This window comes from Pimephales promelas, chromosome 5 (assembly GCF_988280905.1).
Source record: "Pimephales promelas chromosome 5, fPimPro1.hap1.1, whole genome shotgun sequence".
Classification (NCBI taxonomy): domain Eukaryota; kingdom Metazoa; phylum Chordata; class Actinopteri; order Cypriniformes; family Leuciscidae; genus Pimephales; species Pimephales promelas.
In genome coordinates, this window is record NC_142773.1 from 37,788,840 (window position 1) to 37,933,018 (window position 144,179).

Below are 144,179 nucleotides of genomic sequence, written 5' to 3' on the forward strand. Positions count from 1 at the left end.
CCCGTACTTTTGGGGGGGAAAAAATTAGCAATGCATCTATTACACACTACCATTGTACTTTGGGACAAGTACGATTTAAAAAAAAAAAATGTTTTTGAAAGAAGTCTCTCATGCATATATATCAAAATGTAATATTGTAAGACAATACAATTTCAAAACATATTATTTTTCCTATTTTAAATGTTAAAATGAATTTATTCCTGTGATCAAAGTTGAATTTTCAGCATCATTACTCCAGTCTTCAGTGTCACATGATCCTTCAGGAACCATTCTAATATGCTGATTTGTTGCTCAAGAAACATTTCTTATTATTTTCAATGTTAAAAAAAATATTTTTGTGTAACCCGAGATGCATAACAGCACTTATTTGAAATCAAAAACTATTGTAACAACACTACTCTGTACATTTTATAGGTCTGTTAGGAAAGAAGACTTACTGTGATTGAGTGGAAAATGGGCTGGTGCTCCATCTATGGACAGAGATTAAGTTGGTTCAGTACTGGCATATAATGTGATGCATTACATCAGGTCACACTTTGTTGGAGAGAGTGGGGTTATCCATGCCACTTTATCCCACAACTACCCATAACTTGACACAACTACCCATAAAAATGCACAGAACTTTTGCATGTAGAAAGTGTTAACCACTTTTCTCATATGCAAAGGCAGCTATACAAGACCATTTCTAAATACATGTTGACATGACAAAAATTTAGCAGTTTTCAAACTGTGGCTCGCCAAATGACCTACAGTCACTCTGCCTTAGACCTACAGCAAAATTTGTATTTTAGTAAATCACTTACAGGCTTAGAGTTCATATCCAGACCCGAGTGAGCGTGTTTTTATGTACATCTTTCATGTACTCTTTAAGTAAATGTAGAACTTAAAACTTAGAAATCAAGTATTTTATTTTACTACACTTTTACAAACACTTTATATTTGTCATATCAAACTTTAGATTAGGTCATGTCAATTGTTTTCCAATCTCTAATATTTTGGTGAGTCTTGATCTAGATTACAGTTGCCAAGGTAGGTCCTGGAATGGAAAGTTTTGGGAACCCCTGTTCTAGATTAATGGGGGCACATCTGATCCCACTCTTACTTATGTCTTAAAAACCTAGCATACTAACCTGGATCTTTTCGACCTGGCTTTTCGAACCTTTTGTCTCCCCTGGGCAGGACAGAAAAAAAAATTAAAAAGAGTGTAATCAGGATAATCTGAACCAAATGTGCAAAAACAAAGACACCTAATAAACTTAATTTGTCCTTTCTCACTGTTTATTTTAGATAACATATCTGGGCCATAAAACTGTTCATTTCAGCACTTAGTCTGCATACTCTGAGTTACAAACCAACATATTACATGTTGTAGATATTTCAATTGCTTACAGAGAGTTTGTGCTAAAGGTACAATTAATTTTGAGTACCTCTCCTCCCAACTCTGGGAGCGATGCATCTCTCTCCCTCCACGGCCAAAACCTCCCTCCACATCATCAAAACTTCTTTGGTAAAATCCTCCATCTCCTCTGCCCCTCCCTGTCAATCAAACAAAAAAGGGCTCATGAGCATATGCACAAATCTAACCTTTCCTCACCATAACTGTGCAAAAAAAATTCAGTGTACAGAGACAACTACTTATAAAGGAAAATGTTATGCAAGGTGACAAAAGTTTGCACTCTGCTCTGGTTTAAAAAAAAGAAAAGCATTTCCGCTGCTAAAAACGTATCAAGTCACTGCACTTCAAGACGGAAACAAAGAAAAGTCTGTGGTTGCAACGTAGCTCACCTCGTCCCCGTGAAGAACTTCGGCCTCTAGGTGCCCCCGCCACCGTCCCCCCACCCCTTCCTGTCAGACGGAGTACTGCTGCACTGTTTACAGACATGGAGAAATTTCTCTGTGGAGACAGACACGCAAGCAAAGCATTGTAAAGGCCAATCCATTCACTGATGCAAGCCTGGCAATGGGTTGCGTGACAGCGAGACTGTGAGTATGCTACCTGTTTCTACCACAGAGTGTGCCAAAATGACATCATATGCAAAAAAACCCCCCCAAAAAAACACTACTTGAATACATAGGTACAGCTTTTACACAGCACTTTCATAGAGAGCTGCTGCAGGAAGCACCTCTTTATCATTTCAAGTGCAACTCTTAGGCCGCAGTGAATAAATGTGTCGATTCTTACCTGCTCCTCCTCTGTAAATGGGACTAATGCCAATGGTGGCAGGGGCTCCTCTTGTAAAATAGGTAGAAATTCCTTATCATGAAGATCTACAGGAATCTAAAAGAGAAAATAAATGGTTTAGTATCATTTAAAAAATAAAAATAAATGAGTCTTCAGAGCATGACAAAAAAAATTTCTACTGTAAGTCACCAAACGACAGATGTCCTTACCATGTTATCCTTTACATAAAGTGCTAGCATCTCTTCTCTCCCATAGCGATAGTCTGCAAGTTTATACTTTGGCAATGCGGGTGAGAGTGGAGGGGAGGCCACACTGCTGCTGCTACCCACTCCACCTGACAGGGCGCGGAGCCTGGGACACAGCACAGACAAGCAGAGTCATTTGATATGTGTCAGTAGACACTAAAACAAATACTGTATACTCTTCACCCCAAGAACATAATATATATATATTCTGAATTCTGTAAAAATTATTTAAAAACACTTTGGTAATTGAGCAGTAGGAGGGTTTAAAAGCAGAAATGTGAAGCTTGAATTTTTGTTTAAGTATTTTAATTAAAAAATATGTATTATAAATTTGTATTTGTTTTATTTATATATATATATATATTTACATCACACATATTTTTGTTAAATCATTTACAAACTCTCAAAAGCATTGTGTTCAGATAAGTGAAATAGCTAAATAAAATACAACAAAAACACAATAGATTTATATAATATTTTGATTTGTTAAATAAGTTACATTCAAGCTATTTTAAGGCATGAAGTAATTTTTTCAAAGAAAAAAAACACCTAAATATCTAATTTTGGTGATCAAAGATGAGTTAAGGGATAATTTGATTGACTACTATTAGTTAATTCATTAGCTAACATGAACAATGAGCAATATCCGTTTTTAAGCATTTATTAATCTTTGATACTGTTAGTTAGCAAAAATATAATTCATAGTTTGTTTGTGTTGGCTTACAGTACTTTAATGTTAACAAATGCAACTTTTGATTGTAATAAAGTATAAGTAAAAGTTGAAATTAACATTAACTCAGATTAATAAATGCTGTAGTAGTATTGCTCATTTTAGTTCATTCTAATGATGTAGTTTATTATAGTGTTTCCAATAAGTCTAATATGTAAAATAATTCTGATATCATTTTCAATCTTAAATAATACTTTTTCCAGACATTACGATGGGATCTTCCACTTTTAGTGTGTGAAAACCCCTGAATTAAACTTTTGAATCAATCAAATTTTAAAAAATCAGTGGCAATACCCTGTATGCATGTTTTCTGAGAGAAAATTAATTTTCTGTGTAACTGACAGCACACCACAGATGACGTCCATCTGTGAAATGGACATAAAGCTTAAGTTTCATTTTTGTATAATCACTAAACTTGGAAGCAATCCTGACTAAGGCTGTACATGCATAAGTAGCCAGAATTTACGGTGTTACATTAAAAAACAATTCACAATGCTGCTTCAGACGTTGATGCTCCAGCAACAACACTCACCATTCTGGTCCGAAGTTAAGCGTCTGGGTTTCTGCCATTTTCCTTGAAAGTCTGAAGAAAATGAAAGTGATTTGATGAATAGCTCAGCACACAAATATGAATTGACTTAAATGAAAAATACTGAACATTCAGAAAATAAGGGGCTGTTTACACTACATCGCTTTCAACTAAAAACTAAAAGTTGAACTTTTCATGTTCAACTTAATTTACTTAATAAACTACAAAAACGCAAATTTGTGCAAACGGTGACATGCACGCTCATTACTTGTTCAGTCTGTAGGAGTGTAGAAGAACTGCGTGATTAAGCATGATTATATGACTGACAGACAAGAACGGTTTGACCTAAAAATATCAAAATTGAAAATACTGCGGAAACCAAGAACGGTTTGAGCTAAACATATCAAAATTAATTTCAAAGTGAACTATCCCTTTAAAAAATAACTGACTGTTTACATGACTACTCTTCAAGGCAGGCATTTTGACAACTGTGTGTATTTGAAGGTTCAAGTGCAATAAGCAGTGAAAGTGAACTGAATTCGGGATTTCACGCTGTCTAGGAGACGGCTTTCTGCGCGCACATTTCAGGTGTGTCAGAGAGGACAGCAATGAGTTGTTTCCTGCAGCTTATTGCGCCAAAACGTTTTAACATCAAGCAAGTCGCACGTAACATTCATGTGCCCGGTGTATCTATATGTGTGCAGTGTGCAACTTTTCAAAGTAGCCTATTAAAATCATCCAGATATCACAAGCCATTGCAATATGCATATCGTGATATGTACATGTGCAATATATCATGCAGACCTAGTAGCAATCAAAATAAAACAATCACCTTTTGAAAGTAACTTGCCACAAAAACGACTATCGATTAGTTGACGAGTTTTATTTTCAATTGAATCATTCATTCAAGACATTCGTTTAAAAACAAATCATTCAGTAATAAAACAAAAGTATTTATGAATCATTCATTCAAATTGTTTTGTTTTTTTTAAATTCGGATCCGTGTGAATAGGGATACGTTTTTGTCTGTACGTGAAAAAAGCAAAGGAAAAACGTTTTCGTTTTTTACACATCATTGTCGTGTAAGCATACCCCAAGGCATTACTAGGGTTGGGTATCGTTTGAATTTGAACGATTCTGATTCCGATTCCGATTCCTTGTTTCGATTCCGGTTCCTAACGATTCTCGATTCCGATTCTTTTAAGAGGCAGGGTCAAAAAAGTTTAGATAACCTTGCTAACCAACGGCCTTTCTGAAGGAAATAATCCTTTCTGAAGGAAATACTCCTTATGTAAAAATACTCCTTTTGTCACAAATTTTGCATTTTGCCGAGATTTTGTTATTTTTAGAAAAGCGAAGCCACACTTTGGATCGCCGACGTAAGGTACTCATGTTCGACTCGCGTGGTTATGCCAACACTTCCGGTAGACGCTTCTTCGTTGGTGTTGTTCAGCGGTTTCTTCTTCTGCTCGGCGGACTGTGAATATCGAAACTAGGAATCGAAATTTTAACTTTTGAACGATTCCGGGAAAAACGAAAAGTTAGTCTCGGTTCCAATCGATACTCGATTCTCGATACCCAACCCTAGGCATTACAGCAAAAACATCTGAAAAATACCATCATTCATGGTTTACATGTGTGCAATTTACTAAAAATCTCCACATACTTCAGACAGACATATTTGCAAAAAGCATGCAAAAATAATGTGTTGAGTGTGAGAAAATTTGTGAAGTGAAAACTACACTTACAGTACACACACACTTTGGGGGGAAAAAAAAGGCCCCTAAAGGGACCTCTGCAAAAATAAAAAAAAGACTATCGCGTGTGTTCCTCGTGCGCACGCGATACTCTTTATTTTTTATTTTTTGCAGAGGTCCCTTTGGGGCTCCGTACATCTCAAAGTGTCTGAAAATTGCATGTACATCTTATCCAATTTTTTGGGTCTTCCTCTTTGGTTGCAATTGCATATACTCGCCAATGCAACGCTTATGAATACACAAAAGTGACAACCTTTGATCTAAAATAAATTAAGCTATTGACTATTGATTTGATTTCCAAATTAACGCATTAAAGAACGTGCATGATTTTATTTAGTTTTGAAAGTCCCAGATAGACAATAATACTGTAAACAGTGGTTACTATTCTAGAGATGACTCCCCTGCATTCGGCACCTTAGTGTACCCCCTCTTTACTGTGACGAGCTATTTTAAGATCTCTCCCGATTAGGAAGGGCATTCTCAGACATCTGTGCAATCCATGGCTTCCCTTGCCCACTACGTAGTGCAACTAACTTTTTACAACTTGATTTGAAATGATCACATTGCAGTGGCATCTTGGCAGACTTGTCAAACCAGAACCATTTAACTTTAGGGGAAAAGGAGTAACCTTTAATTTAGGTTATAATGAATAACCTTTTATTTTCGGCTTAATATGATATATTCAGAACTGCTACAGCTGCATTATGTAGATGCCATAAGGTCTATGCAAAACAAACAGTAGTGACTTGCTGATAAAGGGATTTAAACCACGTGTACAACGCGATGAAGCAATCCAATCCAGATCACACATGCCATCAACAAAATCTAACCAAACAAACACACAGATATACATACAATCTATCTATCTATCTATCTATCTATCTATCTATCTATCTATCTATCTATCTATCTATCTAGCTAGCTATCTAGCTATCTAGCTGTCTGTCTGATCAAATCATGCGATTACGAGGTTGCATCAGATCCCAAATAGACATGTATTTGTTTAACAGCTGTCAGGGGGAAAAAAAGACAACAGCTAAAAACAAAACGGAAGACAATAAAGCTAGTTTAGGTTGAAAACAGATGGTCAACAGATTTTTGCCAAGTTACAATCCATTACACTTGCATCGCCTACTTTGAAATGTAAAAAGCGTATATCACAGAAGGTTTTATGTAATATGTAATATGCCTGGGTAAAGTCATATTTAGTCATTTGGAGGCTGATAAGTCTGAAAATACACTTTGGTATATTGTCAATCCCATTAGTGGCTTTCCACTTTCCAGTCATTAAGGCTTGTATCGCTCGTGTGTAACGTTAAGTGATAAGTGTATCAAGACTTACAAACCTTAATAGTAAAGCTGATAAATGTCATTTTAAAGTTTCATCGATCGCCTTCATGTCGGTTCATGCCCTCATACACCCTGTAACGTTAACCACTGCAGTCCACAAGCTAACGTTAGTTCAAGAACACACAAATGAATCCATTTAGGAACGTCTAGATATAACGTTAATGTGAAATATTGAATTGACAGCTTCAGATGTCAAAAACTTAACCGTTTAATGAGGCGTTTTATTAAGGAGAAATATCCTAGTCTGGCTATCGCTGGACATTTAACTTTCTGATTTCCAACTCCTACCAACTTTAAATCGGTCCCACGCACTGCTGAGAAGTGTACGACCTGTCATATAGTTACTGCCGTAATAAATGCCGACAGGAGCACAGAAGGAAGTCATACAGCCGACGGGAGTAAATATGTAAGTTAGTTGGCACGAGTTTTAATCCGTGCGGCCTATGCTTACAGTTTTTAGCCACATCGCATTCCACTACAGCTGCCTACGGATAGCTGATAGCATCATCAGCGGTAGGCCGGTCAAATCGAGCCCGGTGCCTCCAGGCCTAACAACCATGCGGGCTACAATTGCGTCGGTCCGCTAAGTTGGGGCGGGTCTATGTAACTGAGAATTAGCGTAGGAATAGATACGTTTTATTTTAGAGTAAAACCGTGTACGCCAGGCCCGCTGTCTTACCTCTGCTTTTACTGACAGCGCTGAGTTTGTGTGCGAGTGGCGTCTCTCGTTTCGTATCCACAAGATGGCTGAATGTAGGTCACATGACAAACACGTATGCTGTAAATTGCCCGGATGAGAGTGAGCGTGATGCTGACAGCAGCACTTCCCTGGCGGCGCGCACGCGTTAGATTTCCATGTTTTATGGGGACTTTTCTTAGACCCGAATCGCCCACTAAACCCTCATGACTAGTCCCTACCTCAGTCAACTAATACTGTTCACTTGAAGCAGTGAATGAAAACAAGTAAATGCGGACAGCCGTTGAGCGTTTGGGTACTTGTTATTGCGGTGCAATGTGGGATAGGAGTGCACTCAATAACGTCCACTATGGTTTCGGACACCACTACAATTGTTTGTCCCCTCAAATAACGCCCTATTTGAGGGTATAGGGGGCGATTTCGGAATATAATTTTATAATCTATCGGCCTGTATAAACTTATTATATGCTATCCACTATCACCTAACCCATAGCATAACAATCACAGAAAACTTTCTGCATTTTTACATTAAAAAAAAAAATCACTGGATGAATTACTAGATGTTTTTGCTTATTATGGGGACCAAAAAAAAAAAAAAGTCCCACAAGGTCAGGTAAAAAACAGGGCAAAATAAATGAGATAAAATTATGTAGGCCTACTGGATGGTCTTCACTTAACTAATTTAATAATAGTTCACTTGCTAACAATAACAATTTCAGGAAATTAGCTAGAATTGCACAGATATGTAGATACAAATCCAGAATAGCCTCCTCTTTGTTTTCTTTTACTGCAGACCTTAAGCCATGTGATGTGGGTAAACTTACAAACAGCTTTTTACAGAAAGTGTCGTTCCACTCAATATTAATGGCTTCAAACTTGAAAAATGTCTACAAGTTCGTTTGAGATTAATATGAGGCCAAAATAGGGTTCAAATGGACTCTGACCAGGTCAAAACATTTAAAGAATGGGGTTGGGCCCCCATCCACCCATTAATAAAATTGATTTCTGTATGGGCCCTTAGAATCATCCTAACTTAAGACAGAGAAAATGACACCCTTTGTATGCATTTAATATTTTATTTCTGAGCAGATTTTCGAAAGACAACACTCTGGAGCATCACCACACAACTCGTGTTTCATTGTGATTAATCACTCCACACACAACTTCCCCAAAACCTTCTGTCTTTGATGTTTTTCTGAGAAGTGGCTTTCTAAGTAGCACATTTGGTTAAATTTAGCTAAATTCCTGACCAATAATTTGTGGTTAAGACCATGTGGTAAATGTGTATAGACAATATATAGGCTATACTGTATGTTTGTTTTTTATTTTGCATACATAAATGGTTACCACACAATTTATAACTAGGTACTTCCTTGAGTTGTGTTCTTAAATGAATGCAATTTACAAAGCAAATCAACAGTATTTTCTTTGATCAGTGAAATCATTAATTTAAAACACATAAAACAAATATTGTATTTGCATGCTTATATTTAATACTTTAAACTCAATTTCTTTTTGTCTACAAATTAAGAAGCTCAATATTAAACCATGATTGATTTTTAATCCTCTCTCTTCCTCTGGAAACATGTCACCCTAACCCTTATATGCTCTTTATCTCATGTTTATCTGAAACCAGCACAAACAGACAAATGTGTTGTGTCAGTCAGGCAACAAAATTTAGAGAAACGGCACATATAATATTGTACTTTAAAGTAGGCTAATTATATACTCCATGTTATGTTCTGCCCCCAAAACAGTCAAAACACATTTCCTCTGATTGTAATTGTGATCCTCTTTGCCTTCCATACAAGCGGACTTGGGCTATTCATACTATATGACTAATTCCTCTTTTTTAATCATTTATGTCGCCTGATAATTAATTCACAAATGTTTTTCTATCTTTTTGTGCCCTTCAGTGAACATATTTCAACACATTATTTGTAAATTATTTTACGTCAGTCATCATGTTGTGTGTGATTCATTTGAGACACTAATAAAAATCATTATTTCTAATTCAGTTTTCACATTCATTTTAAATCTTGTTGTGTGATATGCATTTTAAAAGAATGGCCTTGCATGAGCTCACCAAAGCCGCATGCATACTTGTAAATTAGTAGTAAAATGCTGTTGAAGTAAGATGAAGTATAGCCTATATTACACCACAGGGCATTTTAACTTCCCAAACATCTAATTATACTGACTAAGAGAAAATGTACAGCCATACTTACAGGCTAACAGGAAGATATCAGAAAGTACCATAGCTGTTTCTGTTAGCAAGGATGTGGTCACGGGCAAAAACTCTGAAAACAGAAGTGCTCATAGCATTTGGGGGAAAGTATCATCCTGGTAAGACACTCCATATTTAATTCAGCGATTCTTATTTTGTGTGTGTGTTCAGGTCATAACCTGTTCATGAACTCAGTATTAGGCATTGTTTCAGTAAATGTATTCTTCTTTTCCAGCAAGTTTAAAGGAACTTGCAGGTTCATTGTAACAGTGTGTGTAAAAATATGATTAGCTACAGCTCTAAGATAAATTCTTAACATAACTATTATTTTTTTGTTTTGTTTACCAGTTATTCATTATAGTGTACAGGTGGTACAAACCTAGCCCTCACTTCCTGCAAGGGACTGTTAGTAAAGGTGAATTTGTGCGCCAGACACGATTTCGTGAGAGATGCTGCCCACATGCCTAAAAAGGGGAAAGACTGTGGTTTATTGACATGCATCTCAAGACTTACATACAGAAGCATTGAAATGTCAAAAAACGATTGACACGCATGAGAGGAAAGCTTAAAAATGATATGGCTGCATTTCATAGATAATGAAGGAAGAAAAAAAAAGACATCCGTCAGTTTGTCCTGCTTAGGTCACGTTCAACGGATTTTGTTCTTGTGGTTTATTGCTTTGTGAAAATATTGGTGATCTTTGTCAGCAGAGGTACGTATCATGCAACACTAATCTGTATGGATGTTGTGAGATTAATGCAGGTTTTGTGCTGGTGTTTGCCAGCATGTGTCCAAAATTGGGGGTATTTTGTAATTTCATTGTTACACATTCACCATTTCCTTTCCAATTTTTTCTAACGGTCATATTTTGTTTCTTAACAAAGTTTTTCTTCATGAACCACGGAAAACTACCCCCAGTTTCACTCTAGAAGAAATGAGACTTTGAAGTCGACAGCTAAGGTAAGAAAACACTAAAGAGCGGCAAAAATTACACGCAGAACAATTGAATGAATTGCACAAAACTGTCACTCATTATAACATTTTGTCATGTTTTCACATCTGTCTGTTGAAGAAAATGTACATCCATTTATATTATATAGGCTACATTTGTCAATCAATGTATTCAATTGTAATCAATTTGATAAAAGTAAATGAAGAGTTCAGATGCAAAAGCCTCTAAATGCCATTTGAAATTTTCTTCTAAAATGATCATTTGTATCAGGCTTGTATATTTAAGTTCAGTCATTTCACTTAAATGGCAATTAATAGGTAATCTTCATTGCCATTTAAGTGAAATTACTGAACTTAAATATACAAGCTTGATAAAAAATATCATTTTAGAAGAAAATTTCAAATGGCACTTAGAGGCTTTTGCATCTGAACTCTTCAAATATTAATATGAGTTTTAATGCAGCAGTGCATGCTGATTGCAGCAAGTTATATTTATTAATCCTGCTAATATTTGAGCAGTATACAAAACAAGTGTCTATGAGAGTCAGATCACAATTTTTATTTGCAAGAAATTTTCAAATTTGCCTCATGCAGCAGCTGTTATGATCAGAAATAATTTTTACAAATAAAATTAAGGTGTTTATCATATAGAGTAAATAAACCAAGTTCTTAAAAAAAAAGAAGAAAATAAGTGGAAACTTAGCGCCCTGTAAAATGTTTGATGTGTCCAAAATATGCAACGTCATTATGAGAAATAAGGTACTTTCTAAATAAAAAAAAATAAAAAAATTAATTACAAAAAGAACACTTTTTAATATATACATTTAACTTTTGTCTAGAAAATGTGCAGTTCTGTGTTTAAAAGTTTAAACAAGGCAGGTTTAAAAATATTTTTTTTAATAAAAAAATTATAATATTTTGCATTCACAACCTTTCACGGACAATGTGTAGGAATTTCTCCCATCTAGCGGTGAAATTGTATTGCTTTTTCAAACTGCATCTACGGTAGCCATTATGAACCAAAAAGCTATGACATGATGTCTTCTAATAGCACTTCGTCGAGTGTCCCTTCGGGTGAACAGGTTTGTTATTTCAAACAAACAGCAACTAGACACAACGAACAAACGAATGTTCATTACAGTATGAATTACTGACTGTGAAAAATATGAACTATTGTAATAAGTTGTTATGCCTCATTTATTCGTTATATTTTCTGAAGTATGTGCATTGTTAGATATCATCATCAACTTTTAACTACAAATATGAATCTGTCTATAAAATATATAATGAAAAAAAGCTTGTAATTAAGACTGTAACATTGACTTGCCTGTGAAGAAAGCGTCTCTTTTGAAGCTATCCCGACATTAGTGTTTTTTGTAATCTCCGGTCAAGTTTCCTTTTGCAATCTATTTTGGACTTTTCTGGCAACGAGGATTTGCAAATGCAGCTTTTAGACTTGCCGGGCCGTGAAGCTCTCTCACTTCTCTGCTCGCCCGTTTCTGCTGCGTTCAGGCACGTCACGCTGGCTCTGAACGAAAACGCGTTGTGGAAACGCGTTGGCCTAGTACTTTATGTCCCTCTCTGCTATTATATTTTTTCAAGATGGCGGAACTACATGAAAGCCTCCGTGGACTTACCCGTCCCATGTTTATAAAGATAATAAATTCTTCGTTTTTGAGGATAAGTCAGATAATCGGCAGAGGTATTTGTACACCATTGAGGACATATTTAAGAATAAAAATATTGATTTTAAACAATAAAATACATTAAAAAGTACATATTGTCCCTGTAGCCCTCAATCGGGCCATGGGGTCTATAAGACCCCAATCGACTTTTACTTAATAAAATAAAAACAGGTTCCCTTCATCTCAGTGGAATATTAAGATTTTCGTGACTTTTCATACATTATCTATCTATACACACACAAAAACTGGGCTTGATTCGGTTGTTCTGAAGGTATGTAAAAAATAATAATTCTTTTTTACAATTCTGGTCTTCGGGGTCAATATGACCCCACTTTGAATTGAATGGGAAATGTGAAAAAACTAAATATATTTTCTTCATGTGTCAAAAAAAAAAAATTCCGGCATAAATCTGAAAAGTTTTACACATGAATGAAGGCCTAGTACTAGAGCATAAAAGCGACGTATTAGAAAAAATAATATTTCATATGCAAGCTAATGGTGTAGTTGAGGAATTGTGTGGTATATGGATACAAAAGTACTTTATGTCTCCAAAAAGACAGCATTAATAATTAGATGAGAAGTAAAAAAAAAAAAAAAAAGATATATTATTTGTATGATTAAAAATGTAAGCATCAAAAATGTAAAAAGTGTAAGCAGGAAACGAAGACCTTTTGAAGGTTAACTATTCTAAAAATACATACATACACAAATCAATATAAACGTTTGCATCATCAAGTGAAAAAAGAAAGCATGACTAATGATTTATACATTTCAGCTGTGAAAGTTCACAAATACGTATGTGTTATTTTTCGTAGTTTCACTATGAAGAACTGCTCAACTGAAGACGTGGACACTTTGACGCAGAAGTTGGACTTGGTGATTTACGTGCCGGTCTTGGTGTTCGGCTTGGGGTTAAACATCGCGGCATTGGTGGTGTTCTGTCGGCTGCTCAGATGGACGGAGTCCTCGATCTACATGACCAACCTGGCCCTGATGGACCTGCTGTTGCTGCTGCAGCTGCCCTTCAAAATGCATGCGGCACACCACAAGTGGGAAGAAGATAAGATGTTCCTTTGCTCTTTCCTAGAAAGCCTTTACTTTGTGGCTATGTACGGCAGCATCTACACAATTGCGTGCATAGCCATAGACCGATACATCGCCATAAACCACCCGTTTCAAGCCAAGCAGGTGCGTTCGAGAAAAAACGCCTTGATCGTTTGCGTTTTGATCTGGGTATTTGTCATGGGAGCGACTTCACCCATCTACACCTTCCGGGATAAAAATAAGGGTAATTTCACTTGTTTCCACGGGTTCTCTGAAAACGGTTGGAGCACAATAATAATTGTGTGCCTGGAGGTCTTTGGTTTCCTGTTGCCTGCTTCTATCCTGGTGGTTTGCTCCATTCAAAGCATCCGTACTCTCAAAGCCTCAAAAAGCAGCAACCCCAAGAGGCAAGGTGGTGTGAGAATCATCTACAGCAGCCTGGCAGCCTTCCTAGTGCCCTTCACCCCGTGCCACATAGCCATATTCCTGCAGTATCTGGTCCGTAATAAATTTATTGTAGACTGCAAACATCAAAAGAACATCGCCCTCTTCATACAGGTGTCGATGAACATTGCAAATGTGACTTGCTGCTTGGACGCGCTGTGTTACTATTTCATCGCGAAGGAAGTCCGATCCACCAAGGACACACTTAGGCTGTCCATCAGCAGAGCGAGAACCACCAGCAGCTCAGACGTTTGAGAAGTCAAATTCAGTTTCAGAATGTGTGTTGAGGGCTTTCCAGCGGGAGTAAGAGACTGATTTAAATGGTGTTTGAGGTTTAATTCATTCATGGACGTAAACTGACAACATATTACTCATCTCATTCCAGTTAAAAAGACCAGTAAATTAGTCCTTGAAACCCCGCCCCCCCAAAGCCATGGCAACAAACCCACACACAGAATGATTGCCGAGATCATTTCTGATTGCATTTCCGCTCCCCTGACCCCTTTTTGCTGTTTTTGAGTCTAGGGCTGTGATTCTAGATTTCACGTGTGGCATTCAAAATGCTTACTGCATTTAATATAGTGCTGCAGGGATGACATATTTTCTAAGCCAAAACCCATATATGAGCACTCCTGTTTCCATAGTCCTTAAGTCAATTGTTGTTTTGTTTTTTATGGGTTTTTGGTTAAAATGCTTGAAATAACACCACGCAGAACCTCACTGTGTTTGTTCACACATTTGCAAACTACCCCAAACTTTCAGAGAAAATGAAGACAATGAAAGAGTTGCCGTTGCGGTCTTTGTGTATACGGTTAGCTTTGTACTTCTGTCAAGTGTGTTTAGGCTTCAAAATTCATAAAAGTTGTGTTTATTTGTAAAGATAATTTTTGATGAACTAAACATGTAAGAATCATAAACCTTTGTTGGTTTACAGAGCTTATTTTCTGCAATAATTCAAAAGACTATTTGTTTTAAAAACAATATTGTTGGTCTAACTTAAAAAATTAAGTAATCTGGTTGCCTTAACATTTTAAGTTGATTGAACTGGAAAAAGTGAGGTTGATTTAAACATCAGAAACTCAAAATTATACGTTATCTGAACTAAATCAATTATTTAAGTTGATTTGACAAAAAGAAAAAATGTGATAACAAATCTTTTTCGATGCTAACTTCAGGTTGGCATACACATAATTATGTAATCACTGCAGTGCTCCAATTAATTTTATTTTAATTCTAAAATTATATTGTTTCTGTCCATTTGCGATTGCGATGTGATCTGGATTTTTCACCACAGATGCTGTATTTGTCTTTATCTAAGAGCTCACTGTCAACATGAAAAACTTGAGGTAATCCTGCTCTCACGCGATGGTCGGTTGGCAAACCATCTTGAAACCTTCACAATGACTCACAATGTTTCTGATGCAAAACTCGCAATGGCATTTCACGTTTCCTAATTATCTCTTTTGTTCTGTAATCTGCCTCCTAAATCAGAAGATTAAATGTATGTGGAGACTTGTCTCACAAGAATTAACAAGAATTTCTTTAGTGTCGTGTTAGTGTAAAACAGGTTTCCAATTGGGCAAGAGTTTTGTTATTGATTTCCACTAGTTGTGGGTATTTGTGTGGGTACAGAGCAATATTCCTAGTTTCACCAAGTCAAATGGTGAGTGTCTTATATCATATCTCATAATTCAGCTGTTGAACTGTGGCAGAGCGCTGGTGAAAACATACCGTACGCATCCGTATGCCAGGTTTACTCCGTTTGCAGAGTTGTTTTTTGTTGTTGTTGTTGAGTGTTTTATTTAGGTGCCTATTTGAGTTATTGTTATTGAGTTATCGAAATTTGCATTAAAAAGGACCAAAAACTTGGATGTACAATGATATATATATATTTTAGAAAGGGAAATATGCATTTTCTGGGCTAAAATAAACTCACTATAGAGACTTGACAGCATGTGCCCTAACATGTGCTAGTGTCTCCTTCACTTCCTTGTTGCCAAGCATTTCAAGCACAGACACTGCAAATAGATTTCATATTGTCATATATCACAATTTATTTATTTTTTGGCATTATTTATAAATGACAATGTCCCATTGAAGGTTAAAATGTTTGTGATTTTAACATAAGAAAAGTATGTTTAAATGTTTTTGCCACTTGCTTGAGCATAGCATATAGGCTTAATATAGGCTGTAGATAGGTTAGCCTATAGAAGTAATTAATTTAATAATTTGTTAAGTAGTGTGTTTGAACGTGAACGTGTCAAAGAATCATTCTGCACTGTGTACAGAAAGAATCACATTAATGAACAAACGTTTGAATTCGAAATTAAAACAATGAATAAATGTTGTGTTTGTGGCATAGAGCCGCAATCAGTTGATCACTCCAAACACGTCGAATGTGAAAGCACAATGAGCTTCTGCACCGCGTACTACAATAAGCACTTCAAACGAAGTATGTTAAGCATAAGTCAGATAGAAGTGCATGATAAACGGTTATGAACACATGCACAAACATGTTACTCTTTCAGGCTAATCAGAATAAAACATTCAGCACATGCATGATATGGCTGTGTTACTCATACTATAGGCTAGTACATCGTTGACCACATGCTCTTGATGCTCTTTAACCTATTTTACTCCTCGGCTTGCCGTCTATTCTGGGACAAAAAGTAGAATAAGAAGCTTCAAAAGGGACATTTTTTGGACAGTTGTTGAAGATTTATGTGAATTATAGTGCTATATTTCAATAAAATTGTGCTAAATCTTTCAGTTATTCTCATTTTTCTTTGCCATGTGTTTGTAAGGCTGAACGTTTTGTTCCTTCTATGACCAGCAGATGGTGCCAGAATAACATTATAAGGCAGGCCATTCTGATCTGAACCCCCCCCCCCCCAAAAAACACAACAAATACAGTAATTTAGAAAGGCCAGGTAAAGTAAATGGTAAATGTAAAAAAAAATATTATGTTTTTTTTATGTTAAAATATTATTTTAAAAATATTTATAATAACCGCTCGTGTCGTGTCTTGGGCCATCAATGTGTAGGCTAGGCCTACTTACATGTTTAATTTGGTCTTCTCTGTGCATGCTCTTTGAGGTGGTGACCATCAGTGTTGGGTAAGTTACTCTAAAAAAGTAATTAATTACTAGTTACTAATTACCTCTTCAACAGTGTAATTAGATTACTGTACTAATTACTCTCTCTAAAAAGTATTTAATTACTTTTAATTACTAATTACGTTCAAAATCCCATATCAATCTCAACCAGCTGAATAATACAAGGATAGACATGAATCTGTTTTAATTCTTTCAAATAACTACTATAAAATTGCATGAATTATCCTTAAACTGACCAAGAAGGTTACATTATAAAAACATACTTTTTAGCATCAGACAATACATTTTGACGTTAAACCCACTATTGTTATATGTCTGATCTCATGACATTTCACACTTTTTTCATACATATTTTACAATAATTCATACGAATTTGTACGAGTGCGGTCGTAATATTTAAACACCTCATTAAATGCATACGAATCGATGAGATCAGATTGATCTATATAGTTTTTACCTACATCAGAAGTAACTGTAATTAAATTACAGATAAATTAAGAGTAATCCCTTACTTTACATTTTCAAGGGAAAAGTAATTAAATTACAGTAAGTAATTACTTAGTAATTAGTTACACCCAACACTGGTGACCATAGACCTGCATTATGACTGATAGACACGAACGGTTTGACGTAAAAATATCAAAATTGAAACAACTGCAGTAACAAAGACACCTACATATTGGATGCCCTTGACGTAAGCTAAAACATACCAAAAATTAATTTCAAAGTGAACTATCCCTTTATGACTAGTCTGACCAACCAGCAGTAGCCAAGGCCCCCAATGAGAAAAACAGATAAAAATATTGCACGTAATGTGACTGCAAATCGCTGTTATATTTCATTATGTTATCTCTTATTTCTTATTATAGTATCTTTAACCAGAACTATTGTTAGAATCACGACTAAAATCAAAAACAACATTCAATCCTCTTCACACTCCTGGCCCCTCAGTTAAAATGAAATAATACTTTTAAATACGAAACCGCCAACAGGTGGCGCCAGAGCACTGCCTTACAGTAGTTCACCAAAACTGAAAAATCTGTCGTCGTTTACCCTGAGTCAGTCACCCTCAAGTTGTTTCTAACCTGTACGAATATCTTTCTTCTGCTGAACACAAAAGAATATTTTGAAGAATGTCGGTAACAAAACAGTTAATGGGCCCCATTGACTTCCATAGTATTTCCCCCCCATACTGAAAGTCAATGGAAGTCGTTAGTTATCCATATTCTTCAAAATATCTTTAAATTAAAATTGTGGGGTGAACGATATACCGAGTGACTCATTCATCATATAAAAGCCAGCGTGTCTCTTCAGAAAATTTGGACTAAACTCTTAAATTTATATATGGTTTAGCGTCAAGTGTTAGGCCTATTTGTGGACTCTGTCAACGGAGGGACAGAAAGCTCTTAGATTTGATCAAAAGATCTTAATTTGAGCTCCGAAGATGAATGAAAGTCTTTCGGTTTTGGAACAACATGAGGGTAGGCCACTAGGCTTAAATGACAGAACTTTTTGGGTGAACTATATCCTACACAACAAAAAGGGGAAGGGGGGCGGATCGAAGGGGGAAGGTGGCTGATGGTGGCTGATCTGAAAGTTGTGGTTGATGGTCAGTGTGTGTGTGTGTTATGAATGTACGTTTTCCCACTTTTAATGTTTTGCAGTGTTATTATACTGTTTGCATTGAGCCTCTTTCACCCACACATCACTTTCAAAAAGCTCTCGCTTGCTTTGCTTAATTGACCTTTACATGATTGTCTATTGTGGTTAGGCAAGTCAGTTTGTTTTTCTCTACTCTGAAACGTATTGTGAGACTTTATCTTACGAATTCATCAATTATTTGTGCATACAATTTGATCATGTTCTGTACATGGCATTACAGCTAAACAACACACAAAAACACTAAATAAAATATTTCACATGGGAACCACACTGACGTTTTGTTGCTATCAGTTTACTTTATGTGTGATAACACTATTCGCTGTTATCTGCAACACAATCACTGCTGTTGACATGCAGAGATGTTTAACGTGTGCTTGAAAGGGGTAGTTTTTGAATGATCTAAAACTTGTACAGTACATGCTGAATGTTAATCTCAGTTTCTAAAAAGTTTTTTTTTTCTTTTTCAATCCAAAAGCTAAGGTAAACAAGAGCACCCTTTAAAGTTTGCATCCGACACAATCTAATTTTAACAGTTTGCATCTGACGACACGTCTGAACATCTTTAACACCCCCCACAGCCTCCCCACCCAAGTGTGTTCCTTCAATTTTTTTTGCATGTAAATGCAATTCGCATGTTGACACCTCCCACAGTTTCCTGTTGCTACCAAGTGGAACTTAAAAAAAAAAGAAAAAGGTACCACACAAGAAAAAAATCGTTACAGAGTCGTTGCACGTTTCGGCACAGCACTTCTCTTAAATCTGCTCGTCTCTTTGGAAAATGCCACCAAACATCACAGACTGTGATACATCACATTTTAGATATCCACTTTTCACTTCCACCTACAGCATTGTGCTGCTGTTTGGTTTTCCTCTGAACTCGGTGTCTCTCTGGATACTGCTATGTCGAATCGGCTTGAAGAAATCCGTTCCAGTGATCTACATGGCCAACCTGGCTTTATCGGACCTTCTTTTCACGCTCTCCCTGCCCTTTCGGATCATCTACTTCGCCACAGGCCGATGGAGGCTGGGAAACGCTCTATGCATGATTCCAGGCACCCTCTTTGCCATCAACCTCTATTCAAGCTCCTTGTTCATTACGCTGATCAGTGTGGACCGGATGCTGGCCGTGGTGTATCCCATAAGATCTCGGCTGTACCGAACGGCCCCGGTGGCCTGGGCTCTGAGTGTGACCGTATGGGTGCTCATCGCTGGATTGGCAGTGCCAACTGCCAGTAACCACCCCGAAAACTGGGACGAAGAATGTAACGTTACGCGCTGTTTCGAAAAATACACACCTGACGAATGGAAAAACGGCTTCATCATCCTCTGCTGTACCACTGTGCTCGGTATTTTAGTACCTTTCTGCATCATTCTGAGCTGTACGGTGGCAGTCGTGAGGCAGCTGAGAGGCTACAGCATGAGTTCCTCGTGCAACACCGAGCTGAGCAAAAGCAAGATTGTGAATCTCTTTCTATCCAACTTGCTCATCTATGCTATTTGCTTTATCCCCTTTCACATTGCTTTCATCCTCTTAGGCCTGAGCAGAACTGGAATCTTGCCTGAAGATAAATCTGAATTTTTTTACTTAGACATTCAAACGGTCACCATGTGCATGGCCAGCACCAACAGCTGTCTGGACCCCTTGATCTACTACTTCAGCTCCAAGAGAATACAAGGTAGGAGCAGATGCGATTCTTCGTCCAAAAGCATCGGCCTCGGACTGATCCAGAGCATGAGTTGGACAGGACAGTGAAGCAACAATTGATCACAATAACTTATGTTGTTGAAGTAAACAAGAGGAAATGATTATGCAAAAAGGCCAAGCCTAAAACCAAAAGCTGACTCACACAAGAGCGTGTTGCACATCTCCGCTCATGTGCTCATCGCCTGAAATCTTGCATATTTGATTTGCTCGCTTGGTGGGTGAAAAGGGAAGAAAATGCTTACAGGAGTCAGTACCTGCCAATGTGACATACTTTATTGTGTTTTTGGAAAACTTGCATTGTTGCACATGTAGCAAATCATCGACAAAGCTGTATAATAGCTTATCACTGCACTCTAAACAATGCTGGGTTGTTTTAACCCAAATTTGGGTCAAATATGGACAAACCCAAATGGGTTGGGTTAAAAATGTCATTTAAAATTTGAACCCAACTTCAACTTTCACTTTCAACTGTACATTTTTAACCCAACATTTGGGTTTGTTCATATTTGGGTTGAAACAACCCAGCATTTTTTAGTGTGAGAGCTATAGGTTTGCTGTGGTTATTCTTTTATTTTCTACCAGCATTATCATTTGACATTTTTCAGTTTGTCTTTTTTATAATCGTTTCTGTGTCATTGTATATTTTAACCGAGCTCTTATTTAAACAAAACCGCATTGAGTTTTGTGTAGACGCATGTACATACTTTTATTTTTGCATCATCCATTATGTTAGCAGAAATAAACCGAACATACTTCTGCAAGTTTAATCAGTGACTATAATGGTTCATTACTTGTACCTGATTTCAACTGAGAAGTTGGAGTGCGAGTGAAGCTGGCAAAGGGGAAATGAAAGTTGAATTTTTGAGTCAACAACGGGGTTAAACTCCACACCCTCTTCTGTTGTTTCACATGAGATCTTTACTTTTGCGGTTTGTTGGGCAAGTGCAAAAGGTCTCTTGCATGCAATCACTTAGAGAAGCCGTAATGATCAACAGAGTACGCGAGTACGTTTTTCAGCAGTTTATTGATGGATTTTACAAGCGATTATTATTTACAAAGCGAGAGCAGCAGAATAGAGTGCACCAAATCAAATCCCTCATTTATTCCAGACTAAAAACTTGCTACACCAGTGTGTGTGCGTGGACGAGGAACAAACACATATAAATGATACAATAAGAAAAAGTGCAAGCAATATGAAACGAGTCTAACTCGGACGATGTCTAAGGATCTACAATTTTTCGTGTGCGAATCGTACATAAAAAAAAAAAAAAAGGAAATAGATTTTTGCACATCTGTGTCTAAGAAGAGTCACCTTTAATGAAATTCAAAACAGTAAGAAACATCCCATTTTGATCAGTGTGGACACACTGCGTTAAGAGAGAACAAAACACTTCAAACCGGTGGCTAGTTTTTCACATTTTTCTACAAACTTTATTCACACGTATTAAAGAGCAATACATGATAAACCGAACATTAATACAGAAGAAACGGATGACAAGTTAGGCAAATCCAAGAAAAGAAAACCTATATTGCTTAGATCACGTTCAAAAACCCACGCTATGACTTAAATAACGGGCTTCAAGTCATACATTTCTAAAATAATGAGGTATACATCTTTTGGCATTGAAGACGATTTTCTAATGCTGGATTTCTCCTAGAACACAGGAGGAAGTGAAAGACAGGTCTGGACAGATGAAAACAAACCACAGGAACTGCCGTCAGTCTACATAAACTGAGGCTTTACAGGTTTAAAAAAAGAAAAGACGCAAATGCGCACGCCAACGTCTACGACTAACCTCAGTTATTTTGGAGGAAACCTCCACAGTGAAAAGAAAAGCATAAAAACGAAGAACCTGAGAGTGAAATAAAACTACAGACGATACGCAAATCAAAACTTCATAGTATAATTTAGACAAAGACAAAACAACACGTACCAAAGATGGCAGTTTGGAACGTTATGTACAGGTTTATCATGCTGATAAAGTGCTGTTAAGCTGGACAGATGGGGAAGGGTCGCTTTTGGGTTTTGCTCAGTAGAGTTGAGGAGAAAGGGAGGAAAAACTACAGCAGGAGTCGATCGCAAATCATCGTCTCCACCACAAACGTGTTCTCGAAGTGCCGGATGCTGTGGCAGTTCCTGGTCTCTCTCTTCTCGATGTCTGGAGGAAGAAGCAGATTCGAGCTGGATTAAAAAGACGCCATCTCACAGGGCATGCTGTGTGAGTGTTGGATCAACTTGGGTCAATCAGTTTGGAAAGTAAGTTACAATAAAGTTTGGGTCTTTATGCTCACAAAGGCTGCATTACTTGGTCGAAAACACAGAGAACATGGATCCATCATGGCTTGTTACCACCGTGCAGGCTGGTGGTGGTGGTGTAATGGTGTGGGGGATGTTTTCTTGGCACACTTTAGTGCCAATTGGGCTTCGTTTAAATGCCACGGCATACCTGAGCATTGTCTCTGACCATGTCCATCCCTTTATGGCCACCATGTAATTATAATAATATCGAGAAACATCACTACAATTTAAAATAACTGCTTTCTTTTGAAGTTGTTTTAGAGCAGAGCAAAATTTTCAGCATCATTTACTCCAAACTTCAGTAGCCTGGTTTCCATTATAGTTTTAAAGTCTTTTTGTCAAAAAATAAAAGTGTGATATTTTCTAAATGTCGAATAGCAAAATCATGACGTTTCAATTAAACGTTGTCGTGCGACTGAATTGTTATTTTCTGTGGCCTCCCAGACACCATCTACACATACTGTAGATGGGTGAGAGGAAGCTCTCGCGGAGCCAAACTACAGTTCCCACACTGCATCATCACTACCCACACACCTCAGCCTCTGCATCACACAAGAGAGATGCCTCTCTGATCCGGCAACTCCCACAACGCATCAGATCCCTGACGTGCATCACAGCCCCCTCTGTGTGGTTTCCTAACTGGAGACGTTCTGTCTGTGTACTATACAAACGTGAGTCACACTCTCACACCCACGTTCACACGAATAAATCAGGATCAATGATACCACACGCACCAGAGTAAAAAGAATCAAGATCTTGCCCAACACCCTCTGATGGCAATATTTCATTTTCATATTAGACCAATGTACTCCAACTCGCAAAAAAGAGGAAGATGTTGCTGTTGTTATCAGCAACAGTTAATGTGGTTAGGTTTCAACATAGAAAATACAAAAAAAAAAAAAAAAGGGAACAAAATGAGGAGATAGACCACAGCCACGTGTGTGTGTGTGTGTGTGTGTGTGTGTGCGCGCACACAGGTGCAAGTAACACATATTGAATGAAACATTTTAATACAAAAAACAGATATATCAGTGTTGCTGATATATAACAAAATATCAGTGGTGCTTAAACGTGCAAAAGCTTGGATGTTGTTATACATTCACAAGGATGTAGACTTTAAAGCAAGCCTTTGTTTGGCCATGCAGGCAAAAATGTTTTTACTTAAGAATATTCATTAGCACATCTTTTCTCAATAAGCTGAACAATTTATGAGATCATTCATGTGTCAGAGCACATTCCGAGTAGAACAGCAAAATTAAAAAAAAAAAAAAGTAGTAGTAGGGTTACTTGTTTGAAATTAAGTCTCTTCTGCCACATTTATTTGATCAAAAATACAGTTATATTGTCAAATGATATTACAACTTTACATTTTCTATTTGAATATATTTTATAGAGTAATTTATTTCTGTGATGCAAAGCTGAATTTGTTTTATCAATCTGCTGCTTCATATTTTTGTGGAACCCGAGTTTAGGGTATGTAAAAAAAAAAGAAAAGAAAAGGAGGATGAATAATATTATTCAGCAAGGCCAAGGACACATTAAACTAATCAAAAGTGACAACACATAAGGACTTTTCAAATACATTACAAAATCGTTATTACTACAAATATTTGAGTGATACTGTAAGTTGAACACCAAAGTTTAATACTTAGTTTTAAAGGTCTGCTCAAATCAGCAACACAAAGTATCAGCAATGATAATAAATCACAGTGATGTTCGACTTAAACACAAATAAACTCACGTTTTAGGCCACTACGGCGTCTCAGTCTGTAGGTTTCTTTCCCATAACAGAGCCGGTGGATGAAGGGTCCGAGCTGACGCATGTTCCGAACACGTCCCGTCACCACCATCTCCTCCTGAATGATGTAGGTCTGGGGCAAATACATCCCCCGCTGAAGAAACGCAAATATTTCAAACATTAGAAATCTGTGAGTCACCTCTGCAAGTTCTGTTTAAGGGATGCACACATTTTGAAAAATTAAATTCATGATTTTTTTCCTTCATTTTTGAAATAAAAAAAAAAATATATTAGAAATGTGTGTTTGTGTGTGTATATGAAAAAAAAAGTAGTACATTTACAAAATTTTATTTGTTTATTTATTATATTTTCAGAAAATATGTAAAAATGTCTATATATAAAAGGCATTTCTAGGACACTACCCTGATTTATCATTAGTTTTTTTTTTAAAATCCCTGATTTTTCCATGATCATAGGTCCTTGGCTTGTGGATACTGTACAATTAGTTTTTTAAACAATTTCTGAAGGTGCATTTTTACCCTTTCATATTTATATTTCAGAAATAAAGGCTGCACATCAAATGTGTGACTCACGAACTGAGACCTTTTGTGCAAAAGTTACATAAAACGTTATGCAATCCATTACCTTGACATTAACAAGCATCTCCCACAGGTTCCTGGGCGCCATGACGATTGTCGTGTTGAGTTCAATGACATAGCATTTATCCAACGCAATGTCGTAGTAAGCCGTGAGTCCCTGTGTTAATGAGAAACACCTCAGTTAAAAACGACTCTAGAACTCGCAAAATCATTTGGGACGTTCATGTTGATGTTTAACAGATACAAAATTTAGGGGGGGTCAGTCAGGGTTATTATTTAATACTCTTTACTCAGCAAGGACAATCTTATTGATAAAAAGTGACAGTTAGACCATCATAATATCACAAAAGATTTCCATTTCCAAAAAAAAGCTGTTCTTTTGAACTTTCTATGCATCCATATAATGATTGACAAAAACGCTAAGTTTTTTTTTCCAACATGATAACAATATTTAATGTTTCTTGAGCAGCAAATCATCATATTAGAATAATTCCTGAAGGATCATGTGACACTGAAGACTGGAGTAATGATGCTAAAAATTCAGCTTTGCATCACAGTATATAAATTGCATTTTAAAATATATTCAAATAGAAATCACCTATTTTGAATAACAATAGATTGTTTTTACTGAGTTTCTGATCAGTTAAACCCATATGGTAGAAGAACAAAATGTTCTGCTATCTACCAGACGGACATAGATCCGCCGGGGAACTTGGGAATGTGTCTTTCACAGAAACATTTGCTTGTACTCCTGTGCCTGGCACATTGCGCTGAATATTAAACAATGATTTCAGCAGACAAAAGGTTTCCTCAGAGATGGTTCACAGTCCATCTGGGGAAGCAGTGATGACTAACGTCGTCTTTAGCACAGCCAAAGAACTAGAAGACACTGTACTAGAGCAAAATGGGCAGAACTTGGAAAGATCCTCACCCTGTGAAAGTCGTGAATGATGTCAGCCGGGTCACTGCTTCCGAAGTCGGGCACAGGCACGCTGATCTGCTCGTAGTTATCATCCAGGTAGATGCCAACGTTTTCCTCGATCTCCTGCCGTCCGAGTAACGGGGCGAACAGGGGGTCCTCGTACATCACCCGACAGTGGAACAAACTATCCTCTGGGATCTGGGGAAAGAAAGTGGAGCAGTTTAATAGAGGGCACTTGAACTACTCTAGTGAATGGAAAGCGGAGTTAAAAAAAAAATCCAGCGAGCGTTGCTATGGTGATCGCTATGGCAATGAACTTCAATAGTCTGGTTTCTGAATAAAAGACGATTAACCGATTCGGTGACGTCTAAAGTCTCACCTGAGGGCTGTAGTAGTATCTGTACAGGCATACAGATGCAATGATCAAGCCTGACAGGAAGATCACAAGGCCGAGCACGACGCACCAAAGGCCACTAAAGGGAGACTTCTTGGATCTTACTGGAAGCACCAACTCATCCTTCTGGGAAACACAAAACAAATTCAATTAGCACTTGAAATGCCCTTTTCAGGCTTTTTTTGTGTCTGGACTGATTCATACTTGACAAATCAAGTCAAATATACCATACATGCTTAGATTAATTTCAATATGATAGGCACTGATAAGGCTTAGGGTACGTTTACACGACAATGACGTACTAAAAACGGACACATTTTTCCATTGCATTTTTTTTTTTTTTGCACAGACACAAAATAATTGTTTTGCATTATCAAAACAATCCCGTTCACACGGATCTGCAAAAAAAAAATATATATATAGTTGGCGATGTCAGTTTGTAAAGAAACACTTCACCTATAGACTGAACACATAATACACATGTGCACTGCATGACGTAAACGTTTTCACAAATTCACGTTTTTGTAGTTTACACAGAGACGAAAATGTTATAGTTTTCAAAAACTTTGAAATTCGTTTTCAAAAGTTTGCGTTTTCATGTCCCCAAAACACCATTGTTGTGCAAATGAACAGCCAAAACTCTCCAAAAGATCATTTTCTTACTCTGCATTTTTAACCCAGTATAACTACCTAAACATTTTTTAATCAAGATGCATTTACTTGAGATGCAAAATGACCTAAAATAATAAGGACGGTTCAACCCAAAAAAAAAAAAAAAAAAAGGCAGGATTTTTGGCAGCAACCATCATGTCGTTCCAAACCCATATTACTTTGGATAATCTATAAAACACAAATTAGGATATTTTTTAATGAAAACTATTTTAATGTTTTCCCTGTCCCTCCAAAGAAAGTCCAGGTAGCCAAAAGTTAAAACTGACAAGATATGCAATTCACAAAGTATGCATTTATATTAGGGATGGGCAATGATTAATTGTGATTAATCGCATCCCAAATAAAAGTTTGTGTTTACATAATATATGTGTGTGTAGTGTGTATAATTAATTTCTATATATAAATACCCACACATGTATGTGTATATTTAAGAAAAATGTGTTTCAAAAATTTATATTTTTATATAACATTGATTATGTATAAATATATATAAAGTATATACATGCAAATATTTCTTAAATATACACATGCATGCATGTGTATTTATATATACAAATTAATTATACACACACATATATTATGTACACATTAACTTTTATTTTGGATGCGATTAATCGTGATTAATCGTTGCCCATCCCTAGTTTATATGAGGATAAAATTAAAGCTATCATCATATAATAATTCTTGATTGTACTGATATACAACTAATATGTCACTTGCATAATAATTTGGAAGCCAATGTATATTTGTACTGAAAACAAGACAAAAGTACAAAAAAAGAAAGCCATTTCTGCAGTGCTTTACTTTCAGCATCTAACTGCGCCACAAACATTAGTCACGGCAGCGTCTCAAGACGTCAGGTGGCGTGAGCAATCCATCCGCCTCCAGTCTCTCAGAGACGCTGGCGCCGAGGACACCAGCTCGGATCAGCCCACGCAAGCTCTGGATCATCGTGAATCAAACAGACTGCTGACAGAGCTACTATCTACGCCTGGCAGAGCGATATTTTTAGGCATGTACTGTACTTCCAATCCACGCTCCTTATTTGTACAGGAGTTCCTCTCTACGTAGGGAGGACACACAGTGACAGCGAGTAGGAGACAGTGTGTGGGTACCAGGCTGCAAATAACAGCACTAGAATCAGACTAGATGAATCCACGTCATTTTCACTCTAACAGGGAAAATTAATGCAGGGACATGAGGTCAAATCGAAAATGTGACGCACTTTCAGCCTAAAGAAGGGAATGTTCTGCGTCGCTCACAAATGTCCCAGTTTTTCATGCATTTAGATTTCAGATACTCTGAGCTGATATCTTTGCTATTTTAGGTATAAGCCTTTTAGTTACAACCCCAAAGATTTGATGCATATTAACAGCCTGCAATGACACTGAATTGATGCATTCTCAGAAATGAGAAAATTGTGAAATCTGCTCTCAGCATCATATTCCTATCAGCCTAAAAAGATATTAAGCATCCATTTTGTGAAGGCAAAGATCCTATTTCACCCCAGCTGGCAGGATCAAGCGTGTGCCTATCCGGGTTAGAGCGAGTACTGAGTGTTCCAGGCACATACAAACAAAAAGCTGCGGTTATCTGCTCTGTTACAGCTCAAGTCAAGTGACGATAAAAGGATTTGCAGTTAAATAACTACTACTATCATGGGAACAAGCATCAATATAAAGAACACACACACACAGACACACAATCATAGCTTAAGACGATTTGTTCGGCACTAATCTGCAGTGGTGGCTGCACACTGAGGGATGATGATGTAAGGTCATCCTGTTGTGCATCTCAATACTGGCTTGCATCCATCAGCTGTAAACCCATGCATGTCTAAGCCTGTCAAAATGTTCAATACTGTATGCTTTTAGTTTTATTCTTCAATAAATCTATGAGCCGTTCATTTAGAAATAAGCCAAGTGATACTTATCATTAGTCTGTAATAATAAAGACAGAAACTCGTGCGCTCTCTTATTAATTAGAAAATTCTGAATTTAACATCATTTTCCTCTCTGGCAATTAGAAGTCTGAGACAAAAGAATGGATTGTTTTCCTGTGCGTCTCAATATTGGCTCACATCAGAATTATCTCCTATGCTTGCTTTAAAGTTTAAACATGCACAAGCCTGACAAAGTAAATAATAGAAGTATATAATTGCATTCATCTGATTAATAATAATGACTGTACATTATATACGCATTACAGTTGTGCATACTGAACGCCTAATTGGTTTAGACTGATAAATAAAAGGCAATGACAAAGCCCAATTATTAAAATATTTTTTTCTTCTGCATAGTTAAAAATAAATTCAAACAAAACTAAATGCTTGACGCATTTTTTATTCCGTTTTGCAGAGAGGAACATGACAAAACAAAGGACGGTTACACAGCAGACAATAAAACAAAGACAATAATGTATATAAATAGGAAGCTATAACGTTAACTCACGTGAGAGTAAGGCATGTGAATTTCCTCTTTGTCTCCATCGTTCTCCTTTTCCGGCTTCTGTACAGTTACTTGTTGAAACGATATCTTCACCATTTTGACGTTTCTTCCTACTTTTCTGCGGTTAGGACGTCCAGTAGTGACTAAACCACCAAGGACAGTTCTGAGCTGTGAATGAAACGCTCGACAGAGGGCGAACTTAAAGAGGATTCCCTCGCTTCCGGTACACACTTCAAAGTAAGAGTCCACCAATCGGCGTCTATTCTCTAAAATTAGTATCACTCACAATTTCCACACACAAAAAAAAAAAGAAGAAAAAAAAGAAAAGAAAAGCGGTCTCGTCTTTTAACCCTTTAAAATCCGAATTATGTTGCAAGGGACACAAAAATGATATGCTTTATTTTACTCTAAATGCAACCATAAAACCATCTAATGTCTAAGATTATGATACATATGAATTTGTTTTGTTATTCCAAGAAAAGTCGTTTTTTTTTCCGCACACAGTGCAACACCACCAAAAAGAGAAAAGCATTGAGTGTCCATGCACAATTATGATCCATCTATCCAGCCATCCATCTATCCAACCATTCTTTCTTTTAAGATTTTCATTCTTAATTTTTCCTCAATTACAAAAATGTAATAATAATACTAATAAATGATGTTATTGGTACAGTTTAAGGATTCAATTATTATATTCTATTGTATCATTATGCATTGATGTACTGATATTTTAATTATGTTCATACAGATATACATTTATAAATGCATTGATTCTAATTATAATTTGCATAATTAACAATTTGCCAAAATAATTACCTTGAATGATATATCAAAAGGCTTATTTTACCATAAATGTGATCATATTTTAACAGGATTTATATATAATTTTATCATTTCCAACGATTTAAAATGAAATGAAACGCAGCCCTTCATCTCCGCCTGGTCACGTCTTGGACTTTTATTGTAGAAATCTCCACAAATGGATGTCCATTCCGGTTCTATTTTCGCCGTTTACGGTGCTCTACTACGCGTTCTTATTTGCATCAGACTGCCGGAAGTCAATAAATAACTTGACACTGATTAAGGTTTTTTATGGCTATGATGCAGGTTACAATATTATAATATAGGCTACAAACAGCGCACATAAATAATAATCAAATGTTTCCAAGCTATTAAAAAGATAATCGTTTTTAATTACATGTTTTATCTTAGCACTTAGATGGAATTTTGTTGAACGTCCATTTAATTAACAAATTAAGTAAACAGCAGCATGTCGTCAAATGTAGCCTACCTATTACATGTAATATGAAATATTAAAATGAGGCAAACAATGGGATTTGCTATCTCGGGTGTATATATATATATATATATATATATATATATATATATATATAGGCTATGAAGAGTTCAGATGCAAAAGCCTCTAAATGCCATTTGAAATTTTCTTCTAGAATGGTCTTTTTTTATCAAGCTTGTATATTTAAGTTCAGTAATTTCACTTAAATGACAATTAATAGGTAATCTTCATTGCAATTTAAGTGAAATTACTGAACTTAAATATACAAGCTTGATAAAAATTATAATTTTAGAAGAAAATTTCAAATGGCACTTAGAGGCTTTTGCATCTGAACTCTTCATATATATATATATATATATATATATATATATATATATACACACACACACACACCCAATATAATCTTTTATTTATGAAGGCCTAAATATGATATTAAATTGTGTAGTTTTCAGTACATGATTGTTGCATTTTAACACAACTAGGCTATGCTTCCTTTTCATATGCTTTGCATTACATGTAGCTTCATAGATGGCTTCATAAACAAGCACTGAGGTGTCCCACATTCGCACGCTGGTGGTAAAGCACATCGTTAGGACATCGTGAATTAAGATCAGCTCCGCATTGAAGGAAATAGTGCCGTGATTGTGCACTGCATTCCAGCAGAGGGAGCATTTTTGCAGTTTAGATTATGTAAGCCTATTTGCCAGTTTAGGCTATTTATGTAGGTCTATAAAAATATGTCAACCACATGACATGTGACAAGTTTCTTTAAGAACTACCTGTACCATTTACTTTGACATTGATATACTATCTCTACAGCTGAAGTTCCCATTCTATCTCTTCTAGGCAACTTCTTACCTTTCTGAAGAGTTTAATTCCATCAGTAATTAGATAGCATCAAGTTTCAACCCTTTAAACTTTAACAACTATATTTTTAATTATTCGATTTTGGGAGTGAAAATATATAGGCCTAAATAAAATAATTCCACAGTTAAAAGCAAGAGAAAATTATGTTGGATAACTATAATATGCTATTGAAGTTTAATAGGAATAAATCTGAAAATATCTATAAATTTGACACAATTTAAACTATACATATAATTCTTATACATAATAATACTAATATTAGCTTTTTTTTTACCTTAAGAAAAATAAGATAGAAAATGTAAGACGTCAAACATAAAAAATTAACAATTAAGTTTTTTTTGACAGGCAAATACCTGTCAATGAAAATAGTCTATCTATCTATCTATCTATCTATCTATCTATCTATCTATCTATCTATCTATCTATCTATCTATCTATCTATCTATCTATCTATCTATCTATCTATCTATCTATCTATCTATCTATCTATCTATCTATCTATCTATCTAAACTGGGAAGTTTTCCCCATCCCTTCATTGAAAGTCCATGTATACAAAACTGACAAGATATGCAATGCACAAAGTATGTGTTTATGAGGATTTAAAACTATATCATACAAATCAATTATTAATTATATATCATATACATTTTTATTGTACTGAAATTCAACTAATATGTCACTTGCATAATAGTTCAGAACAAATCGTACATTTGCAATGAAAAAACAAAAGTAGGCTACATAGTAAGAAAACCATTTTTGATGGAAAAAGTATAAGCTTAAGGACTTCAACCATCAAAAGAATTAACGATAAACCATTAACAGATTTTTTTTTACAATACCCATCAATGAAGTGTAACAAAGAAACAGTTTCCCTGAAAGACATTAATTTTGTCTGTCAATAAATTATTCTAACTTATTGACCCTGATTGTTATTGATTGTTATTTTTTCTATCTATCTATCTATCTATCTATCTATCTATCTATCTATCTATCTATCTATCTATCTATCTATCTATCTATCTATCTATCTATCTATCTATCTATCTATCTATCTATCTATCTATCTATCATTTCTAATCGCCTAGCTATCTATCAAGGGTAGTTGAGTTTAATTTTATTCAGTAAATTGTCCTTATGGTCCATACAGGTTGACAGGGTGGGTTGGTTTACAGTGCACAGACAAAGGCATGGCTGTTGATTGGTTGCCAGTCGGTCCATTCACATGTAAATCAGACCTCATAAATGTCCCTCTTCAATCGCCCACTTTACACAGTATATGTAGTGCTTGTTAGCGCAGACTTTTGTCTCGAATTGAACCCGCCGACCATCTGCCCCCCATTCAGGCGTCCTCTCAGCGGTCTCAACTGCAGCAATATGGCCCCTGCGTCCCGCAGCAACAGCCACGAGGAGGACTATTACGGGATAAAAGACAGAAAGGTACGCAAACACGTCTTTTTAGTAGCCCGAGGAAAAGTTTATCGACGGTTTCCCGCAACTTAACCGCATTTCTCTCTCTCCCCCTTCAGACGAGGAAACCGCTGGTGGAGAAAAAGAGACGCGCCCGAATAAATGAAAGTTTACAGGAGCTGAGGCTACTGCTAGCCGACCCGGATGTAAGTTCATTTATCACTTCTTAAAGCATCTGTATCCGCCGCCAACATACAGTGCAACGAGTCTTACTAACATCGCACTTTGCGTCATTTTTTTTTTTTTTTGAAGGCGCAGGTGAAAATGGAGAACGCCGAGGTGTTGGAAATGACCGTGAAGCGCGTGGAAAGTATTCTACAAAACAAAGCGACGGGTAAGAGCTGTTTCAAGATCAAGTTTCACACAGGCCGCATTTAAAAAATGTGTCTAGCTAGCCTATATGCCTATTTGGGTGGTGACGTCATGCCGCTTTTCTCCTCCGCAGAGGCTGACAGCGTGAACCGCGAAGCTAACGAGCGATTCGCCGCGGGCTACATCCAGTGCATGCACGAGGTGCACACCTTCGTGTCCAGCTGCCCGGGCATCGACGCGACCATAGCCGCAGAACTGCTGAACCACCTCTTGGAGTGCATGCCTCTGAACGACGAGGACCGCTTTCAGGACATCCTGTCAGATCTCATGACGGACTCTAGCCACGGAGACAGGAGCACCTCCTCTGCCTTGTCCCCGGCCCCCTCAACCACCTCCTCCAGCAGCGATGACCTTTGCTCTGACCTGGATGATACAGACACGGAGCAAAGCCGCATCTCGGTGGATGCGAGGGATCAAGCGCCAAGCGTGTACCTCTCCAAGGCCATCTGGAGACCCTGGTAGACCGATGCGCACGGCACCCCTGTCGATTCATGAACATTTGAGTGCATTGTTTTTTTAGTTTAGAGCTATTAAAACCTGCAGTAGTCCAGGATTGAGCACCTTTGTTGTAGACATGTCTACAGTTGGAATACGTTGCTTTTGTTGTCATTTGTCATCGACCAGTGGATACCCCTCAGAAAGCTCTTCTTGGTGCAACAGTGTGCATTTCAATCCAGTTTCACACAGTTAGTTAGTTATTTTTATTTAATTGTTTTCTATTGTATAAGCTAAGTTAAAACAACACTGTAAAAGGATAAATAATATTTAGGGAGTGTCTTCCCATCTCTAATTATTGTACACTCTTAAAATTAAAGGGTATTTATTGGCATTAATGGTTCCATGAAGAACCGTTAACATCCATGAAATCTTTCCCTTGCACAAGTTGTGTTTTATTAGTTAAAATTGGTTATTTTAAGAACTGTTCGCTGAAATGTTCTAAATGTGGAAGCCAAAGTTCTTCTATGACATCACTGTGAAAACTCCCTTGTGGAACCTTTATTTTTAAGAGTGTGGGCTAGGATGTAAATATTTCAATGTCGTGGCTGTAGATAGATAGACGTAGCCTATGTAATCTTTGTAATAAAGGAATTTAAAATAAATAAGTCAGATCTAATGACATTTAATGTGTTTTATATGTGATTGTGACTTTACCCTTCATTAAAATATCATTCTGATTTTCTTACTGTAAAGAGTGTCATGTTATTTCTTTAAATATGCAGTAACGCGAATATAGGCTTTCCTTGGGCAAATGTTATAGAGTGCAGTTGCTTTGATGAAATAATAAGAGTATGTAAGCTGTTTTTATCACACCTTCTCTACATGTCTGAAAGTGTGAATGTCCGCTTTGGGTATTTTGATCCTTCAGACGTGTAAAATTTAACACCTCATTGCCGATTAGCCGATCAGAAAGAATGACTTAGCGCTATGTGTCGTGCTGCTGATCATGTCTACCATAGACAAGCCTACGTGTTGCTGGCCAAGTTTGTCATTAAAAATAAGAAAAGCAAAAATAGCATTTGGGTGGAAACTATAATGGTTGCCAAGGGACGGCAATAAAACCATCACGCGCACTCGATCGGTCGCCAACCGACCCAGGTTTCCCGTAACTCACTCGATGTTACGGCGTTTTATTTTGTACATTTTACGGCACATATAGACAATATTATTACAAAGCATGGAATCTACCAGAGTTGAGCACAGAAAACAAACTATATTCAGTATTGTCCATATTATAAGATGTTTTCTGTTATTTTATGGCGTGGAGCGAAGGCCTGCAACTTCTCTCAAGTCATATAATCTACTAACTTAATTATAAATACGCCAATAGGTTTTTTTTTTTTTCAAAACGGTTCAGTGGCAATGCAAAATTAGCCTACTTGTCTACATATTTAAGTGCTCTCTCTCAAAACCAAAAGCTTGCAAATTAGTCAGTGTTTTAACGCTCGCGAAATCAGGGTTAGCGATAGCTACTCGCGGTTTGTCAGACTTCGACAAAACAGAAGTTACACTTTGGATATTTGGGCTACATTAGGCTAGCTATATATAAATATTGCCTAGCCTACCACAAAACCACTTTGTGTTTGATTTAAAATGTGTAAAGTTAGTGTTTAGGCTGCGCGAGAGACTGTAAAACTGACAGAATAAGTAGGCTAGCACTTAGGCTAAGTCAGAGTCGACGCTGCTAAAATCACTGATGAGTCTGACTGATTAAAAAATAGCCTAATAGACTAAGTACTCCAATTAAATTCCGTCTTAGTTTATATAAACCATTAACTGCAGTTTTCCACAACCAAGATTAAAGCACGTTTGATGTAAATACGTATTAACTCTTTTAAATCCACATCATGTAGCCTAGTTCGCACTCGCAGACTGTTGACAGGTTGTATTACCACTGTGCTTTCATCGGACCAGGGCCGGATTTTCGGCGTCTGAAGGTTGTTGTTGTCCTGGTAGGAGGCCTGCAACAGCCATTCACACCTTGTCTTCAAATTGGCGCAGGTGTGAACCAGAGGAACTAGCGCGTCTTTCATGTGCGGTGGCAGAAACCCCTGTCTGGGCGCAGTGAGGAGAGTCTGGTCACATGAAGGGAAGCTGTGTGCGTCGGATGTGCGCTGTATAATAATAAAACTGGTGTAACGGTCGACTTTGAACATATGGCGTAGATGGGCCCCTCTGTACCAACGGCCCTTTTTCGCAGGACTCGGCTGTACACTGACAAGTAAAGTGGTCTTATTATCAGCTCAAGAAAATACAGCAAATAAGCATTTTATTCACAAAAGTAGGCTATGACATGTTTTAAAGCGACACGATATCCTCCCGAGACCCAGAACACGTTATTTATTTATTATTTACTATATTTCTTGACGTTTAGAGTATAATAAACAAATTGGGTAAAAACATAAAAAATATACTATTTTTTTTTTCATGTTACGCTATGTCCACTGTAGGGGACACCGTGAGTTTAAAAACAAAAAGACGCGAGATGACGTAGCCTACAGGGAAAATCAATGTTTTTATTTATTTATTCACCAACTATTTTTAGGTTTCATTCTTTTTTTTAAAGTCCCCGTGAACCGGAAGTTGCAAAAGATTTTTCTCCAGTGCTGTGACGTATTTCCAAGTGAAACGGAATATTGAACAGAGGGCAGGGTTTTACTCTAGCGCTCCTCCTCTCCATCTCTCGCTCATAGCAAACTAACGGTTTAAGGGGAGTGGTTAAGCGTTTCCCCACCCAAGTTGTGAAACCTACGTCATCAGAAAAAGAAACCGTTCCAGACCGGAAGTAACTTTTCAGATTTTGATTAAAGATTACGAAGGTAAAACATTTTTTAAATATATTTTTACTTGCACGGATTAATTGTTCACCACAAGACTAGTAATATGCGCTAACAAAGTAAATAGGTTCAATTTTGATTTCACGGGGACTTTAACCACACTTTGCATAAAGATGATACTCAACTTTGTTATGAAAGATATAAAGGAATGATTTGATACAATTTTACTTTATGCAATAGGCTAGCCTATGTGGAAAAAATGGCCATAAATGGGCTACATTATGTCTGATGAAACTATAATTCATTTGGATGAGCTATTTTCAGTGTGCGAACTTGCTAGTTTTCCGTTTATGCTTCTTGAAGCCCAATCTGGGTGTTTGGGATGTGCACACCAATTTTGTATTTTTGAATTTTTCATAAATGGTTAGTCTCATTCAATACAATGCACATCCATACACTGTATTTAATTAGCATATTAATGTATTATTGGGGAAACATGTAATGAAAACAAGTTGTTAGCAATACTTTGATTAGAAACCACATAACATTTTCCTGAGATGTCAGAGAAATTCATAAAAATATAATTTCCACTACAGTGGACAAACGTCTATTCCTGGGTCCCAGGATGATATAAGTACAAATATATTTTAGGAAAGAAAAAAAAAAGAAAAAAAATCTGACCATTCATTTAATTCCATACAAGATAAATTAAATGGAAATAAAAATCTCTAGGAAAATGCATTTGAAATACCATCCAATTCATATAAATGTATTTTAAATGAAATGAAATAAATATTGAACAATTATTTTTAATATATATATATTTTTGACATTTTAATGCTTATCTAAACGATTCAGCAAAAAGTGGTCAGATTTCTCCTATACTGAATTCATACACTGTACTTTAAATCTTGATAACCTTGAACATAAAGAAACAGCCGAAAGAAATTTATTTCTAAAAAATAAACTTTATTCCAAATTATTAAACAACAAATAGGGCATCAAAGTAATACCACAAGTTGTAAAGTGACAGAATGCACGGACATTTATTTACAACGTGGGCTAAAGTTGTGAAACAGTTTCCTCAAAACTAAAAGCTTAATGCCAAGTTGACCTCCACATGGACTTTTGAATATGACATTTAAACCCCATTCTGCCCATATGCTGTTTTTGAGCTGTAGTGATTGGGGATTTATAGTAATTGTGGTTATACAGCAGGATTAGGTGGGGACAGTCAAAACGATCAGGGTTAGACCTCAAACTCAGTAGATCAACCTATGCTTGAGCTTATAAAAGAGGAGACATTTAACACTGAGGTTTTATATAGCAACAGTCCATCAGACAGGCAAACAGTCTGAACAAAACAATAGCACCTAAACACTTAAGCCCAAATACTTCTGAGAAATTCACCTAATGCTACTAATGCAATGCACTTGAGCTCTTAATACATTCACTATCTGACCAAACAAGCTGCCAAGTACTAAAGGTATTGTGGTTTGTGCCATGTGGAGCACATTTCAACTGCCCTCGTTTAATAAAAACACATTTCAGCTCATAAACTCGGTCCTCGTGTAGAAGTGTGAATTCGAAAGGATATCAGAAACCTATCCCACAACACAACTATCAAACACCAGAGAACTGTGTCACATACGTCCATTCAGAAGAAAATAAAATATTTGACTTTTATAGAAAAATCGTGTTATAAAGAAGAAAATAAGTTAGTTTGTATATATATACAGGGAAAATCTGTCAGGGAAACACTGAAAAGGAAATATTATTCCTCATTAACGGTCACTGAACAGCACAGTTTAGACTGTATGGAAATAATCGGTTTATTTTGAAATGCCCTTGCATTCAATCGTTCACTCACTCACTCACTCACTCACTCACTCACTCACTCAGGTATTTACACATCTGTACACACTCACACAAACTAGCAACCAGAACGAGTCTTCTTGAAGGTCTGTGGCAGAAGTGTTTTCTCGATGCTAAAATGTCCGCATCATGTGATCACATGAGGTTAAAACAGGTTTGGTTTAGGTGACAGGACCCGGACAGCCATGTGCTTCTGAATGTGCCGGGTCTTCACTGCTATTGGCCAGAGGTGCTGTGACATCACTGGTTTCTGATTCCCCCATGTGCAGATCTGGTGGATCCCCCTCTGTCAGGGTTTCACTGACCTCTTCACAGCTGACACACGCCTGCAAATAAACACTTTTACTAGCCTACGAGGAGTTTGCAACCCATTTTATTTCCTTAATGTGATGTAGTCTATGGAAGCTTGTTTCCGCCACACAATGAAAAATAAAAAAGGTAATTGCGAATTTTTATCTTACAATTCTGCCTTTTTTTCTCACAATTGCAAGTTTACATCTAGCAATTTTGATTTTATTTTTCAGAAATGCGAGATATAAAGTCACAATTGCGTAATATAAAGTCAGAATTTAGATATAAAGTCGCAATTGCGAGATATAAAGTCAGAAATGCGAGATATAAAGTCGAAATTGCAGGTTATAAAGTCAGAATTGCGAGATATAAAGTTAGAATTGCGTGATATAAAGTCAGAATTGCAAGATTTAAAGTCAGAATTGCGAGATATAAAGTTAGAATTGCGTGATATAAAGTCAGAATTGCATTATATAAAGTCGTAATTGCAGGTTATAAAGTCAGAATTGCGAGATATAGTCAGAATTGCGTGATATAAAGTCGTAATTGCAGGTTATAAAGTCAGAATTGCGATATATAAAGTCAGAATTGCATGATATAAAGTCAGAATTGCAAGATATAGAGTTAGAATTGCGTGATATAAAGTCAGAATTGCGTTATATAAAGTCAGAATTGCGTTATATAAAGTCGTAATTGCAGGTTATAAAGTCAGAATTGCGAGATATAGTCAATTTGCGTGATATAAAGTCGTAATTGCAGGTTATAAAGTCAGAATTGCGATATATAAAGTCAGAATTGCATGATATAAAGTCGCAATTGCAGGTTATAAAGTCAGAATTGCGATATATAAAGTCAGAATTGTGATATATAAAGTCAGAATTGCATGATATAGTCAGAATTGCGTGATATAAAGTCAAAATTGCGAGATAAAAAGTCAGAATTGCATTGTATATAGTCGCAAATGCGTGATATAAAGTCAGAATTGCGTGATATAAAGTCAGAATTGTGTGATATAGTCGCAATTGCGTGATATAAAGTCAAAAATGCGAGATATAAAGTCAAAATTGCGAGATATAAAGTCAGAATTTAGAAATAAAGTCGCAATTGCGAGATATAAAGTCAGAAATGCGAGATATAAAGTCGAAATTGCAGGTTATAAAGTCAGAAATGCGAGATATAAAGTCATAATTGCGTTATATAAAGTCGTAATTGCAGGTTATAAAGTCAGAATTGCGTTATATAAAGTCGTAATTGCAGGTTATAAAGTCAGAATTGCGAGATATAGTCAATTGCGTGATATAAAGTCGTAATTGCAGGTTATAAAGTCAGAATTGCGATATATAAAGTCAGAATTGCGTGATAAAAAGTCAGAATTGCGTTGTATATAGTCGCAATTGCAGGTTATAAAGTCAGAATTGTGTGATATAAAGTCAGAATTGTGAGATTTAAAGTCAGAGTTGCATGATATAAAGTCAGAATTGCGTGATATAAAGTCAGAATTGTGTGATATAGTCGCAATTGCGTGATATAAAGTCAAAAATGCGTGTTGTAAAGATAAAAAAATCTCTAAAAAAAGATAAAAAGATAAAAAGCCGCAATTATTTATTTATTTATTTTTATTCAGTGGCGGAAACAAGCTTCCATATGTAGTCTCTCTCTTCTAGATTTTAAAAATATAGTGCTTGATTTTATCCACCTGGAATTAACTAGTGAAATATGGTAATAGTAGTTATTATTTTTTGATGAAAGTAATGCCTTATACTTTGCGTGTATGGTACGTACATATCGCGTACTTATTTGTTACTGATTACCCGGAAAAAATAAAAATAAATATTACCCTACCATTCAAAACTTCGGGGTCAATAAAAATACTTTTATGTTATAATAAAGCTATTTATGTTACAAAAGATGTCTGTTTCAAAATCTAACTTCATATGTATTTAAGAGAATCCTAAAAAAAATCAGTTTCCACCAAAAAATTAAGCAGGACAACGATTTCAACATTAATAATAAAAATTTAAATAATAAATTTCTTGAGTAGCAAATCAGCATGTAAGAGAGGGGTCATGTGACACTGAAGACAGAAAATTCAGCAGTCATAACAGGAATAAATAACATTATTATTATTATATATTGTAATACTATTTTACTGTATTGCTATATTTTTGATCAAATAAATGCAGCCTTGCTGACTTTCAAATTTAAAAAGAAAAAAATCTTACCCACCCCAAACGTTTGAATGGTAGTGAATATACTTCATGCATCAAAAAACTGACATCAACACATATTAGATAAAATATCAATGTATCCAGACCTTGACGTCGATGGCTTTGGGCAGTCCGGCTCTTCTGATCCAGGGATGCACTTCCGCCAGCTCTCTCTTCTGCTCTTCTGTAAAGCGCGGCTGACATTTCTGCATCTGCCGCAGCTTCTCCCTGTCCTCTCTCAGAACCTTCTGGATGTCACTGCAAAAGGGAACGATTTGTTTGTGATTTAATAGCATGCCAGCTTCCACGGTTATTTTCATGGCATAAATACAAAACAAGATTAAAACCTATCCACCTTCTTGCTAACGAGTCAACTGCATTTTAGATTGTGGAAGGCAGTTACGAATTGGGGAAGTTTCACTCAAATAGAAAATTCTTATCCATCAGTTTGATTGAATGAGCAGTAACATTTTGTTCATGTTTTATTTTCAGATTTCAGAGAGTAACGTAACGCTTAGTATTTAAATGTGACAAGACTATCTTTGGCAAGAGCTCTTTTTCTTGTCCACCTAAATATTATTTTTCTGTAACATTTCAGCTTTGAGACATTTTGTTATAAGTCAGAAATGACAAGGAGGCAGCTTCTCGCAATGCAAAGTCAATGACAGTTGGATAGTTTTCCCCCTGGTGGGTGTGGTTTTCAGATTATGACGCGTGTCCCTCCCTCTGTCTCTATACACTGAAAAGATATTTCAAACTTCTTTTTTTTTATCTCTAAGCGAAGCATGAAAAAGAACATTAAAATACCAAGCGCTCTGTGAGTATAAGCCTTAAAGGTCTAAAGATAAATTGTAGGAAGCCAGAGGGTGGAGAAGTTACTGGTAAGTGAGCATTACTGGTAGTGGTGAAACGTGTGTGTGTGTGTGTCTATTTCTCCCTTTTACACCCACTCACCGAGAAGGTAACTGGTATGACATCATAACATCTTCATCTGCGTTAGCCATGAGCAGCCACGGTGGGTCCTGCAGTACATACTTCAGTTTCTCCTTGCCATCCAGCACCCCAGAGCGCAAAATAGAGCCTTGCCCCTTGGCCTTATGGGATTTCTGGGAGGAATCCACACTGCCGAAGTAGTTACTACTGTTGTTGCTTCCTGAGAAAGAAAAAAAACAGCAGAAAGGGGTGGTGAGAGAAGACTACCTTTTGAAAAGCACTATTTTAATGGCAAGTCTGTAGTTGAAGAAACCAAATATAGTAATATTTCCGAGGAAGGGGGAAACCTTTTTGGTACGTTTTCATTATCGTTGGCTTAAAATGTGAGATTCTTCCTTTTTAAGGGTTCCTTTCGGGTTCTTGTTTATAAAGTTGTCAAAAAAACATAATATTGCATTGATTTTTTATGTTTTTCGTTAAAGTCTCTTATATGAAGAAAAAAAACAGTAAAAACAGTAATACTGTGAAATATTATTATAACTTAAATTATAATATATTTTAAAATGTATTTTTGAACAGTTTATTCATGTGACAGCAAATCTGAAATCTTCAGTGTGATCTTTCAGAATGATAAATTCTAATAATATGATTTGGTACTATTTATTTCTTATTATTATCACTGTTAACAGTTCATATTTTGCAGAAACTGTGACAGTTTGTTTAGGATTCTTCTTTCAAAAGAACAGCACTTACTTGCAATATAACTTTTTACAATTTTTGGTATACAATATTATAAATGTCTTTACAGTCACTTTTGATCAATTTAATAAATCCTTGCTGAATAAATGAACCTTACTGACCCCAAACTTTTGAACAGCAGTGAATATCAAGAAGTGTGTTCAATAGCATATTAGTTTTTGCTACAGCATTAAAAGTCATTACATTTCTTTGATATGGCATAGTGACAACCGTCACTATGGACACTAAGGACACTTCAGATCAGTGATTAACGCTACACAAGTGTCAAATCAGATCCTAAACACCCGTTCTCACCAGTTCTGCTGGCAGATCCGCCACTGGCAGACGTTCCACAGCCGTTAGACCCAGAGCGCATGGAACCTGAGGTGGCGGAGCTGGTGCCGGAGCGCGAGTCCTCTGGGAGAAGGTCCTGCAGGTCACTAGATGATGAGAACTCATCGCTATGTTGACCATCGTAAGGTGACCCTTCATCCTTGAAAAACAACAAAAACAGACTATAACATTAACAATTATTTACAGATTTATGTGAAGCATCTAAAGTTTGCTAAATGCATTAAATGCACATTTAAACAAGTAAATGCAACATAGCATCTCTTCCCAATTCACACATTCAGAATTATAACTGCATAGTTGTTTAATGGGCTCTATGCATGGCGGTATTTCCGGTGAAGGTCTAAGGATCCCCGTTTTCCTTGGTTTTCCTGTGCTTTAAATCTCCCCAACCGGAAACTGAAGAGCAGCCTTGCGTCAAATGTGGAACTTAATAGCCAATTGCCAATTTACTAATCAGTTGTATACAGAAATTATATACTTGTGGATCTAAATGTCCAAGAATGACCCCTGGGCTCAATGTGAAGACAACACTTTTCTTCTCGCAGGAATACAAGAAAGTCGAGATAGTGTATTTTAATTTATTATTAAATAATTATGAATGTATTTATTTTCAATACAGGATCACTTGGGTGTGACATCATACACTGTTCCTAAATAGGCTAATGTGAAGGATACAAACTTTAAGCTGCATGGATTATTGCATTACGGAAAGTGAAGCAGATTGCATAATTATTTTTTTTTAAATTTTATAATAATTTTTAGGGTTGTGCAAAGATTAATTGTGATTAATCGCATCCAAAATAAAAGATTGTGTTTACATAATATATTTGTGTGTGCTGTGTATAATTATTTTGTATACACACACATGCGTGTATATATTTAAAAAAATGTGTTATTCATATATAAAATATTTTTATTGATATATAATATAGATTATGTCTTTATATATACAGTTTTTACGTGCAAATAATTCTTAAATATATGCATGCATGCATAAGTATTTACGTATACAAAATTATTATACACAGCACACGCACATATATTATGTAAACACAAGCTTTTATTTTGGATGCGATTATAGCCGATAATATTAAACGTATAGCGATAATTTTACAATAATAATAATAATAATTTATGCAATAATTTAGCATGCTTAAAGCCTACTGTATTCGCAACATGATGCAAGAAGAATGCAAAGCTTAATTTTAGATGGTCTTGCTTAAAAAACTTGTAAACACTGCCCCCTGTTGGTCAATCCAAAGTTGTTTGGATGAAAGACACAGTGAGAAGTGAGAGTAAGAAAATCATTTAAACCACAAAGACCACCATGGTATTCTCATGTAACCATGTAATATAATGGTACTTGTAAGTCAAAGAAAGTGAGAAAAAGAGTCCCAACCTGTGGAACATCCTTAGTTTTGGTTTGTCCGGTTGCGCTCCCTGCCCTCTCCACACCACTGCTGTAGTTCCCCTGATGCACAACAGATGGCGCCGTGCTCTCCTGCCTCTCGGGACAGCGTTGTTGGGTCTCCTCTAACTGCAGCAGGTTGAGCTGTAACGGCGAGCTGCAGCGCGACTGGAACAGAGGCGGCGACGGCGGGCCACTTCCTCCGACAGACTGTGGAGTGGGGCTTCGCAACAGCTCCTCCCTCAGCTCAGGCTCGGATGGTTTGGTGGGTTCCTTGGGGCTGGCGAACTGGAATGGCTGCGGCTGAAACGGAGGCTGTGAGGTAAAGGGGTTCTGGGAGGTGAACTGGGTCTGTATGCTAAAGTTCGACTGCGGAGGGAATGGTGCCTGTGTGGTGAAACTAGGCTGAGGTTGAAAGGAAGGCTGCACTGGGAAACTTCCCTCCTTCGGGTAGAATGGCTGCTGTGGAGGGTTGCCCATCTGTGGGAACATGTAATTGGGCAGTACAAGCGCCACCATGGGCGTGACCAGAGAAGCCGAGTACGGCGTCTGGATGGGCTGCATCGGGATGCATGGATCCTGGCTGCACTGACTCTCCCTGAAGCCTGGCATCTGAGCCTCCACCCTGGGCTGCATGCCGCCGGCTCCCGGGTACATCTGCAGTGGGTACGCGGGCATCACAGCGGGATAGGCGATGGGGAAGGTGGATTGGGATGTCTCCGAGGGAGACCAGGAGGTCTGGTTGAGGCCCTGTAACTGAGGTCTGGGAGTCATCCGATGGCCTGAAGGAGTGCTGTCGGAGGACTCATTAGGCTTGATCCGCTTGGACTTGGTCTTCTTGTTGCGACCCCGGCGGGTTCCGGCGGTTTCCTGTGCGCCACGACTAACGTGCTTACATGAGCGAGCAGCAGGAACAGCTGGAGAGAAAGATGAGAAGCTGTTATTGACTTAAAATACATTTTGACTTGATTTGTTTTGCTTGACAGTCAAGTTGTAAGGAAGACCTACATGTAGTAAGGAACAAAACTCTCTCCAGGTATACAATATTTGGGGAAATATCTAAATGCAATTTTGTCTGATAAAATAACTGGGATTTTATTTATTTTTTTTTGGCTGTCAAACGATTAATCACATCCAAAATAAAAGTTTGTGTTTACATAATATATGTGGGTGCACTGTGTATAATTATTTTATATATATATATATATATATATATATATATAAATACACACACATGCATGTATATATTTAAGAAATATTTTCATGTATAGACTGTATTTATTTAGATTTATATATAATTTATGTTATATATAAATTTAAATATTGTATATATAAATAATATTTTTTTCTTAAATATACATTTATGTGTGTGTATTTATATATATATATATAATATAATTATACACAGTTATATAGGTATAAGTTTATGAAAATTATTTATAAAAAATATTTTACATAAAATATATATTTTATAAATCAGGTTGAACTCAAAACTGCAATAAAATCAAAGCCATAAATCTAAATAGGTTGTGTTCCAAATTTGAAGATGATATCTCAAAAAATGAGCTTTCGGTAACAGTTTGTTTGGGCGTAGTAACACATTTTCCCCATTGGGTGCCAGCAAAACCCCGCTGGTGCTCACAGTGATTGGATTTGTTTTTTGCAGTTTTTCTTTCTCAGTATTACAAACACACACATATTTTTTATAACACACATACTAACCACACTCCATACATACCCAAACAAATATTGTTGCATAATTTATCCAGTTGGCTCTATAGTATGCCGAAGCAGAAAACCGGAATAAAGCGATATTTGTTTTATAGGCCAAACTTAAAAAAAAAAAAATGGCACCATCTGATAAAAAATTGTAGAAAATAAAATTTTGAAGCCTTGCCATCAGAATGAAAGCCTCTTAACAAAGATTGCATAATTTTATAGTTAACTGAACCGGGGATTAAAAATGTCAGTTTCAATGGGTTTCAATGGGGACATTTTTGTCCAAAAGGTGCTGAGACCTAATGCAAAAAATATTTTTTTAAGAAAATGACGGTGAAATAGTAAAATTCCAATAAAAATACACACCTGTGCCAATTTTTTTTTGCCATTAGCTTTAACACAGGCAAAGTGATCAAAAAAAACAAAACTGAAAAGGACAAAAAAGTCCATAAGGATGCACAAGGGTTAAGACTTAAATCCGTCCTTACCCTCAGATGTAGCTTGTCCTTTCTGTCTCTCCAGATAGAGGGAGCAGTCGGCTTTAAAAGCATGCACACCTCGCAGCTCTCTGAAGCGGCTGAGGAACATCTGCTCTTCCTTCTGGGTGTGTGCCGCCAGAACCTGCTTGGTCAGCCCCAGTTTCCTGTAAGCCTCTCGCTCTGGATTATGGGGCGAGAGTGCGGCCGGGGGGACAGCGAGAACCTGACCTTCGGTGCCTTCAGCGCTGGGGACGTCTTCAATGACCTCTACAAAGAACAAAAAAAAAGACGTTTAACTCGACAATGAGTGCAGTGTTCTCTTACAGGTGACACGGCCAGCACTTGTTTACGAGATTTCTCAAGTGCATCTCATGCATGATGGGATGGGAACATGGGGAAAATGCAAGTAGGATGCTCCAATTTGTGGAGTCCTGCATGGCTGATTTACTCATCAATTCAATCAAAAGTCTTTCCAATGAATTTTTTTGTCCCCATGGTAAGATTTTACTAACTTTGCAAGTGAAGTTTGGAAGAGAATTCCTGCTTTGCAGAGATGTGTCTTGTTGAGGATACGACTAAAACAAAAAAGGTGTTTTACCAAGGAACAGAGAAAACATACACAGCTCTAATACAGATAAACGTATCCAAAACCTAGTGAGCTGCATAGGCAGCACATAGGGAATTTCCTACGTAAACAGCAGACTGAGGCAGCCCACTAGGTTTTGGAATAGAAACATTATTTACACAAATAGACAGGGAAGACAGACAGGCCAGACAGACAGAGACAGAGACAGACAAACAGGCCAGACAGGAATAAATCAGTTTACCTTTCTTGTCTCCCACGTGTACAATTGTGCTGCTGTAGCTGCACTGGCTGGTAATGGACACAACGCTTTCAGGTTTTCTGGGCAGCGGGAGAGGGGTCAGGGATGGAGTCACTACACCAGAGCCTGGAGGCTTCTTAGATACATCTAATGATGAAAGGCCTGATTGGTCCTTTAGATGGCCTGTCGCTGATTACAGAGAAAAGAAAAGATTAGTGGTCACTCAACAACCCTCAAACAGAACTGTTGTATATACAGGATTAACACCAAAGATGGCCTGATAATGCATTTTATATACAGTTATACAGTTTTTAAAGGAGTAGGTCACTTTAAAAAATTTTTACTCACCCCCATGTCAACCAAGATGTCCATGTCATTCATTCTTCAGTCGAAAAGAAATTAAGGTTTTTGATGAAAACATTCCAGGATTTTTCTCCATATAATGGACTTCAATGGGAACCAAACGGTTCAAGGTCCAAAAGACAGTTTCAGTGCAAACTGTTCAAAGGGCTTTTAACGATTTCAGACGATGAATAAGGGTCTTGTCAAGCGAAACGATCGCTCATTTAAAAAAAAAAAGTTTTATAAGCTCAAATGGTCGCCTTGCTCTGTTCTGTGATGCACGTTCGTGACTCTCCTATTCGAGCAAGGTGACCATTTGAGCTTATAAAACTTAAATTTAGTTGTTGTTTTTTTAAATGAGCGATCGTTTCGCTTGATAAGACCCTTATTCATCGTCTGGATTCGTTTAATGCCCTTTTAACAGTTTGCAGTTTGCAATGAAAGTGTCTTTTGGACCGTGAACCGTTTGGTTCCCATTAAAGTCCATTATATGGAGAAAAATCCTGGAATGTTTTCATCAAAAACCTTAATTTCTATTTGACTGAAGAAAGAATGACATGGATATCTTGGATGACATGGGGGTGAGCAAATTATTAGCAAACGCTTTTTTAGCATTTGGTTTTGTGTGATGGTCAAAATTGTGTTTATGAATTAATAACTGTGATGGTATAACATATAACAAATTCAGTCACGCAAACTGGACCTTTCCATTACCTTCAGACACTTGCATGGAGCTGTCGACTCCTCTCTGCTTGTCCTCGTCTGAGTTTGAGGAGGTTGTGTTTGAGGACGATAGGCACTTTCTCTTCACTGTGACAGGCACGTTACAGCTCTCCAAATATCTGAGGACATAATCGAAGGTTTAAAAATGACAAACCAGGATGAATGTAAAATAAAACCATGTCTGATCCGCTCTGTTTCGTCTTTAAAACACAGTTTTGTATCAAAATAATGTTTATCATGGTTTACGTGTACAACACCATCCTATTACTTTTGCTCCAATCTCTTGGAAATCCCTCATTGATAATAAAGGTCTTTGATAACCCTACAGGAGGCTGGCAGTAAATATTTGACTTCAATCTTTATGAGGGAATTGTTTTAACGATATAAAATACAACATAGCCAAATGCATTAAAACAGAGCGTGACGTGATTTTGTGTTACTGTCCATAATTGTTGGGCTATATGAGATTCCACATCCTGCAAAACTTAATGTTCTCTGCCATCTCATAAAAAAACATATTCTCATTATCCTTCATAGGATGCTTAATTCAGTTGCTCATTCTCCCTTTGCACCACAGGATAAATACGTCGATTGAATTTGTCGAGACCATGACTTTACGCCGTTGTACCTGATTACGCTGTCGAGGCAGCTAATCTGCTGATAGGAGTAGATGGTCTGGTCTTTGAAGGCCAGCTCCTCTTGGACAGTGGCACGCTGCTTCTCAGGAGACTCTTTCCCGGTGGCGAGACACGCGGAGTCTTTGGGTCGAACCACTGGACTTTTCTGTTGAACCTCTGCAGGAAATAATGTAGGGTTTTCAGAAAGGGCTCCACAATTAGTCTAATTCAAATCAGAATTGCTTTATGGCCTAGTGTGATTATTAACGATTGCAATTTAATTAAAAAGAAATATTATATTATAAAGAATCTCTTGTGCTCACCAATGCTGCATTTATTTGATCAAAACACAGTTTAAATAATTTTAATGGATTAAAATGAGAAAAATTAAAATGATTAAAATTAGAATTTAAAATAACTTTTTTCTATTTGAATATATTTGAAAATGTAATTTATTCCTGTTGTTGCAAAGCTGTATTTTCAGCATAATTACTTAATATTTTTGTGGACACGTGATACACGTCTTTTCAGGATTGTTTAATTAATAGAAAAGTTCAAAAGAACAGCATTTAAATAAAATAAAAATGCATGCTTGGTGAATTAAAGTATTAATTTCTTTAATATATTACAGACCTCAGAATTTTGAATGGTACAGTATTTTAAACGATGTAAGTAAATAATATAGAAAATAAATTAAAACATCATAACATATTATATTATATTCAAGTTAAAATCACTAAGACTGCTATAAATATCAATATTGTAATTTTACAGTTGTACTGTAAATAATTTTTCTTCAATGCTTTAATACCTTTTATTTAATTCTTTATTGTTTTTTTTATTTTATAGTGAAATATTGTAATTGTAATATTTCTTAATTTGTTTAATATATTTATTCAGTAATAATAATACAATTAAATAATAGTAATTTTTAATTGTAACACTTTTTTTTAGGTGTCCTGCATACTTTACAGTGTAATTATGCATTTAAGTACTTGGTAATATTAACAACTTGTACTTAATAAAGGGTTAGGGTTACAATTAGGGATTGATTAGTTGTATAATTTATTGTTATTGGTATGGTAAAGTACATTATTTCATAGTTTACTCACTGAAAATGTGATTCTTTTTAGAGGAAAAGGGGTTTTAAAATACATGACCATGTTTCAATGTGATCTGACGCATGTTTGTTCGCAATTCAAATCACAATTGCAATACTTGTTTTAATCTAACTATAATTTTTTGATACCATATCATGCAAGCCATAGTCTTCAGACACATTTCTGTTGCACACAAAAAGATACACAGACTTTGATGACAGACGGTGGTGGACATTGGCACATACTTGTAGGGCTCTTCTTCATCTGCTGCTCTTGATTTTTCTGCATGTGAACTCCTTTGCAGATCTCCTGAAAGCTCCTCTGAGAAAACACACGCATACAAACATAAATCAATCCACCAGAGCCCCTTTTGGCTTTGGCTAAATACATTTGACTCCCATTTTTAGGGACCACTTCTCTAGAATTCCTCATGTGACTCACCGGTTTGGCTCTCTTGCCATCCTCTTCCTCTTGCCGCTGGCGTGTTCCGTTACCGTTACTGTCACTAGATGACGCCACACTCATCAGGTGATCGTTACTGCCCAGACTCCCAAAGCCACTAGAGCTGTTGTTGTGAACCGGCTACAACACACAAAAAACAGATTTAACCGGTGACTTTCATTTCTCTCATTCTAAAGGCTACACAATACACAACACAAGGAGATTTTAAAACACTGGGCATCATAAACTTGTCGACTTTGTAGATAGTTACGAAGAAAAAATGGGCATCATACACTAAATGACTGAGGAACTCATGCAGAAACATGCATATCTTTGTTTCCCAGTCTGTAAAACGGTCTATTCCACTGCCTTTTATGTGGAAGAATGTCAAAACCCTCTTATTTCAACTGAATCCTTTAAACTGCATCTTTCAACTGTGAATGAGTTTCCGCACCTGCACCAGGAGTCGGTGAATTTGCTCAGTGATTTCCTGGATATCCGAGTCTATGGATTTGCCCTCAGCTGTGGTCGGAGCTGCAAACACATCTTCATTTACTGGACCCCTGGTAGTATGGAAGAAAAATCACAGTTACACTTCTGTTCAAAAGCTTGGGGGTCGGTAATATTTTTTTTATGTTTTTTGAAAAAAAGTATCTTAGGCTCAACCAAAGCTGCATTTATTCGATAAAAAATATAGTAAAAACAGTAATATTGTGAAATATTATTAACTTAACTTAAATATATTGGTAACACTTTACAATAAGGTTCATTAGTTAACATTAGTAAATGCATTAACTAACATGAACTAACGATGAGCAATGCATTAGTTACAGTGTTTATTAATCTTTGTTAATGTTAGTTAATACAAATACAGCTGTTCATTGTGCCTTCATGTTAGTTTACAGTCCATTAACTAATGTTAACTAATACAACCTTTGATTTTAATAACGTATTAGTAAATGTTGGAATTAATATTAACTAAGATTAATAAATGCTGAAGTATTGTTCACATATTGTACATGTTGTTAACTAATGTTAACTAATGAACCTTATTGTAAAGTGTTACCAATATATTTTACACTATTAGTGTGATTTTAGAGCTGTATTTTCAGCATCATTACTCAGTGTCACATGATCCTCAAGAAATCATTCTAAAATCCTGATTTGCTGCTCAAGAAGCATGTCTTATTATTATCAATGTTAAAAACAGTTGTGATGCAAACAGCTGCAAACAAACAGCATTTATTCTTTTGTAACCTTATAAGTGTCTTTACTGTTACTTTTAAATCAATTTAATGCATCCTTGCTGGATTAAAATATATTTCTTTCCCCCCAAAAAATCTAACAAACCACACTTTTGAACAGTAGTATATGTATATCTTCAATTGCAACTGGATTTGCACATTTTCTGAGGAAAGTGATACAATATTATGTTACCTTGAATGGGGCTAGGGTTAAGGTTAGGGTTACCCTAACCCTAAGCATTACATATTTGAATAAATCTTCAGCTTATCCTGGTACACATTCCCCTATTCACCCTGTGCACTCACATGCGAACTTTGTGTCTGCCGATGATGAAGGACATTTTGCGGCTCCAGGGATTGACAAAGCTAGACCAGCTGGTGTCAATGGTGATGTACTCTCCATTACGAGCACAGAAGCGGATCGCGTGATCGAACGGCTGGCCCGCATACTGCAGGACTGATGAGACAAAAAAAAAAAAGTATTTAAAAAGGTACACTCTGTGACTTTTATTATTCAAAATTTACAACATTTATATAATGAGCAAGTGCATCATGAATCCATCTTCCCAACGGTGTTTTGTCTTATCCTGAATTACTACGATACGCCTATAATAAGTGTTTATTTTCGGACTATTTTAGACCGGGTGGAATGAAAACCAAAGCAAAGTAGCCCAGTACTTGCTTGACTCGTCATACACGTCAACAGAGAGAGGTAGCTCCGCCTACAACGACGCATGCAGTTTTGTTTATTAACCGCATGTACCCCAAAAGTTACATAGTGTACCTTTAAAACCCACTTTCCCAAAAAAACAAATGGATCCATAATATAAAAGTTCCTTACAATAATATCACTTTCACTTTGGTGGTTTCATGACTTAAAACTCTGTCTCTGCCTTTTCTTGTTGTAAAAAATATATCACGTTTTTCGGTCAAAAATAGCACTCACTCTTCCTGTGGATGCCGAGCATGGCTGGTCGATCACTGGGATGCAGGTGCAGAAGGACCGGTGTGCCAATCAAATCCTGTGGAAGATATCCTAGTAATGGAACAGCCCTAAAGGAAAAAAACAACACATAATCAATTCTGATTAGATTAGCGCAACAACAGTTTTTGCCTTTTATTCATGATTAGGAGAAACGGAAAAAAGCAGGTGTGCAGGCACATCTGTCGCATGAAACACCCCGTGCTTAAAATTTCCAGCTAATCTTCATCTAGTTCGTCAACAACAGTGAAGCATTAACACCCGTACCTCTCATCCACATCCTGAAACACACAGCTGGGTGTGTGTGTTGTGGTGAAGATTCGTTTGTCTGTGGGGATCCTGGGAGCTATGGAATAAACAAAGTTTTTTAAGTAAGAAAGATACTTTAAAACTGTGACTTGCCAATTTAAAAGCTAATCAGAATTTTAAGTAGTTCAACAACAGTCGACCTTTTTGGAAAGAAGTTAAATATACACCAAGAAGTTAACAAAACTGTCTACTCTATGGTATATGATGAGATCAAGCCCAGATGGCTGAGTGTCATTAATCATAAGAAGCTGATGGTATTTTTCAACTGACGTAGAAATGCAGAACCACATTGAATCTATTTGATTATACCCTACCATTCAAAACTTTTGGGTCTAATATTTTTCTTATTTTATTTTTTTAAAGAAATGAATACTTTTATTCAACAAGAATGAACTGATCAAAAGTGGCAGTTAAGTTGCTTAGAATGTTACAAAAAATTTACATTTTAAAATAAGTGCTGTTTTTTTTACTATTATATTTTACTAGAATCAAATAGCAATCATGGTTTCCACAAAAATATATTAAGCAGCACAATTGTTTTTCATCATTGATAATAATAAGAAATGTTTCTTGAACGGCAAATCAGCATATTAGAATGATTTCTGAAGGAAATACTGAAAATTCAGAAAAATACTGAAATTAAATGGTATAAATTGCATTTTAAAACTAATATTCACAAAACAGATATTCGAAACTGCTACAATATTTACCGTGTCAAATAAAAAAAATTGTCAGACTTTTCCCTCTCTCATGTCTGCTGCTAATGCAAAAAACATTCTTATTGGACATTAATATTGGCACTAAATTATCATATTTACTGAGTGTCTTTTTAACTATTATTATTATTTATTCTTTTATTTTATACTTTTATTACATTTATAATGTCATGTGTGTTATGTCTTTTATGGCTGCTGTCCTCTGTGAGTTACCAAACAAATTTCATTGTATAACTACGATGAAAAATAAAGTTTTTCTCTTCTCTCTTCTAAACAACGCCTTGGTGAGCATAAAAAACCTCTTTCAAAAAACTGTCCCTAAACTTAATTTTTACAATAAATACAAATTAATAAATTTGCTTAATTTTTAGATTGTAAGCCTGCACGTACAGTATAATGTATGAATAAAAATGCATCACTATTCGTACCTTCGTAGCCGGAGTGCACTCTCTCGGCCAGCAGGAGGCAGCAGAACTGGTCTTCAGAGTGCTCTGTATCTTGGACCTTCATCAGATAAGGAGTCATTCTGAAGGGATAGTACTGAAGATCTCCTTCACACTCTTTACCACCACTAGAGAAGAGAACAAGAGAGTTACACACACATTCAATAAAAACCTGTAATAAACATTGGATTATTCAAAAACCTTTATTTTATTTTTTTAATATTTTTTTGTAAAGCAACTCCTATGTAGGCACATTTTATGTGTCTAGAAAACTAATTTCAAGTATTTAAGTATAAATCCTTTAAGTCAAATGTTCACACTTGTAGTTTGATTCTTATGGTTCTTTAAGACTTTGCATTTACACCCTAAAGATACAAAACAAAAAAGACTTTTATGACAAATATTTTGACATGTTTTACTATATATATATTTTTTTTTTAAAAAAATTGCAAATTGTTTAGGATCTGGTCTGCACAAAAAAGTTGCAGGTTTTTCAGGTAGGGGTGAAGAAAGAATTGTAAAGTTACAGAAATCCTGGTGACACCCTAAAATAAGGTCCTAATCGTTAATGTTAGCAAATGCAATAGCGTTAGTCAATAATAACACAACTGTTCATTGTTAATTCATGTTAGCTCAGGTAAATAAAATAATGTATATAAACAAATACAACTTTAGATTTTAATAATCTATTAGTAAAAACTAAATTAAATCCTGTTTTACCACTCAAGTGCTCAGTTCAATGTTTCATCAGTAACTGACTGCACTGCTTTGCTTAAAAGTTGTGTTCATGCATGTTTTCCATGGTAATGCCAAACGCATTAATCAAATCTTTCTATTTCCAGGGACAAAAGTTGACCAGTCCAGAGTTAATTAATAAGGAACATCTATGAATAAAATCATGCTGAGCAGATGGTGTATGGGATGCAGTCAGTATAGATTTAGTTCTAACACTCCAACACACACACATACACCTAACTCACCTAATACGACAGAAGAAGGATTTCTCCTGCATGCAGTCTGCCGGTGACGACTCTTTAATGGGAAAAACAAGGGAAAAACAAGAGCGAGATGAGTTCATGTTTAATTTAACAGGGTGTTTCCTTTCAGAGAGGACCAGATTAAGCTAATACCGGTTGTCGCATAATGCATTAAACAACAAAGAAGCCTCATCAATTAACACTGGTTTTGTTAATGAATAATAAACAGAATGTCTTTTAAGCCTATTTTGAGCCTATTGCTAATTCAATTTGAACGTTTATTAAAGTAATTCCTAGAATTTCCTTGGCACATCAGAAGACTACTGTATTCACAGTGTGGAAAATGGGACAAATTAAAGGGATACGTCAAAAATGAAATTTCTGTCATCATTTACTGATACAGCATTGTTACATCCAAACCTGAATGAGTTTCTTTCTTCTGTTGAACACAAAAGAAGATATTTTATCCAATGTTGGTAATCAGAAGGTAGCCATTGACCAAAGTATTTTTATTTTCCCTAGAATGGAAATAAATGGCTGACGTCAACTAAATATCTTCTTTTGTGTTCAATGGAAGAAAGAAACTAATTCAGGTTTGGAACAACAGAAGGGTGAGTAAATAATGACAGCATTTTCATATTTGTGTGAACTATGCATTTAAGGCCTTCGGTGTGGACCAAGTCTATTTGACAACCGAGTTCAGATTGATTGGTTTGAGTTTTTAAAGAAGCCTAAGGCTTTGTCCGCACGAACACGGACAAGTTTTTTTACGCGGTTCGGCCATTCGTCCACACAGAAACGCCATATCAGCATACTTAAACTGAATATTTTTGAAAACCCCTGCCAGTGTGCACCAGCGCTGCGCCGTTATGCTCCTACCGGAACTTTTTGTTAGGCTTCTGATTGGCCAACATGGCTTTACGGTTAGGGTTATATCGCCGCCTGCTGGTGTGGCATGCTCGTGGCAGCGCTTGATAGCATGTTTTTGTGTTTTCATGTGGACGGGATTTTTTTTTTTTTTTTAACGCAGGAGGAAAAACTCCGATAATAAAAATACCCGTGTCCGTGTGGACAAGGTCAAACTTATCTGTAGATATTGCTTCTGATTGTGTGCATTTGTGTCATACCTGCACCAGTGCACATGCTCCAGGACGGCAGTCTGTACGGCGTGGTGAAGCTATAAAACACGCTAACGTCCTGCGGTGTGATAAACTCCACAAACTTGGCATCCTTGAACACACTCCGTTTGCAGTTCAAGATGGAGGCGGCCTGGTCTGAAATGTAGACGATCTTCCCGGTGATGAGGGACACTGCCACTGCAAAGATATCCTGCGCAGCAAAGAAAAAATGAATAAATAAATGAAATGGATAAAATAAATAAATGAATAAATAAAATGGGTAAATAAATGAAATGGATAAAATAAATAAATGAATAAAATGGATAAATAAATTAAATGTATAAAATAAATAAATGAATAAAATGGATAAATAAATGAAATGGATAAAATAAATAAATAAATAAAATGGATAAAATAAATAAATGAATAAAATGGGTAAATAAATGAAATGGACAAAATAAATAAATGAATAAAATGGATAAATAAATGAAATGGATAAAATAAATAAATAAATAAAATGTATAAAATAAATAAATAAAATGTATAAAATAAATAAATGAATAAAATGGATAAATAAATGAAATGGATAACATAAATAAATATATAAATTAATGAAATGGATAAATAAATGAAATGGATAAAAATATATATATAAATGAATGAAATGGATAAATACATGCATGCACAAAAAACAAAAACTCACTGTGTTTTTGAGGGTGTATTCAGAGGTGATGCTTTCTATCTCCTCTATGGTATATGATGAGACGTCAAGCCCCGACGGCTGACTGTCATTAATCATAAGCAGCTGATAGTATTCTTCATTTGCTGAAATAGAATATAAATAAATGGATAAATCCATTGTACAAATCCAACTCGCGTATCTGGTGCAATGTAGTACAGATTAAGTATGTGATATATGCCTAATAGGTAATAAAAACACTGCAGTGCATGTAAATTTGACTCAAACAATTACTGGGCAGACACATTATTAAATGCATAAGTATATTAATCACATGACGTGATGTTCATCCACAGTAGTTTGCTGAAATACTGCTTGCACTGCTTCTGTTGCAATGCATTTGTTTTAAAGTTGTTTTATGTGCCTGGCTACATTTTCATTGTAATCAAGCAAAATAAAACTCCAGAAAGAATGACTATGTCCCTGTGGCCAGGCAAGTGCCTCTGCATTATGGGTGAGTTGTGTAAGGATAATTTAAAGGCATTGCTCACCCTCCACCTGCCTGACGCACCGCAAGGCATATTTCAGAGTGTTGAGCGTTGTCGACTTGCTGCCCTTGTTCCGCTTCTCTTGCGGCAAATGAAGCTTCAGCTCCTTTAAAGTTTTGATCAACTCTTTCTGCGTCTTTGCCTTAGCAGACTCTTCACTGCTGCAGGTGCCCAAAACACAAACACACATGCAAAAACATGTCAGCAATGAAAGACATTTTATAAAGCAATAAAATCAAATGCTTAAAATGCATAGAAATGATTAATAAAGTACATAACTCCACATTCCATGACCAATCCACTGTCTACGCATGATTCTGCTCTACTGTTAGATACAACTTTTTTGTAAACGTATTGAAAATAAATAAATACATATTTGAAGTTAATATAAATATGCATTGTTAAAAACGATTTTAAAGTGTTAAAGTGAAAATGATAGCAGAAAAAGTAAAAAAAAAGATATATACATAATAGATAAATAATCATATATTCAAAATAAAATAAATTTAAATAAAATAAATTAAAATGAAATTATATATATATATATATATATATATATATATATAATATATAAAATATTATATCATTTAATAAAAATGTAATGCATATAATAACAAAATAATAAATCAAATAAATCTAAAATAAACATTGAATTATATATATATATATATATATATATATAAAAATATATATATATATTAAAATATATATAATATAAAATATTATACCATTTAATAAATATAATATATATATATATATATTAAAAGATATATAATATAAAATATTATATCATTTATTAAAATATAATACAAATATAATAATATAATACAAATAATATAACAAAATAATAAATCAAATAAATATAAAATCTAAAATAAACATTGAATAATATATATATATATATATATATATATATTAAAAGATATATAATATAAAATATTATATCATTTAATAAAATATAATAATATAATACATATAACAAAATAATAAATCAAATAAATCTAAAATAAACATTGAATAATATATATATATATATATATATATATATATATATATATATATAATAAAACAAAAAAAATATTTATTTAAAATTAATAAGAAAAAAATATACAATAATTGGATCTACTGCAGTTACTGGTAGGAGGGCAGTCAGGTGTGTTCGTGTCTAACCTGCAGCCGCTGGTAGACGGGTTGTCTTGCTCTGAGCTGGCACTGAGAAGGCTGAAGGCGTTTGAGCTGCTGGGTGGTGAGGGACTGTGAGAGTTAGAGCTGTAAAAAGAGTAGGAGCCATCATAAAACAAGCCATAAACTACAGACACACAGTTTATGACAAGCAATAAGGCAGATGTCATTTTAACAGGCATGTCTACCTTTGATTGCTTTACTTTTGTGATTACGTGGGGTATAAATTGAATTACTCATCTGTCAAACCAATGAGGAATCGCACACAGAATATCTATTGAATTAATTGCAAACTGTTCGACATATTATCCAGCACTTGGAAACCATGCACGTCATTGCAACAAACATGACGGCATTATTGAGAAATGATTCATTCAGTACACCAGCTGAGCCAAGTCAGAACCGGCTGTTGCAAGAGAAGAAAAAACCTCATTCACACACACAACATTTGCAATCACTGTGCACAATTGAACACGAAATGGTTGCTCCTCTTCCACATGGAGGTCACTTGGATGTTGCCCTCCATCGATCTTCTCTTTACCTCAAAATCACTATGCCTTGTGCCATCCCAAGACATGCATGGCTTGTACTGCAGGCTTCTAGTAACCGACACAGACTGAGATGGATTAGAACGCTTAACTTAGCACACTGATACTATTGTAAGTCCATAGTCCAGTTGCATAAATACACCAGGAGTAATTACAAATAGCCAGCCAAGTGGCTTAGAATAGAAACAGGTTCACATGTTGCAGCTATTAGTTGTGGGTGAGCTAATTATATAAAGCTTTTTAAAGCATATTAATCTGTGTAAATCTAGCAGGGCAGTTTGTTTCGATGCTATTGATACAGTCAGTCATTTCAGGAGACTAATGAGATCGGAGAATTTGAACATCCTGGACATCCAGGAAAGTTTCTTCCTTTACAAGGAATAGATAATAATAATAAAAAAATAATCATACTCTTATGTCTCCAAACCACCACCCAAAAAAAACAAACAAACATTTAAATGGGGCTCAATTGGGGATTCAAAACTTTACCTTGAGGATAATCTTGGGTAAAATTAGCCAAATGGTTAAGCCCAATGCAAACCAGCATGTCTTTGAAATTATGTTAGTTTTGGAAAAAGAAGCCTAGAGATCTTTCATTGCCTCAATATCCAGTTGCCAGTAAGACTGTTGTGCTTTCCGTTCCATTACAGGCATTGTCCCATGTTTAAATCCATCCATCTCCAAAAATCAGTGCAGTGAACAAAGTCTGTAGATCCGGTCTGGGCCTGGCAACTGAAGAATGCATACAGAACAAAGAAATCATCTCTTCCAGTGACCTCAGAAATAGTGGGTGAGAACTGAGGCTAGAAATGACGTCTTAGTTCCTTAGACACGCAAGGACACACCAATGGGGATGAATGGTTATTCAAATGTTATGGTTTGCCAAACCCAAACAATTCCAGACAGCTTTAATCTTTAAACAAATCACACAAGTGTCTGCATGCAACCTCTTGGCATGGAGCTTCCACGTGACTATGCAAGTTAACAGTGTCACACAAACAAACTGTCTCCATGGCATTTAGAAATTGCGCAATCCAAATATTAAAAAAATATTTTTATTGTCTAATGCAAATGTTGCATCAGAAAGCTGTTCCATCTTAGAAACGTATCTAAATTACGACATCTTCCCTCAATGACAAATGCAGAAAAGTTAGTTCATGCGTTCATAACGTCAAGGAGGCTAGATTATTGTAATGCTCTACTGGGTGGTTGCCCTGCACGCGGCATGCTTACTAAACAAACTTCATCTGGTCCAAAATGCAGCAACTAGAGTTCTTACTAAAACCAGGGACCATATTACCCCCGTTCTGCTGCCTATTAATCATCACATACATTTTAAAATCATGCTAATTACTTACAAAGCACTAAATAGTTTAGCTCCCCAGTACTTCAGTGAGCTCTTAAAGGAGAAGTTCACTTTTTAAAAAGGTTTTGCTGATAATTTACTCACCCCCAGGACATCCAAGATGTCCATGTCTTTCTTTCTTCAGTCGAAAAGAAATTAAGGTTTTTGATGAAAACATTCCTGGATTTTCTTCATTATAATGGACTTCAATGGGAACCAAACGGTTCAGTTTCCAAAGGAGAGTTTCAGTGCAGCTTCAAATGGCTTTAAACGACACCATATTTCATTTCATTTCATTTAAAATAAATAAAAAAGTTTAGGTTTTATAAGCACAAATGCTCACCTTGCTCTGTTCTGTGATGATCGTTCGTGACTCTCCTGTTCATCAAAATGAACAAATCTTTTTTCGAGTCATGACGCAAAGAGTCCTAGATAAGACCCTTATTCATCGTCTGGTGTCGTTTAAAGCTGCACTGAAACTCTCATTTGGACCCTGAACCGTTTGGTTCCCATTGAAGTCTATTATATCCAGGAATGTTTTCATCAAAAACTATAATTTCTTTTCGACTGAAGAAAGAAAGACGTGGATATCTTGGATGACCTGGGGGTGAGTAAATTATCAGCAAATGTTTTTTTAAAAGTGAAGTGAACTACTCCTTTAATGCACTATAGTCCTTCACGTCTGTGATTTCAGAATTTTGGCCAGTTAATAATCCCTAGAATATCAAAATCAACTGCAGGCGGTAGATCCTTTTCCTATTTAGCACCAAAACTCTGGAACAGTCTTCCTAACATTGACCGGGGAGCAGACACACTTATCACATTATGACATTGTGACATTATTATCACATTTCTATTCAGGAACACTGCCCATTACACCCGATGTACTTCCTGATGCATCTAATATTAGTCTCTCTGTTTATCCCGAGGTTACCGTAGTCAGCCGTATCCAGTCTGTATCCAGATTCGATGGTGGACCTGCACCTAGACACGACCACAACGAAGCCCTGAATGTCAGCCGAGGCCTTGCCTACTAGACAACGACAGCCAGATCCTCAGCACAGTCCACGAGGACATATGACCAGCTTCGTCTCCAAACTGGCGTGACGAATCTAATCTTCAAGAAAAAGGAATTGGATGAAATATTGGATGCTACAATCCACAATCTGATTTCTGGCTTTTTGTGATGCAGCCTGAATCATAATCACACTGTGTTCCTTCGTTGGCCAGAGGAGAACTGGGGAGCTGATCCTGGTTTCTCCCAAAGGTTTTTTTTTTTCTCCATTCTATCACCTGATGAAGTTGAGGTTTCTTGCCACTGTCATCTCTGGCTTGCCTAGTTGGTGACACTTAATATTCAACAGTATTTTTGATCTGAATGCACTGACAGTTTTCTGTAAAACTGCTTGAATTGATGATCTTCACAACAAAACCTGAATCAACACTGAATCGACTTCAACTGAACAATGACACTATTTTCTCTTATAGCTGTTTGCATCATTGAATCACTGTAAAGCTGCTTTGAAACAAACTGTATTGTATAAAGCGCATATAAATAAAGGTTGAAAATTCAGCTTTGCCATCACAGGAATAAATTATTTAAAAATATATGAAAATGTAACATTTATTTTATAGTTTAATTGTTATAATGTTTCACCATATTGCTATCTCTAGTCTATTTTGATCAAATAAATGCAGCCTTGGTGAGAATAAGAGAATTTGTTCAAAAACAATTAACTGACCCCAACCTTTTGAAATATATGGCCCAAAGTATTGGGCCACTTTGTCAAAAGTTTTGTCAAAGCTTTCCAAACGGGTCCAAATGGTTTCTGGCACCATTGCATATCACAAACAGAATATAACTAAATTACCTTTTGTTACTCCCCGATGACTCTATTAGTGCCGAGTCCTTGCTTCGGCTATTGGAACTCCCTGAAGACTCATTGCCATGGGACTCATTTCCATGGGATTCATTCCCGTGGGACTCGTTACCATGAGACTCTGTTCCACTCCCACTGGACCCGCTACTCTTCATATCCACATCCTCATGGAGGGAATGTTTCATCTTCCGGTTGTTATGGGGCGAAGCGGGAGGGTCTTGGCTACTGTCACTTCCTTCGGATGCCAGGCCAAGTTCAGCCCCCTCCGCGAAACTGCCCATGCGATGCAACGTTGCCATTGAACTGCAGCCGGCTGCATCGTTCTGCCCCTCCAGCGAGGAGAACAGGTAGGGTTTGGAATCGGAGTCCTCAGACATCGGACTGGGTTTGAAGAAGTGAAACAAGGAGCAATCAGATTACCTCATCTTCATGGTGAGGCGTTCAGAGGGAATTCGGACGAGCGCACGGTTTGCTATGGGAATAAAAAAAAGAGACAGAACATGAGTCATTAAAATGAAATGCATTTTTAATTTGAAAACATCAGGAAATCTTGTCCATAAACCACAATCAAACTAGACTTTTAGAACGGAAATTTACGGAAATTTCAAAACGACGTAACACTCGATGGCGTCTTTTTTAAAAACATAACTCAACATATAACATCAAAAACAATAAAGATGTGAAATCTACTTCACTTTACGGCAATGCTGCTTTAACGAGTTTTTTCACGTTATATGAATTCGCAAGTCTGTGTCCACAAACCTGAACTTTGTAATGCAGCGAAATACAAACTTTTGCATTAACAGATGTCAATGGAACGCAAAGTGTAGTGTGACTAACCCTTTTGACAAAGGTAGAGGATGATGCAATTAAGCACATCAAAAGAAACCAGGGAAAGATGGGACAGAGATAATCTGCACACCATCCCTGTACAGGAGATCCAATCATGTCTTTAGTTGCACCATATTCTCCTATAACAGCAAAAGTTGAAAGTCAAATTCATGACTGTTGAGTAGGGTTGGGTATCGAGAATTGAGTATCGATTGGAACCGAGACTAACTTTACATTTTTCCCGGAATCGTTCAAAAGTTAAAATTTCGATTCCTAGTTTCGATATTCACAGTCCGCTGAGCGTAAGAAGATACCGCTGAACAACACCAATGAAGAAGCGTCTACCGGAAGTGTTGGCATAACCACGCGAGTCGAACATGAGTACCTTACGTCGGCGATCCAAAGTGTGGCTTCACTTTTCTAAAAAAAAAGAAATCTTGGCAAAATGCAAAATTTGTGACAAAAGGAGTATTTTTACAGAAGGAGTATTTCCTTCAGAAAGGCCGTTGGTTAGCTAAACTTTTTTGACCCTGCCTCTTAAAAGAATCGGAATCGAGAATCGTTAGGAACCGGAATCGAAACAAGGAATCGGAATCAGAATCGTTCAAATTCAAACGATACCCAACCCTACTGTTGAGCATGCAAAAGTAAAGAATGGAAAACACTGTCTGATCAAATACTGAGGTCAAATCTACAGGCAGGTCTGGAACCAAAGAGCCTGAACTTAGAGTTCAAAGGTGGGCGATCCTGGCGTCCCCTCGTGTCCTTTAACTAAATAGATGTGGCATTTCGGCTTGTAAACACTGCCTCCTTCAAAGGATCAATCCCAGCATGTGCACATTAAAGCCGTCTGGACCAACAACAGGCCTTGACTGTTTTTTTATCCCTTCATGTTGGCATGAAAATGGTTGGGGGAAAATAAACTCTTATCCCCTTGCTCTTAAAGAAATAAATAATGGTCTCCTGGAAACTGAGTGAGGAACTGAGATGAACCATATTAAGGAAAGACACCTTCAAGACTCTTTTATTCAAAAGCTAAAAATACACCTGTTAGATTGCCAGAGAGTAGAGTACATGTGTGACACACACACAGTACTTCAAAACACCTGAGTGAACTTGAAAGGAAATTACAAAATACAAAATTACATAATACATGCACTAAAAATGACTTTGGGGTCTATTATAAAATATGTGGCAATGCATATGTTTAAATAATAATACAGTGAATTGCACTTCTAAATTCAGATTGGATTATCCACTTAGTTACAACAAATAATTTAGCAATATTTATAATTGACATTATCTGCCACTTAAACATTTCATGTTCGGCACGTTTTTTTGTGTCATTGTCACATAAAAATAAAGCAGTCCTACCCATATAAAAGTTACGGCAAAACTACTAACAAAATACCTGCCCTACTGGTACAATATACAGTATGTCAATGACTTTTTGATGCATATCTTGGTGCCCCACCCAAATCACACCAGTCTGACTCATTATAATCGTAATATGTCACGGCCGAGTGCCAACTGTAATGGTAACACACAGGGCGATGACACAACAATGCTAAACTTTGGATTTTCTGTTGCATAGAGACACACTGGCCAAAATTAAGTAAACATTAACAGAATTAATTTGCCATAAGCTTATGTAAACCCCAGCATGTAGAAACCTGGCTATCAGCATTTTAGTATGAATCTATTAACTAGGCCTAACATTTTAGAGAAAATTAAAGTCAGAGTAAATCCGGTGCTCTAGACATGACCTTAAGAGGGCACATTATTAACCATTAACATGGATTTTCTAGGGGCAACTTCATGTGATGTAGTTGCCTGGTGGTCATAAAGCAGAACACTGCATTTTGGTACAGTATAATTACAGCAGACTTATATTGATATCTCTTTCTAATACAATTAGGTGCTCATGGGAAAAGCACACATCAGAATTACAGTCTAAAATATATGATTAATAAAAATGAAGTGTTAATTAATTAAGAAAAAAAAAAGTTTGCAATGTCAATTAGCCCTATATATGTAAAAAGTGGGCCTGTTGCTTTGTTAAAAGACACACAAAAAAATATGCAATGATTTTCAAGTGGTCAAGCCAACAACTTTACGAGGCAAATTCATGTACCTTCCTGGCCTTGCTAAAAATATAATGTCAAAGACATCATTGCTTAACAAGTTCAAAGTCACAATCCCACTGCTGATTTAGCAATTGCAGGCCACTGAACTCAAAGACCAACAACTAGGCTACTACCCTATATATTGTGCTTGGTGTAATTATCTGAATTCAGCAGTTGTTTCTAGACATAAAAAGAAGTAGTCATCAATTTACTTTGGTAATTTAGGATGATAAAATCCTATCAAAATCATTCATTGCACAGTATATCTGGTCTTCAGCTTCTGTCATTCCATTATAAAAGACTTTGACATCAAATTTGTGTAGCATGTCACTCAGCACCAAAAAAAAAAAAAATAAATAAATAAAAATAATCTACTGTAATGTTAAACAAGAAAAGATCCAAAAAACAAAGCCTAAACCTAATGGCATACAACACGAACCACCCAACATACCACCTTGCAGACAGTTTTATAACTCAGTATCAAGTTAGAGACATTTATGTAATTGAATGTGTAGCAATGGCACATGTTCTCCAGCTTGCTTTATATAAGGACTGACATAAGTTTAAAGACAGCTCTGAAAGGAAATAGTTAATATTCCTTGAAAGCTTACATTTTAACACAATTAGCGCAAATTAAAGTATAGGTGGTGACAGACACAAATATGCATCTTTTATGGTGCAGATATTTCTGAGACAAGAAAATCTATCAGTTAATTTCAACCCCCTCTGACACACTTCAGTACTTGCATTTGGTATTATGTATAATTAAATGTAAATGAGACATCAATCCAAAGACTGAACTCGGTTTAAGGTTAGGATTTAAAGATATAGGGTTAGTAATGAGTTCATATTAGCTATCTTCTATAAAAAAGTTATACTATTGTTGTATTAAAAGTCTATGTATACAATATAAAAAGACTGCATACTAATGTGATTTTTCATCAAATACACCAGGAGGTCAAAACAATTCAAAAGCACAATTAGTCTTTGATTTATTATCAAATGTTTAGGCGTTAATGTATTAGGAGTTTAACAGCCCTGAAAAGATTAGACAATGATTGATGTCTATGTTCCATGATGTCAAGATGCCATGATGTCAATCCTCTGTCACCAGATCACGGCTTAAGAGGACACTATTCCGGAGTAGCGTGTGTGTGTGACGGGAAAACTGTTGTTTGACTGGACTATTGTTCTTTTGGAGGGATAAAATTCAAATATTCATGAACTTAGTGTTGCAATGCAGAACCACACTATACATCCCTGGTTTTGTATACTTTTAGTTTGAGTATCAGCAGAAGCGGACAGACACAGCTTCATTGAGTAAAAGTACAGATACTCCCTGCTAAATTTTACTCAAGTACAAGTAAAAGTACTACAGTCAGATGTCTACTTGAGTAAAAGTACAGAAGTACTTGTTTTTAAAAGTACTTGAGTATCAAGTGTACAAGAGTACATTTTCTAAATATTGCGTTACTACTGACACAGTGCTTACATTTATGGACAGAAACGTCCTACGTGGAGTTATGAAAAACATTAATGTTAATACCTTGGAGAAGGAATTGAAAGTAAAAATCAAGTATCTTTTTACCATGTTGCTTTATTTAACATTTCAGAAAATTTCAGAAAATTCATAAAATTAAAATAGTTTGGCGAGGTTGGGTTGGCACATTCCCGGCATGGACCTGCTTTCTTCATCCATTGTTTCGTCCATGGTTTCGTCTCTTATCTAAATCTGACCATTGAGTTGACTTTGGCGGAAAGCTGAAGGTGATTGCTGATAGGCTGTCCCCAATCAGTGGCGCCTGCACTATCCAATCACGTTTGAGGGGGAAACAACAAATTGAGGGTTTCCGAGATTTTTCTTTTTTTTCCAATTTTTTCTCTCTTTTTTTTTTATAAGTAGTAACGGGTACTCACGGTTATGGATAGAAATGTAGTGCAGTAAAGAGTACAATATTTCCCTCTCAAATGTACTTGAGTAAAGTCATGAGTACTGATACTCAAATAAAGTACAGACCCCTCAAAAAGTACTGTACTCAAGTATGTACTCTAATAATTTTTCTAAACCAAGTTTTATGAGTGAAAATTGAACTGGTCTGATCAGGATAGTAGAAATCTTATGCATTAAGCCAAATTTAGATTTTGTTTGATTAACTACGTACAGTTGTTTGATTAACTACGTACGTACGTAACCTATTTCAGTCAGTAAATACTTATTTATAAAGGTTGCTCAAAAGATGTGCCTTTCTTTAGAAAAGCCGAAAGCAAGCACATTTTTCATTAAAGCTACCTACGCACATGGGTGAATAACTTTCAACAAGCCAGTCGCTGTAATGTGACTCACCAAAATGGATGTAATGATGTAGCTGCTTGAGTGTCGCCTGCACTTACATAATACTAAAGTCTTTCTGGACTGGTAGTCATATTCCCTTCTTACAAGTGCCCTTGTAAACAGCTGTTTAATAATGCTGGCAGCTATAGCTAACCAAATCTTTCCAAGAAGACACGTGTGATTGGTTACACAAGGGCAGGTGAGACCTCCAGATTAGATTGTGTAAGTGTCTTATATTCCTGCTAAACCTAAATTCTGGACTTTTTGAGCTCTCTGAAACAACTTTAAAAACGGGTTTCAGACAGGAGAGCATACGAATAGTAATTTGTTTAATAAGAGATTCTTGTGGCTTCAGGTGATCTCTGAACCAAGAGTGTGCGTGGAAAGCAAAGAAAGGGAAACCATTTATGATGTTATACATTTTACTATACAGAATGCAACAGGAGTATCCAGCTGTAACTGGTTTTGGCCAACACAGGATGACCTTTACTGTGGTTCTAGGTAAAAAGCACTATCAATCAATTCCTTATCTCATGATTGTCTATCTAATACAGGTGTATAGATAGCCAACAGAGAGGGTGAAAGCAGGACGACCAAGCCAGAGGCTGGAAAACCCCTCCAGGGAAATCAAAGCGTATATTTGCAGTGGTTTTCTCATGCTGTGTGTGTGGGTCAGACTCATTTCTTAAAGGGGAGGCTTTTCTCAAGTTATACTCTAATAAAATCTAATGAGATTGCAGTGAATGAGATCCACGACTATACATGGGACTCTGTTTAGTCAATGATGTAATGCAGTAAAGCCAAATTTGCAAGTCAAACTCAAAGCACTCGCTTTGACTGCCATTATATTCTTTACATGGAAATACTTACAATTGTGCAAATAACCTAAATGTGCAATCGATATATTTGCAGCTGTTTTGGCTTTTTTGGCTACAAATGCCAATGTTAAAATGAATAACACCATTTTTATTTTATTCCATGGTCAAACCTGTCCAATAAATTAAATAGACATTATGTAGAACATCATCACTTATAATAAACCAACACGACATTCCGCATATTACGTGAATGTGACTCATTTTAAACATAGTACTTTAACCATATGATTTAATGCAGAACAAATACTTTTAAAGCCTTAAAAGAACACAAAAAAAGGCAAGAGTACAACACACTCAAATCTGGCAATAAAACTGTAGTTTAAAACAATCACATCCACTGCGCAATATAATTCAATGACTGTTCTGTTTCTCATCTAATTTTCATTGAACCACTCAACAAAATAAAGCTGCAACTAGGAAAGATGAAAGCTTTGGCTTGATGCACTGTTCATGTGGCTCTGAGCCAGGAATAGTCTCTAAATACATAAAAATGCACCCGAGGACACTCTTCGTGCGTCATCACTTTCCTTCCTACTGCCTCTGCTCCAGCAGCCAATCCCATCTCAACTACCAATGCTTTCACCCTATCATGTGGAGCAACTCCTGATATCACATCACCAAAAACTGCTCGCCCACACTTTCTCTTTTATAGCCAGAGTGAGAAGTTCAACAACAGCCCATGTGGCCCTACAAGATGTATTTAAAACAGCTTTATTTTAAGAAAGGCAATGTTTCCGCTCAGACAGATCACATCCTTTATTTCATGTGTTAAAGCATCCATTACAGATGCTATCATTTATCCTTAATAGTGGTGTCCAACCGTCAGTGCTGCGTGTGCAACCAAAATTAGATTTTACAATTACATGTCTCTAAGATCTCATTTGGATCAAGCTTTTTAACATTCACTATTGGCGAAGAAAATATTAAATAAGAGACAAAAAAAAGCAAGAAAATTGGCATTCTACTTCCTGATTCCATTTAAACATCGGAATCTGGTTATATTTTAAATGGAATAAATCATGATGTGCAAATGAAAATGCAAATTAGTTTATATCACAAAAAAAATTTTGGGAAAGGATTGCAAACAAATTGTGATGAATACAATTAGAGGTCAGGTTTGAGAAAAAGACCAGTTAAACAACACAGAAGATAGATCTCAACTGTCTGGTTTTCTTTGATTTTGTCGCAAAATGTTACGATCTTATTGCTCAGCTCTTTATTTAAAGTTGGATATGTATGTCCAACTTTATCCACATACATTACCCACATAGTGGCAAAATGTATCACCCAGCTCAAATCTGCTAAATGCAAATAAGGATATTCAAAATAACACTATGATTTTCTATAAGGCTGCTTTGAAAGAAAAAGTTGTATAACGTTATGCTGTGAAATTAACAGTTTGACGAATCACAATGCACATGCAGAGTTTATGTGCTCAGTACATTAGAGGCAGATTAAGGTATTTGGAGCACCTCTTGTAGGAGTAGGTCAGTTTTAATAGCCTGCAAACACCCGACTGCCTCCCTCTGTGTTCAAGCTCAACTACCCACCATACACTGTGACATAAGTGGACAACTGCCAACTTCAGGCTATATATACTGTTTTAAAATCAATGTAAAGTCATCATTTACTCATCCTCATGTTGTTCCAAACCAGTCACCATTCATTTTCATTGTTTCATTGTATGGGAAAAAGATTCAAATTAAAGTGAATGGTGACTGAGACTATAATTCTGCCTAACATTTCATTTGTGTTCTATACAGAGGATATAACAACAGGTTTCCAGTATTCCTATTAAAATGACCACATTTGGCAATGAATTTGATTTAGTTTGTGAACTTATGCAAGTGCCTCATTGTCATGAGTCTGATGTGTGGCATGTGTTACAGCAGGGCATTATCTAACATGACTTTACCCGTGATAATTATATACAGCCTGCAATGACATAATGTTCACATCCAGACTCATACAACAGTACAAAATGTTCTTTCATTTTGGGAGGGAAATGAATGGCAGGCTATTTTAACAATTATTCTTTTATTACTATTTGTATATTTTTGTTACGAGAACTCCTTACTAGTAAGACATTTATGGTAACTTTTTTCCCATTTTACTTGAAACTATTCATTAGCAATATTTTTTTATTCACAATGACTTATTCCTCCTCATATTTATTAGGAAATATCAAATATTTCATAGTTACTAGAATCAGTGTTAGCATTTATTGTAGTTATCCTATAACAAACTGAATACACACTTAAACTTATAATTGATTAAATGCTCGTATCTATTCCAGTTGTTTATAAGACAATTTTTAAAGAAGTGACAACTTAGAAGATTGAATACATAATGAATAGTTGCAAGTGATTATTTAATATTGAATTTATAACTAAAAATTGTACTACAGTACTAACAAAAATAGATACTAGTAAGGAATAAACGTAAAATGGCTTGCGATGGCAAACGAGGCTATAGTAGGCTGTTTCATAACCTAAGAGTTCACTTTTTAGCAAAAACATTTAGTTTCAGTCTCAGTAACTAGGGTGTATTTAAAACACGGTTAGCTATATTGCATTTCTTCATTGTGGTAAACAAGGAGGACAAAACTGTGTGATTTAAAGGGCTTTGCTCTGGAGCACTGACCGAAGATGACCTAATCACTGACACAGTTATGCAACGCGTCCATAACATACATATATGACACATATATGACTAAACCAATGTATATTAATATCACATAACGTTATGTTACAGTGTATCTGTACGAACACCATGTTGTGTTTACGACAGAAACTTGTTCAAGAGAATTGGTCACATTGCAGTCAATGGAAACTGTTATACAACTCCTCAACACAGACAAGTCTTCTTAACAAAATAAATGACTGTATCTTACCCGACAACTTAAACAGTCTTCGTTTTCGTACAGGTTGGCTGTCCCAAAGCAGGTCTCCGTCCTGTCCGGCTTAATAAAATATATATTCCTGAAATTCCAGTCAAAGCCTCAGCTCAGTTTGACACACTTCACTGCAGACTGCTCTCTTCTCTCACACACCGCTGCCCTGGATCTCTGGAGCTCCCAGCATGACCTGCATTCAAACTCCTCCCACCGCGCACTCCTATTGGCCAAACGCCACGTATTTGCATGCAAAAAAATGCGGAAATGCGAGGAACGCGCTGTGATTGGCTCAGAGGGCTGCCAGTCTTTTTATATAAGTATGTCATACGCCGCACGTGGAGAATCATGACGACGTGTGTTGCGAATGGGCAAATCAGTAGTAAGAGAACGCTAGTGAATGGGACACCGAAGAGGGAAAAGCCTCTGGTTGGTCCTGGAAAGCTGAGCACGCCGAACGTTATACAAACGGTTATACAAGTGTGTGTACAGTCAATGTGGTCTTCTCGTCCTGTATTAGCGAAACATGGCATTTGATCCTGTTATTATAGCATGGACGTGCGTGGATGCTCGAAATTATCCAGTAACTTAGGTTTTATAGGTATATATTCAATTCAATTTAATTAAAATTTATTTGAATATCGCTTTTTTTTTACAATACATATTGATTCAAAGCAACTTTACAGAAAGTGCATTTCAGAAATGTACACGGAAAAATACATTTATCAAGTTCATCTATGTTAGAGTGATGTAGGCTACATCTACACATAATAGATAACCCTACTGCACTCTGGTTCATTTCAATCATTTTTGTCATAACACACAGGCTACATAACATCTCATACAGATGCTATTCCATAACATCTCAAGTAGGCTATTCAATTTTTTACCCTTATAGTCAAACTGCATATTGCCTATGTTTGAGCTGCAATGTTGATATTTCACTGTCACATTGAGCAACCTCTGCAACAAATCAATTTTATTTGTATCCTGATATAAAAGGCTGTGTTTTAAAGCACTCTGGATATGTGAGTCTATTAGAGCACACACTAATAAACCACTCTCTCTTTCTCTGTTTGGACTCTCTCCATTCCCATCTGTTAGAAGAGGAGTCATCTTGACTTTTGCCAATAATTGTTTTTACCACATTCATATTTTTTTTTTCAATGTTCATGGTCTGACCTGAACAGCTATTTATGTGATGGGTAAATGTTTTATTAGGCTCATTATATCAGTTCCAGCTTCCATGAGCAATATGCTGTTCAACTGAATATGGCACTAGGCTCTATGGTAATCTGTGAGGACAAGAAACCTTAAGGTGATCAAATTGATAATAAATTTATCGAAGAAAATGTGTGGAATGTTTTGTTTGATCTCTTTCTCACATCTCTTCAAATCTCTTCAAAATAAGTCTCAATAACACCAGATGGCTTCCGTCTCTTCCCATATGGATCCACAAGATTGGACATCAAATCACTCCAGACCATTTCTAAGAACTAAAAAACATAGCTGCAATAAATCCTCAAAAGGTTTCTGATATAATGATCATCTGAATATTAGTGTGTTGTACATACTCTGAAAGTACAAAGGCAATTGCATTTGATCCAGAGAGTAGAGGTAGAATATTGTGTTCTCCGGTGAAATTAAAATATGAAATTAAAACATTGAAAAATTAAATGTTACTCTCAGTGATGGACATGCCCTAGATTAACTGGGGGGATAGTTGAGGACATATTTTATATTTTTTAAACAGAGATTCAGAAAATCCCACTATACATCAAATTTGCATAGTGTTGGGAGGCCATTACATGGATAAAAGATGTAAATCCTCTACATTTTGTACTGAAACTCAGATAAATGAATAGCATGACTGATCAAATGGGAAGTCCTCATTCAGTGGCTGAATGAGGATGCAAACCAAAATGAACTCTAAACGTTCAGTCGATCCATTGGGGATATGTGGGTGTAATGTTTACAGTCCTGGCGGAAGCACTTACTGAAAAAGCCATGAGTCAGTCAGTGGATAGAGTGGACTATCTTTAATAATTCCAGATACTCGTCAGATCGAGGCTGTTTGAGTGGCGTTTGAGTGTGTTTGTCATTAGTTCTTTTGGGAGAAATGGTCTGAAAGTGACGCACACGAAAGGGAACTGAGGGCCAAAACAATAACAAAACTCTTAAATGACGCATTATTTGAGTGTGTTCAGCAAAAAGTGCACTTATTGTTTTATTATGGGGTGACCATTTGTTTTTTGGGGTTTTGTTTTGCATTAAATGACATTTATGGACTATGAAATGTCATTTTTCTGTGTGTAAAATCTAAGAGACTTCAACTTTTCGTTGAAATCAAAGGTAGAATGTATCCTTCATTGAGAAGACGATCACATAATGCATTATGACTTTCTTGGTGGGGAAAAAAAATCCATCCAAGATGGTGGATGCAGCAAAAATATCAATTATAATTAAAATTCATTCAATGTTTAAAAGCATAAAATGGGTTGATTGCATTAAACATGAAACATAAGCATAAAAATATTTTTGTGCAAGTATTTTTCCTGCTTATTACAATTATTCATTATTAATCTAAATCCAAACTATTGTCTTTCTGAGTTCTGAAAGTAAAATACAATTCGACTTTAATGTGCATTTGGTTTTGCTAGTAAAATTGTGTTTATGAATTGTTCAAGGCTCGATGCTCTATACTGGATTCTCTCTTGTTAGTATTAATGTCTGGCCTAATTTGATCAAAACTGCTATATTGAGTTCCATTCTCATGACAAAAACTCTGTAACATGATCTCTTCATGGCTCTACATATATTATAAAATAACACAAAAAGCTGAAACATTTTACTCAGAGATATAGTTTTTAAAATCAGAAATCAGGTGAAATGAGGCATGCTTTTTTGTCTGTCTGCTGTAAGTAATTGTGAATTGTATTTAAACTGACTGTGCTATTTCATGTACTACAGAGTTTCCCATTTCTTTGACCCTAAATTAAGAAGCTATGATTTCCTAAAGGTTCCAGACGGGACCCAGAGGTTTTTTTTTTTTTTTTTTTTTGGCTGCGATGCCATTTGAAGAACCATTTTGGTCTCCCCAAAGAAACTTTCAGTGAACAGAATGAACAATTTTTTTCCCCACTATAACCTTTTGTGCAATGAAAAGTTCCATTGGCATTGAAAGTTCTTCATGGTACCATATGCCAATCAGGAACTTTTATTTTTATGAGCGTTTTTCAAAGTTCACATCATAGGATTCAGTTTCATTGGGGAAAATGAAATCGCATCACAAATTCTTAATTTATGCTCCTGAATTGTAAGAAAACACTTTAAAGATTGTTGTAAACTTGTTTGATATAGCATATTCAGCATTTTTACATGAAATTGCAGCATCACATGACGTAGCCAGTCAGGGGCGGAGCACCAAATGATTAAAAAGCTGCTTTTTTTGGTGTGTGTGTGTGTGTGCGCAACATGCAGCTGAAGCAGACTTTCCTTTTCCAAGTAAGTTTATTCATTTTGAATTTGTGCTTTATATAATGTTATTTATTGAGATTATGTTTGTTTGGGTTTAACTATGAAATGTGATTTGTCATTAATATATACAGTATATATATATATATATATATCAGTGTTATTACTATTTGATTATTAAACTGTTTATTGATGATTGATATTGATATTGATGATTTTTTTTTTGTAATTCATTGTTTTAATTTCCATAGTTTTAAATGTATTTAAAACATTTAAAATATGTTTGTTTATAGGCATCATAAAAACTGTCTGATTCCTGCTTCTATTTACAAACAGATTATGGATATAAATACTGTGTTTTAATGGACACACCATCCTGGTAGCACAGTCCTGAACCAACTCATTTTGAACATTTTGAACTTTGTAAGCTCACATTGCCTGGATTTTCCATTACAGCTGTCTGGAATAGGGAACGAGGAGTTGTCTTTTGGATCCTGTCCTAAGCATTACATCACCCAAATAGCAGCAGACATGACTGGGACGGAAAAGGTTCTGGCCTGGTGCCCAGTGAAACCGTGCTGTCCTCCTCCCTCACACTTCCTGAAGTGGCCACCCCTCCCCTTTCCTTTCTGCTTAGGATCAGTACATGACATAAAATCTTCAATCAGTGATTGTAAAAAAAGAAAAATATATTCTAGTTTTACATTATGCTTTTTAATAACACAATTTTAAATACATAAAATATGAAGTCATTGAGAGCTCTTGTTAAAAGATTTAAATGATTCTATTCAGGGTTTTATCTTAACAAAATGCCAAAGGATCAGATATCATTCTCCTTCAGACATAGAAAACTGATTCAATTGAGAAAAGTGTTAATGAAGGACAACAGGAAGAGAAGCATTAACAAGAATTAACTGCAAATACCTCTCTCTCTCCATGACGTAAATCCAATGCGTGGGTTTGTTTGGAGGATTGTGGAGTGCTTTGAGAAGAGGACATGTAACAACCACAATCAAACAATGTACTGTTTTATAGCATTAAGATGTCCCCCTAATTATGAAATATGTCAAATATGCCTAATTATGAAACGTGCATATCCAAAGTCACAGGATTTTTTTCCCCATCTGAGCTTGGTGATTTAGCGAAAACTATTTTCTTAGTCCCGTTCATCAAATCTATTTGCTAGTAGTGCTACAAATAGCCTCATAATGCTGCATTATTGAATCACCATAAAAAAAAGCTTTAGTAGGATTATGCACTGCGGTAGTTGAAGGTTTTGTTGAATCTTGTTGTCATGACAACTCGATCTTTAAGTAGCTTAAGATGTTGGCTGCTTGTTTTGAGTTCATACTCTTGGAAAAAAGTTCAAATGGGGATCTACACTCATCTAAAGGATTATTAGGAACACCATACTAATAATACCTCCTTTCACCTTCAGAACTGCCTTAACTCTACGTGGCAATGATTCAACAAGGTGCTGTTGGCCCATGGTGATAGGATAGCATCTTGCAGTTGATGGAGATTTGTGGGATGCACATCCAGGAAATGAATTTCCAGTTCCACCACATCCCAATTGGGTTGAGATCTGTATATTGTAGTACAGTGAACTCATTGTCATTTTCAAGAAACCAATTTGAAATGGTTTCTTGAAATGGTTTCTTCAATTAATTTAATGTGTTATTAACCCTCTGGGGTCTAAGGTGTTTTTGGGGTCGTTGAGATGTTTTGACATGCACTGACATATTAATGGCAAAGGTGCAATTACACTCTATAGCAAAAACAGGGCTACCATAATATGTAAGCAACATGTATGTATGTGAATAGACGACGCATCGCTGGCGATATGTTATGCCCTACATGATCAACTAAATGTATTTTTCCATGTACATTTCAGAAATGCACTTTCTGTAAAGCTGCTTTGAAACAATATGTATTGTGAAAAGCACTATACAAATACATTTGAATTGAATTAAATGTACACGTTTGTACTTTTGAGAGTATAATGTTTCTGCATGGTCATAGAAAAAAAAATAAAGTTTCTGAAATAAGGCAACAAAACATAAAAGTTATTAATTCATGAAAATTCTTGCCTATATTAAAGTCAGCATAAATTAAATTTCATGCGCTGTTTTAGATCTCTGGTTTAGCTCTTATTGTGGATAGGTCATCCATGCATATGTTTTTTTTTTTTTTTAATCTTGCAATTGTTATAATCACAATTAGATCTTCTGTTGAAAACAACAGGTTTGTCTCTGTTGAGGTGTGCAGGACTCCAATCATTTGTTTTCTGTTAAACCCATCCTTGCAAGCTCATGTTGCATGTTCATATACCTCCTTTTTCCAGTGAAATACTAACATATTTAAAATCCAGTAACTCCCCATCCTACATTTTTCATCTTTTTCAATATTCTGTCAAACTCGGATGTGCATCACAATACGAAGTGGAAGATCTGACACTACTTCCGTTTCATAGCAACTTTAAAACTCACAGATTCTGACCCAATCTGAGTGTAAAAACAGAAAAAATGCAGTTCTTTTCTGTAATGAATGATGTCAGGATCTGAGCTGATGCAAAAAAAGGAGAGTACCCCTTCTAAAAATTAATGCTCATAAGTCATTAGTCTAACACAGAGAGGTGTTTCTGCTTCCCACAACTAATGAACCGGCGGAAATGCATCACAATTCACCCACTTAAAAATGCTTTTCTTCTCACCTTCCCCTGCACACACACAATCACGCGCCACCACACTCCTACATACACCCACAGCTCTGGCATCCTTCATTTGCCCAATGAATCATTACACGTGTTGTAGTTTTCATGTCAATCAATAAAGTCAAATCATCCAACAAAAGTCTAAACCAGTTATACACACACCGTATATAAAATGTATGAAGGCTATTATGTGTTAAAAATGTTAAAAGACTTGAATGTTTATTCAATTGTCTGGTAACGCTTTACACTAACCATGATCAATACATTTGTTACTGTTTTTGTTCATCTTTGTTAACGTTAGTTAATACAAATACAGCTGTTCGTTGTTAGTTCATGTTAATTCACAGTGCATTAACTAATGTCAACAAGATTTTAATGAAGTATTAGTAAATACTAATACTTAGTGAAATTAACATTAACTAAGAGTGAACAATACTTCTTCAGCATTTGTTAATCTTTGTTAATGTATAATGTAGTTAACTAATGAACCTTATTGTAAAGTGTTACCGATACGGACACCAACGTTTTTGCAAATCCTAAAAGTTTATTTGCAGGTTTAATTGAATGAAAAAATCCCAATGTGACCCGAAAGTCAAGGAAACTTGGTCAAACAAATAAATTAAGTAAAGCATCAATTGAATCGACTGTGCTATCATGTAGGAGGTGGGAGCTTCAAAATCCAACATTTGTGAAAACGCTTGGAAACCACTCATGGTGTGACTTGACGCAGATGGTGGGCAGGGTTTGCTTTTTTCCTCCTCAGAATGCCGTATTATGTGCGTCACAGACATACATTTTCGATTAGGCCCACAGCTGATATGTTTTAAAATTGCATGGAATAGCTTTCAGATTACACACGACAAACTGTTACAAACATGCAATGATTGTATTTACCCACAACACCAAAAAGCTATTTGGCACAAGGTAGCCTATTGTTAACCCTCCTCAAATCTGATAACATTTTTTACCCACTGGAGTCAATTTGACCCCAGTAATTTAAACCTCCACAACATGATTATTATTATTTTTGTCTCAGTTAATTTATATCTTTGTTGAGTCCTTAAGTAACCTTTTAAGTTGACATCCACCCACCACCCTCTCCCCATCCCATCTAAGGGGTTAAACAGGCACAACCAGCCATTTCACTGATGCCGTGGAATGCGACTAAGAACAAAAAGCCATAAAAGTCTGTTTTATAATGCCTTTGATGCACACACCTTTACGATTTATCTTTATTAATATTGTACGCAATTTCTTTGTTTTTCCTGACCTGAATGGCAGCACAAATCCTATTCTGTGTGCAAGTTTGTTGAAACTGGCCACTGACTCTTGGTCAGAGCTGCTCTCTTGGCACGTGAAAACAGATACTCACTCTTTGTTTAATTAATACATTTTATTTCATTGAGTTATTTCATATCAATATTTATAGGCTATACTACATATCGTGCAGAGCGTGAATACGGCCGTGTTTTGTGTGATGAAAATCAGTGTGATAGCGCCCTCTGCTGGCCGATATAATGATTGTCCCTAAAACGACAACTAAAAGAAAGCATAATTAAATGACTAAATTCACACTTTACACCATTCAATTTCCAAACGACCGACTGACTTTACTATATCCCTCTTTCTGCACAGTTAGCCTACGTTAAAAACAATCCAGACGCTAAAAAGGCTGCAGTTCACCCTACTTCCGGTGTCTGTTGACCATCAGAACCAGAAGCCATAACGTTACGCATTTAAAAAAGATGAAGCTTCCTGTAAGTAATCATATAAATTGGATACGATTAAAATAGCAAAATAGTTAAATAAAAGATAAATACAACTACTGTTCATTTAACATGGAGTCACGGTTTTCTAACAAACCCAAAATGCTCAGTAGGCCTACAGTAGCCTAAATTTAAAGTGTGTAAATTAGGCTGTACAATGAATGGCATAACTAGTCATTAGAATATAGGAAATTATTGCAATTCTATTTTACAAATGAATTTAAAATAATAAATAATAATAAAAATAACTATGTGCAGGTTTCATCTTCTCCTTTCACCCACAGTGTTTCTCGCTTTGTGATCAACTGCATTTTGATAGCATCACCAAACCCAATTTCGTTGAATTTCTCGTTGATCTGAAAGAAAAAAAAGCACTAGCTATAATGGAATAACAAAACCACTTTTAACAAATATATTGCTATATTTCATCATGTTGTTTTGATATGATGACTTCCAAGCATTTCAGAGCACACAGAAGAAATCACTTTTACCTTAGCTAACATGTTCGATCTTATTATAGGGTCATTGAGGTCTACTTGTCCACCAGGATTCAATTTAAATCGCAACACAACTCGTTTGCCTTGACCTAAGGACACAGGTAAACAAACATGCAGGAACATCAAAGAAAATGAAATGGTTAGATCTAATTTACCATTACATTTGCTAAAATGCAGAGAGATATACTCACTTTGGCTACAGAAAAATGAAAATGTCCGTCTGCAGCTCATTTTGGTGAGTTTCCTGGTGTCAGTTTTTATAGCTAAACAGTTCTGAGTCACTTGTGGTGATTCAGTACTGTTTTGTGGGTCAGGCTCAGGGTCAGACTCCAGATCAAACCCCCCTATCCATGCTTTGCTACGATCCAAAGGAGGAATAAGAGAAGCCATTTTTTGTAGATCCTCCTCATAGTACACATAAAGCAGATCTGTGTATTTCAGTCTGCAGTAGCTCTGAGCGTCTGTCCAAGTCATCAGCTTAGATACATAAAAGAACTGCCTTGGAAGAAGAGAGTAACCCCCAAAAAGACCTGAAAGAGAAGATATGCATCAGACTAAATCACAAACTACTAGCGGCATCTATATGGTCCGCTTATAAAATTGCAATGACAAAAGATATGTTACCTGAGAGAAAAAACAGCAGTGCAGTTATCAGATTCATGTCTGCAGTGTCAAAGCTCACGTCGTCTTGTGTTTGGAGTAAGATGGCATCTGAACCAAAGCCTGCATGTGTGATGATTATATCTATGTTGCAGCGATTGGTTGACACATGTTTTGAATAGGACACAGTGCCCTTCACAGGCATCTTGCAAAATTTGTTTCCATCATGCAAATGGGACTACTGACGTGTTCAGATGTAGCAAATAATTTGTCTACATTTCTAATTTTATGAATATGACAGAAATGCTTTGCACTTTATATGGATGATTCAAGCTGTTCAATGTTTTTATAGTTGGAATCAAGCAAAGGTTGTACAATAAATCCAATCTTTCAGACACTATAATGAGTCAAATCTTTACTGTATTTTTTTTTTCATGATTTGTAATCACAACATTTTTTTCTTTTGTCAAATCAACTTAAATTATTTATGTGGTTCAGATAACATAATATTTTGAGTTTCTGATGATTAAATCAATCTCCTTCATTGTATTCACTCATTTTTTCTATTCCAATGAACTTAAAAATTTAAATCAACCAGGTTACTTCATTTTTAAGTTAAACCAACTATGTTTTTACAGTGTGTTGATATCAAAATCTAACAAAAACATGGACAATCTCAACTGTTACATTTAGTTCAAGTTACTTTGTTATATGGCGGTTAGGTTAAAAAAAATTAAAAAAACAGACATCACAGCAATGTGAGTTTAAAGCATTTATTTATCAAACAATAAAGATACAGTAAGACTTATTATTGGGACTAGTATATAAATATAAAATATGATCTGGACTCTATTAGAGATTTACATGTATTGGTAAACATAATTGTTTTAAAATATGGATCTACATTTTACCATGTCCATATTTTGAGTCTCAAAATTAAATTATTTGATGTTAAAGCAAAGAAATGGCGAATAGAATTTATCCTAGTGAATATAATAATCATTAATCTGTACAATTCTCTGAAATGGCATGGATTTTTTTTCAATTCTCCATATACTGTATTGTGATTCAGTTTGTACTGTATATATCAATACTGATATTAAAATATAGTTTATTTTTAATTGTTCTTGGTATTACTAGACTACAGTCTGCTATTTTTATACACTATGTGGCATTAAGAAAATGCAAATATGGTATTTGTTAGATAGCTGACCTGTTCTTGTTTGCATCTTTCTCTGAATTACATCTCAATTCACACACACACACACACACACACACACACACACACACACACACACACACACACACACACACACACACACACACACACACACACACACACACACACACACACACACACACACACACACACACACACACACACACACACACACACACACACACACACACTACTATTAAAGTGATACTCCACCCAAAAATGAAAATTCTGTCAAGTTGTTGTAAACCTCTATCAGTTTCTTTCTTCTGCTGAACACAGAGGAAGATATTTTGAAGAACGTTTGAAACGCACAATGGTTTGCAACAACTTAAGGGTGATGATCTTATTTATTAATGTTTTAAATGATGACAGAACTTACATTTTTTGGTGGAGTGTCCCTTTAACGCTTTCCCCGCCACTGACGGACATTTCCGGTTTTCCGTGTTATATGGCAGGGGTGCTGTAACGGGTCTTCTGAAAGAGTAGCTACAGAATCTCCAGATCAGAGGAGATGTGCAAAAGCAGAAACAAGGGATATCACATCAAAACAAATGCGTATGTAAAATAAAGCGATCAACATTAAACAACATGTAAATCAAAACTATGTTACTGAATGAAATGTCAACCTAAGACGAGCTAGGAAGCTTTGTGGGTGTTGATGAATGTGATATTACTCCATCTACATTTTGATCATCGTTCTGAATCTGTATCTTTGACAAATATGCGATTTTCTCAGCTTTTTGCTCAAAATATTGCTTTTTTATTAAACTTACCAACATTCAAGTGTTAAAGGAGTTGTTCACTTTTAAAAAAAAAATGTTGCTGATAATTTACTCACCCCCATGTCCTCCAAGATGTCCACGTCTTTCTTTCTTCAGTCAAAAAGAAATTAAGATTTTTGATGAAAACATTCCAGGATTTTCTCCATATAATGGACTTCAATGGGAACCAAACGGTTCAAGGACCAAATGAGAGTTTCAGTGCAGCTTCAAAGGGCTTTAAACGACACCAGACGATGAATAAGGGTCTTATTCAGAACTTATCCAGTTCTGATCTTTAAGGCTTATCCAGAATTGAAATCTCTTGATTTGATATATTCTACAAGAATATTTTTGTGAGTTCAGTGACTACAGGGAGTGGCATGATCTTCACAGGTGGTTTTGAATAGGTCACAATCACCTTCACAGATGTTTTGTTAACAAAATAATATAGCTGCTTCTTTACAAGTCAAACGACTCAATCAGCACACACACAAAAAGCAATTCTGCCTTCATAGAATTTAAAATATAGCAGTTCATTTTGCTGTCACTTTCCAACCCCATGCTTTTCACTGATCCGGAAGACCAGCAAGAAAAAAATCCAACAAAACTTGGAAGATCATGCATGTCTTCATTTACATATTTTGAACACATTTCTCAAATACATCAGGTGTTAAAACACTGGCAAAGCATTAGATCAGCAATGGAGTTGGGAATCGAGAATCAATTCTTGTTCAGAACTATTCAATTATGATAATTCCTGTTATAAACACAAACTTTGTAAGATTTCATTTACTTGAATGAACAGTTGTATGAAAATTGACTCTGCAAGCTTTTAATTCCTAATAAGTGAATAATTCTGTGTCCAGTTTATTTTCAACATTTATTTTGTTCCTACTAATAAAGAGTCATTTACATGAAAGGGTAATTCATTATTTTGTTTAAAGACAAACAGCTTTGCATAATAGCTAGCCTAATGCCAACAGATAAAAACTAATACAATGCTGAATTCATATAGACTTTTAGTTTACAATGCAAATGTTCTATCTCTTTGCAAATGCAAAAAACAAACAGTATATTTGAATGACTGTTTTCAATTACTCAATCAATTTCATCTGAAAATAATATGTACTGAATATGTCCTGCCTTATTTCCCTACATTTTTGATATCATGATATCAATCAATTTTATTTAACTCACCCGTATGGATTCTGTTTGGCACCACTGAGACTACATTAGACATGATTGAGTCTTACCCATCAGACCGTAGGCAGTTTGTTGCCATGGGTGGACACAAGTCCAAAATTGGCTCAGTCAAGTTTGGTTTTCCTCTAGGAATCAACTCTAAATAGACTTAAAAGGGTCATATAAAGGGGTCGTAAAAGTGCTTCAATGTGAAATGTGTTTTGGAGTCAAAGATAACATTGATAGTATTACATTTTCATTTTAAAGAGGTACACTGAAGGTATACATTGAGGTACATTTAGCCATTTTGGGGTGGTGATGGTGCAGTGTATAAGATACATGCCTTTGGTGTGAGAAACCCAGGTTCGAATCCATTGTGAAACAGTGATGTGTCCCTGAGCAAGACATTTAACCCCCAGTTGCTCCAGAGGCGTGCGATCTCTGACATATATAGCAATTTTAAGTCAAAAGCTTCAGCTAAATGAATACATGTAAATGTATTATTTGAAATTGCTCTCCTGATGAAACACCTCTTCACCTTCCCCTTTTCTCCAGCTTATTTTGCTGTCACTTTCCAGCCTCATGCTCTTTAGTTTTTCACTTATCTGGAAGACCAGCAAGAAAGAGTTAAATAAAACTTAAAATTATGCCATACCTTTCAAGGCTACACTCATATTTAACGGGATACTCCACTTTTTTTTGGAAATAGGCTCATTTTACAACTCCCCCAGAGATAAACAGTCGAGTTTCACTGTTTTCAAATCCATTCAGACCATTTTCTGATATTTAGAAAAATATCAGTAACCAGACAGTTTCTGATCTCATTGACTTCCATAGTAGGAAAAAAATATACTATGGTAGTCAATGAGACCATAAATTGTTGGGTTACTGATATTCTTCTAAATATCAGAAAATCAGCTGAATGGATTTGAAAACGGTAAAACCCAACTGTTTAACTCCGGGGGAGTTGTAAAATGAGCCTATTTCCAAAAAAAAGTGGAGTGTCCCTTTAACTCTAAACAACTACAACAACAACAATGAAGGTTGGATGTTAGGTAATGTAGCTATTGTAACAAATTCTTGTTTCTGAACACCATTTAATCCAGTACATATACCCTGTAAATTGTATTGTTGCACCTGAATTGGAAACTGAACATTTTTAAGGCAGAGACAAACCTCATTCAGAATGGCAGTCTGACGTGAAGGATCATTCAATGTGCATTCTCCATTACAGGACAATTTCAGTCTGACGATCTGCTTTTTGATGATCTCGCCCTCTAGAGAAATAAAAGTTAAATTAAAGAAGGAGTTAAAGTCATCCTCTATACAGAAGATGTTTAAGTTGTTTGTAAAATCTGTTTCAAGAGTGATATTTTAACACTTTGATTCTGTTAACTCACCTCCATGGCAGATAAAAGGACGCTGTAGATCACAGTTTTCATGAGCCCATCTCCCAGTATCAGTTGTCGACATGCCGACACAGTCTCCAGATCCTGAAGTCTGGGATGGTTGTCCTGCTGCCCAGTTTCTAAAGAAGCGGCTCCATTTATCAGACCATTCCCAAGAGTCCTGGAACAGACCAATCCAGACCGACGATCCCGATGGAATAATACTCTTTATCTTATTCTGTTCCTCAGAGTTGTCGATAGTGGGCAGATCTGTGTGACGCTGTCTGCAGTAGCTCTGAGCATCGGTCCAGTTCTTAGAAGTCTGTACCCTGATATATTCACTTTCTATTAAAGAATGGAAAAGAAGAATCATCCTCAACCCAAGATAAATGGCAAATTTACACAGTTAACAACTCAAAACTCACCACTGTAGCACATAAAGAAAAACTGAGCTGAGCATGAGTAACTTTTCCAAACTCCATTAGCTATAAAGCCACATTTGTTTTCATTCTTTGGTTCTCCAGCATACCAAGCACTGTACTGTGTGAGTGTGTTTTCTCCATTAGACCAAGCCCAGCGTTTCTGTGTCCCTCTCTTCAGTCCAATCCACACTGATCCACTGTATCCAGCATCCACTATATTCACCAGCCGGTTCACATCATCCATGGTGTCTACAGTAGCCAGGTCAGTGTACTTCTCTCTGCAGAAACTCTGAGCCTCTGGCCACGACATTCTCACATTTATATAGTGATACTGACGAGAAAGAGCAGAACTGCTCCAGAAGAGTCCTGTTAAAATCAACATGATAAACCATCTATATATGTAATCATCATCAGAAATACAGATTACAGATGATCGCACCAACCTGACAGCAGCAGCAGCACAAACACACTCCTGTCCATGACTGAACACACTGATCCTCTCTGCTGGATGTGTGTGCTGCTGTTCCAGGAAAATAAGAGGAACTGAAAGATGATTAAACAAGTCATTGATAAGGGTGGTGGTGAATACACACAGAACACTGGATATGTACTGTACACACGCTTTGAGAGGCAGATTACAAGTTTTCTTAATTAAACACTGACAGTTTAGGCTTTGCAAGCTTGGAGCTGCTAACTGGAAGGTTACCTTTATCTCCATAGACTGCAAGCCTAAAAAGAAGCACAATTAAGCATGCTTTTAAACTTTATTAGCACATAAAACCAAGTATATCTCTAAAGATGAGTGTTCTGAAACAACTTTTGCTAATCCTAAATTATTCCTCAGATCCTAGGCCAAAATCTGAAGTCTTTGTTCATTAGTTTGACATGTTCACCAACAGCCGAATAATTACCGTTCTGATGAAATTCTGGCAGTGTCAGATTGACTCACAGTCCAGCAGTGTTGACTTCTCCCACGACGACCGTCAAATTTTCTTCGTTTTTAATGACAAGCCATGACCAAAATTAACATTAGAGATTTCTTTTTACTAGCCACCATTCAATCCCCTATGTAATGCAGCTCAATATCACCGAATGTTTTACTGATTGATGACGTAAAACTCTGGAGGAGTCAGTGTGCACACGGCTTAAAGGAGTAGTTCACTTTAAAAAAAACTTTTGCTGATAATTTACTCACCCCCATGTCATTCAAGATGTCCATGTCTTTCTTTCTTCACTCGAAAAGAAATTAAGGTTTTTGATGAAAATATTCCAGGATTTTCTCCATATAATGGACTTCAATGGGAACCAAACGGTTCAAGGTCCAAAAGACAGTTTCAGTGCAGCTTCAAAGGGCTTTAAATGAGACCAGATGATGAATAAGGGTCTTATCAAGCGAAACGATCTGTCATTTCAAAAATAGATAAAAAAGTTTAAGTTTTATAAGCTGAAATGGTCGCCTTGATCTGTACTGTGATGCGCGTTCGTGACTCTCCTGTTTGAACTCGTTCATCAAAATGAACAAATCTTTTTCCGAGTCATTTGGATCATTCAATGAACGAAACGAACTAATTGAGTCACGAATGCGCATCACAGAACAGAGCAAGGCGAGCATTTGAGCTTATAAAACTTAAACTTTTTTTTTTTTTTTTTTTTTAAATGAGTGATTGTTTCGCTTGATAAGACCCTTATTCACCATCTGGAATCGTTTAAAGCCCTTTGAACAGTTTGCAGGTTGCACTGAAACTGTCTTTTGGACCTTGAACCGTTTGGTTCCCATTGAAGTCCATTATATGTAGAAAAATGCTGGAATGTTTTCATCAAAAACCTTAATTTCTTTTCGACTGAAGAAAGAATGACATTGGATGACATGGGGGTGAGTAAATTATCAGCAATCAGGGCTATTGACAAAGATCAACATTAAGAAAAATAATGTCATAGTCAATTTCAATGAATAGTGTATATTATACAATATGGCCATTCAAACTTGTGGACTGAATCAGGTGTTCTGATTGATTAGGGAGACATGTTCAGTGCTTGGGAGCAACATGATGCTTTAAAATGGCTATTTCTCTGCGCTTCTCAAACCGGTGTAATTTGTCGTCATCTGGTGGTGAAAGGATGAATAACACCTGACCAGAGTGCTGTTGTTGGTACACTCTAACCCAGTTTACCTGAGTATATCCGATTTCAAAAACTTAGAATTAAAATGACTGAAAATATTGGGTAACACTTTAGAATACGGTTCCTTCGTTAATGAATAACTACACAAGAACTAATGAGTAACACAATATTAACAATCTAGTAAACATTATTAACTAACAAGAAACTCTGATTAACGAACTAGTAAGTAATAGCGCACAGACGAAAGTGGTAGTTCACTATTGAGTAATCAATAACTACTATTTTTTAATACTTCCCAGAGAACTACTGAAAACGTTTATTAACAATCTAGTAACTACTATTAGGCTAACTAAAAGAAATTCTTATTAACGAATTAGTAGCTCACAGATGAAAGTGTTACTAGATACTTCTGTGGGAATTACTAATTATTTGGATTCGTATTATAAAGTGAAGATCATTGGAACTAACTAGTAATTACTCAAGTGTTACTAAAGACATTTTCTAAAAGTATACTAAAGTTCACCAAAAATCTCAAACGTTTGCACAAATCATGACTAGATCATGTAGTAACACTTGAGTAGCCTAATTACTAGTTAGTTCCAATGATCTTCACTTTATAATACGAATCCAAATAATTAGTAATTCCCCCAGTATCTAACACTTTCATCTGTGAGCTATTACTTACTAATTCGTTAATAAGAGTTTCTTTTAGTTAATAGTAGTTACTAGATTGTTAATAAACTTTTTCAGTAGTTCTCTGGGAAGTACTAAAAAAATAGTACTTAATATAGTGAACTACCACTTTCGTCGGTGCGCTATTACTTACTAGTTCGTTAATCAGAGTTTCTTGTTAATTAATAATAGTTACTAGATTGTTAATATTGTGTTACTCATTAGTTCTTGTGTAGTTATTCATTAACGAAGGAACCGTATTCTAAAGTGTTACCAAATATTGTTTAAATGGACTAAGAATAACATTAGTATAAATGACAAATAAAGCAACAACAAAAAACATAAATCACAGTGTAGGCTGTGTGCATATTAAAGTCATTTTCACAATTATCTCAAATGCAAGACATGAACATGAGAATTATTATTGTTATCTATTATTTATTTTATCTTTATTTAAGAATGCAAGAGACAAAGAGAGAGAGAGAGAGAGTGAGATTTCCATGCAAGAGTTCCAGTGCTAATTAAACAATAAAAGTCGGATTCCAAATCTTTAGTTTTACAAGTACATTTTATTTTTAACACATATAGCATATCTTTATCTACTGTATTGTTCATGTTATTTCAGAATACAGAGAGAGAGAGAACAATCAGCGCAGTCTCATCCCAAGACGTCATATAACTGACGTCTTGGGACGTCTTGTGACCATACGTCAACATCCGCCTTTTTAGGGTACCCTTAAACGTCGGTTAGATGACGTCATCGGATCCTAACTCTACCCCAGACCTAAACCTACCCCTAAACCTAACTGACGTTAAAGGTAAAGCGTCAGTTGTATGACGGCCCGGGATCGTCAACTAGCCGACGTTTAGGGTACTCTAAAAAGGCGGATGTTGACGTATGGTCAAATAACACAGTCTCATCCCAAATCGTCATGAGACTGTGTGAGACTGTGTTAGAACAATAGATGAGTTTATAATCTTTAGTTTTAAAAAGTTAATTTTATTTTTAACACATATAGCATATTACATTTACTTAAATCTCTCATCAATTTCAAAATGAAAGTACAAAAAAATATATTAATGCATATATGGAAACAACTATCAGCCTCGAAAATGGAAATAAAATGCTCAGGTTGATTTCTGCCAATCAGATTTCCTTCAGATTCATTACTAGAAAGATATCATCATACACCCCTTATTTCTGCATAGTAGAACCTATATAAAATTCTGTATAATTTTAATGATGATTTTTGATAAAAAAAAGAAAAACTATAGTAAATGGAAAATATATTATATAAAATGACACTTTATAGCGTTTAATTAATATATATATATATATATATATATATATATATAATTTTACTAGACTACTTTTACAATTCCTTTTATCAATCTACTTTTACTAAAAAATTCTTATAGTCTTATATTCTTCAAAGTTTTAAAAGATTACTTATTACATTTATCATTGGAACTCGCTTTACGGTTGATCTCCTGATGAAACACCTCTTCACCTTCCCCTTTTCTCCAGCTTATTTTGCTGTCACTCTCCAGTCCCATGTTCTTCAGCTTTTCACTGATCTAGAGAAGAAAAAAGAAAAAAAAGTCAAAAGAGAGTTGCTTGCCTGCTCAAAACTCTGAAGCACAATGCTATATGATTTGGGCATCTGTCATGGTATTGTTACGCATTCAGAATGTGACACTGAAACTGAACACAGTTTTTAAGGCAGATACAAACCTCATTCAGAATGGCAGTCTGTAGTGAGGGATCGTTCAATGTGCATTTTCCATTACAGGACAATTTCAGTCTGACGATCTGCTTTTTAATTAACGTGTCATCTAGAGAAATTAAAAGTCATCATAAACACAGAGGATACATCAATAAATAAAAAGATATGACAGTTGTTTGTAAATGTCTGTTTGATGAATGATCTATAAATCTGTTGTTTGAATCATTTGAACTGTGGAAACTCACCTCCATAGCAGATAAAAGGTTGCTGTAGATCACAGCTGTATCGAGCCCATTTCCCAGTATCAGTTGTTGCCATGCCGACACAGTCTCCGGATCCTGAACTCTGGGATGGTTGTCCTGCTGCCCAGTTTCTAAAACTGAGATTCCACCGATCAGACCATTCCCAAGAGTCCTTGAACAGACCGATCCAGAGCGATCCTGCATTATTACTGATCAGATTCTGCTGCTTTGCGCTGCTGATACTCGCCAAATCAGTGTGTTGTTTTCTGCAGTAACTCTGAGCATCTCTCCATGTCAAAGCAGTCTCAGTGATGATGAAACCAGTGCTATCTGTTCAGAAACACCAGATAAAGACCAGCCCTTAGTCCAGGATCAGATAAAGTATTGGGGAAAAATGAACCAGATTTGAGGACTCACCATTGAAACACACAAATGGGAGAACGGCACTGCAGCTCTCATCATACCAGCGTCCATTTAAACTAATCACACACTCCCCATCACCATTTGGTTCTCCTGGATACCAGTTACTATACTGGGATAGTGAGCCCATAGACCAGACCCAGCGATACTCTGTTCCATTGTGGAGACCTATCCATACTGAACCCCTGTATCCAGCATCCACTGAATTCACCAGCAAACTCACGTCACTCATGTTGTCAGCAGTGGCCAGATCAGTGAATCTTGCTCTGCAGTAACTCTGAGCATCTTGCCATGTCTTGCGTTCATTCACATAGATGAAGGAGCGGTAAGGAGACTTGGGCCCTTTAGCAAATGGAAATGAGGAACATGACTGTAAAAATCTTTTTTTTTTTTTAATTATAGTTTAGGGTATGTTTGGATACTGAAGATTTTTCCCCATCTTGGTTTTCTTTATTCTTGGTTGGAAATAATTACTGTGACTGGTGTACAGTAGTTTTTTCCCATTTTGTATTAATATTGAAAAAAAAAAAAAAAAAAAACTATTTGCCTTTAGCAGTTGGTTTCAGTCACATGGAAGTCAGACCCACCAGTTCATTTTATTCCCTATACACCTTTATAATAATCAGGAAAGTAACAGTGGTAAATGTATAAAATAATTTAGTGATTGTACTAACACATAGCCTACTATTATTTCTGATGCAGAGATTCAAGTTATATGATTTGTATATTATATTAATTATTTAAAATAAAAAAGAATGTGACACAGAAATGCAATAAACCATCTTCGATAAAAAAAAACCTTACTTTAGTAAACTGTACACATGCAGAAGTGTGAGCGAGTCCACAATCTTAAACAATTATAATTAATAACCCGTCCCAAGGTCATCCAAACTGTTATAAATATTATTTTTTTGGGGAAAAGGTCATTGACTGTTTAAACGGTAACTCTTTACTTGAAGGGATGTGCATAAGACTAACATGACACCTTCATAACCATGACATGACAAATGTCTTGAATGTGAAGTAAGATTTATGCACGTTTATGACAACTGTCATTAAAGGGAAACTCCACTTTTTTTTGAAAATAGGCTCATTTTACAACTCCCCTAGAGATAAACAGTCGAGTTTCACCGTTTTCAAATCCATTCAGACGATATTCTGATATTATTATTAGAAGAATATCACTAACCAGACAGTTTCTGGTCTCATTGACTTCCAAATATACTATATTCCACACCACATGAACAGTCATTTTCAAAAATCCATGATAGGTGCTCTTTAAGTTGTTATGGCAGATTGCACACAATTAAATTCAATGGAATTCAATGGCACCCGGTGGCTATTTTTGGTATAACGCCTAAACAAAATCTCATGGGAACTTCAATTTTTGTGATATCAACTTTAAATTTGGAACACAACTTGGTTAGATATATAGCTTTCATTTTATAGTAATTTTATAGTAAAACATATTTTGTAAAATATTTATTTTATATAAAAAGTATTAATAAAGTATATTTGGTTTACTGTAAATTAGGGCTGGGTATTGAGACAAATTTCACAATTCGATTCGATTTCGATTCACAAGCTTGCAATTCGATTCGATTTCGATTCGATTCAATATTGATTATTTTGGATATCAGTTACAATAAATGGCAAATTTTCTCATGGGAATCAAATCTCTTAACTAATGCTGTAAACTATGGGAGTCTAGTTGTAGCCTATAGGCTTCATTAGCCTAATATGAAGGTAATAATGAACTGTTTTGTAGCTATACAAACAATTAAATTACCCTTTTATTTATTTTTATAATAAGAAGATTGAAATATAAACATTTAAATGGTGGCTGTCAAAAACTTGCCAGATTTATTCAAATATGCATTAAATATTGAAAAACATTAAGATTATAATGCATATGTACTATGTTGTATATATTTAGCAAAATGCTCCTCTCTGGAGTTATTTTTTTCTGGCTGACTAACGAGTTTATGTGGGTTTTCTAAGGTAAATATGACGATACATGACATTGATTACAAACTGTTTAACTGAGGTCTTTCCACGGTTGAAACGCTGATTGAGCGAATCAATGTGACATGATACGGATTTCGATAAGTTGTACTCTATTTTTAACACACTTTCAGAAGCTCATTCATGTTTATTTGGCGCTGTAACTGGTATTATTAAGCCGGAAGAGAGATCAGAGCGATCAGACCAGAGCAATCTCACGCCACAGCGCCACAACGTTATTTATGTTTTTGAATTTCTAAAGAAAATGGACGTAATTTGAAAACTGAGACTTTGTTTCATATCAAGAGTAACGAACGAAGGACAAAGATTATTGCGATTTTTTTGGATGCGCGCAGCCGCGAGACAATGTCCCATTCATTCAAATAAAACAGGATGACTAATAGATTCTTGATATTTAAGAATCGATATCGGTTCGTAAAAAGGAGAATCGATTAATATCGAGAAATCGATATTTATTACCCAGCCCTACTGTAAATTAGCTATAACTTCCATAACGTTTTCATACTTTAATTTTTTTGAAGTGCGTTCACTTCAGTAATAATCTGCTGATTGTTTTCTTTAAAAAAAGGGACCAAACTTAGGTCTATATTCCAAAGCATTCTTGAATTACAACCATTTAAGTTTGTATAGTGCATTTTAATATCAATTATCAAAAAGGGGGGTGACAGGTAAAGGGTTAAGCAAAACCTTACATATTTTTGCCCATTATCCAAACTCTACTGCTTGGAAACAACATACCGGGAAAAATGCATGCAAATACAGTCTCTTGCATTGTCAGGTTGAACAATTTTTGAACAGTTCAAAAATCATTCTATCTATTATGATCAGATTTGTCCAAAAAATGAAAACTCACCTCCATGGCAGATAAAAGAACGCTTTAGATCACAGCTTTCATGAGCCCATTTCCCAGAATTGGTTGTCGACATGCCGACACAGTCTCCAGATCCTGAAGTCTGGGATGGTTGTCCTGCTGCCCAGTTTCTAAAGAAGCGGCTCCATTTATCAGACCATTCCCAAGAGTCCTGGAACAGACCAATCCAGACCCACGATACTGATGGAATAATACTCTTTATCTGGTTTAGTTTCTCAGAGTTGTCGATAGTGGGCAGATCCGTGTAATACTGTCTGCAGTAGCTCTGAGCATCCATCCAGTTCTTCCACATCTCTACCCTAACATATCCAGCGCTTCCTATCAGAAAAAAAAAAATCAAAATAAGAATAAGGTCCCACTCCCAACTATTTTTCTCAGCTAAACTGAACATTTGTTAAGTTACAAACTCACTGTATAAAAAAAAAAACTTACAGTATAACTCACCACTGTAGCACATAAAGAAAAACTGATTTGAGCATGAGTAACTTTTCCAAACTCCATTAGCTATAAAGCCACATTTGTTTTCATTCTTTGGTTCTCCAGCATACCAAGCACTGTACTGTGTGAGTGTGTTTTCTCCATTAGACCAAACCCAGCGTGTCTGTGTCCCTCTCTTCAGTCCAATCCACACTGATCCACTGTATCCAGCATCCACTATATTCACCAGCCGGTTCACATCATCCATGGTGTCTACAGTAGCCAGGTCAGTGTACTTCTCTCTGCAGTAACTCTGAGCCTCTGGCCACGACATTCTCACATTTATATAGTGATACTGACGAGAAACACCAGAAGTAGTCCTCAAGAGCCCTGCAAAAGTGATTTTTTAAAAAATACATATTGCACATTCACTTGTCCTTGTAAAACATCTTACAAATATAACACCAACCTGACAGCAGGAGCAGCAAAAACAGACTCCCGTCCATGACTGAACACACAGATCCTGTTGATATCTGATTAATATCAGATCAAATGTGTGCGGATTCTAATAAGAGATTATCAAACGCACATTTTCTGGTCACAGTAAATGTCTAGAAAATCAGTGTGAATGGACTTCACATTTCCTTAATTAAACATTACACTGCATTAAGACAGCACAGAATCAGCTACAGAAAACTCTAGCCCTCATTCACAGAATAGTCTCAGGATTCGCAGTCTGACACACTCACTGCTATGCTGTTCTTATGTGATGACAAGATAAGTCATTTTCATATTCAAATACTGTAGCTAATTTTCATTAAAGAAATGTCCACATTGCAACAGATTTGTTGTAAAAAAAACTCCACGCAAGTAAACAAAACAAAAACAAAAGGAAACAATAAATCAAAATGCAGTATTCTAATAAACAAAATCTAAAGCTAAAACACACTCACCGTATACATGTCCATTATATATTGATTGTGTCCATTTCATTTGAGTCATACATTAAACTCTCTCCCTTCCTTCAAATCAACAACAAATATTAAAGCTACACTGTGTGATTTTTACCCCCATCTAGTGGTGAAAAGGTATATGATCATTCAGTGAATATTCGTTTCTGTTCCTCTCAATTCCGATTTCGTTTTAACTCATACGGTGGCCAATGTAGTCCAAGATTAACATGGCTTCCAGTTCGACCTCGTCCATGAGTTTTAACTCAAACGTAAACGCGAAAGGCGAAGCTTGAATTAACGGGTATGTCCCTCTTTGGCTAACGTATACTTCAAGATGGAGGGGCAACATGGCGACCGACATTAGATCCATTTACCCGTATGTATTTTCAATGGCATATTATACACTCACGAGAATACTTTATTACTTGGACGAAGTAAATATACATTAATGAGCACATATATTTTTGAAAGAACTAAGTGTTTTTAGCTAAAAATAAACTAAAAGAGTTACACAGTGTAGCTTTAATATTAAACCCGTTGCCAGATCTCGGCAGAAAAAGAAGTAATCTAGTTTAATAAAACAAGCACAAAATAAGCAACTTGTCTTGGTGTTTTTATTGTTTTTTATTTTCACCTCTTTTTGGAGCTTGACAACTGGTCAATAGATACTCAACAATGAAGTAAATTTGTTTTTTTAGTATACCAGCCATACTTGCAATTTTAATAATTAGTAAACCATCCATACTTGAGTTTAGCCTATATGGAACAGTCTGGGTAGAAGCTAGTTTTATTTTTATTTTTTCCTGTAGTCCGTAACACGATTTCTAAACTAATTAGTGAATATTTACTTGATTGGATTTGCCCATAAGGAGGTCAAATGCATTTAAATGACAGGCTAATTTTTGTGATGACAAGTACTTTCCAAATTCAAATACTAATTTTCAATGAAAAACATTTTGGATGTTGTCATGATCATGTTCTCCTTTGTTGAGTTTCTGTTGGTTATGTTCCTGTTTGCCTGCCTGATTTCCCAGTATGTCACTCATTAATTAGTCGTTATGTTCACCTGATCTTGATTAGTTTCCTCCTGGTTTCTGTGTTCCTTGTCTGGTATCGGGAATATTAAATTATTATTGTTTATTTATTTTTCCACTACGATCTCCTGTATTCTTTTTGGATTTATTAAAATGACTATTTTGTTGGAATCGTTTTTGTCGTGCGCTTCACTTCAGTCACAGTTTATGTGACAGATGCATTATGTCTTTACGATACTTAGACATCAAAATGAATCAAAACATGTAGCCTGGGTGAGGTAAAAATGGAAATAAATCACTTGGTATCAAAGTGTGGAGACAAAGTTGAAATGTGCAAATGTTAAATTCATAAAGAACCCTCACCCGCTGATTGAATCACAACTTATATCATCTTTTTTTGGCTTAGCATCATCACACTCTAATGTTGCATTCCCACTTTTTCCAAAATGTTGGAAAATTTAATCAGAGCATCCCTACACTAAATGCTTTTACTTATATGCAGTAATAAATGAAGGATAAATAATTATTTGAGGATATTTTAGCATTCTGCAGCATAAGGATTAAATTACATTTGAAAGTGATGCCAAGCAAAGCGTGATTTTAATAGTCAAATCGCTCATTTCACTTGAAGATCTTCTGGCACATTCTATCACATCACTGCTGGCAGGATTCTGCCCTGACAGTCTGTGTTATCTTTGTTTCATGTTTCTGTTTGTGTTGTGCTTGAACATATGGCTCTGTCTTTGTTTGTGTTGGTCATGTGCTTCTCTGTTCCTCCCTCCTTGTTTCCCAGTACCACACACTCTTGTCTATACTAGTTGAGTCCTTGTTTGCCTGAGTGTGTTCACTTGTTCCTTGTCTGAGTGTGCTAACCTGATCCTCTTGCTCTCAGCTCCATATATATGTGTGTTTTCTTGCCCTCATGTTTTGCCAGTTCGTTGTATAGGGGAGCGCGGGGCACAACATAACGCGGGGTTAAATGTGAGACGGACCTTTTACATAGTTAGTCAGGATCAAGCAGGTTGTCTTTCCGCTCTTTTTCTCTATTTGGATCATATTTCGTGAAGATACTGGACAAAGAGTTTTGACACCATGCAAGTAAATTTTTTCAGTTTCTGAGTTGGGTGTATACGTTTCCAAATCTAACTTTGCAACGCATTCTCACCCCAAGGCGTCACCTTTGACCATGCTTCAATATTTGACGTTTTAGGCGCCCTTTAGCGTCACTTACATGACGCGATCCTACGGCGTCATCTAACTGACGCTAAAGGAAAGCGTCAGTTAGAGGACGCGGTTAGGTTTAGTTGTGGGGTGGGGGTAGGGTACACGCGATCCTAGGGCATCATCTAAAGCCTAGTTCACACTACATGATTTGAAAATGTTGGGCTGAACTGTGCAGTTCACATTACATGACTTGCTCTCAGTGAAATCATGAGTGTTCAAGTTGTTTAGCTGTTCACACCACACAACACAACGTGATTGATCCACAACAGGAGGTAACTCACTACACGAGTTAACAACGCACTGCATAGAGATACAACCACGATCGGATGATAAGAGCATATCATTTGTGACTCAATGAGAGCTGTTTCAGTACTATAGTACGGTCGAAATCCTGAAAATAATCAAACAAATAACGAGTTGACAACAACACGATTCTATCTGGTCTAGAAACCATGTTTTGTAACGAAAAACCACGCAATAAAACGAACCAGAAATGACGCGAAACTACAGAGAAGAACACACCACGCGAATATGGACGTCAGACAGAAACTAGTGCTGCACACTGTTTGCTCGACGATCTGCTCTGAGAAAAAAAATGCAAAAAAGAAAAAGTAAGATTTACCTGGTGTCCTCAACCCATGCGTTGCTATGATTGGCTGTACTCATGACATCACTGAGATTGAGTCGCGCGACTGCTCGAGATATCTAGCAGGCTAGATATTTTTCTGAGCTCGGTGACCTGTCTGCGAGCTGTCTGCGAGCTGTCTTTGATGCGTTGTTGGCTCTTTCACACTAACGGATTGGCGAGCGTTAATCGTCCGCTAATCGCCCGCGATTTGCACGCGATAACACCCTGACTTGTCGGCGACTCAACGATTTGCAAATCGGGCTTAAATCGGGCTTAAAATCACGTAGTGTGAACTAGGCTTAACTGACGCTAAAGGGCGCCTAAAGCGTCAGATATTGAAGCATGTCCAAATGCTTCCCAATGTGTCAGTTAGGTGACGCCTTGGGGGTGAGAATGGGCTGAACTTTATATTGTCTTAATCACTGTCTTGTTGGCTCAAACACCGTTTTGAAACATGTCAGCAATTCCTAGCGACTGTTATAGGCTTAAAGGGATACTCCACTTTTCAGTCCCTCCAGAAAAACGCGATTATGCGATCGCTGAATTCAATGCAAAATCAGCCAAAGTCCGCATATTTATGCGGGGGCCGCATTTTTTTGATTAAGCCACACTTTCGCCGCATAAAATGGCGATTTCCATGCAAAATATGCGGGGCTTGCATGATTTCATAATCCTCGCATTTTCGTTGCAAAAAAAAGTCACATATATCTTCGCAGAAAGTTGAAAAATGTTGCGTTTGCTTCATACAAGAGCAGCCATTTCCTCCTGTTTCCATGGGAACGTTATGAAGTGACGCAATTACGCGACGGGATAGCTCACAGCTGAAGTTATTGCAGAGGCCAGAAAGACTCACGGAGGCGATTGACATCTCACAAATCGAACTCGTATAACTGTCTGTCACACGTTCTACCATCACATTGTTACTTAATAAACAAAATAAGATAAAAGAATAAGCATCAAACAGAAATTACCCGCACACATGGGGTGTTTGAGGGGCACACACTGCAGACAGTTCAGCGCGCAGCTCTTAAAGGGGCCACACCTTATTTACACTCGTTACAGTCTGAAATAAAACATTGCTGATTTTGTAATTGTGAAAGAGAGTCTATTGTGCACTTATTGTTTGAATGTCCCTATTTTTCAATCTTTTGGAATGAGATGTCTCAATTTCTAGGTTTTAAAATGAATTGCAACCTTGTCTTAAATTTGTCATCTTCATACAAATAATTTTGACTTTCCTATAAGAAAAATATCGATTTTTTTCTATTATTAGGAAAACTTCATATTCATCAAACTAAGTGGAGTAACTCAAAACCCAACTTTGCTCATTTCAAAACAGCCTTTAAAATGTATTTTGAGTCTTTAAAATTAAAAAAAAAAAATCGAAAAGCCCAAAAGATCTGTATCTCTGCTAAAGGAATTTAATATGTCTGTGATGCCCTCTATCTTTTTTTTTCCAAATTATTGTTTCATGTTTTAGGCTACTTCTCAGATGTTATACTTTATCAGAAAATGTGTAAAAGAAATGTCAAGAACTTGATATCAAACTCTGTGATTTTGAAAATGTAATAAAAATAAAACAAGATGAGAAATTAAATATTCCCAGCACTTTCTATGATGTAGTATGCTTGCTACATCATAGAAAGTAATAAGAAATGACTCTTTACATTAAGGTAGTAGCCTAGTGAGAACAGGGTGTTGGGGGAATCACTTTTTTTCTCTTTTTCATCAAACCGCAGTTTTTGCAAGTTCCCGCAATTTTTGCAAGTTCCCGCAATTTTTGCAAGTTCCCGCAATTTCATCGCATAAAATTGCATAAATATCCCGCATATTCCATCGCATTTTTAAAGAAAACGGGCCGCGTAATCAAGGATTTTTGCCCGCAACAATCACAAAAAAACTCCGCGTTTTTCTGGAAGGACTGATCTTTTATGGTGACCAAAATGATCACACACAGAATCTTGTTCAAAATGCCTAATACACAGTGAAATCAATTCACCAAGTTAATAATATTAAAGGTTTGTTTTAAAGGAGTGTCTTTCATCTTACTTACTAAACTTAAAAAAAGGTTATAACACAAAAAAAAAGGTTTTATATAAAGATAAACCTCATATTTCAGCATTTAAATCATCTCTATAAAAAGAATGAGTCAATAAAGATACATTCCTGACAGTTATAATGCACAGTAGCTTATCTTTTATTGTTAATAGTAAAATTCGTACCGATTTTCCCATGGCTGTCGTTGCTATAGAACCATGCACTCATTACACTGCGCTCTCCTCCACAACGACAAAGGAGTTTTAATGTATTTCCACCACAGAAAAACGCTTGCTGTAGCTCTGCTAAAAGATGTATTTACGGAGAACAGAAAAAACACCCAAGTGTTTGGGTGCACGTGCACTCCCATACTGAAAAGTTTATGAGCGCGCGTCCCGTGAGCGCATAATGAGCGCGCTTCCCGTGCGCCTATTTGAATCATAGAGGATTTGAAATAACGACCTCGAGCGCGCAAAAGACGCGATACGTGAACTAATCAGGAGATTCCCTTGACATCGCTTCTGCGCACGGCACCTTCTCAGCAAGCAGGGCGCCATTGCCAATAATTGAATCGAAATGATAAAAAATAGAAAAACTTCGCGGCACAGAGTATTTTTTTTAACTGCTCGTGCCGCCCCCCATGTGACATGAGGAAATGCCGCCCCGGGCGACTGCCCGGTTCCCCCGTGCCTAGAACCGCTACTGAATATCAGTAACCAGACAGTTTCTGGTCTCATTGACTTCCACAGTACATTTTTTTTTCTACTTGACTTTTTAACTTTGGGGGAGTTGTAAAATGAGCCTATTTCCAAAAAAAAGTGGAGTATCCCTTTAAAAAATGTAATACACAGCGGGGTTAGTTGTAGCACAGTGTTACAACTAAGCCGCCAAGTGTACAATGATAATCAAATGAAAACAGGGTCACACAACTTTACAGGTTTGAGTATTTATTTATAAATTTAACTTTGTGGACTTTCACAAACAATGTTGGAATTTAAAATGTTTAAAATTTAGTTTACTATGCATTGATCACTTGTTTATTTATTAAAAATATGGCCTGATTTTAATGCAATAAACCCTTTAAATGTTCATTTTAAGCTCATTTGTATGATCATTACTGTTATTATTATTATTAATAATAATTTTACATGCAGCTGCCACACACAAATCTAATTCGATTGCAATTACAATATTTTATGATTTTATTTATTATTATTTATTGCAAACCTGTGCAGCCCTTTTCTATCTCTCTCTATCCATGATATTGATAATAGAGGGATGATTGGATGAGGGATGGATGCATGGATATCTATCTATACTGATGCACAAACAATATCAAACTATACAAATAAAATAGTACTGAATTACACACAAGTGTTACAACTCACCCCTCTATCTGTTCCAATTAACCCCGCCCGCATATGGGGTAAGTTGTAACATTTGCACTTCTGCTTAGATTGATTTCTGCCAATCAAATTTCTTCAGATTCACTATGAGAAAAAAAATCATCATCCTTTCACTCTTTATTTCTGCATATACTCTAGAAACTAGAAAATGGAAGCTTTAGTAAATGGTATATTTTACATAAAATGACACTTCATGGTGTTTAAATAATATAGATAATTCTAGTACAACTACTTCACAATTCCTTAGAGCAATCTAGTTTGACTTAAAATAAAACCCCCTTTATATTCTTATATATATCAAGAATTTTGATAAAAAGATGTAAATAACAGATTACTTTTTATTATTACTGGAACTCGCTGTACGAGTGATCTCCTGATGAAACACATTTTCACCTTCACCTTTCCTCCAGTTTATTTTGCTGTCACCTTCCAACCCCATGATCTTCAGCTTTTCACTGATCTAGAAGACCAGCAAAATAATAATCATAATAAGTCCTAATAACAGCAATAATGTGATATGGGAGTTGCTTGCCTGCTCAAAACTCACATGCACAATGCTATATGATTTAGTGGGTGTCTGTCATGGTAGGCTACTGTTATGCACCCAACATTTGACACTGAAACTGAACACAATTTTTAAGGCAGAGACAAACCTGATTCAGAATGGCAGTCTGACGTGAAGGATCATTCAATGTGCATTCTCCATTACAGGACAATTTCAGTCTGATGATCTGCTTTTTAATTAACGTGTCATCTAGAGAAATTAAAGGTTAGTCGTCATAAACACAGAAGATCTGCGTGCTCACGTCACATCTACATCATCAAACTCAGTATGAGTCGGCACAGTGCGCTTGGCAATCAGGAAGTGAGTACTTCTAATTGACTTCACTTTTCTCCGTTGAAGTCTATGGGGTCGCCGTGGCCATTTCTTTTACTATCTATCGTATTGTCATGGCAAACGTTATGAGGCTGTTTGTTTTCAACCGTAATAAATACATTCCAGGCTCTGCCTCATCAAGAGAAAGATCAGCATTAAATATTTCACAGACTAAATGAGAAAACTATGGAATTGCATAGTCAGGTTTTGTATTTATTTACTATCTCTTTCTCCAAATGTGTACATTTTTGTTTTTAAATAATTTGATTAATGTGGCTTATTTTTCTAAATGTGTTTTTCTACACTATTTTTTTTTTAAACTCTTGCACGTGTAATGATACAAATTATAAGAAATAATAGTAAAATCTTGCCTTTATAACAATGTGAAATTTTGGGGATTTGTTTTAAAATGTCAATTTTGTGTTATTATTTGGCATAAAATGTTTTTCCATTTTACAAAGAAATTTGCAGCATTTTGTCTGAGAAATAAAAGGACTCTTTTTCTTAAGTCACATCGTGAAACCAGTATTGCGTTGGGAGTTGAGAGAATTTTTAGATCCCTATATAGCCTATCAATGACAGTTGTTTGTAAATGTCTGTTTGAAGAATGATCTATAAATCTGTTGTTTGAATCATTTGAACTGTGGAAACTCACCTCCATAGCAGATAAAAGGTTGCTGTAGATCACAGCTGTATTGAGCCCATTTCCCAGTATCAGTTGTTGCCATGCCGACACAGTCTCCGGATCCTGAACTCTGGGATGGTTGTCCTGCTGCCCAGTTTCTAAAACTGAGATTCCACCGATCAGACCATTCCCAAGAGTCCTTGAACAGACCGATCCAGAGCGATCCTGCATTACTGATCAGATTCTGCTGCTTTGCGCTGCTGATACTCGCCAAATCAGTGTGTTGTTTTCTGCAGTAACTCTGAGCATCTCTCCATGTCAAAGCAGTCTCAGTGATGATGAAACCAGTGCTATCTGTTCAGAAACACCAGATAAAGACCAGCCCTTAGTCCAGGATCAGATAAAATATTGGGGAAAAATGAACCAGATTTGAGGACTCACCATTGAAACACACAAATGGGAGAACGGCACTGCAGCTCTCATCATACCAGCGTCCATTAAAACTAATCACACACTCCCCATCGCCATTTGGTTCTCCTGGATACCAGTTACTATACCGGGACAGTGGACCCAAAGACCAGACCCAGCGATACTCTGTTCCATTGTGGAGACCTATCCATACTGAACCCCTGTATCCAGCATCCACTGAATTCACCAGCAAACTCACGTCACTCATGCTGTCAGCAGTGGCCAGATCAGTGAATCTCGCTCTGCAGTAACTCTGAGCATCTTGCCATGTCTTGCTTTCATTTATAAACTGGTACTGGTACTTGCGCCCTTTAAGAGAGAAATATTAGGATTTTAAAGATAATAGATACTTGAAGATAAAATCATGATTACACTCAAAAAAATGAACTAGGAAGGTTGTGCACTTTACATAATATATTTATATATAGTTATAATTTATAATTTAATTTATAACTTATTATAATTGTGTTTCTTGACTTTAAATGTTTTTTCTATTAAGGTCTATGTAATTGTGGCTTAACTTAACAGTACAAAATCCTAATGTGTTGTCTAAACACAAACCATTTATGTTAAGTAAAAAAAATGTGTACATCCAGAGGGTGGCAGTATGGTGCGAGCCGACTGCCATTTTGCCCGAACTTAATTTGATTGTGTTCAATCTGCTTAAATCTACGAACAACTTAAGTTTACTTCATCCGTTTGTGTTGGATTACATGATTGATCTGTGTTGCATTAACTGAAACTGGGCAGTGCTTTTAGTTCCCAGCATGCTTTGCATATGGTTGAATTAAGAGAGAAAACAAGTTAAAATTAAGTGTTATTTTATGTTTTTTTTTGAGAAATTCAGAAAAGGGGAAGACTAGATAGTGTGTTATAGTGTTTAATGTTAAATTACATTGGAATTATTAAACCATTTAAATTACTGTGGGTTACCATTGTGGAGAAGAGTGGAGCATTTTGTTTGTCACTGATTTCATAATTTTCTGTTGCTTTGGACGAAGGAGCATGTAAATCTTAGCATTCAAGATGCTAATATAAATAGCTAGCTAAAGTCTATCAATTTAATTAAATGTCACTGAATCAAATGAAATTTAATGGATGAATGAATATAATAAAATGCCTTTGAATCATGTCAGGAAGCCTTTAAAAATTCGCGTTGAGACTACTTAAATTGGTTAAATTAAAATTACTCAATTCCATTATGTTGAAGTTACATGAACAAATTATGTTTGTTTAACGCAATCCAGTTATGTGGAACCTGTTGACAAAAAAATAAAATTAAGTAAAGCCAACATATAATTTTTTTTTAGTGTAAAAGGCATATTGCCCTAAAACATAAAATTTTTTTGAGCAATTTTATAATCGGAAACTGAGCCAAATAAAATTTGTAACAGTCTGAATTTTACTAGTCTAATAATAAAGATGGCCTTAAAAATATTTGGAAATGATTCTGAACTTACATATTCGGGAGACATATTTATCCAAACGACTGATATTCAAGTTTATCCAACCTGATCTCACGGGGAAGCATAAATATGTTCTGAGGTGATGATCTCATATTAATTTCTAAGATGTGAATTTCTCAAAATTGTTTTATTTGAATTAAAACTAAGCATGAAGATCCAACCTCAAACATACCTGTCATAGTCTAAAAAACAAACGAATGAGATAGTGTCTAATAATTTGTATGAATTCAAACAAAATCGTCAAAACTTAAATTGCCATGAGATTGTAGCCTACTTTTATCAATTCAAGCGTTCCCTGAATGGCACCCGGTATTTAATTCAATACAGTTTGAGCTACACTAACGTTGAGCTACACTATCATTGTTGTCAGAGATTTGTTTTTATTGTTTACACCAGTAAATTGATGAGCGCAAACCTTAGTAAATCACTAAGGAATTGCATTATTTGTTTATTCATTTAAATACTCTCCTAATCTCCTAAATTTCCCGTCTAAAAGGGAAACTCCAACGAATGCGTGGAATATGGTCAGACGCAAAAATAACTGTTTCCACGCCTTTTAGTAAATCCTGATAGTGGTCTTTTAATTTGCACTGGCACAAGCTGTTAGTAAATTAATGTCCCAGACAACATCTGTAGTCCCATTTTATTCTTCTTGAGTTTTATTTATTTATTTATTTTTTTAAATAAATAAAGGCTGACAAGTAAGGCTGTCAAGTGCTGAAATGGGACCTTGGAGGTTGTCGGGGACATTAAACATCATCAGCCAAACATGGTAAAAACCACTGACTATTCGAATTCAAACAAAATCACCAACTCAGAAAATGGCCACATTTTCTCATGAGATCGGGTTGTTTGGGAATAGTCAACACTATCTCACGACCAATTCGTACGAATTCGACGCATGATTAAAAAGTGGCTAATTCGTACGACCTCACTCGTACTAATTCGTACGATTTGTCTAAACCCACGTGATGGTTAGGTTTAGGGGCGGGGTCAGGGGTAGGTCATTCGTACAAATTCATACGAATTGGCCAATTCGTAAAATATGGACGATTTAGCAAAATCGTATTAATTCGTACGAGTGAGGTCGTATAAATTGTTACGAATTAGCCACTTTTTAATCATTCGTCGAATTCGTACGACTTGGTTGTGAGATCGGGTTGGAATAGTCACAGCTTCCTTGCACACTTTCTGCATAGGTCAGTCTATTATTTATTTGCAATTTGAATTTTTATATTATTTTGCGCTGTTTTGAGTGTCAGGTTTTTAGAATTAATTTTTATTTAATTTTTTTTTACAGTAATCAGCTTATTGTTGTGCTTGTACACTGCCTGTGAAATACAGTAATGCACACTACTTCTATACAGACATGAAAGTCATTCTGTCTAGCATGATACAGTATTAAATTCTCACATCCATGGCAGATAAAAGAACGCTTTAGATCACAGCTTTCATGAGCCCATCTCCCAGTATCAGTTGTTGACATGCCGACACAGTCTCCAGATCCTGAAGTCTGGGATGGTTGTCCTGCTGCCCAGTTTCTAAAGAAGCGGCTCCATTTATCAGACCATTCCCAAGAGTCCCTGAACAGACCAATCCAGAAGTAATATCCAGTTAAAAGGATCTTGGTTAACTGTTGATTTTCCTGAAAGTTGTGGATAGTGGCCAGATCTGTGTAATACTCTCTGCAGTAGCTCTGAGCATCTGTCCAGTTCTTACCAGTTTTTACCATGATGTATGTAGCATTTTCTATTGAGAGAAGCAAAAGAAAAATCAATTCGTAGCTCTTCTTTCCCAGAAAAACTCTCTCTCTCTCTCTCTCTCTCTCTCTCTCTCTCTCTCTCTCTCTCTCTCTCTCTCTCTCTCTCTCTCTCTCTCTCTCTCTCTCTCTCTCTCTCTCTCTCTCTCTCTCTCTCTCTCTCTCTCTCTCTCTCTCTCTCTCTCTCTCTCTCTCTCTCTCTCTCTCTCTCTCTCTCTCTCTCTCTCTCTCTCTCTCTCTCTCTCTCTATATATATATATATATATATATATATATATATATATATATACAACCCGATCTCACGACCAAGTCGTACGAATTCGACGAATGATTAAAAAGTGGCTAATTCGTAACAATTCATACGACCTCACTCGTACGAATTAATACGATTTTGCTAAATCGTACATATTTTACGAATTGGCCAATTCGTATAAATTCGTACGAATGACCTACCCCTTACCCCGCCCCTAAACCTAACCATCACGTGGGTTTAGACAAATCGTACGAATTAGTACGAGTGAGGTCGTACGAATTAGTACGGATTAGCCACTTTTTAATCATGCGTCGAATTCGTACGAATAGGTCGTGAGATAGTGTTGATATATACGTATATATACAGGGGTTGGACAATGAAACTGAAACACTGGCCAATGTTGGAGGTTTCACATCTATATGCCTGGCGGCCAATCTTCAGAGTGAAGCACGGGTGGATCAGTGATGGTTTGAGCTCCAATATCATGACAATCCTGATTGTATTTGATGGACACGACACGGCCGAGGACTACCAAACCCTTCTGGAGGATCATGAGCACCTGATGCTCAAACCGTGTATCAGCATGATCATGCATTAACACACACAGCAAGACTTGTGACAGAAGGGTTTGATGAAGATGAAAGTGACGTTGAACATGCACAGTCACCAGATCTGAATATTATTGAGGTGTTTTGGAGGAGCGAGTCCACCAGCATCATATAGTGACCTGGACACTGTTCTGGAAGAGGAACGGCTCATAATCCCTCTGGTCAGTGTGAAGGACTTCTATCTGTCATTCCCAAGATAAATTGGTGCTGTATTTGGATGGAAAATGAGGCCCTCACCATACTAACAAATTATTGTGTCGTAAAACCAGGTGTTTAAGTTTTATTGTCCAACCCCTGTATATATAATTTTTTTTTTTAAAGAACGGGGAACTCACCCTTATAGCACACAAAATATTGGCCATAGCTACAACCCATATCACCCCAGACCCCGTTACGATGAAAAGCACAATCTGCATTCTCATTTGGCTCTCCTGAAGCCCAGGTAATGTACTGAATATTTTCTCCATTAGACCAAGCCCAGCGTTTCTGTGACCCTCTCTTCAGTCCAATCCACACTGATCCACTGTATCCAGCATCCACTATATTCACCAGCCGGTTCACATCATCCATGGTGTCTACAGTAGCCAGGTCAGTGTACTTCTCTCTACAGTAACTCTGAGCCTCTGGCCACGACATTCTCACATTTATATAGTGATACTGACGAGAAAGAGCAGAACTGCTCCAGAAGAGTCCTGTTAAAATCAAGAGCCCTGTTAATATATGTAATCATCATCATAAATACAGATTACAGATGATCACACCAACCTGACAGCAGCAGCACAAACACACTCCTGTCCATGACTGAACACACAGATCCTCTCTGCTGTTTATCACCAATGTGTGCTGCTGTATTTTAAAAAGGGATTATTAAACACATCAATTTTTTCTGTTTCACTGAGTGTGACATTAAAGATTACATAGAAATCACACTGAGAAATACCAGCAACGCCAAGTTCATGAGTTGTATTACCTGGGAATGAATGACATTTTAAAATGTATATCCGCTGCATTATAAGTCGTTTTGGATAAAATGATATCAAGAAGGTCACAGTTAATGCATTGCATTAATTTCCCCAAAACGGTAAACAGTTGTGATTAATTAAATGAAAATACAAGTCAGACATAAGTTCTCAATTTCACAAAATATTTGTTTTATCACCTGAATCAATGATGATTTAAAACTGCCGATTGTCAATTCTTCAACCTATTCAATGCTTATGGTGCATTGTTTGGCTACCTTTTTGGCGACCTTGGTTCATTAACAAAAAACTCATTAGGATTTTTCCGTAGGCTTTTGAATTATTGCAAAGAATAAGCTCTGTGATCAATGCATGTTTTGTCCATCAAGATAATTTTCACAAATGAACACAACTTTTGTGAATTTTGAGGTCTAGAAATAAAAAGATAAGCTAAGGCTATGAACAAACTACACCACTGTCACTTTTTATCCCGCATGCTCACTTAAACATTACGGTAACACTTTACAATAAGGTTCATTAGTTAACATTAGTAAATGCATTAACTAACATGAACTAACGATGAGCAATGCATTAGTTACAGTGTTTATTAATCTTTGTTTATGTTTGTTAATACAAATACAGCTGTTCATTGTGCCTTCATGTTAGTTCACAGTCCATTAACTAATGTTAACTAATACAACCTTTGATTTTAATAACGTATTAGTAAATGTTGGAATTAATAAGATTAATAAATGCTGAAGAAGTATTGTTCACATATTGTACATGCTAACTAATGTTAACTAATGAACCTTATTGTAAAGTGTTACCAACATTACCACTACCAAGCTTTTGACAATTCTTACAGTCCCTATTTAAAAAAAATCCCCTGGTATGTAAAAATCACAAACATTAGCTTTAATTCACAATAAAATTGGAAATAAATACGAGCATCCAGTACTGGGCAAAATCTTTGCACATTTGACTTTTAAATTGCGTTTTTTATGAACAAGGAGACCCTTCAATAGATGGCATGACCCAGAGATCTGATCTCACCATCGAGGAGTCAGAAGAAACAGAAGCAACTGAGACCGTCTAAATCCATGTAAGAACTGTGGCAGTTCTCCAAGATACTTTTTACAACTTACCTGCCCTCTTGTTTCCTCATACAGAGATTATATATTTTGGTTGTCAACATTTGAAGTGGATCAAAGCCCTTCAACAAAGTTATACATGAATTTTGAACAAACCCGTTCTCGTCTTAGAACTTTTTTGATCCACTTCAAATGTTGACTTGAAACCCTTTTGTTGATGTTATCCCACCAAAGAACATGCTGTTTCAGATGTATTTATATATGTCATTTAAAATACATTAACATGAACACCAATCAAATTGGCCAGAAGTGATTTTTTTAATTCTTACCTCAAAATTGGTGTCCTTATATTTTTAGAGACTTGCAACTGCTTCTGTCGCCTGAGGAAGATTGTTGACATGTAAAAGAGTGAGTTCACCCCAGTCTTGCTTAAATTTGGTGATCTATCACCTGCATATTTCAATTTCACATAAACACACCCCTCAATGGCCAAAGTGGGCAGTTATTGGTCAGAACAGAACAAGCTGGAATATGGACTAGATCTTTAGCTGTTCAGTCTAACAAATCCTGTCACCTACATATTCACCTACATTTCTATTAACATTTAAACTTCAGGAATGAGAATCAGAAGGAGATGAGGAGGTTTAGTCTCATAACATGTCATGATCTTTGAAATCCAAAATATCTGACATAAAATGATATGCTGATTTGTTTCTGAAGGCAAGGCATGAGCAGTTTTGAGATTCAAATGGCTAATTTTCATTGAAGACATTTTTGCATGTCGCTGGTCAGAACTTGTCGTAATCGGCTGATCTTGAAGATATTTTGTTTACTCAACCCGATCTCCTGGCACTGCATCTGTAGCATGATTTCATGCTCTAAAAGTAATCTTTTATGAACATCTGGTTTGTAAAATTCATACTTTGATTGATTGTGTAGGGATAGCATTTTAAAATGTAATGAATTTGGTCCTTTAGATGTTTTATGTAAACTCAGATATGTTGATATGTTATTACCAAATAGAACACCGCCATATTTACGACCGATCTCGCCAGGTATGGCCGCCCAAACTGCCCATTTTAATGAGAGGGAGAGAGAGAGATACCTGGAGAAAATTTTAATTTTAGGCTCAGATCCTTATTTGTTACCCCCATTTTTTCTTTTGTCCATTATTATCTGCCCCAGACTTGCCCCAATTCGCATTCCATGATATATATATATATATATATATATATATATATATATATATATGTATACAGTTACACTCACCTAAAGGATTATTAGGAACACCTGTTCAATTTCTCATTGACGCAATTATCTAATCAACCAATCACATGGCAGTTGCTTCAATGCATTTAGGGGTGTGGTCCTGGTCAAGACAATCTCCTGAACTCCAAACTGAATGTCAGAATGGGAAAGGAAGGGGATTTAAGCAATTTTGAGCGTGGCATGGTTGTTGGTGCCAGATGGGTTTTTGAGTGTTTCACAATCTGCTCAGTTACTGGGATTTTCACACACAACCATTTCTAGGGTTTACAAAGAATGGTGTGAAAAGGAAAAAACATCCAGTGTGCGGCAGTCCTGCGGGCGAAAATGCCTTGTTGATGCTAGATGTCAGAGGAGAATGGGCTGACTGATTCAAGCTGATAGAAGAGCAACTTTGACTGAAATAACCACTCGTTGCAACAGGCGGATGGGCTACTACAGCAGAAGATCCCACCGGGTACCACTCATCTCCACTACAAATAGGAAAAAGAGGCTACAATTTGTAATGGCTCACCAAAATTGGACAGTTGAAGACTGGAAAAATGTAGCCTGGTCTGATGATTTTTCTGATTTAGTCTCGATTTCTGTTGAGACATTCAGATGGTAGAGGCAGAATTTGGCGTAAACAGAATGAGAACATGGACCCATCATGCCTTTTTACCACTGTGCAGGCTGCTGGTGGTGGTGTAATGGTGTGGGGGATGCTTTTTTGGCACACTTTAGACCCCTTAGTGCCGATTGAGCATTGTTTAAATGCCACAGCCTACCTGAGCATTGTTTCTGACCATGTCCATCTCTTTATGGCCACCATGTACCCATCCTCTGAAGGCTACTTCCAGCAGGATAATGCACCATGTCACAAAGCTCGAATCATTTCAAATTGGTTTCTTGAACATGACAATGAGTTGACTGTACTAAAATGGCCCCCACAGTCACCAGATCAACCCAATAGACCTTCTTTGGGATGTGGTGGAATGGGAGCTTCATGTCCTGGATGTGCATCCCACAAATCTCCATCAACTGCAAGATGCTATCCTATCAATATGGGCCAACATTTCTAAAGAATGCTTTCAGCACCTTGTTGAATCAATGCTACGTAGAATTAAGGCAGATCTGAAGGCGAAATTAAGGGGGTCAAACACAGTATTAGTATGGTGTTCCTAATAATCCTTCAGGTGAGAATATATATGTATATCGCTTGAAGGCTTTCAAGAGTACCGATGCATATCAATATGCTGGGGCTAGATGGGTAAAAGAAGTAAAAGTGCAGCACCTCACCACCAAGGATTTTATCATGGGAAATGTAGGTATTATAAATTATTTTTTTAATGTATGATTTTGGTGGTAGTTTGCTATGACTCACGGCTCAGTTAATGGAATAAACTGTAACACTGGTAGAAAACAATTAATGTGAAAATTAAATGTCCATGTTCAAAACATTGTCATCACCCCATCACAACCCCCTCATTTATAACAAAGCTAAATCGTCCCCATGGAATTATAAGATTCTATCTGACATTTTTGTCAAAATTGAGTTATTCACATTTTCTTATACTGTGGCAATTTATTTACATTTTGTGATGTGTTTTGTACATTTAGGGTCCCTGTTATTTTTATGTTTGAAAGAAACATGTTCCCCATACACATTTTCCTATATGGAATGCAAAAACTTTGAAGCTCAATATCTCAAAACTGCTCAGAACGCAGATAGAACCTTATAATTCCAAGGGGACGAAATATAAGATATATTTTAAATTCACAATATATATATATATATATATATATATATATATTTGAAATACATTAAACCATAAAACAACTCTCTATAAACTGTGTGTGTGTGTGTGTGTGTGTCAAATTTACCCTGTACACTGTCCTATTCTGTGTCATCTTCATGGGTCCAGTAGAAGTTACAGGTCACCTTCTGACCAGACATGATTTTTTTCTAGTTTTTTAAGCATGTAAATGTTTTTTTATGGCCGTTGAATAAAATTAATTAGGAGAACCTGCGGATTCAGATGCTAATCTGTCATTGCAAATCAAATTATGGCATGAAACAATAATTTCTTACCTCAATACAACTGCTCACTCCTTACAGCTTCACTGTCACCTGAGGAAGATAGATACATACAAGAATGATTTTTTACAAAAGAAAAAAACCTAATGATTTTATAAATCTGTATTGTTGTTTATTTCGAATTTATGCAAAAGAACATCTGACAAGAAAATAAAATCAAAAGTCGACAAATCAAAATGATTAGTATAACAAAATAAAAACATTTTATTTGAATTATTGAATTTTTTATTTTTATTCAATTAAACAATTAATTGACAATAATTACAGCCAAAGACTTTTTTACTCCTGTCAGTGTCCATTACATATTCGAAAAGGATCACCCCAAATCACCCCATATCTCAATTTCACATAAATACACCCTTAAACAGCCTGGTTATTGGTCAGCAACAACATTTAAATCTACATAATCCATAGCAAACAGGTGGTTCAGTCTGCAGACCATTTATGTTTAATTAAAGAACATTGCATTAAATGCTTTTGACAGCAAGCAGGTTTGACACAAAATCATGTGCTCATTTTTGTGACAAGACATGACTATAAGACTATAATATAATTTTTCTTGACGATCTTTCGGGCCATTGTCGCTATTCAAATCTGTGGACGTGATCATGATTTCAAGTACAACTTTTAAGTAAAATACAGTTTTTTTCTAGCAAAGGTCCAAACAATCATACATTAAACAGTCTCAGAAGCCTGGCTTGTTTGGCTATGCTATGAAATAAGCAATGTGTAAAGTTGGCATCAATAGTACTTTGTTAAAAAAAAAAAAAAAAAAAAAAAAGAGAAAATGTGCTCTCATGGGTGTTATTTATAATGGGTGAATATCTACTTTATTTTCTGTATATTTTATCATTGGTTCAGAATACACAAGTAATTTCCACGAAAGAGTAACTTATTTTCGAGCTTTGGCATAACACCTAGTCTACATGCACTGTGAATAAAATGACAAGGCTTTAGTAATTTTAATATTCAAAGAGCTGATTTTCATTGAAGACATTTTTGCATGTTGTCTTAAATCAGAACATCTTGTCCTAAGGCAAGGCAAGGCAAGGTAGCTGTCAATCTGCTGTCAAAAAATCTTCAGTACAGCTAAAATTAATTTCATGCTTCATACTGGTCAATTATTGCCCACTTTTCCTCTCAATAAACATGACTACAGTGGCTCAATGGCTCACAGTGGCTCAGTTTATTAAGCAACGAGAATACTTTTTGAGCGCAAAAACAAACAAAAACAACGACTTTATTTCTACTATTTATTTCCTTCTTTGTGGGCCTCTTGTCAGTTAACGTATAGTGTGAGAGCTACGTCACACGTAGGCTCACTATTGGCCGACGCTGGTCACGTGTGTGATGCATGTGATGTACAACAACAGAATCTTCTGTTACACTAGTGAACTCACTCAAGCCCCAAGGAGAAGGAAATTAATAGTTGAATAAAGTCATTATTTTTGTTTTTTTGCGCACAAAAAGTGTTCTCGTCACTTGATAAACTTAAGATTGAGCCACTGTAGTCACTTGGACTTTTCAGGACCGGCAAGTTTCAATCCCTTAAAGGGACACTCCACCCATTTGCATTAAGCTTTCCATTGTTAGAAACCCAGTTGTACCATTGAATGGTCGTGCAACACTCTTTCATTTTCCCCCGAGACGAGAGAAATCTGCTATTTACCTTTTTCACTTCCTCCTACAATGACACAAAAATCGTCATTTTACGTCTTTGTAGGAGGATGTGTAAGAGAGGGGGATTTCTGTAAAGACTACAAGCACTAGATTTCACCCTTTCAAACCCGCCCATAGGGGGTTGGACCTATTGCGCTAACAGACCAATCACAGATCAATGCCAGTGCATTTGATTTCACCGGCAGAAACATTTTGTAAATATGGATGAAGCAACTGATACGCAGACGGATGCATTATGGAGGATTGGGATTACACATCTTTTTTGGAAGCTAAGCTAGCAGGCTCTTGTTCTATGGAGAAAGCTGAGTAACATGTCCAGCCGTCGATGTCCGGGATTCAGCTTTTCCTTTCTCTGCAATCGCCATGTTCACATGTAAGTTACAGCTTTTGTTTCAATCTAACTGAATTCCTTATGATTGGTGAATCTGAATGCAGTGTTTACATGAACGCTAAACAAGTGATCGGTCGATGTGCGATTTAACATTGCTAGAAAATTCCCGCTCCTCCGTGAGAGATACGAGACCGGTAACTTACGTCTCACAGGTGTCGCTCATCGGTAATCACGCCACCGGCCTCGCGCCGTTCTCCAGCGGCCCTCACTCGTCCCGCTTGCCACAGTAAACATGATGAATGGCGACTGTAGAACGCAAAAGCCGAATCCCGGACATTTTGGGCGATCTCGAAACACATTTTCGGTCAGACTCATCACAAGTAGCCTAGACTTGTTGTTTAACTACTGCGCTCTGTTACCGGTAGGCGTGGCCTCCTAGGGCAGCGAAGCAGTTGCATTCTGGGAGTTGTTGTCTTTCATCCACATAAGCCAAAAATACATTTTCTGTCTTTTCTCAGTCTAAAAATGTCCAAATTCAACAATAATTTCACATTCCTTCTACATAAATTACAGATTTTAAATAAAATAAAATAAATAAAAAGAAATTGCTAGTTAATACCACTAACAAGGCTCTAAATAGCCCCACACTAACACAGTAACATAATGAGGGTCCCTACATGCAAAACGAAGCATTGAGAACTGTGTAAGTGTACAGTTTAATTAGAAGATATTTCAAAGACAGTCCACTTCATGTTTACAGGCAGGAGCCATCTTTGGAAAACAGTCTCGACATGTCGATCCACAAACGCCGTTTATACAGTTCAGAAGTTCACTGAACTTCATACAGTTCAGCTCACTTGGCATGTCGTCCGTAGTTCGACTTTTCGAGACTGTTTTCCAAAGATGGCTCCTGCCTGTATACGCGAAGTGGACTGTCTTTATATATTCATAAAGTATTTATTCTACAACTTTGAATTATTGTACTACATTATAAAATATTTATATTACATTAAGTTTTGAAAAGGAACGATTTTAACAATCTGCATAGTCTAAAACTGGCAGATTTTGAAAGACAGTGTTTGATGGAACTGGTACTTTGTCGGTCTAGTAAGATTAAATCGGCTGGAACACACATTAAAGAAAGATACTTTTATCCAAAGTGATTACAGTATTAAATTTGATCAGTTCATGGATTCTCTGGGAATCGAAGCCATGTTGTTAGTGACAAGCCCTGGTTTTTGAGATAGAGGAATACAGAGTTGCGGTTCTTGAATGTGGTTGGTTCTTATGATAATTTGGTGATGCTACTCATTCGTTAGTCACTTTGGAAAAAAAGTGTCAGCCTATTGAAGACTATATAAAATTGAATATTGTTTTTAGTATTATTATTACTGTTTATTAATTTGAATAATGCGTTGTATTATTTTTTAAGGATTATTTTTTATATACATTCATAATCATTCTATTTTGTGAATCATAGTGTTCTTGAATTTTATATGTGGGTGATGGAGACTTTGGGTGACTGACTAAGTATGAGCGGGAAGAGCTAGACTAAAAGTAAATGCAGTTTCCATCAAAGCATGGCATAGGGATATACATTCCAATATTAATTGGAACCATATGTTCCACTTTTTTGGTCAGTAGTAGAATAAAAACCGAGCATCTTTGTCCAGAGGACGTTTGATGTTTGTCAATTTAAAAGATACATTTTAAAGTAAAGACAGTCGCAGTTTGATGTAAAACCGTTGAGGTATAAGACTGTGAAAATACGTAATTACAAAGACTACAAACCCCAAAGGCGCACATTTTCTCTCAATGAATGAAGCTAACTTTACTGAGGCTGTCTGTCATTGTTTACAGTCTTACGTTATAATCGTAACGTTACGCCGTCATACCTGAGTGTTTTGTACCAGACTGCACACACACGAGCAGGTGGATCTTGCTCGTTGTTTCGCTTCCCGGGAGATGTAGTTCATTGAGCGATTTTCACATAAAACTAAATGTTACTCTTCTGTTGTATGACAAACTGCGACGTTTTTGACTTTCAGAATTATTTTTTTTAAATTGACAAACATCATATGTGTAATTGAGGGCACAGTTCAGACGGAATAAAAAGATAAGTTGTCTCTCGCCATTGACTACCATTCATATTTTTTTCCGAAATAAGGTCCCATGAGCCGGAAGCGGAGGGGCGGGACTTAGGCTCTCTATTGGCGTTGGGTAAAAAAATAAATAAATAAATGCGGGGGACAGAATCACCTGTTTTTAAAAGTGCGGGGGACGTGTCTAATTAATTAATTATTAATAGAGGTTCAGTTTCTTTTATGGCCAGGTTTTCAGTTTCTTTTAAATCTGACTATTAAAACGGTCAGTTTTAAAATAAAAAAAGTTGACAGATCTATAGTTATCACCTGAAAATGAAAACAATATGGACAGGATTCTATTTATATTTTTTATCAAATTTATATGAGAATGAAATATGCACACTTCACATAGACTTACATATATCTCAAACCCTCTTCTAATACAGTAGTAGTAAAGTTTTTATACTGAAGTTTACCATTAATGTCAATTTTGCAAACATATTTGTGGATTTTATTCTAAAATGCATTAACATCCACAAACCAGAGCTAAATTTAGCAAAAGAAAACATTTAATCCTTCAGAATGTAATTTGTTCTGTTTAACTGATTTAGTTATTGTCTTTTAATTAAAATTAATTTAAAATCAATTCCAATAAATATATTTAACATGTCCTTACTTTTCTTTTAAATAATAGATATTAGTACTACTATTACAACTTCCCATTTCCCCTTCAAAATATAGTTCAGACTTTTAGTTTTACTTGATATGCTCTGAATCAGATTTAAAGTTTACTTTAAAAAGCACACTGATAATTACAGTCGATCACATGTATTATTTGAGTTGGCCGTATGGTTGATCTCCTGATGAAACCTTCCCCTCTTCACCTTCCCCTTTCCTCCAGTTTATTTTGCTGTCACGTTCCAGCCCCATGATCTTTAGCTTTTCACTGATCTAGAAGACCAGCAAGAAAGAATAATAATAATCAGGAGAAGTAACAGTGGTAACTGTATAAAATAATTTAGTGTTTGTACTAACACTATTATTTCTGATGCAGAGATTCAAGTTATATATTTTTTTTATATTATATTAATTATTTAAAATAAAAAAGAATGTGACAGAGAAATGCAATAAACCATCTTCGATAAAAAAAAAAAAAAACTTACTTTACTTAAGTACTTTAATACATGCAGAAGTGAGCGAGTTTACATACACAATCTTATACAATTATAATTAATAACCCAAGGTCATCCAAACAGTTATAAATATATATATATTTTTTTTAGGGGGGTAAAGGTCATCGATTGTTTAAACACTTTACTTGAAGGTGTGTGAATAAGACTGACATGACACCTTCATAACCATGACATGACAGATATGTCTTGAATGTGAAGTAGGGTTTATGCATGCTTATGACAACTGTCATTATGTGTCTTTCACTCAGTAATGACATTTTGAATGCAAATATGACATTGTTTAAGATGACTTTCTTTTGACATCTTGGCATAAAAACCATAACATCATAACCTGTCAGTGTCTTTGTCATGACAACTTGACATAAAATTAAGTTACACTGTCATGTGGTTGGCTTTGACATTGGCTGTCATGAGGCCATTATAACTGTGTCATGAATATTTTTCGTGACCTCAACTACAGTGGTACTAATTTAATTTGTCATTAAAAAGTTATAATGGCCTCATGACAGCCAATGTCAAAACCAACCACCTGATGGTTTAATGTAATGTTAACCAATAAAGCTAGGTGTTTTTTTAAGATCTGTCATGTTTATGACAGGTTGTGTTGTCTTAGTAATGTCAAGTTGTCATGACAAAGACACTGACAGGTAATGATGTATTGTTTATGTCAAGGTGTCATAACAAAGACATCTCAAACAATGTCATATTTGCATTAAAAAGGTCATAACTGAGTGAATAACACTTAATAACAGTTGTCATAAACATGCATACTTCCTTCATATCCAAAACATATGTCATGTCATGATTATGAAGGTGCCATGTTAGTCTTATGCACACCCCTTTAAGTAAAGTGTCACCGTTTAAACTTTAAAGGGACCATTATGCCACTTTTTCTTGTTTTTTTATTTGATTTTTTTTTATTTATTTTTTTTTAGGTTTTTATTGTTCATTGGAGAAATCTCAGAAGGTGTTTCAGGGAGTTCAAAAACAAACACAGCATGACCCCTTTAAGCAAACCCTTGCAGATTTTTGCCCATTATCCAAACTCTACTGGTTGGAAACAACATACCGGAAAAATGCATGCAAATACAGTCTCTTGCATTGTCAGGTTGAACAATTTTTGAACAGTTCAAAAATCATTCTATCTAATGTGATCAGATTTGTCCAAAAACAAAAACTCACCTCCATAGCAGATAAAAGAACGCTTTAGATCACAGCTTTCATGAGCCCATTTCCCAGTATCAGTTGCTGTCATGCCGACACAGTCTCCAGATCCTGAAGTCTGGGATGGTTGTCCTGCTGCCCAGTTTCTAAAGAAGCGGCTCCATTTATCAGACCATTCCCAAGAGTCCTGGAACAGACCAATCCAGATGTAATATCCAGAAAAAAAAAATCAGAATTTCAGAAAAAAAAAATCAGAATTTTCCTCAGAGCTGTGGATAGTGGGCAGATCTGTGTAATACTGTCTGCAGTAGCTCTGAGCATCACTCCAAGTTTTAGCAGTTTTTTCCATGGTGTATCCATTATTTTCTATTGAGAGAAAAAAAAAGTTCACAGCTGTTCTTTCCCAGTTAAACTCCTCAAAAGAACAGGTAACTCACCCTTGTGGCAAACAAAATATCGAAGATAGCTACATCCCATATTGAAATGAAGAGGTTCGATAGTAGACTAATTTTAATGGATGTGAAACGCAGCAAGCAGTCGGTCAGAACTGTATAAGATGAGGCTTAGTTGAACAGAAACACTAGGCAGGGTTCAAACTTCACTTATTTACTGAAGAGCTGGTTGATTTACATATGGGGTATGCAGGGCTGGACTGGGACAAAAAATCAGCCCTGGACACTTCATCCAGACCGGCCCACTATGCACACACACACACACACACACACACACATCTATACGTGCATTAATCTGCATGTAAAATTACTGATTACATTTTATTTACTATCAGAACCAAGAAAAAAATATTAAAATAATAAACAAATAAAATGGAAATGATTTTATAAGGCTTTATTGTAAATAACTGGTCTTAATTTATGTGCCGCTTATTATTCTAATAGAATATTCTTAGGCTATACTATATAAACTATATTTCATGAGGTGCAACATCACTGCCAGGACCTGGCAGTGATGTTTCACCTCATGAAATATAGTTTATATAGTATACCTATATTTCATTTATACTATATCATTTATATAGTGTATATAGTATATATATATATATATATATATATATATATAAATCATTGTTAAAGCTAGTCAAGAGCAGTGAGTTATTTATCTTTGTCTTTTGTTCACATTTAGCCTATGACACATAAGGCTTCTGCCAGGCACTTTCAGGGATACAAATTGAAAAAAAAAAAAATATGTGCATATTTATATGCAAAATACTCCTTTCTATAGCTATTTGAAAGGTATGCAAGTATGCAAAATACTCCTTTCTATAGCTATTTTTCAAGTCAACTATGTGCTATTGTCATTAAATGGCTTTCCTGAGGTAACTGTAACGTTCTGTGACATAATTGTTCTCCTGCTGTTTTATTAATCTCTTTCCGTTGTTGAAAAGCACTGATTGATATTATTTATGAGGCATATACCGTTTGATAAGTTGTAGGCTATTGTATCTTATCTTTAAATAAAAAGTAACAGATGATCGGTTTACTTGAACTGAGGCGCTAAAGCGACCTGTCACGTTATTTTCTAGCGGCAAAACGGTATTGTCTGAATTTCGTAATAAAATGGACAGAACCAGAGAGCTGAGAATTTTAAATGTCATTTATATCGATCCTATTACAGCTGGAATATCGTAACATGCTTAAACAAAACAATGCAGAAGGCTACGTGTAGCCTATCATTCTAAATGTCTCACTTCAGCAGTCAGGCGCGCCCTGCTGACATCTTCACTAAAGTCCAGCAAATAATTCATTTATTTTAACACATTTGGTGGCATCTGCCTCAAGTTATTGTCGTTGTCTTGTCGTTTTTTCTCTCTCGACTTCTCGGTCCCCCTTTACGTTTAGAGATGTTACTCTTTTGACATGAATTTCGTTGCACATCATCACATCGCATCACTGCAGTTGTTGTAAAGCGGCCGCTTTTCAAGTCTAGATTTGAACTTGATTCCGATTGGCCATCAGACCTGTTAGTCTCGCAGCTCGCGTCAGCTTCATGAGAGAGACACATGCCCGGAATTGGACAATATAACAATATACTTACGATAGAATAGGCTATATTTACAATTAATAATGATTTAAAAACAAAATACATAACGCGCCGGGCCGCCGGCCCAACCAGACCGCGGCCCACCGGGAATGTCCCGGTAGTCCCGATGGCCAGTACATGGGGGTATGTAGGTGTGGTTCTATAACAAATAAACAAAGAAATAAATATTAGCATACATATACATCATTAATAATAAACATTATTAACAGCATTCAGTCCAACAAACCCATTAAGGAAGTGCTATCAAACAGAATAATAATTCTAAACATCACCACAAGAAGGTTCTAATTAACTAGACATTCCATATGCTCAGTATACGGCGCTGATTACCTCATGATAATGATCATCTCTAAAGTAACCGTAAAACCAATAATAAATAATGTCTCATACATAACATAAAGTTAAGTAACATGCAGAATCTCCGAAAAATTACTAAAGAAGAAGTAATACAGGCAGATTTATGCCAATCAGGTACCGCTCGCGGCGCGCTAATGAACATCGTCTAACAGTTTCTGCATACTAACGGAAAAACTTGGAAATATAAACTTACTTGGTATGTACGCACACAGCGACTCAATGTATATGTAAACCAGCTGAATAATCGTCGTAATGCTACAGATTAACTAAACTGAAACTGTCAAGTATCTTAACTAATAATTATGATGCGTCTTCTCTCTCCGACTGAATCCACCTCAGCACGAACGTCAATATGGCAACCTTGTACTCTATGATTGGTTGAAATCGTCCAGGACATTTAAAGGTATCCGGGCCTTTTGTACACATATCAAACCAGGATCCGTAAATAATAGATACACAATCTGCATTCTGATTTGGCTCTCCTGAAGCCCAGTTAGACTACAGAGAAGATTTGTTTTCTCCATAAGATCTTGTAGGGCACAATGTATACTTTGTCCAATTTTAATTTGGCATTAGGTTAACAGTTTTACTGATTAAAAAAAACAGTTTTGGGAGTAAAGTTTATAAATTATTGTTCTTTCCCATATGATTTAGTAAAACTATATTGAGACCTCTGCCCTTCTAGGGGGGTTCGGGGGCATGCTCCCCCGTAAGAAAATTTTGTACATTTTAAGGTTAAATGCATCAATCTGGTGCACTTTGAGAGCTTAAAATTAAGAGTTTTAACCGGCTTCAAATCATGAACTGTGACATTCAACAAAGCAAAAGCCTCGACTTGTACCTGGACATTAAAGAGGGATCAAACATCTTTTTAGTTATGATATAAAGTCTATAATATAAAGATATAATATAAATTATAATATAATATAATATAAAAAAGATATGATATAAAGTCTCAGTCTCTTTTAGGATGCCAAACGATTATTATAATAATGTAATAATAATTATTCCTATTACGTAAAATCCATAGGCCTAGTCTATAAATGTAGGCTGCTGTATAAATGAAAATGAATATTTCAAAACAAAGTATATTTTACTTACACTATTGTATGGGAAAATTACAATAGTTTTGTCCTAATTTCTTCACTTGCAAGAAATAAACCCTTGAGCTTTTATTTTGGAGAAAACACCAGATGAGAACAGAGAGTAAAAGGCAAAAGCCGGCTTCGAACTCGGGTCGAACACGTCAAAGTTTGCTATCAGCAGCTCACGCCCTCGCCCTACGCCACTGTAGATATTTAGTGAAAGATATCTTTTTTGCTAAAAAGACAGGCACGTAGTGCAAATCTACGCTCTCAACTCACGTTCAAGGTCATAGGCAGCGCAGCGTCTCTCTGTGCATCGCAAAAGCCCGTGTTGACAGTTTGTTAATATAAAGCGGGAGATTACCAGATACAGTATAGACGAATCCGGCGAAACTACCGGAAGTAAGCGGGCGCCATTACTGAGCTGTTGCTGGGTAGCGTTGCGCCATTGCCTCCTATTGTTTTTAAAAATGTTTAACAATGTTTTAGTTGCAACTTGGGTCCACTGGAATAAACAGCCCGCGATTTACGACTGTCACTAACGTTACAACGTTACCCCTTGTATAATGTCGAGTGGGTAAACAGTGTCCGTTATAAATTGTTTCAATGCTGGCAGTAAAATTTAAATTTTGAAGAGAAAACACTGTGGGTCGACTGCCCCTGTCTGATGCCGTACGGTTTACAGATTTCCTGGGCGAGTACAAGACGTGGACATTCGCGTATAATAACAATTATTTAATGACATGAGTAAAAAAATATAATAAATATGTGATATAGTGATCAGCAAAATCTCCTCTCTTGCTATTTTTTTCTATTCAATTAACATGCTTTGGTCATTAAATGGCTTTCCTGAGCTAAATGTAACGTTATATGACATAATTGTTTTCCTGCTGTTATATTGACCTCTTTCCATGGTTTAAAAACATTAATTGGTCGATATTGTGTATACTTTCTAGCTGTAACGTTACCTTACCCATGCCCGTTGCAATGTGAAAATGAGATAAATAATGGACACAAATGAAAAACATGAATTTGTTTATTTGATTTCATTCATTTATTTATTTATTGTTGCCAAATGGACAGATCTTTTTATAGTTTCCTCGTTAGCAGGCGTTAGCCTAGCTAGCTTGCCAAGCTATTTTCATAAATAACGTTAATCTGTAAGATCGTTTGTACCTTCATCTGTGACTGGAGGCCACTGCAGTCACAGATCAAACCAACAAGTCATTCTGCCTGTCAGTAGCTGTCATCGAGGGTGAGTTCGCGTTATCACCGAGGTTTGTTTACATACCGGTGCATATGTCTATATGCCTGTGTAAAACTCAGTAATGGCGTCGCCACAAGATGGCAGCCTACACAGAACGCTCGTCGGATTCGTCTATTTTGCTCGTGCCCTGTGGGTGTTGTAGCCTAGGCAACTGTATCACGTGCCGTTTGAACTCATGCGCTACTGCGTTCTGTCACATTTAAAAGCGCCAAAACGCTGCATATCAGGAGTAAACTTCTCTGTAGTCTGTCGATGTCAGTGTCATTTTTTTCCGCGATTTTTTTCTGCGTCCAATCAGTAGTTAAGAGCCTGAACTTGCTTATAGTAATACAAAAAAATACAGCCCAGAAGAATGTCTAATTTAGCGTGAGATTTCTATGTTGAGCGTGAGACCGTGAGATTGAGGCTGAATGCGTGAGTGTCACGCCAGATGCGTGAGAGTTGGCAACCCTGAACCTGACAGCAGGAGCAGCAAAAACAGACTCCCGTCCATGACTGAACACACAGATCCTGTTGATATCTGATTAATATCAGATCAAATGTGTGCGGATTCTAATAAGAGATTATCAAACGCACATTTTCTGTCACAGTAAATGTCTAGAAATTCAGTGTGAATGGACTTCACATTTTCTTAATTAAACATTACACTGCATTAAGAAAGCACAGAATCAGCTACAGAAAACTCTAGCCCTCATTCACAGAATTTCATCGTCTCAGCATTCGCAGTCTGACACACTCACTGTCAAGATAAGTCATTTTCATATTCAAATACTGTAGCTAATTTTCATTAAAGAAATTTCCACATTGCAACAGATTCGTTGTCAAAACTCCATGTAAGTAAACAAAACAAAAGTAAACAATAAATCAAAATGCACTATTCTAAAAAACAAAATCTAAAGCTAAAACACACTCACCGTATACATGTCCATTATATATTGATTGTGTGTCCATTTCTGAGTCATACGTTAAACTCTCTCCCTTCCTTCAAATCAACACTATAAATATTAATATTAAACCCATTGCCAGATCTCGCCAGAAAAAGAAGCAATCTAGTTTAATAAAACAAGCACAAAATAAGCAACTTGTCTTGGTGTTTTTATTGTTTTTTATTTTCACCTCTTTTTGGAGCTTGACAACTGGTCAATAGATACTCAACAATTAAGTAAATAAGTTTATTTAATTTTTTTTTAAATTTTTATTATTATTATTTTTTTATATAATTATAGTAAACCAGCCATACTTGAGTTTAGCCTATGGAACAGTCTGGGTAGAGGCTAGTTAATTAAAAAAATAAATAAAATAAAAATAAAATAAAATAAAAAATAAAAATAAAATAAAAATAATAAAATAATTTTTTCCTGTAGTCCATAACACAATTTCTAAACTAATTAGTGAATGTTTACTTGTTTGGATTTGCCTACAAGGAGGTCAAATGCATTTAAATGACAGGCTGATTTTTGTGATGACAAGTACTTTCCATATTTAATGTCAAGATCATGTTCTCCTTTGTTGAGTTTCTGTTAGTTATGTTCCTGTTTGCCTGCCTAATTTCCCAGTATGTCACAGTTTATGTGACACATGCATTATGCATTAAGTTAAAATGTGCAAATGTTAAATTCATAAAGAACCCTCATCCGCTGATTGATTCACAACTTATATCATCTTTTTTTGGCTTAGCATCATCACACTCTAATGTTGCATTCCCACTTTTTCCAAAATGTTGGAAAATTTAATCCCAGCATCCCTACACTATTAAATGCTTTTACTTATATACAGTAATAAATGAAGGATAAATCATTATTTGAGGATATTTTAGCATTCTGCAGCATAAGGATTAAATTACATTTGAAAGTGATGCCAAGCAAAGCGTGATTTTAATATTCAAATCGCTCATTTCACTTGAAGATCTTCTGGCACATTCTATCACATCACTGCTGGCAGGATTCTGCCCTGACAGTCTGTGTTATCTTTGTTTCATGTTTCTGTTTGTGTTGTGCTTGAACATATGGCTCTGTCTTTGTTTGTGTTGGTCATGTGCTTCTCTGTTCCTGCCTCCTTGTTTCCCAGTACCACACACTCTTGTCTATACTAGTTGTGTCCTTGTTTGCCTGAGTGTGTTCACTTGTTCCTTGTCTGAGTGTGCTAACCTGTTCCTCTTGCTCTCAGCTCCATATATATGTGTGTTTTCTTGCCCTCATGTTTTGCCAGTTCGTTGTGTATAGGGGAGCGCGAGGCACAACCTAACGCGGGGTTAAATGTAACACGGACCTTTTACATATTTAGAAGCAGGTTGTCTTTCCGCTCTTTTTCTCTTGCTGCCAAGACAGTCTCCCGCAAATTTTGATAATATTTCGTGAAGATACTGGACAAAGAGTTTTGACACCATGGAAGTATATTTTTTCGGTTTCTGAGTTGGGTGTATACGTTTCCAAATCTACTCTTATATTGTCTTAATCACGGTCTTGTTCGCTCAAACATAGCACCGTTTTGAAACATGTCAGCAATTCCTTCTGTTAGTTAGGCTTAAAATGTAATACACAGCGGGGTTAGTTGTAGCACAGTGTTACAACTAAGCCGCCAAGTGTACAATGATAATCAAATGAAAACAGGGACACACAACTTTTCAGGTTTGAGTATTTATTTATAAATTTAACTTTGTGGTCTTTAACAAACAATGTTGGAATTTAAAATGTTTAAAATTTAGTTTACTATGCAATGTTCATTTATTAAAAAATATGGCATGTGTTTTAATGCATTAAACCCTATAAATTGTGATTTTAAGCTCATTTGTATTATTATTACTGTTATTACTATTATTCATAATAATAAAAGTTTTTACCCAATGGCTGGGTTTGTCCATATTTTACCCAAAATTGGGTTAAAACAACCCAGCATTTTTTAGAGTGTACTTAAATTGCAATTACAATATTTTATGATTTTATTTATTATTATTTATAGTAAAACTATGCAGCCCTTTTCTATATTGATCCATAATAGAGGATGATTGGATGAGGGATGGATGTACACAGATATCTATATACAGATGCACAAGCAATATCAAACTATACAAATACAATAGTACTGAATTATGCGTGTTACACAAGTGTTACAACTCACCCCTCTATCTGTTCCAATTAACCCCGCCCGCATATGGGGTAAGTTGTAACATTTGCACTTCTGCTTAGATTGATTTCTGCCAATCAAATTTCTTCAGATTCATTATGAGAAAAAAAAAATCATCATCCTTTCACTCTTTATTTCTGCATATACTCTAGAAACTAAAAAACAGAAGCTTTAGTAAATGGTATATTTTACATAAAATGACACTTCATGGTGTTTAAATAATATAGATAATTCTACTACAACTACTTCACAATTCCTTAGAGCAATCTAGTTTGACTAAAAATAAAACCCCCTTTAACATGATGTAAATAACAGATTACTTTTTATTACATTTATTACTGGAACTCGCTGTACGAGTGATCTCCTGATGAAACACATTTTCACCTTCACCTTTCCTCCAGTTTATTTTGCTGTCACGTTCCAGCCCCATGATCTTTAGCTTTTCACTGATCTAGAAGACCAGCAAGAAAGAATAATAATAATCAGGAGAAGTAACAGTGGTAACTGTATAAAATAATTTAGTGTTTGTACTAACACTATTATTTCTGATGCAGAGATTCAAGTTATATATTTTTTTTATATTATATTAATTATTTAAAATAAAAAAGAATGTGACAGAGAAATGCAATAAACCATCTTCGATAAAAAAAAAAAAAACTTACTTTACTTAAGTACTTTAATACATGCAGAAGTGAGCGAGTTTACATACACAATCTTATACAATTATAATTAATAACCCAAGGTCATCCAAACAGTTATAAATATATATATTTTTTTTTAGGGGGGTAAAGGTCATCGATTGTTTAAACACTTTACTTGAAGGTGTGTGAATAAGACTGACATGACACCTTCATAACCATGACATGACAGATATGTCTTGAATGTGAAGTAGGGTTTATGCATGCTTATGACAACTGTCATTATGTGTCTTTCACTCAGTAATGACATTTTGAATGCAAATATGACATTGTTTAAGATGACTTTCTTTTGACATCTTGGCATAAAAACCATAACATCATAACCTGTCAGTGTCTTTGTCATGACAACTTGACATAAAATTAAGTTACACTGTCATGTGGTTGGCTTTGACATTGGCTGTCATGAGGCCATTATAACTGTGTCATGAATATTTTTCGTGACCTCAACTACAGTGGTACTAATTTAATTTGTCATTAAAAAGTTATAATGGCCTCATGACAGCCAATGTCAAAACCAACCACCTGATGGTTTAATGTAATGTTAACCAATAAAGCTAGGTGTTTTTTTAAGATCTGTCATGTTTATGACAGGTTGTGTTGTCTTAGTAATGTCAAGTTGTCATGACAAAGACACTGACAGGTAATGATGTATTGTTTATGTCAAGGTGTCATAACAAAGACATCTCAAACAATGTCATATTTGCATTAAAAAGGTCATAACTGAGTGAATAACACTTAATAACAGTTGTCATAAACATGCATACTTCCTTCATATCCAAAACATATGTCATGTCATGATTATGAAGGTGCCATGTTAGTCTTATGCACACCCCTTTAAGTAAAGTGTCACCGTTTAAACTTTAAAGGGACCATTATGCCACTTTTTCTTGTTTTTTTATTTGATTTTTTTTTATTTATTTTTTTTTAGGTTTTTATTGTTCATTGGAGAAATCTCAGAAGGTGTTTCAGGGAGTTCAAAAACAAACACAGCATGACCCCTTTAAGCAAACCCTTGCAGATTTTTGCCCATTATCCAAACTCTACTGGTTGGAAACAACATACCGGAAAAATGCATGCAAATACAGTCTCTTGCATTGTCAGGTTGAACAATTTTTGAACAGTTCAAAAATCATTCTATCTAATGTGATCAGATTTGTCCAAAAACAAAAACTCACCTCCATAGCAGATAAAAGAACGCTTTAGATCACAGCTTTCATGAGCCCATTTCCCAGTATCAGTTGCTGTCATGCCGACACAGTCTCCAGATCCTGAAGTCTGGGATGGTTGTCCTGCTGCCCAGTTTCTAAAGAAGCGGCTCCATTTATCAGACCATTCCCAAGAGTCCTGGAACAGACCAATCCAGATGTAATATCCAGAAAAAAAAAATCAGAATTTCAGAAAAAAAAAATCAGAATTTTCCTCAGAGCTGTGGATAGTGGGCAGATCTGTGTAATACTGTCTGCAGTAGCTCTGAGCATCACTCCAAGTTTTAGCAGTTTTTTCCATGGTGTATCCATTATTTTCTATTGAGAGAAAAAAAAAAGTTCACAGCTGTTCTTTCCCAGTTAAACTCCTCAAAAGAACAGGTAACTCACCCTTGTGGCAAACAAAATATCGAAGATAGCTACATCCCATATTGAAATGAAGAGGTTCGATAGTAGACTAATTTTAATGGATGTGAAACGCAGCAAGCAGTCGGTCAGAACTGTATAAGATGAGGCTTAGTTGAACAGAAACACTAGGCAGGGTTCAAACTTCACTTATTTACTGAAGAGCTGGTTGATTTACATATGGGGTATGCAGGGCTGGACTGGGACAAAAAATCAGCCCTGGACACTTCATCCAGACCGGCCCACTATGCACACACACACACACACACACACACATCTATACGTGCATTAATCTGCATGTAAAATTACTGATTAGATTTTATTTACTATCAGAACCAAGAAAAAAATATTAAAATAATAAACAAATAAAATGGAAATGATTTTATAAGGCTTTATTGTAAATAACTGGTCTTAATTTATGTGCCGCTTATTATTCTAATAGAATATTCTTAGGCTATACTATATAAACTATATTTCATGAGGTGCAACATCACTGCCAGGACCTGGCAGTGATGTTTCACCTCATGAAATATAGTTTATATAGTATACCTATATTTCATTTATACTATATCATTTATATAGTGTATATAGTATATATATATATATATATATATATATATATATATATATAAATCATTGTTAAAGCTAGTCAAGAGCAGTGAGTTATTTATCTTTGTCTTTTGTTCACATTTAGCCTATGACACATAAGGCTTCTGCCAGGCACTTTCAGGGATACAAATTGAAAAAAAAAAAAATATGTGCATATTTATATGCAAAATACTCCTTTCTATAGCTATTTGAAAGGTATGCAAGTATGCAAAATACTCCTTTCTATAGCTATTTTTCAAGTCAACTATGTGCTATTGTCATTAAATGGCTTTCCTGAGGTAACTGTAACGTTCTGTGACATAATTGTTCTCCTGCTGTTTTATTAATCTCTTTCCGTTGTTGAAAAGCACTGATTGATATTATTTATGAGGCATATACCGTTTGATAAGTTGTAGGCTATTGTATCTTATCTTTAAATAAAAAGTAACAGATGATCGGTTTACTTGAACTGAGGCGCTAAAGCGACCTGTCACGTTATTTTCTAGCGGCAAAACGGTATTGTCTGAATTTCGTAATAAAATGGACAGAACCAGAGAGCTGAGAATTTTAAATGTCATTTATATCGATCCTATTACAGCTGGAATATCGTAACATGCTTAAACAAAACAATGCAGAAGGCTACGTGTAGCCTATCATTCTAAATGTCTCACTTCAGCAGTCAGGCGCGCCCTGCTGACATCTTCACTAAAGTCCAGCAAATAATTCATTTATTTTAACACATTTGGTGGCATCTGCCTCAAGTTATTGTCGTTGTCTTGTCGTTTTTTCTCTCTCGACTTCTCGGTCCCCCTTTACGTTTAGAGATGTTACTCTTTTGACATGAATTTCGTTGCACATCATCACATCGCATCACTGCAGTTGTTGTAAAGCGGCCGCTTTTCAAGTCTAGATTTGAACTTGATTCCGATTGGCCATCAGACCTGTTAGTCTCGCAGCTCGCGTCAGCTTCATGAGAGAGACACATGCCCGGAATTGGACAATATAACAATATACTTACGATAGAATAGGCTATATTTACAATTAATAATGATTTAAAAACAAAATACATAACGCGCCGGGCCGCCGGCCCAACCAGACCGCGGCCCACCGGGAATGTCCCGGTAGTCCCGATGGCCAGTACATGGGGGTATGTAGGTGTGGTTCTATAACAAATAAACAAAGAAATAAATATTAGCATACATATACATCATTAATAATAAACATTATTAACAGCATTCAGTCCAACAAACCCATTAAGGAAGTGCTATCAAACAGAATAATAATTCTAAACATCACCACAAGAAGGTTCTAATTAACTAGACATTCCATATGCTCAGTATACGGCGCTGATTACCTCATGATAATGATCATCTCTAAAGTAACCGTAAAACCAATAATAAATAATGTCTCATACATAACATAAAGTTAAGTAACATGCAGAATCTCCGAAAAATTACTAAAGAAGAAGTAATACAGGCAGATTTATGCCAATCAGGTACCGCTCGCGGCGCGCTAATGAACATCGTCTAACAGTTTCTGCATACTAACGGAAAAACTTGGAAATATAAACTTACTTGGTATGTACGCACACAGCGACTCAATGTATATGTAAACCAGCTGAATAATCGTCGTAATGCTACAGATTAACTAAACTGAAACTGTCAAGTATCTTAACTAATAATTATGATGCGTCTTCTCTCTCCGACTGAATCCACCTCAGCACCAATTCACCTCAGCACGAACGTCAATATGGCAACCTTGTACTCTATGATTGGTTGAAATCGTCCAGGACATTTAAAGGTATCCGGGCCTTTTGTACACATATCAAACCAGGATCCGTAAATAATAGATACACAATCTGCATTCTGATTTGGCTCTCCTGAAGCCCAGTTAGACTACAGAGAAGATTTGTTTTCTCCATAAGATCTTGTAGGGCACAATGTATACTTTGTCCAATTTTAATTTGGCATTAGGTTAACAGTTTTACTGATTAAAAAAAACAGTTTTGGGAGTAAAGTTTATAAATTATTGTTCTTTCCCATATGATTTAGTAAAACTATATTGAGACCTCTGCCCTTCTAGGGGGGTTCGGGGGCATGCTCCCCCGTAAGAAAATTTTGTACATTTTAAGGTTAAATGCATCAATCTGGTGCACTTTGAGAGCTTAAAATTAAGAGTTTTAACCGGCTTCAAATCATGAACTGTGACATTCAACAAAGCAAAAGCCTCGACTTGTACCTGGACATTAAAGAGGGATCAAACATCTTTTTAGTTATGATATAAAGTCTATAATATAAAGATATAATATAAATTATAATATAATATAATATAAAAAAGATATGATATAAAGTCTCAGTCTCTTTTAGGATGCCAAACGATTATTATAATAATGTAATAATAATTATTCCTATTACGTAAAATCCATAGGCCTAGTCTATAAATGTAGGCTGCTGTATAAATGAAAATGAATATTTCAAAACAAAGTATATTTTACTTACACTATTGTATGGGAAAATTACAATAGTTTTGTCCTAATTTCTTCACTTGCAAGAAATAAACCCTTGAGCTTTTATTTTGGAGAAAACACCAGATGAGAACAGAGAGTAAAAGGCAAAAGCCGGCTTCGAACTCGGGTCGAACACGTCAAAGTTTGCTATCAGCAGCTCACGCCCTCGCCCTACGCCACTGTAGATATTTAGTGAAAGATATCTTTTTTGCTAAAAAGACAGGCACGTAGTGCAAATCTACGCTCTCAACTCACGTTCAAGGTCATAGGCAGCGCAGCGTCTCTCTGTGCATCGCAAAAGCCCGTGTTGACAGTTTGTTAATATAAAGCGGGAGATTACCAGATACAGTATAGACGAATCCGGCGAAACTACCGGAAGTAAGCGGGCGCCATTACTGAGCTGTTGCTGGGTAGCGTTGCGCCATTGCCTCCTATTGTTTTTAAAAATGTTTAACAATGTTTTAGTTGCAACTTGGGTCCACTGGAATAAACAGCCCGCGATTTACGACTGTCACTAACGTTACAACGTTACCCCTTGTATAATGTCGAGTGGGTAAACAGTGTCCGTTATAAATTGTTTCAATGCTGGCAGTAAAATTTAAATTTTGAAGAGAAAACACTGTGACAGGGTTCTCAAGTCTCACGCATTGGCCGTGAGACACACTCATTTCGACCGGTTCACACGCTCACACGCCACACTGTGTATTTCTCACGCTGAAAAAGCAATGCCAACCAAGTTGTCCTGGCTGAAAGCTTTCTAACGTTGTATACGAGGCGCAGGCAAACAAAGTGAAGTTTCCTGCCGCCAGCGCGTATCTCCGCCAGATTGCGTTCGTTAGGCAACATACTGTATATGCGCGCTGCGTGCACCACTGATCTATTTACAGGACATGTCACAGTAGCGCAAACACACGGAAATGGACGGAACATCCTCGGTATCCTAGGTAACCAACAACATCGCGCGAACACATGTGTCGTGATGGAGAAGAAGGCAAGTTGGAAGAAGCTCATCTAACATTTTTGGGCTAGAACATTTAATATGTATAGCCCATCGCATTATTATTGATGCAGTCAAAAACTCTACAACTACTTTGCAACCAGGCTCAGTTTGGCTATCTTACGTTATCTGAAACTAAGAGAAATGTTAGTGGGTATGGAAAGGAATGAAGATTTACTGATTTTATTTTAAATTATATTATACTGTAATATTAATAGTCTTTCTAGTTACATTAAGGATGTATTACAGCAGATTGCTCTGGGTAATATTTAATCATTGTCATAATGTTGCATTTGTATTTTTCAAAGATGTCAGGAAAAAAGCAGAAAGATATTTTGTCATTTTGGGCACCAAAGGGTAAGCCCCCTAAAAAGGTTGCCAGATTAGAGGAGGAGACAGTGGAAGAGGTGGTGCACTCTAATCTGTCCATTTGTTCTCAATGTCCCACCACACAATAAATCATTCGTCTAGATAGAAGACGCATTCAAAAATCAAAATGCAATTTTTAAAGATTTGTTTGAAACTGTTTGGAGCAATTTGTTATATTTTTGGTTAGCTATATTTGTAATACTGCATTAAAGAGTATTTGATGTGATGAATTGCTCTGTCATTTATCAGATTTACTAATTGTTATACTTTTAATTTGTTCTGGTTAATTATTAACAATGGGTAAAATTGGGGGCGGGGATGGGTGGGGCGGGGCTTCATTATGGCTCCTCCCCTAACCGCGTGTGATCTCACTCCAAGCTTTTGCTCAAACTTGAGAACCCTGCACCCCGGGTCGACTGCCCCTGTCTGATGCCGTACGGTTTACAGATTTCCTGGGCGAGTACAAGACGTGGACATTCGCGTATAATAACAATTATTTAATGACATGAGTAAAAAAATATAATAAATATGTGATATAGTGATCAGCAAAATCTCCTCTCTTGCTATTTTTTTCTATTCAATTAACATGCTTTGGTCATTAAATGGCTTTCCTGAGCTAAATGTAACGTTATATGACATAATTGTTTTCCTGCTGTTATATTGACCTCTTTCCATGGTTTAAAAACATTAATTGGTCGATATTGTGTATACTTTCTAGCTGTAACGTTACCTTACCCATGCCCGTTGCAATGTGAAAATGAGATAAATAATGGACACAAATGAAAAACATGAATTTGTTTATTTGATTTCATTCATTTATTTATTTATTGTTGCCAAATGGACAGATCTTTTTATAGTTTCCTCGTTAGCAGGCGTTAGCCTAGCTAGCTTGCCAAGCTATTTTCATAAATAACGTTAATCTGTAAGATCGTTTGTACCTTCATCTGTGACTGGAGGCCACTGCAGTCACAGATCAAACCAACAAGTCATTCTGCCTGTCAGTAGCTGTCATCGAGGGTGAGTTCGCGTTATCACCGAGGTTTGTTTACATACCGGTGCATATGTCTATATGCCTGTGTAAAACTCAGTAATGGCGTCGCCACAAGATGGCAGCCTACACAGAACGCTCGTCGGATTCGTCTATTTTGCTCGTGCCCTGTGGGTGTTGTAGCCTAGGCAACTGTATCACGTGCCGTTTGAACTCATGCGCTACTGCGTTCTGTCACATTTAAAAGCGCCAAAACGCTGCATATCAGGAGTAAACTTCTCTGTAGTCTGTCGATGTCAGTGTCATTTTTTTCCGCGATTTTTTTCTGCGTCCAATCAGTAGTTAAGAGCCTGAACTTGCTTATAGTAATACAAAAAAATACAGCCCAGAAGAATGTCTAATTTAGCGTGAGATTTCTATGTTGAGCGTGAGACCGTGAGATTGAGGCTGAATGCGTGAGTGTCACGCCAGATGCGTGAGAGTTGGCAACCCTGAACCTGACAGCAGGAGCAGCAAAAACAGACTCCCGTCCATGACTGAACACACAGATCCTGTTGATATCTGATTAATATCAGATCAAATGTGTGCGGATTCTAATAAGAGATTATCAAACGCACATTTTCTGTCACAGTAAATGTCTAGAAATTCAGTGTGAATGGACTTCACATTTTCTTAATTAAACATTACACTGCATTAAGAAAGCACAGAATCAGCTACAGAAAACTCTAGCCCTCATTCACAGAATTTCATCGTCTCAGCATTCGCAGTCTGACACACTCACTGTCAAGATAAGTCATTTTCATATTCAAATACTGTAGCTAATTTTCATTAAAGAAATTTCCACATTGCAACAGATTCGTTGTCAAAACTCCATGTAAGTAAACAAAACAAAAGTAAACAATAAATCAAAATGCACTATTCTAAAAAACAAAATCTAAAGCTAAAACACACTCACCGTATACATGTCCATTATATATTGATTGTGTGTCCATTTCTGAGTCATACGTTAAACTCTCTCCCTTCCTTCAAATCAACACTATAAATATTAATATTAAACCCATTGCCAGATCTCGCCAGAAAAAGAAGCAATCTAGTTTAATAAAACAAGCACAAAATAAGCAACTTGTCTTGGTGTTTTTATTGTTTTTTATTTTCACCTCTTTTTGGAGCTTGACAACTGGTCAATAGATACTCAACAATTAAGTAAATAAGTTTATTTAATTTTTTTTTAAATTTTTATTATTATTATTTTTTTATATAATTATAGTAAACCAGCCATACTTGAGTTTAGCCTATGGAACAGTCTGGGTAGAGGCTAGTTAATTAAAAAAATAAATAAAATAAAAATAAAATAAAATAAAAAATAAAAATAAAATAAAAATAATAAAATAATTTTTTCCTGTAGTCCATAACACAATTTCTAAACTAATTAGTGAATGTTTACTTGTTTGGATTTGCCTACAAGGAGGTCAAATGCATTTAAATGACAGGCTGATTTTTGTGATGACAAGTACTTTCCATATTTAATGTCAAGATCATGTTCTCCTTTGTTGAGTTTCTGTTAGTTATGTTCCTGTTTGCCTGCCTAATTTCCCAGTATGTCACAGTTTATGTGACACATGCATTATGCATTAAGTTAAAATGTGCAAATGTTAAATTCATAAAGAACCCTCATCCGCTGATTGATTCACAACTTATATCATCTTTTTTTGGCTTAGCATCATCACACTCTAATGTTGCATTCCCACTTTTTCCAAAATGTTGGAAAATTTAATCCCAGCATCCCTACACTATTAAATGCTTTTACTTATATACAGTAATAAATGAAGGATAAATCATTATTTGAGGATATTTTAGCATTCTGCAGCATAAGGATTAAATTACATTTGAAAGTGATGCCAAGCAAAGCGTGATTTTAATATTCAAATCGCTCATTTCACTTGAAGATCTTCTGGCACATTCTATCACATCACTGCTGGCAGGATTCTGCCCTGACAGTCTGTGTTATCTTTGTTTCATGTTTCTGTTTGTGTTGTGCTTGAACATATGGCTCTGTCTTTGTTTGTGTTGGTCATGTGCTTCTCTGTTCCTGCCTCCTTGTTTCCCAGTACCACACACTCTTGTCTATACTAGTTGTGTCCTTGTTTGCCTGAGTGTGTTCACTTGTTCCTTGTCTGAGTGTGCTAACCTGTTCCTCTTGCTCTCAGCTCCATATATATGTGTGTTTTCTTGCCCTCATGTTTTGCCAGTTCGTTGTGTATAGGGGAGCGCGAGGCACAACCTAACGCGGGGTTAAATGTAACACGGACCTTTTACATATTTAGAAGCAGGTTGTCTTTCCGCTCTTTTTCTCTTGCTGCCAAGACAGTCTCCCGCAAATTTTGATAATATTTCGTGAAGATACTGGACAAAGAGTTTTGACACCATGGAAGTATATTTTTTCGGTTTCTGAGTTGGGTGTATACGTTTCCAAATCTACTCTTATATTGTCTTAATCACGGTCTTGTTCGCTCAAACATAGCACCGTTTTGAAACATGTCAGCAATTCCTTCTGTTAGTTAGGCTTAAAATGTAATACACAGCGGGGTTAGTTGTAGCACAGTGTTACAACTAAGCCGCCAAGTGTACAATGATAATCAAATGAAAACAGGGACACACAACTTTTCAGGTTTGAGTATTTATTTATAAATTTAACTTTGTGGTCTTTAACAAACAATGTTGGAATTTAAAATGTTTAAAATTTAGTTTACTATGCAATGTTCATTTATTAAAAAATATGGCCTGTGTTTTAATGCATTAAACCCTATAAATTGTGATTTTAAGCTCATTTGTATTATTATTACTGTTATTACTATTATTCATAATAATAAAAGTTTTTACCCAATGGCTGGGTTTGTCCATATTTTACCCAAAATTGGGTTAAAACAACCCAGCATTTTTTAGAGTGTACTTAAATTGCAATTACAATATTTTATGATTTTATTTATTATTATTTATAGTAAAACTATGCAGCCCTTTTCTATATTGATCCATAATAGAGGATGATTGGATGAGGGATGGATGTACACAGATATCTATATACAGATGCACAAGCAATATCAAACTATACAAATACAATAGTACTGAATTATGCGTGTTACACAAGTGTTACAACTCACCCCTCTATCTGTTCCAATTAACCCCGCCCGCATATGGGGTAAGTTGTAACATTTGCACTTCTGCTTAGATTGATTTCTGCCAATCAAATTTCTTCAGATTCATTATGAGAAAAAAAAAATCATCATCCTTTCACTCTTTATTTCTGCATATACTCTAGAAACTAAAAAACAGAAGCTTTAGTAAATGGTATATTTTACATAAAATGACACTTCATGGTGTTTAAATAATATAGATAATTCTACTACAACTACTTCACAATTCCTTAGAGCAATCTAGTTTGACTAAAAATAAAACCCCCTTTAACATGATGTAAATAACAGATTACTTTTTATTACATTTATTACTGGAACTCGCTGTACGAGTGATCTCCTGATGAAACACATTTTCACCTTCACCTTTCCTCCAGTTTATTTTGCTGTCACCTTCCAACCCCATGATCTTCAGCTTTTCACTGATCTAGAAGACCAGCAAAATAATAATCATAATAAGTCCTAATAACAGCAATAATGTGATATGGGAGTTGCTTGCCTGCTCAAAACTCACATGCACAATGCTATATGATTTAGTGGGTGTCTGTCATGGTAGGCTACTGTTATGCACCCAACATTTGACACTGAAACTGAACACAATTTTTAAGGCAGAGACAAACCTCATTCAGAATGGCAGTCTGACGTGAAGGATCATTCAATGTGCATTCTCCATTACAGGACAATTTCAGTCTGATGATCTGCTTTTTAATTAACGTGTCATCTAGAGAAATTAAAGGTTAGTCGTCATAAACACAGAAGATCTGCGTGCTCACGTCACATCTACATCGTCAAGCTCAGTATGAGTCGGCACAGTGCGCTTGGCAATCAGGAAGTGAGTGCTTCTAATTGACTTCACTTTTTTCAATTGACGTCTATGGGGTCGCCGTGGCCATTTCTTTTACTATCTATTGTATTGTCATGGCAAACGTTATGAGGCTGTTTGTTTTCTATCGTAATAAATACATTCCAGGCTCTGCCTCATCAAGAGAAAGATCAGCATTAAATATTTCACAGACTAAATGAGAAATCTATGGAATTGCATAGTCAGGTTTTGTATTTATTTACTATCTCTGTCTCCAAATGTGTACATGGATTTTTGTTTTTAAATAATTTAATTAATGTGGCTTATTTTTCTAAATGTGTTTTTCTAGACTATTTTTTTTTAACTCGTGCACGTGTAATGATACAAATTATAAGAAATAATAGTAAAATCTTGCCTTTATAACAATGTGAAATTTTGGGGATTTATTATGTTATTATTTGGCATAAAATGTTTTTTTCCATTTTACAAAGAAATTTGCAGCATTTTGTCTGAGAAATAAAAGGACTCTTTTTCTTAAGTCACATCGTGAAACCAGTATTGCGTTGGGAGTTGAGAGAATTTTTACATCCCTATATAGCCTATCAATGACAGTTGTTTGTAAATGTCTGTTTGAAGAATGATCTATAAATCTGTTGTTTGAATCATTTGAACTGTGGAAACTCACCTCCATAGCAGATAAAAGGTTGCTGTAGATCACAGCTGTATCGAGCCCATTTCCCAGTATCAGTTGTTGATATGCCGACACAGTCTCCGGATCCTGAACTCTGGGATGGTTGTCCTGCTGCCCAGTTTCTAAAACTGAGATTCCACCGATCAGACCATTCCCAAGAGTCCTTGAACAGACCGATCCAGAGCGATCCTGCATTACCGATCAGATTCTGCTGCTCTGCGCTGCTGATACTCGCCAAATCAGTGTGTTGTTTTCTGCAGTAACTCTGAGCATCTCTCCATGTCAAAGCAGTCTCAGTGATGATGAAACCAGTGCTATCTGTTCAGAAACACCAGATAAAGACCAGCCCTTAGTCCAGGATCAGATAAAATATTGGGGAAAAATGAACCAGATTTGAGGACTCACCATTGAAACACACAAATGGGAGAACGGCACTGCAGCTCTCATCATACCAGCGTCCATTAAAACTCCTCACACACTCCTCATCACCATTTGGTTCTCCTGGATACCAGTTACTATACCGGGACAGTGAGCCCAAAGACCAGACCCAGCGATACTCTGTTCCATTGTGGAGACCTATCCATACTGAACCCCTGTATCCAGCATCCACTGAATTCACCAGCAAACTCACGTCACTCATGCTGTCAGCAGTGGCCAGATCAGTGAATCTCGCTCTGCAGTAACTCTGAGCATCTTGCCATGTCTTGCTTTCATTTATAAACTGGTACTGGTACTTGCGCCCTTTAAGAGAGAAATGACAGGATTGTAAAGAAAATAGATATTTGAAGATACAAAAAATATCTGCTCATACTGCTCTAAAACACATTGACAAATTGAACAAACTAAATTTGTTATAGACTGAATATTACTCTGGTTCACTCGACTAAAAAGCCAATGTGATTTTTCCATTGGCTTTTCTATTGCAGAAAATAAGGTCTGTGACTCATAGAAGCTCATGATTCTTACATATTTGTTAATAATCTTCCGACACAACTTTTATGAAATTTTAAGCAAATACAATCTGCAGAAGTCAAAAGCTAAATGCAGACTATAAACAAACTTCTCCACGGTATCATCAGATGAGTTTACCTGTTCAGCTGATGTAATTTAATGTCCGTGTAAACAATAGGGTCCGGCGCCGCGGTCTAGTGCGTAGGGAGTGCACGTCTCTAGATCAAAGAATCTAAGCTCTAATAATCATGTTAACTGTCTGAATTTCCACCACGTCTGTTTTTGAATCAACTGTTGAAATGTAAATTAGGCTACTGCCGACGGTGTGTCTCCCTCCAAGCAATTTACTAGTGTTGCCATAGGGACGCTTCAGTTTATGCCACCCGGAAGAACGTCTATTATTGTTGTGACTGAATGGTGAATGGGCTCTATGCACGGCGTTATTTCCGGTGAAGGATTAAGGATGCTCAATAACTTCCGCCGATCATAGAGTCCAATGCAATACCGAGAATTTATATTGAATTTTATACTCCATGGTTATACTAATGAAACGTTAGTCACAAAAACAGATAAAACAGACACCCCTCGTTGTGTTTATGCTTCTTTTTAAAATTATATTAAATAAACATAACTATATATAAAATTACATCTAAACGTATGTACGTTTCGTTTCAAAGACGGGAGGACAGTAAATATTGAAGACTCTGCCATAATCCCGTTTTCTCCGGTTTTCCTCCGCTTTAATCTACACAACCGGAAATGGACGAGCATCCTTACGTCAAATGCGGAACTTATGCGTGCATATAGCCCATTGTCGTTATCCACAAGTTTCCGAGGGGCGCTCCTGTAAAAAATAAAGTGGGTGAAACTTCCGGTGACGCGGCGGAAGTAGCATTCCCATGGTATTTTGTGTGTTAGTTAGCGAAGAGGCTAGCTGTTTTTCGGAGAATTATTTTACTATTTAAAGACACATCTTTATGAGAGATGTCGTTACGGAGCTCAGGGACAACATGTGCTGTTCGCGGTTGTATAACCGGACTAAACTAATTTAGTGGCTCAAACGGGATTGTTTTGAACATAAGCTGAAAACGAAATCAGAGTGATCCTCCCAGAGCCTGTCTCTGATCCTGCCAATGACTGTAGTTTCCATCACCTCCCAAAAGACGACGAATCTTCCTGTGTACATTTGTTTAAATTCTTAATGTTCTATAAACTCTATCAGCATGTGATTGGCTGTTCGCTACTGATGTTACACCTAAACTCAGGATCAAAGCCTGTGTTGACAGAATTCCAAATTTGCCAGTTAATGTATTCAAGCAGCACATTCATTTATAATTTTGAATAAACTCCAAAGCACAATGACTAAGTGTGTATTTTTTATTTTAAATGTTTGCCAGCTCGCACAACTGTCTGTCACCATGCCTTAATGAGTATTGATTATTAATAATGTTATTATAATACTCCCAATCAACTACTGCGGAGGGTAAAGGTAATGTTATTTCACTCTTTTGAATTTCGTTGAGGTTGTGTTCCCACATCGTTATCTAGTTTGGATCGCTATAACTTGAATGACTGTCAACTGTTGAATGAACGAGTGTGAAGTATGTCAAGTTGCGCTTTGTTTACTTCCAACCGGAAGTCGCGCCCACTTTTGACGCAAGGCCTCATGGGGCGTAGGAAACTTGTGGATAGACCCCTTTTGCGCCGACGTCACAGTTACATCACGGCGCTAGCTGGAGGCAAAACAAAATGAAAACTGGAGGCGGCCAATGCAAAACAGCACAGATTCGGCTACATAATAAGGAGCTTAAATAATTGTTACTATTATTAAATGTCATCTTGTTGTGTTGTTTGGTGCAAGAATTGATGAAAAATGAATATGCTGTATTTGGTACTTTTATTTCTATAAAATATTCACATCATTAAAATCGCACTGTAATGTCACTCTTTACATTGTCGTGGTCTCGGCGCTGGCTCGGCAGAACTGTGAATCATTCACACAAGTCTTGTACAGGACCATATAGGGATCTAAAGATTTATATGCCCTCAGTTTCTATTTATGATCGGTTTCTCTATAAGGTAGGTGTAGAAGTCAGGCCACTCAACCGAGGTAACGTAACGTTAATCCTGTCAGATCGTCCATGCATTGAGTGAGCGTGTAGGCGGCTACGGGTCGGCCAATCTGGTTCCGTCCGTTAAAAATAACTTTTGGAAATAACAATCGCGGTCCTGGACACTGAGTGACCCAACACAGTCTCATGAAGATGCGTATCTATACCACGAGTGTCATTTCTCGTGGCATTTATACGCTAAAAGTGTTTTTTTCGTGTATATGGTACGCACTAAAAAACCCTGGGTTAGGTTTAGGGGGGAGGGGGGTGGGGAGTTCGTGCGTATTATACGCAAAAAAGTGCGTATCATATGTACGCGAAAATCGCGTGCCAAATACACGCAAAAACTGTTTTTGGCGTATAAATGCCACGAGAAATGACATGATTCGTGCCATAGATACAAACTTTCATGAGATCGGGCTGGAGTGACCTTACACATTAAGATAAAATCTGATTTTCTCCAGTCATTGTTAAAGGACAAGTTCGGTATTTTACAATTAAAGCCCTGTTTTAAGATCGTCCCTGATGAAATAGAATAGTTAAGATTGTTTTTTAGACAAATGCTCCTGTCACGAGAATTTTTGGATTCTGTGTTAGCACCCCCCCCCCCACACACCTTTACAATGGTAGCATAGGTGCACTCGAACAATCATTCATAAAAACGCATAAAACTTTAGTTTACAAAGACGTGAAACTCACCGAGTGGTCTGGGGTGTTCACTGATATGCTCACACAAAAATCACTGCAAAAGATGCTTTCCAACAGGTTTTATCGTAGTTTTTGTCTGACTTCATTTTCGTCCTGTTTTCGGTTGAAGTCCACAGTAGTAAATTGTCCAGTTCACGTGCGCGATCATTGGTAACTAGATAACTAAGGATGGCGCACGCAAACTTGATAATCGACTACTGTGGACTTCGACCAAAAACAGGAAGAAAATGGCCTTGGACAAAAACTACGATAAAACCTGTTGGAAAGCATATTTCGCAGCAATTTTTGTGTGAGCATATCAGTGAACACCCCAGACCACTCGGTGAGTTTCACGTCTTTGTAAACTAAAGTTTTATGCGTTTTAATGAATGATTGTTCGAGTGCACCTATGCTTTCATTATAAAGGTGGGGGGGTGCCAACACAGAATCCAAAAATTCTCGTGACAGGAGCATTTGTCTAAAAAACAATCTTAACTATTCTATTTCATCAGGGACGATCTTAAAACAGGGCTTTAATTGTAAAATACCGAACTTGTCCTTTAAAAAACAAGCTAACAATCCTTGCTAACTAACGTTAGTGAAGCGGCCAGAGGGATCTTTCTGCCTCCACCCAAGCTCCGCCCACA

At 36.2% G+C, this 144,179-nt stretch overlaps 11 protein-coding genes across 20 annotated transcripts in view; 3 read left to right on the top strand and 8 right to left on the bottom strand.

Annotated features, from left to right (window-relative positions):
* The window catches only part of gigyf2 (GRB10 interacting GYF protein 2), a 25,431-nt gene extending 17,822 nt beyond the window's left edge, over window positions 1-7,609 (bottom strand). For all 3 annotated transcript variants that reach the window (XM_039676721.2, XM_039676720.2, XM_039676719.2), the window contains exons 1-9: window positions 7,473-7,609; window positions 3,690-3,740; window positions 2,392-2,533; window positions 2,183-2,278; window positions 1,786-1,894; window positions 1,428-1,536; window positions 1,131-1,171; window positions 438-470; window positions 1-6 (exon numbers count right to left, since the gene is read on the bottom strand). The exon at window positions 1-6 is cut by the window's left edge and continues 171 nt beyond it. In XM_039676721.2, the coding sequence (XP_039532655.2) occupies window positions 1-6; window positions 438-470; window positions 1,131-1,171; window positions 1,428-1,536; window positions 1,786-1,894; window positions 2,183-2,278; window positions 2,392-2,533; window positions 3,690-3,727 (574 nt within the window). In that variant the 5' untranslated portion in view covers window positions 3,728-3,740; window positions 7,473-7,609. The remainder of the gene's footprint in view (window positions 7-437; window positions 471-1,130; window positions 1,172-1,427; window positions 1,537-1,785; window positions 1,895-2,182; window positions 2,279-2,391; window positions 2,534-3,689; window positions 3,741-7,472) is intronic.
* Window positions 7,610-9,765: 2,156 nt separating this feature from the next.
* On the top strand, window positions 9,766-14,777 carry LOC120481784 (G protein-coupled receptor 55). The gene is made up of 3 exons (XM_039675603.2): window positions 9,766-9,836; window positions 10,602-10,677; window positions 13,169-14,777. Exon 3 carries the CDS (start codon window positions 13,176-13,178, stop codon window positions 14,094-14,096), a length of 921 nt encoding a protein of 306 aa, XP_039531537.2. The 5' UTR covers window positions 9,766-9,836; window positions 10,602-10,677; window positions 13,169-13,175; the 3' UTR covers window positions 14,097-14,777.
* A 4,548-nt stretch (window positions 14,778-19,325) lies between these two features.
* Window positions 19,326-20,674, top strand: lpar5a (lysophosphatidic acid receptor 5a). The gene has a single exon (XM_039676400.2). It carries the CDS (start codon window positions 19,398-19,400, stop codon window positions 20,370-20,372), a length of 975 nt encoding a protein of 324 aa, XP_039532334.2. The 5' UTR covers window positions 19,326-19,397; the 3' UTR covers window positions 20,373-20,674.
* A 1,282-nt stretch (window positions 20,675-21,956) lies between these two features.
* On the bottom strand, window positions 21,957-29,602 carry itm2cb (integral membrane protein 2Cb). The gene is made up of 6 exons (XM_039676404.2): window positions 29,399-29,602; window positions 26,262-26,402; window positions 25,892-26,080; window positions 25,007-25,117; window positions 24,365-24,515; window positions 21,957-22,483 (listed from the first exon to the last, which is right to left on the bottom strand). Exons 1-6 carry the CDS (start codon window positions 29,489-29,491, stop codon window positions 22,386-22,388), a joined length of 783 nt encoding a protein of 260 aa, XP_039532338.2. The 5' UTR covers window positions 29,492-29,602; the 3' UTR covers window positions 21,957-22,385.
* A 3,121-nt stretch (window positions 29,603-32,723) lies between these two features.
* On the top strand, window positions 32,724-34,582 carry hes6 (hes family bHLH transcription factor 6). 2 transcript variants are annotated; one of them, XM_039676403.2, is made up of 4 exons: window positions 32,724-32,997; window positions 33,087-33,173; window positions 33,286-33,361; window positions 33,473-34,582. In XM_039676403.2, exons 1-4 carry the CDS (start codon window positions 32,803-32,805, stop codon window positions 33,859-33,861), a joined length of 747 nt encoding a protein of 248 aa, XP_039532337.2. In that variant the 5' UTR covers window positions 32,724-32,802; the 3' UTR covers window positions 33,862-34,582. The 2 variants fall into 2 exon arrangements, with proteins under 2 accessions (XP_039532337.2, XP_039532335.2); XM_039676401.2 differs by having other exon boundaries at window positions 32,727-32,997; window positions 33,280-33,361.
* Window positions 34,583-37,622: 3,040 nt separating this feature from the next.
* On the bottom strand, window positions 37,623-71,933 carry per2 (period circadian clock 2). 2 transcript variants are annotated; one of them, XM_039676764.2, is made up of 24 exons: window positions 71,757-71,933; window positions 62,688-63,168; window positions 58,912-59,010; window positions 57,745-57,902; window positions 57,218-57,339; window positions 56,524-56,725; window positions 55,400-55,451; window positions 54,405-54,547; window positions 53,219-53,297; window positions 52,916-53,022; window positions 52,276-52,426; window positions 51,180-51,288; window positions 50,726-50,866; window positions 50,530-50,605; window positions 49,196-49,361; window positions 48,559-48,686; window positions 47,506-47,691; window positions 47,191-47,253; window positions 46,688-46,945; window positions 44,472-45,397; window positions 43,034-43,211; window positions 42,002-42,200; window positions 41,155-41,305; window positions 37,623-38,875 (listed from the first exon to the last, which is right to left on the bottom strand). In XM_039676764.2, the coding sequence occupies exons 2-24, from the start codon at window positions 63,071-63,073 to the stop codon at window positions 38,711-38,713; spliced, it is 4,245 nt and encodes a 1,414-aa protein (XP_039532698.2). In that variant the 5' UTR covers window positions 63,074-63,168; window positions 71,757-71,933; the 3' UTR covers window positions 37,623-38,710. The 2 variants fall into 2 exon arrangements, with proteins under 2 accessions (XP_039532698.2, XP_039532699.2); XM_039676765.2 differs by lacking the exon at window positions 47,191-47,253.
* Window positions 71,934-79,321: 7,388 nt separating this feature from the next.
* LOC120482952 (uncharacterized) lies at window positions 79,322-81,087 on the bottom strand. The gene is made up of 4 exons (XM_039677720.2): window positions 80,831-81,087; window positions 80,398-80,736; window positions 80,201-80,295; window positions 79,322-80,065 (listed from the first exon to the last, which is right to left on the bottom strand). The coding sequence occupies exons 1-4, from the start codon at window positions 81,009-81,011 to the stop codon at window positions 79,958-79,960; spliced, it is 723 nt and encodes a 240-aa protein (XP_039533654.2). The 5' UTR covers window positions 81,012-81,087; the 3' UTR covers window positions 79,322-79,957.
* A 1,290-nt stretch (window positions 81,088-82,377) lies between these two features.
* LOC120482524 (C-type mannose receptor 2) lies at window positions 82,378-86,949 on the bottom strand. Its single transcript, XM_089131449.1, has 5 exons — window positions 86,222-86,949; window positions 85,782-86,144; window positions 85,369-85,701; window positions 85,145-85,245; window positions 82,378-84,573 (listed from the first exon to the last, which is right to left on the bottom strand). The coding sequence occupies exons 1-5, from the start codon at window positions 86,343-86,345 to the stop codon at window positions 84,469-84,471; spliced, it is 1,026 nt and encodes a 341-aa protein (XP_088987575.1). The 5' UTR covers window positions 86,346-86,949; the 3' UTR covers window positions 82,378-84,468.
* A 2,971-nt stretch (window positions 86,950-89,920) lies between these two features.
* Window positions 89,921-97,467, bottom strand: LOC120482520 (macrophage mannose receptor 1). Its single transcript, XM_089131456.1, has 6 exons — window positions 94,301-97,467; window positions 93,839-94,174; window positions 90,958-91,302; window positions 90,544-90,870; window positions 90,307-90,407; window positions 89,921-90,149 (listed from the first exon to the last, which is right to left on the bottom strand). Exons 1-6 carry the CDS (start codon window positions 94,605-94,607, stop codon window positions 90,018-90,020), a joined length of 1,548 nt encoding a protein of 515 aa, XP_088987582.1. The 5' UTR covers window positions 94,608-97,467; the 3' UTR covers window positions 89,921-90,017.
* A 2,399-nt stretch (window positions 97,468-99,866) lies between these two features.
* Window positions 99,867-120,149, bottom strand: LOC148981488 (macrophage mannose receptor 1-like). 4 transcript variants are annotated; one of them, XM_089131453.1, is made up of 11 exons: window positions 119,894-120,149; window positions 119,475-119,643; window positions 112,999-113,037; window positions 109,991-110,041; window positions 108,377-108,457; window positions 107,947-108,303; window positions 106,405-106,740; window positions 103,499-103,834; window positions 103,088-103,411; window positions 102,209-102,309; window positions 99,867-102,015 (listed from the first exon to the last, which is right to left on the bottom strand). In XM_089131453.1, exons 5-11 carry the CDS (start codon window positions 108,408-108,410, stop codon window positions 101,887-101,889), a joined length of 1,617 nt encoding a protein of 538 aa, XP_088987579.1. In that variant the 5' UTR covers window positions 108,411-108,457; window positions 109,991-110,041; window positions 112,999-113,037; window positions 119,475-119,643; window positions 119,894-120,149; the 3' UTR covers window positions 99,867-101,886. The 4 variants fall into 4 exon arrangements, with proteins under 4 accessions (XP_088987579.1, XP_088987578.1, XP_088987581.1 ...); XM_089131452.1 differs by lacking the exon at window positions 119,894-120,149 and having other exon boundaries at window positions 119,475-119,677; XM_089131454.1 differs by lacking the exons at window positions 102,209-102,309; window positions 119,894-120,149 and adding an exon at window positions 102,103-102,178 and having other exon boundaries at window positions 101,877-102,015; window positions 119,475-119,677.
* Window positions 120,150-138,379: 18,230 nt separating this feature from the next.
* The window catches only part of LOC120482521 (macrophage mannose receptor 1), a 19,540-nt gene continuing 13,740 nt past the window's right edge, over window positions 138,380-144,179 (bottom strand). For 2 of the 3 annotated variants that reach the window (XM_039676929.2, XM_089131450.1), the window contains exons 5-8: window positions 140,189-140,524; window positions 139,778-140,101; window positions 138,911-139,011; window positions 138,380-138,717 (exon numbers count right to left, since the gene is read on the bottom strand). In XM_039676929.2, the coding sequence (XP_039532863.2) occupies window positions 138,583-138,717; window positions 138,911-139,011; window positions 139,778-140,101; window positions 140,189-140,524 (896 nt within the window). In that variant the 3' untranslated portion in view covers window positions 138,380-138,582. Of the gene's footprint in view, window positions 138,718-138,785; window positions 138,881-138,910; window positions 139,012-139,777; window positions 140,102-140,188; window positions 140,525-144,179 lie in introns of those variants that run through there. The other variant, XM_089131451.1, reaches the window with a different exon arrangement.

What these genes read in the sequence shown, in the direction of transcription:
- LOC120481784 (XM_039675603.2), top strand. Translation starts at nt 13,176, where the DNA reads ATGAAGAACTGCTCAACTGAAGACGTGGACACTTTGACGCAGAAGTTG.
- lpar5a (XM_039676400.2), top strand. Translation starts at nt 19,398, where the DNA reads ATGCCACCAAACATCACAGACTGTGATACATCACATTTTAGATATCCA.
- itm2cb (XM_039676404.2), bottom strand. Translation starts at nt 29,491, where the DNA reads ATGGTGAAGATATCGTTTCAACAAGTAACTGTACAGAAGCCGGAAAAG. An exon ending in AGATGCTTGTTAATGTCAAG is followed by an intron (nt 24,516 to 25,006) that starts GTAATGGATTGC and finishes GCGTTTCTTCAG; the next exon opens with CGGGGGATGTATTTGCCCCA. An exon ending in ACGCCGTAGTGGCCTAAAAC is followed by an intron (nt 22,484 to 24,364) that starts GTGAGTTTATTT and finishes TTCTTCCTCCAG; the next exon opens with ACATCGAGAAGAGAGAGACC.
- hes6 (XM_039676401.2), top strand. Translation starts at nt 32,803, where the DNA reads ATGTCCCTCTTCAATCGCCCACTTTACACAGTATATGTAGTGCTTGTT. An exon ending in TACTGCTAGCCGACCCGGAT is followed by an intron (nt 33,174 to 33,279) that starts GTAAGTTCATTT and finishes TTTTTTTTGAAG; the next exon opens with GCGCAGGTGAAAATGGAGAA. An exon ending in TCTACAAAACAAAGCGACGG is followed by an intron (nt 33,362 to 33,472) that starts GTAAGAGCTGTT and finishes TCTCCTCCGCAG; the next exon opens with AGGCTGACAGCGTGAACCGC.
- per2 (XM_039676764.2), bottom strand. Translation starts at nt 63,073, where the DNA reads ATGTCTGAGGACTCCGATTCCAAACCCTACCTGTTCTCCTCGCTGGAG. An exon ending in CCGTCTACCAGCGGCTGCAG is followed by an intron (nt 57,903 to 58,911) that starts GTTAGACACGAA and finishes GGGCACCTGCAG; the next exon opens with CAGTGAAGAGTCTGCTAAGG. An exon ending in CTCCATGCAAGTGTCTGAAG is followed by an intron (nt 47,692 to 48,558) that starts GTAATGGAAAGG and finishes CTCTGTAATCAG; the next exon opens with CGACAGGCCATCTAAAGGAC.
- LOC120482952 (XM_039677720.2), bottom strand. Translation starts at nt 81,011, where the DNA reads ATGCCTGTGAAGGGCACTGTGTCCTATTCAAAACATGTGTCAACCAAT. An exon ending in ACTGCTGTTTTTTCTCTCAG is followed by an intron (nt 80,737 to 80,830) that starts GTAACATATCTT and finishes CTTCTCTTTCAG; the next exon opens with GTCTTTTTGGGGGTTACTCT. An exon ending in TTCATTTTTCTGTAGCCAAA is followed by an intron (nt 80,296 to 80,397) that starts GTGAGTATATCT and finishes CTGTGTCCTTAG; the next exon opens with GTCAAGGCAAACGAGTTGTG.
- LOC120482524 (XM_089131449.1), bottom strand. Translation starts at nt 86,345, where the DNA reads ATGACTTGTTTAATCATCTTTCAGTTCCTCTTATTTTCCTGGAACAGC. An exon ending in TTTCTTTATGTGCTACAGTG is followed by an intron (nt 85,702 to 85,781) that starts GTGAGTTTTGAG and finishes ATTCTTTAATAG; the next exon opens with AAAGTGAATATATCAGGGTA. An exon ending in AGACTGCCATTCTGAATGAG is followed by an intron (nt 84,574 to 85,144) that starts GTTTGTCTCTGC and finishes CTGGTCTTCCAG; the next exon opens with ATAAGTGAAAAACTAAAGAG.
- LOC120482520 (XM_089131456.1), bottom strand. Translation starts at nt 94,607, where the DNA reads ATGTCGTGGCCAGAGGCTCAGAGTTACTGCAGAGAGAAGTACACTGAC. An exon ending in TTTCTTTATGTGCTACAGTG is followed by an intron (nt 94,175 to 94,300) that starts GTGAGTTATACT and finishes TTTTTCTGATAG; the next exon opens with GAAGCGCTGGATATGTTAGG. An exon ending in AGACTGCCATTCTGAATGAG is followed by an intron (nt 90,150 to 90,306) that starts GTTTGTATCTGC and finishes TTTCTTCTCTAG; the next exon opens with ATCAGTGAAAAGCTGAAGAA.
- LOC148981488 (XM_089131453.1), bottom strand. Translation starts at nt 108,410, where the DNA reads ATGGACAGGAGTGTGTTTGTGCTGCTGCTGTCAG. An exon ending in GTTTGTGCTGCTGCTGTCAG is followed by an intron (nt 108,304 to 108,376) that starts GTTGGTGTGATC and finishes TGATTTTAACAG; the next exon opens with GACTCTTCTGGAGCAGTTCT. An exon ending in CCCATTTGTGTGTTTCAATG is followed by an intron (nt 103,412 to 103,498) that starts GTGAGTCCTCAA and finishes GTTTCTGAACAG; the next exon opens with ATAGCACTGGTTTCATCATC.